Consider the following 118984-nt stretch of genomic DNA (forward strand, 5'->3'; position numbering starts at 1 on the left):
AGCGGTCAGAGGTGACCAACGGATCGCGAATTCATGTCCGAATGGGTTCGCAAAACCCTTCATCGTGTGATTCACCCCACCTGTGCCCAGACACCATTGTCATAACACAATAGCATTTTCCGAAGTTTTGCAACACATTATCACTTCGCAAATAGTTTCTGCAATTGTGTTATCTGTTCTTTTCGCTTTTTAGCAAAACAATATTGAATAGCTTTAGGTACCTACTAATGGTGGTATGCAAGATAAAATGTTTAGCGATCCTGGAAGTAGTAACAAAGTGACAAAAGAATAGACGTCGTTTCGGTTACTTCATTGCCAAGAATTTTAACGTGCGAATAGGTAGAAAAGACTTTTTGAAATATCCCACACTGCGATGTTAGGTGAATTTCTTTGTGTAATAAATAATAATTTGAACAATAATTATATTTTATGGTATGTTTGCCTCTACGCATACTGACGATTTTCACGCGATAATGAGAAAGAAGATCTATTCCACACTGTCCAGAGCGCGGTCTAGTTCGAACAACATACTGAAAACATTATCTGAGAAGTATGACGATCCTTGGTTGTCTCATGTAATGAAAGTGCTGGTCAGAAGACCGTAATTTGATATATTGTCGCTTTTTCTTTTTTCTTTTACTAACATAATTCTAAGTTTTATTGTTACTAACACAGTTTGGGCCTAGTTGCCATTATTTCTTTTACTAACATAATTCTAAGTTTTGTTGTTACTAACACAGTTTGGGCCTAGTTGCCATTAATAAACAAGTTTATTATTATTATTAATAAGGGAGGGAAGGGAATGCTCGTTGATGATAGAACCGGATCGGGCCGTCCGTTCGTCACCTCTGACCCACGCTTGACCGGTGCGTCCCTGAGACGCTCTGCCAATCTCTTCGATTAGCAAGTTTACACTACCATACAAATTACATTATTATTTTATGTGAAATGGGATTTTGTAGAACCCATATGAAGTATTTTTTTCGTCTAATAATATTTATTTTCCACATTAATAGATAACCGTTATCAGTAAACGGTGTTAATGAATCATAGGCGAAAATTCTGGGCAATTGGCCATAAAACAAAACTACTTACCTACAGTGATATTGTTGATCACATAGAACAATGTTTTAATTTTCACACGTGCAGGAAATAGACTTTAGCACTGAGGACATCTCGATAAGATATGTTCGCACTGATTTCGGACATAATGAGTACGCCACAAGATTGATTTTGAATGTGGTATTAATTTCTAGTGAAATTCAGACTATTTTCGAAGAGCGGCAATGTCTTATAATAAGAATAATAGTTGTAAAAATTGGTGCTGGTTATTGGTGGAAAACGCGTTATGAAACAATTTTTGACAAACAAAAGAATAATTAATTATCTAGAGGTAATATTAAAATTTAGGTAAGTAGGTACACATAATATTTTCATGACATAACAGTTTATCCATTTCAATTTAGCAGTAGCCTCTAACTCTTTTCTGTTTAACCAAATAACATTTCGTTAAGTAAACACAATACCTTTTTCAATCATTCAATAATAAACGTCACATCAAATTTCACAGTTTTGCACAGTTTACTGAACACTGGACATCGGTCAGTCGTATTTACGGCTCTTTTATTTACTCTAAGCTTATTAAACCCCATCTATTGTGAATATTTTGAGGGTAATTAATAGTGGGTATTGTGCAAAATATTCTTTGTTCATCGATGTTCGCGCTTTGTGTTCGGCCCTTGCGCATTGTCCTCAGTTTTGTTTAGCCGATCATTAGCCCAGTGGGCAGTTTCGCACTGACCGCTCAAGGGGTATTTTCTCACAGATATAGTCTACCACGACCGTTAGTTGTGATTAATGATATTTAATTTTTTTAAGAATTTTTTCCACATAATATTTTCTTATTATGCTTGCGTTATACTTATTTTTTCCGCCATTTTTTTGTAGCATGGTATAAAATGGCATTCAATGTACTTACCTCATTTTATGCAATTAATTTGTTTTTAAGACAATTCGGTATGTTGTGAAACAACTAAGTATTCAATTTTCACAACAATAGGCAAAGTGCATTCACATAGTGCAACTTTATCAATGCTCATGCGCACAAACTCGGGCAGTGATGACCTCTGAACTCCAAACGCTCTTCACACAGCCGTTGAGCAATAGTGCAAAGACTGGTTCCCAATATTTAAATAAAATGCGTGTGAATCGATTGATCATAAAACGCTCGTATAAATAAATTAATATCATAAAGGAATCGCAGACCAAAACCGGATAGACACTGCGTTATTAACATAATTTGAGTTCTAAAACCAGTAAACAGTGATTCAAGATAAAAACAAATGCGAAAATAATAACAAACATCTCCTCGATAGTTTGTTTTATTCTGTTCGCCTGATACCACAACTACATACACAATTGTACATAGCACACAAACGTAGATAACGCAAAAACAATTCCACAATGTAGAGGCAGTTGTGAATGTGTGGGTGTGTAGGTATTTGCGCAGGACGCGAGGCGATTTGCCATAGTCTTGTATGTAGTGGTTCGCGAATCACATCAGACGAGAGGAAGGAGGATCGCCCTCCCGCGCCGCCAGCCAATGGGAGGACTTCCCGCCGCGACCAAGCTCCGTATCGACGCGGCCAGTTATCGCGAATATTTGCACATGTAGTAGCGTTCGCTTATATACTTCCATTATCTTTTATATACTAAAAAAACGTTGATATACTGCTTAACCCTATTGGTCGATTAAAGTTCAATGAATACATAACGTTTATTTATTTACCGAATTGAATACATTCGTTGTCAGTGACGCAACTATGAATGAGACCTCTTCCGTATTATGCGGCCTTGGTACCGCGATGCGAACGCAAGTTTTCTACGCGGCTGTTCCGAACAATAGTTTGCGTCAAAACGTCAAACATCTCCAAATTCCCGACCGGAAGCACAAAAACAAAAGGCGAGGGGTGAATTCTATTAAGAATTGGGAGGATTACTTCTAATGAGATTCTAAAACGCGGCAGGGATTGGACTATGTTTAGCAAAGCAATGTGCAACCCTTCTCTGTGTAAAATATCTCAATTTAAACGTTTAAAAACACGTGTTCGACAGAACAGTGATCCCTGGAGACGGGAACGGGATAACACATTGCTTGATAAAGCAGTTAATAATGTTGGCTTAAAAATTAAGCACTTTAATACCGCATCAAATAAAAAGTTGCATTACAATTAATGCATCAAACGATTTCATTTCGATGAAGGAACAGAACAATTAATACAAATAATATTTTTACTGAATTTATAAATTAATAATTTTATCTACAGTTGAGTCTATGTAAAACACTTTGCTGCGATTTTTGGTAAACGTTTCCCAAAACAAAAAACGCCTTAACACGCAAACAATGTACCACAAATAGCATCAACAAAAATGTTGGAACAATTACGGCATACCTACACGTAATACAACAACCCCTTTATAATTAATGGCAAAAAACCTCTGGGGATGTCGCGGGATTAGCCCTCTGTGTGGCAAGGCAAAAACGTCATTGCACATGGGCGTATTTCAATTAGCTGTCAGTTTGTCAACTACACCGCTATTATTTTTCAGAGGACGTTGCGAGTTACCCCTTCCCTCATCGAAGTTTTATAAATAGTCTCAAGTATCTTAAAAGCTGTGTGATACTTTGCATGGATGTTGATCTTTAGGATTTTGGTTTTGGAAATAATAACCCAGTGTTAATTTTCTATTTAGGAATATTTTTGAACATGAATTGATATTGATCGTTTTTTTACACGCTTTTTATTAGCTTCACCTGTATGTTTGTATGTTTGTAACCGACTTCTTTGGGCGCGATTTTGACCCACTTTAAACGGCCAGATTTCGTTCAAACTTTGTAGATTTATTGAGGACCGATGACAATACACTAATTTGATAAAATTATTCCATTTTTAACCGACTTCCCAAAAAGGAGGAGGTTACACATACACATCGATTACTCCGAGGTTTATAGACCGATTTACGTGATTCTTTTTTTGTTCGACTCGAAATAGCTGCCAGTTGGTCCCATAGTCATCAGGTCAGGATCTGATGATGGAAACCTGAGAAATCGAGGGCAACCTTCGAAAGTTGTAGGCATACATAGGGTAAAAACTTGACACTCAGGTGTACACCTAAAAGCACTATTCAACTGTGAAGATTTGGAGCTGACCTGATGATGGAGACCAGAGAGGGTCCAGGGAACTCGACAACTGAATATGTGAACTACCTCGTGTTTGGGCTTAAATTATTTGTATTGACAAGACCTATGCAACAGTGAAGGTTTGGAGCTGACCTGATGATGGAGACCAGAGAAAGTCGAGGGAACTCGACAACTGAATATGTAAACTACCTCGTGTTTGGGCTTAAATTATTTGTATTGACAAGACCTATGCAACAGTGAAGGTTTGGAGCTGACCTGATGATGGAGACCAGAGAAAGTCGAGGGATCTCGACAACTGAATATGTAAACTACCTCGTGTTTGGGCTTAAATTATTTGTATTGACAAGACCTTTGCAACAGTGAAGGTTGGGAGCTGACCTGATGATGGAGACCAGAGAAAGACGAGGGAACTCTACAACTGAATATGTAAAATACCTCGTTTGGACTTATATTCTTTGTATTGATGAGAACTTCCCACTTGTATGGATAGTGATAACTATTCGTATCACTGAAAAGCTTTAAACAAAAAAACTAAAAAGTAGAAAATAAATAATAGTTTAAAAAAAACTAAAAAACACGCTTTTTATAGAAAACCGAACTAAAAAATAGAAAATAAATTTAAATTAAGAAAATAGTGTTCAAAATTTCAATGAATATAAATTAATAATAGTGTGAATACAAAAAATATATTTAAAAAAAAGCGTGGGGTGCATGGTGTCAATAGTTATAAATATTTTATTGACAGATATGAGTAGAGTGATTTTCATTTCGATAATACCTTAAAAAGCACCCCACGCTTTTTTTTTAATATATTTTTTGTATTCACACTATTATTAATTTATATTCATTGAAATTTTGAACACTATTTTCTTAATTTAAATTTATTTTCTATTTTTTAGTTCGGTTTTTTACAATATTTCTATAAGATACAATACTTCTAAATTCCTATGATTTTCAGTGAGTTATGAAGTTTTTTTCAATAGTACCTACTTACTCCTGTATTTTCATACCCTGTGATAAAATATTTCTTGCCTATTACGAAGCTTACTCATGGATCCTTTTTTATAAAGTACAGTTTAATTGCAGCTTCCTAAAACGATTTCACATCCTCGAAAACAAATCTCTGTTGATTTTTTGCCGATCGCGGATATTCCATTTAACCCTTTAATGCAAAGGAAGTGTAGGTAAGTAGGTCAGATAGTACATTGCACATGTTGTGAAAGCGGGGTAAAAAATACCCCTTTATTGCGCTTTGTTTCCACACGTGAAAAAAAACTTTGATTATTGCCTGCAATTTGTACCCTCGATGCAGTATAGTGCGGTTGTTCAGTGTTGGCATCTGAACGAATGTTATTCTAAGATCTGAAATTGAATATAATTTCCCAAATGACTAAACTTAAAAAATTGCAAATTGATAAGTTGAAGTAGTTATTATGATTTGGTAAGTAGGTACTATGACTTATTCTATTGCACACTAGACTAATTTAATCTAATTTTAATCAACAAACATCACCACAACCAGTTAAAACTGCATGTATAGCTACTGTTACTGTATCTAATATAGTTTCAAATATTCTTAGTTGATGTAGTAACCAATGCTGAACATCATCACTATATCCAACAAACCGGCATTTTATCAAATTTTTTGCTCTCTCGCATACGTTTCAACCCTTCCCGCGATCTTGGCAGCCATTCTTTGCCTACCAAATTATTTTTTGTTCGTTTCTTTTTAAATGGCACATGCAGTGAGAGCCTGTTTTTTTATCTACGTCAACCTATTTTACTAAAACGCAATATCATCAGCCTACCTGGACTGTCTCGGTGTCTATTCTTTTAATAGATCATACTTAATCGATTAAAGCTTGACAAAGGTGGACTCGGTTCTCTAGTTTAACCATTTCTTACTATCTTCTTATAGGATTTTGTAAAACTGATACAAGTTCAACTCGAAATAAATATGCATAGGTTTATGAGTACCGGTTCTTTCTACACGTCTCAATTTTGCATTTAAAATATTGCCATCGTCGCGTCGTTGTAACATAAGAAACCTTTCACCAGAACTAAAGTTTAAAAAAAATTACGTAACCTAAGGTAAACGCGGGTGAAGTCGTCGTGCCCCAAAAGTCGTCAATTAATCTTAAAACTTTTATTTATTTTTTCTATTGAACTTTATTTTGGCCGGTTTATATGTCAACATATTGTTGATAACATATTTCACAATTGAAATGACAATATGGGGTTTTAACAGTCATGGTATCGGAGATATGTTAGTCGAAACGTGTGTGCCCTAACAAAATTGTTTTTTCGTGAAGTTCAGCTGTCAAAAGTGAAGCTCAGCACGTGGTTTTGTGTTTTGATTTACATGACTCCAGTGGTGTCTGTGGTTTGTTTCTTTGTTTAATTGGATAGTTAAGTTTATTTGCTAATGATGTAATATGCAATTTGGAATACTTTTAACATAGAAGAGATATTTTTTTTATGTGACATCTATTGGTACTTTAAAACTCCCATTTGACCCAAAACTCGTCAATTTTAGAATTATTATGACGACTACTGGGACATGCTCAATAGTTGCACCTAAACTCGTCATAATGAGGATATTTTGTGTTTTACAGTACAAAATGCGAATAAATAGCTAATATCGGGACTTTTACAAAATTGTTAACTCTCTAGGACAAACATATTTAAGGTTTAGACTACAATTGTTGATAATACTGTGTTTGAGTTGACTGTTCTTACACTATGCTTTTTGTTCGAAATAACTGCATGTCGTCACGCGTATTGTACCGCGTCTCCCTGACGTGTCTTCGCCTGTATAAAAATTATGTCATTCAACTAGCTAACTGTTAACGGTTTTTCGTTCACAAGTCCCTCGTGAGCAACATAACAACCATCGACAGTGTGTCGAACAGGGTGGTATACCTAATACTGAGAATATCCGAAAGATATTCGCTGAAGGTCATTCAGGTGTAAGTACCGACCTCGTCACACTCCGATGATGAGGTGGAGACTATGTATTGAGGACGTAAGTAGAGCCATACATAGTTCCAAAACCCACTTGACTTGACTTTAATGCTAAGTTGGGAAAGAAAAGCGGTGATGAGTTGAGAGAGGGGCAATTTGGGTATGGGCAACGGAACCCTAGGGGGACAGAGACTGGCCGACTTTCTGGAGAAAAAGGGACTCTTCATGATGAACTCTTTCTTCCAGAAGCCGTCTCACAGGAAATGGACCTGGTTAAGTCCCGATGGTTTAACGAGAAACGAGATAGACTTCTTCATGACCGACAAGAAACGGGTATTTAGCGACGTCTCTGTGATCAATAGGGTAAAAATCGGTAGCGATCACCGAATCGTAAGACCCTCGCTGAATATTAATGTTAAACTTGAAAGGTCCAGTCTGATGAAGTCTACGCTCCGAACTACTCGGTCCCATATTCAAAACCCAGAAAGCTTTCAACTCGAGCTCTCTAATCGCTTGGCTTGCCTTGAGAACCTAGCATCAGTGGACGAGATCTAGATCGACGGGCTAGTGGAAACTGTCCGCACGGTAGGGTCTAAGTTTTTTAGACCCTGCCGTAAAGATAGACCTCAAAAACTGACCGACCAAACCTTAAACCTCATGACTGAACGACGTTTCCTACAGTTGCAGTCTTCCAGCGACGCGTAGTCATATAGGCAGCTCAATAGACGAATATCTAAGTCCTTGCGACACGATCTGCGTCTCTTTAATACAAATCGTGTTAAAGAGACCATACAGCGAAACCAAGGCTCGACGCCTACAAGCTCCTGGAATGGGATGGACTTGGCATCAACATCAACGGCGAATACATCACTCACCTTCGGTTTGCCGATGACATTGTAGTCATGGCAAAGTCGATGGAGGAACTCAGTATGTTGGCCTCGACCGAGTTTCACAACGGGTGGGCCTGAAAATGAACATGGACAAGACGAAAATTATGTCAAATGTCCATGTTGAGCCCACCCCGGTCTCTGTTGGAAGCTCGGTACTTGAAGTTGTTGACTCATATACCATACCTAGGACAAGTAGTCCAATTAGGTAGGTCCAACTTCGAGAAAGAGGGGGCTATGCTCGGGGTTTCTCGACGTAATCGAATCCGAAATGAGGAGATCCGTAGACGAACTAAAGTCACCGATATAGCCCACCGGATTAGCAAGTTGAAGTGGCAGTGGGCAGGCCATATTTCTCGCAGATCAGATGGCCGATGGGGTCGAAAAGTGCTGGAGTGGTGACCACGGACTAGTAAGCGCACGCAGTGTCCACCAACAAGGTGGACAGACGACCTTATAAAGGTCGCCGGAAGACGCTGGATGCAGGTCGCCTCCAACAGGTATCTGTGGAGATCCAAGGGAGAGGCCGGTGTTCAGCAGTGGACGTCCTATGGCTGATATGATGATTAATGAATGTGGCGTTTTTTTTTTTGTGAAAACTGATTATTTTATTTTACAATTTCAATATTTTAATAGTAATAATTTTACTCGTGCCACGTATGCACATGACTGCATGGTTATTATGATTAAGAAATATAACATATAGGAACATATTTTATAGACTGATTTTGTGATTGCAAGCGTTTGATAGTTAGGAATATAAATTAAAATGCAATTATGTATCTGTTTATTGAATACCTGATCTTCTGACAGACCTGCTATTCTAAATAGGGATTTGATTTTCTATATATCTACCTAATGTTTCTAAGGCACAAGTATGCTTAACAAATTTAACCATAAAAAAAATGTACATAACTTGAACTTTATGTTCAAGAGCAGAGAGTTTACATTAGCATTAAAAGTTGACGAGTACTGGGAATATTTGACGAGTATCTTTTGCCTTAATAAGTATATAAACCCATCAAAAAGATTAAAAAAACACTAGTTACTTAGAATAACGAATAAATACTCTATCACGTCATGCAAAAATTTTCATTTTTTATTGAATATTTGACACACAGTAGCGCTTCAAAGTCAGTGATTTCCGAAATCCGACGACTATTGGTACGTTTACCTTAAGCCTCCGTCAACATTTTTTTCGTGGCAGCTAACAGTAAACCCAAATCCAGCGATATCTTCACCAAAACAAACGGTCTTGCAAAATGTCAGAATCGGTGGATTCCGAAACGGGGAACAAAAAATGGCAGGTAAAAAGTCATATACCGGTATAATTGTCACAAATTAAAGCAAAAAATCTTGAACAAAAGGTATCAAAATTCTGCAAGCCACACGAGCAGGTAGGCGAACTTTATAAATCTAAGGTTTTTTGTGAAGAAATTGTGCAAAAGCGTGGGATGGGTCGTCGATTTATAACTGTACTCGGCAAGACACTGCCAGATCGATCCGGAACATAAATCTTCTGTCTGATTATACAATGAAGAATTATATTCAGCTACATATTTAGATTTTTTTGTAAAATCCATGTTTGTTTGCAGCCTTGTGTGAACGGAGGGTTTAGGATTCTGCTATGATGTAGCAGATTTTTAAGCAAAAATCTTTGGAGAAAAACTTTGAACCTATATCACTTTTTGAAAAGAAATTAAGCATTAGTTATAATCTTATAAAATGGACAGTGAAAAAAAATGTGGAAAATGTTGAACTGTTTTTGATTTTGTACGAATATGTTACAAAATTAATTGGCTACCCCATATTCAAAGGCACGACTCTTTTGCCTGTAAAAACTTGGCAAGTTTACTTTTATCATTAAAGTAAACAATTCGGTCGCGACGAGGAGAGCCTTAATAGTTTTTTGTTAAAAAGAATTTTGTGCAAAAACTTCGAACAAAAACCAAAATCTGCTCTCGCTGGGTTCGTAACGTGATAAGTTTATTTTGAAATGGAGATCGAAGTTTATCGGCTTACGAAGAATTCTTATATTTTTTAGAATAGAAACTGCAATCATTCCAAGGATTATTACAGTCACATTATCACAAATCCAAGTTTTTTATTTTTCAAGTGTTTATCACAGTTTTTGAAAAAAAAAACGGAAAATTTGCCTCTGAATTCTCATTTATTTTTACAGTTAAATAATTGAGGTGTCCTGTCTATGAAAAGATTTTCAATAAAGTAGTTGTGAAGCGAATTCAAAGCCCAAATAGAATAGAATCACCGATAGGTAGGTACGAAACAACCGTTCGCAAGCTCCATTCCAAACACAACACATAAACATTTCAAGAATTGCAATAAGCAACATGTGCAAGTAATATTCTTCTTATTCAAACAACATTTCGTTGGCAGAGCCGCTATGAGGGCAAACTTAAACATTTGCGCGAAGTCGATGAACTCTCCTGAACAAAAACTCCCCCGAGTTTCAGTTGCGCGGGCGCAGACGCGGCTGTGTTCTCACGCCGCCAATGAACTCTGACACCGGTAAAAACTTGCCAAACTATACGTTAAAACGTTTACGTTTGTTGTGGGTTCAGTTCGTGTAAAAAGGCAGAAAAGTTATTAAAGAATATCCTAATATAACTTTTGAACTAGACTAGCTACGTCATTGCCAACTATAGGTAACATTTTCATAATTCAGTCGCTTTCTATAGCTTCCAATTAGAAACAATGTTCAGCAAATTGTCAACAACGCAACATTGTTCGTGTAAGTGTTGTTAGCAATGAACAAGCACTGTTATTTCTATGTCTATTTATCATGACATTATCCCAAAATTACGTCAAAGACATTTTGAATTCATTCGTACAATGATTTGATTTGGCATTGGGTTCTAATTTCGCTTGCCAGACGACCCTGTCGCTCGAGTACTGGCTAATTAAACATCCCTGAAATAAGATTTGTCATAAACATTGTTAGACATCTATTAAGAGTTGGATAAAGCCCTTGATATGTCAACAGAAATATATGGTTATGGAATTTCTTTGATCTGAGGTTATGGAGTAGTTATTTCCAGCCGTTCTAATTGTTAGGATTTAAGCCCTGAAGTGACGTTATAGGTTAGGCGATTTATATCAAGATATCTTACTACAAGAGAATCATAAAAATGCTGTTGCACTTTACGTAACTTTATATTTTTTTATCAACCAATAACACTCTCTGTATTTAGTTGTGATCTAAGCTCTTATTTTTCTAAGCTGCTATTGTTGTCACGACCATCGAGAACAACTTTACATATTTAAACTGGCTTGTCTTAAGATGCTAAGGAGGCAGCAACAATTATAAAGTAGTTGGACTAATTTCTATAATACGATGATGTACTAATAATAGTTGACATGTGGCATCGCAGGAAGTAGTTTTACTGCGAATGCCACGTTTCCTGCGCCCTGCCGCGAACTCTCATTATTCTTTCAGCAAATATGTTGTGACTACCCTTTACTTGCCTGGGGCGGACGTCGCAAATGATCTTCCTTGCCCTCATAATCATTGTATCATTATCGATCATTAAAGGGTAGACAGTCGCCACATGGCGGTAGTTTGACGCCACAAGGTGGATTAAGAAATTTACTGGTTTTATTTAATATAAAAATAATGATTAATGAGCACTGTATTAAGTGATGGTTGATTTGATTACCTTTAATTTATCTTCAACATATTTCAGGATATGTAAAAAGTGCATGGCAATTCAATCTCATCGCACGCAAAAAGGAACAAACATCAGCTAATCTTTAACGCGTTAGATGCATCAATAGAATTTCTCATTGCAATAAAAATTGTGCACCTTGCAAACATACAGTACGGTATCGCAATACTATTGATCGCGTACAACTCATAACGGTACCAACGTTGTAATCTATTGAACGATCAATAGCTGTCATCACTTCCCCAATCGCATGGAATTGTGGGAACAAATTATCGCAAACACTTCTGTCGCGCGCAAAAAAGTGTTGCACAAAGTACTATCGGCAAAAAAGCGAAACTCCCACGCTTTGAAAGGGTTGAACATGCACCTGACCTATATTAAATTGAGTAAAAAATCTCTGTTTTCTTTATCACATTTTTTGCTCATTATTCACATTGAAGACATCAGAGAATGCATTTGATCTAGTATTGTAACCATGCTTTACGAAATTCCTGAAATAATATTAATCTTAATTTCTTCTCTAAAATAATACATGAATCTGAATTTGGGCATGGAACACCGCAATAGCATGAACTTAAAAAAACTCAAGTTTGTCAAAATTATTTAGAACAATAAGTACAGTCAAATATTTTTTTTGTAATTGTTACATCTCAGTACTTTTGTAATACTAATGGAATAAACATGGAAACAGGTTGAATAGATAACAGATCAACATAAAGTGTATTTACATAACAAATAATAACAAACTGATTTGTCCGGCGTTACTCCACATTGTACTCACCCCACTTGCGCAGGAGTTGCACACAATGCGCGTATTGTTGGCGCTCCGCAGGTAGATGCTAAAGGGTTATCCGCTTATGCAAAAAATATACTAAAACTATCCGATTAACACCACTACAAAACGCGACTTAGAGCCCTCAGATCCATGTGATGATTTTGTTAATAGACTTAACATTTTTTTATACCCTAGAAGCGTGCAAGTGAAAATGAAGGTGTGTGTACCAAACTTTTCCATGCTGCAAATATCAAACCGTGAACGTAATAGCACCTAACCAACATTTACATTCATAATCAACTTTCGCTAAAACAACAACAATGACGCAATTGCAGATACTCAAAATAACTTTTATTTCGCTACCTTTTGACGCTCGATTATCATCGACTTTCACTCTAAAGCGAATAATAAATAAATTGCCGTACATGAAATGGTGTGCGTGTCTGTATTTTGGTTCACGCCTCAACAACATGGGGTTTCGTGAATTTGGCGGCCTTTAACGAAGGTACTTCATTAAGAATTCATTGACGAGAACGCGTGAGCCGACAGGGGAGGGTGAAAAGGCCGACAGGCGATGTGTTGCAAAATGAATAAATACTGGCGAGAAATAGGGGCAGTTCGCTAAGGTAACGACCGATGTAACTCAATAATGCAGCCAAATGTTCTGTTTTAGACTGAAAGCCTCGCCGCCTATGTACGGCTATGAGCGGAGCGGTCTAATAAGACTGGTCCTGAAAACACAACGCGAAACAAGGCATTCGTAATGAGAAACGCTGACACGATAATGCCATGGCAAACAGTTGCAATCGACAGTTCGCAACCGCCCCTTTCTTGACAAGACTTTATTAAACTATTACCTATGTTTTATTTAGTCGCATTTAGTCGATTCTCGATAACGTCAGTGTTGGTTTTGTGAAATGCGTCTTATTATTTCGAATCTCCATACGTATAAGAAGTAAAAAACTGCATTAGACAGATATGTGTGCGCAAATGTATAAAAAACTCAGTGTTGGAGCACCATGTGCAGTCGCAGGTGCCCTCCGTTCCCACACAACCCTTTCAGCGCCCGACCTCTCGGTTCGCGCCGCCCCCGCCCCGCACTAACCCCCTTGAAAACTGCATAAAAACCAAAAAACATCAACAGATTTAAAAAACGAACATAATTTGAACAGCACAAGGTTTAATTTTGATTGCGCACCCTTAAGATCGATAGTACCTTTTGGCATATTGAAGTCATTAGTTCCAAATTCTACCTGTTCCGATTTATAGAGGCTGTCGTGTCATTAGATTTATTGTGGATATAATGCAATCCTCTCCATATTTTTTGCTTTTGATTCGGACTAAGTATGTGCAGTTCTGTGTATAAAAAGTTATTCTAAATGTTTGTTATGTAGATTGAGTTTGTAGTAAGGCCTCTATTTTTCTTATTGGAACGTAATTGCTTACAAGGAATACTCGTACAAGACGGAGCCATCTAAGCGGTTTTAAGAACAGTAACTATAGCAAGTATCTGTTGCCAAAATATTTTTTATGTACATTCTTTACATATTATATGTGTTCCATATACAAGGATAATAATGAATAATCCTTGTACCAAAAGTCCTATCGCAGGATTATAAATTAAGCGTTTACATTTTTTGCCAAATCCGGAGAGCAGCCAGATTGCTGTCGGAAAAAATAAATATCAGTGATAAAATAATAAAAAAAGCTCCTTTGTTCCGTTATCTGTGTCTGTTTTTGTAAATGGGATGTGTTTTGTAGCCAATTAAAGGCAGAAAGGACCCGGCTGTTGGTCCTCTATAAATCGCAACCCTACTCGAAATGTTTCCGGCGCGACGACTGGCCAGCCTGTTCCGTTTTAAAAGTGATCATTTGCATTGGAAATAAGTACGTACGTACCTACATTTGCCTTTTTTACTTATGTAACATGTTTACTGTATTGCGTATGTATCTACTTCATTCTCATTTACCTTGTTGTGTCGTCATGGACCGACACAGCATTGGCCCTGTTTGAAGTTCAACGCGCAAAATACGATACTCGAGTGCAGCTCAAGGGCCCAAGCATTACGTAAATGTTATTGTATCCTCTTAGCCTTAGTTAAAACATGATAAACGATAATAGTCATTTCCAAAATAATTTTGATAAGGACTATGAAACTAAAATATTTGAGGGTTTCTGTCAGGAAGACTACAATCGAAATTATTTATAACTAAATAATCTATTGCATTTTATGACATGGTCAAAAAATGGACGCACGCTTTATCTTTATAACCCAATAGATAGCCCAGTAACAAAATGCACATAAGTATTATGTTTTTATAAAAAATATAAAATGTGTTATCAAAAGCCCCTAGACGTTTATAAAGAGTGGTGAATTAATTTGGTTCGCGTGACGTAACGCGTCCCCATTGGTCGGTGCGCTCAAGCTGCGCACGATTGCAGATCATGACGATATTCAGTGTTCACATCTGCCTAGCTCGCCTGACCCGTAATTACTTATTGATATTTATTGCCCCCTCGCATCAAGGGTAAGTTTGCATGCCGAACGAAGTTTCCACTTCTTTCGAGTGTATATCGTCTATCTTATGATTAGCACACAATTGTTTCGCAGGAGGCAACCTGAAGTCTTAAAGCCTGTTTAAAGGTAAAGTCAACGTTATGAATGCTGTTACCTATAAGAGAGGATATAACTAGTCAGGATATTTAGAATAATGGCGAGTAGCCACCAAGTGACACAATGTTTGGCAAGTAAATATTGAAGCTTTTACATGCTTGAATTGAAAGAAGAGGATGTTTAAACAAAGAACAAATCCTACCTAAGAATTCATATGAGTATGTATATGGCAATAAGTTGACTGGTAGAATAGGTCACCAGATTTCTCGTAGGCGATAAGTGAGCGATTCTAATAAACTATCTAAAATAGTGTCATCCTAATCACTAAGCACTACTGCTTAGAGTCTACACTCTGAATATCAAAAAATACATTGCATTATGTAGTTTTCGTGCAAAATTTTCCAAAAGGCAAATACTTTGACAAAACAAGCAGCAAACACCGAACGAGGACTTATTTACAATCGCATATTATTATCGAGATAATAGCAAACCCTGAAACGAAGGCTACGGTAAAAGATTATTCACATCTAGTAGTAAGACCTTACACTGCAGGACAGAAAAAACGAGAGGGCATCAACAAATATTTGTTAATACTACGAGTATATGCAGTGGAGTGTTTCCGTAACCGATATTTCTCATTAAAGCCGTTTGTTTGACGTTCGATAAAAAGCTGTGGTCTATGATGGCCGGTGGTCGCGGGAAGGGTTAGTTATCTCAACCCTCCACTGCTGAGGAGGCAAACAAGCAGATGTTCCCAGCTACAATTACATAATCAACAGTTATCGTATTCAAATGAGCTCGCATTGATTTCGACCACAAATCATACAAACATTGTATGCGAACCAAATGCATTATACATTTCTACCTCATCGTACTGTCTAGTCCAGATAAGATTGGATTTCTAAACAAACAAAGATTTCGTTAATTGTTTAAACGAGTAGCATATCAATCTTTTGATTGTTGGTTATCATATCATTTGATCGTGTCGATTGAAATGTGTTACCCAATAATTGAAATTGAAAGTCGTAAAGAAAGCAAGAGATTCATATTATTGTAAAGTCACTGGAGCACCGGGTAACGATTGTTACGTTCGTGGTGCAACTAGCTGGTCTGATTTTGGGGGGCCCTACCACCGTGGAGTCCGCGCAGCGACGCAAATCACGTTTAGATTTACATCACCGTTTTTGTAGGAGGAAGTTTTACTATTATGCGTCAAGAAGCATCCATGGATGTTTAGCAACTAGTTTCTTGTGTATTTTTGGGTATGGTAATAAAAGTGTGATCACCATGCGCTCTGTATGTAACGGTGCAGTGGTGTCTGAGTCACAGGGAACTGACCTACGGGCATGCAGCCGAGTGCATTGACGCCGCAGCCGACGCACTTATCACTGGCATGCCTCTTAAAAGATAATGTTTAGAACATGCCCTTTACGACTGATGAATAACACATGTTTCGTGTATTCATGTCTGACTACCCTGAATTATATTTGAAGGTCAGAAACACTGTATTTATCAAATTATAGCATTGAACAAAATGTTTACAATGTCTGCACGCATTTTAATAGCAGCTCGAAATCATATTCAAGGATTGGATAGGTATAGCACAGTATTGAAAAAATACTTTATTATTTTCGTAGTTTTCCTCAATTTATCTTGTATTCTTTGGCTGCTAAAAATATTAAGTTCTGTATAGATAGATACTACCACTGAAAGTATTGAAAGTTCCTTGAATTAATAAATCAATATTCTCGTTCTGCAGCCCATAATAAACAGGTCTTCATTTAGCCACAATACTGAAAAATAAAACATTTAACATTAGTCATAATTTCATTTATTATTCCTCACAGTATTCGTAAATTCGTAGCCATTAAATTGGCGTAGTAGAATTTGCGTAGCGAAAACTCGCGTAGAAGGTCATTGAAGATTTTGTGCGATACTACAAGCGTAGTAATTTATTCCTGTAGCAAAAAGAATCGCGGCAAGGTTTAAATTCTCAAATAAATATCAATGTTAATAGTATACTAGTGATCGATTTACACTAATAATACCTACAACCACGTCTTTTTTATCATGAAATACAAAATATTAATCGTGAAATCGTCAACTTGACCGTAATTCGTGTGATCTAGCCAAGGCCCCGACGGATGATAAGGCGTGTGTTTCACAATAGCAGAATTATTTGCGGCGGAGGGCCAACCGTCGCCTTGAGATGCGCGCACAAACAACTGTAGCGAACGACTCCGCTGAAATCTTATACACTGACGCACACAAGTGTTTGGGCCAAACCCATGGATTTTATTTAAGCTTTATTTTCGCTAAGAAAATGTATTGAAGTTGACTACATACTGTTTTAAACAAAATCAATTCTTTTAGCTCTATTGTAATAATGTAGATTGATTGCCTTTATTAACTGAAATACCTAGTACGAGAAGGGTTTAGGATGTGGATTATTCCAAGTGTTAGTATCGTTTTCTTTTATTGTCAATTGATTTAATTGTTGTCAGATTAAGCTCAACTATCGTAGCCATAAATGAACTAAAACAAGTTGCTAAAACAGCGTACGTGACAAGCAGAGTCGCGAAGGGTTTCTGCGCGCGAGTGTACACGGTGCGCGCACGCAGCGTAGGTATGTGTAAGTGGGTCAATGGCGGCGCGTGACGCTGACGCGGCCCTTTGCGAGCCGTAGGGCTTGCCTTGAACCGTCCTACTATTACCGGCAGCTTGACTCTATTAATTTGCGCTCGATCTTCCGCTAAAAATAAAAAAATAAGTCTAGGCCATCAACATCCGCCATTTCGTTATATTCATCCTCATCGTCTGCATTGGTTGTATCTACGCCTGCTAGTCTAATTTTTGAAGTCAATACGACATCATTTAGTGCAGAGCAAAACTTAGCAAACTAGACATTTTTATCCCTCAATTGAATCCTCTGTTGCCGACAATTTATCAGGTTTCCTGAAGTCCAAGCGTTGGCACAAAGAGGGTCAGTGGCCTACTATATCGTCAAAGCTAATAAAGCGAATTGAGTCATGATCCTGTGTAGGTACTATATTCGGTGACGGAGACTGGTAATTGGATACTTTTGAATTGCAACTAGAAATTTTAAATAACAGCCCACAAGATTATGTATAGTTCACCTAAGCATAGGTATAGAATTTTCGAAGTTAGACAAAGTGCTTTTAGGATGTTTCTTATTTTATTAATTCAATGTCTTCATGAAAGGGTTTTTCTGCAGGTTATGAGGAGTACCACCAAACACTGGTGTACACTGGTGGTTTATTACCATTAATCATGAGTCTATCACGGAGAACAGGGAGGCAGAACAATGTGGTACTTTCTTGGGCAAATAAAAATGTAAAAACTAAACTAAATAAGTAAGTACATGCTGTTGCTACAACTTAAACATTGTTTTCATTTGGTCCTTTGTGGACAGACTTTTAATTAGTTTGATGGTTCTGCTGGTACTTACCAATAGGTATCGAGAGTACTCAGTTGCTCTTTCGCAACCACGACTTAATTAATGAATCGTTTCGATTAACGTCATCAAATACTTTACCGAGGACTCGTCATTTAATTCTCTTTATGGTATAATTTTAAACAATAAGTAGCTATAACTAAGACAAAATACCTGCGCAGAAGGGCTAAAATAAATAACTACATAGTATGCGAACAATGGGCTAAAACTATTAAAGAATACGTTCACAATTCATGTCTTTTGCTCTACGTGTCTGTTTCACAAAAATCTGTTTAACAAATGTACCTACATGTAAATTTTCGCAAACATCGACTTTTTTCGCGTCTGGCCTCATACATAGCTTAATATTTATTCGCAAAACATTTGAATACCTACACGAATACAAATATTTTTTTCAGCCTTAGGATGCGTCTAAACTGGCTGGTTTCAACTTTCCTGTTTCCATGGAGGTTGATATCAGGAAATCGTGCTCAAACAACTGACAGTCACGGATTGAGCGTCCGACTTGAAGGTTTGGTTTAGAATGATTGCAGCTAGAGCACTTGTACCGGTAGTAAAGTTACTGTAAGCACGCGCAAAGACGATTTGCATAAGGGCCGTAGTCAATGTTAACACCAGTGGGCAATGGACAGAAGGTCTTATCGACCTTCCAACGCCCAACCGAGGCCCTTTGATTCGCCATGACGCCACTTAGCGCGCCGATAAAATATTGTGGAAATACCTTTATGTTTTCACAAAATATAAAAGATTTAAATATTTTTTGCAATTGAAATAGCTAACGGGTAGACTGAGTGTAAGAATAAAAGGATGGACCTGTCAGTGGAATTATATTTTTGGCACAAGTGTCGAATTGATCTCAAACTATTATTTCTAATCAAATTCTTTTTGGTCAAAATGTAAAGCTCGTTTAGTGACCTGATGGGCTCTCGATCTCGATCTCTACATTTCTGAAACGATTTTTGTTATAGTTATACATATATCCGAGACCTGATTTTGACTGGAACATATACAATACATAGGTACTACAATCCTTTCTGCTTTGGCTGAAGAGTTCATCTTGTCTGAAAATAAAAAATGAATTTAAATTAAACTGTAACATTTAAACTTTAAAAATAAATAAAAAGGAACAAAGGTTAACTACTGGAACGCACGCTGATATTGGGTGATCGCATAGGATATGAATATTTATGCGATCAAGGCGACACTTATCATTAACAGATTAAACTCTACTTCGTCTGTCTCTAAACTAAATAATTCTGGCCACTTCGATAAAATTATTTGTTGGCAGGTTGTTAAATAAACATATAAATCTCAATTAAGGCGATTGAGCTGTAAAATACCAAAGGAATTCTCTATAACACGTATTGAACGATTGTGAAAACTGTTACCGAGACAATGTCTTTTATTTCGTTAAATGATAATTTTCAGGGTTTACAAGTCTGTTAATCTTTTGGTGTCACAAAAATAGCGAAATAAAATTCTAAAATCATTGTCAAAAAAATAAGTTTCCAACCACTTGAAATAAATAAATAAAAAACAAAAGCTAACCGCAAAACTTCGAATGCGATAACAAAACAAAATCGACCGACTTCAACGATTCTTTTTTCAAACGTAACGTTTTCTCGCTTTGAGATCATCTTACAATTGTAGACGCAAACCGGGTCATGTCCACAATATCCTGCTGGATGGCTGTTCCATATTCGCGACTGCAAGGTTGTGTTACACAACTCCACACTATACTTACACGTGTCGCTTTCGGGCGCGATGACCTCAGCCGAACACTTCCGATTCGCATGCACTAGGTACGTACATATACGTCGAATATTTGAAAGCCGAAGGTGACCATCATACGGAAACTTAGAACGCGAGGCTGCGGAAAGATTAATCACATCTCAAGTATAAACCTCATTAAAGTTATTTACTTACAATGTTATCTATTGTTATGCGTACTCAAACTCAAATTTGGTTTTTTACATTATTTTTTTCAATTCGTGTTTGTTAACAAGGTAATTTAATTTCTTATTATCATATCGTCAAAGATCTTTCTGAATTTGAAGTGGGAACTCATATGAACTACCAACCTTCACCACAATCGATCGATGAGTGAAAAATATAAATAACTTGCCTTCTCATTGATTAAGGCAGAATATTCTAGTGCCTGTCCGTATCTATGTTTTACTTGACGTTCTAAATTCACAAATTCAAGGAAATATAGTTAAATAGGTCAATATAAACCACAATATGTAATTTTAAACTTCTGTTTGTCGCCGATCGAGGCTTGTTAACAAGTTGTGAATGAATGATACTATGCATCTGGGTTATGGCGTACTAACTAATTAATTTGACATAAAACGTAAGATAAACGGGAGTCGTAAACTATTTTATTTTAAAGACTTGTCGCCATGAAGCGCGAGAGTCGCCATCTGACGTGGCATTCATATGTACTGGCTTTATTAGCACACATGCAAATTCGAGTGCCGCCGATGACCTGAATTCGGCGACACCGCTTCGCTCGTAGGCGTAGCGCGTAGCACCGCGTAGCAGAAAGACGTAACCGACAATACTGGGTTGGCGATAAGTGATAACGCACTGTAGGTGACCTAAGGATTGCTACGCGCTTCGGATTGGCTAATACAACGTGTGTCCATTTTATCGTCCCATGTGGACAGCTGTGCGTTCTAGCTGCGACGTTATCATAGAACTAGACTTATATATGTTATATTGCTAGTGTAAGTACGTGATCGTCTGCAATAACAATAAAATGTTTTATTTATTTGAATGAAATTAGCAAAAATATTCCTATTTTCTATTATTTATAAAGTCGTTATTGAGTAATAAAATTGCCTAATTAGTACTTTCGACTTTAGGTTTACCTACTAACCGGGCGTTTTCCTTCACTTATATTCAAGCCTACCTATAATATAAAAGGGTCACTAAATACCTAGCTAACGCAAAAGCATTCCATATCGGAAACATACTTCAATGATATACATAATTAGTTAAATTAATATCCGAGAAACATGACGACCAATGAAAAAGACACAGGAAATAACTTCTCAACTTGAGGGCCATACAAAGACATTTATCCAAATTACAGTTTATCAACGATCAGTGTTAAACGCCACAAAACGTTATGCAATTCACCTACATACAAGGTCTCCGAATTAAATAGCTTATACAACAACCATCCACAATTTATATATTTAAAAAACGAATTTTAAACGAGTCGCTGAATTATTTATCAGTCATTAATTTCTGGGCAAACTACAAAAACGTTTCTCGCATTCCATTAGTGGCCCGATGTGGCCCTTGGATCTATAGGGTCCGCCAATGTCAAGTTACTGCGCATTCTAAAACTCGACGTAGGTACGAAATAACGGGACAAACGAACGTTGAAACCTACTGGTTCTGCACGTGATCCAGTTTCACGGCGAATGTGTCGACATACTAAATCGCCAATGGAAAATATATGACGCCTCTTTTGAGTCACAGTTGTGAGTGTAGGTACTTACCCACTTGTTTCTAATACGATGGTATTAAAAGTTAAAACAGTTTTTACAAGTGATTAGGTGTTTCACCTTATTATTTAGGTAAGTACTGTGGCGCGTAGGCGTAGGACACTAAGCTAAAAGGATCCCTGGGAATTTACTTAAATAAAAATCTTAAACTAAAACCGTTTTTGGTGCAGTTGACAGTTACTGTCAGTCAGTCAATTGCACAAATCATCCGGTGTTTCTGTACCTATTTTTCGAAAGAATCATATTTTATTAAAATTTGCTCTCCGACCTGCACTTATTAATTAAAACTACCTATTGGCATAAAACCTCTAGAGTAGGTACTTACTGCATAGAAATGGGTCACTTGTGTAAAAATAACAGAAGCAAATGTATTGCATTGGGTTTCAACACGTTGGTACTTAGTTTCATAAGCGTTATTGGCTACTTCATTTATTTTAATGACAAACCAGGAGAAGGAGTAATTAAAACTTAGGTAATTACAAATCTAGGTAAATAAGTAGGTATCTATAACCCAGAAAAACAATGTATAAAAATATATAAGCAAATAAGTAGCGACGTAAAGTAGGAGCTATACTTAGGGAAAAATCCTTCATATCTAGCATCAATTAAGGAAAATTCAAAGCAAACAACTATTTATCATCAAATTAATCAGCATTGCGGTCAACTGCTATACAGTTGAAGCCCTTCAACAACACATGTACACCTTGTGTGCGCACACAGTGGTCCACTCACACAGCTGCAGGGAGCGCAAATCTACACAAGCAATGTCTATGTAGTTGTGTAGGTTAACGCACACATGCATGCAGCGAAGACTTTGTTTTGCTGTTGAGATTCGCGCGTGCAGTTGCGCAAGCGACGGTGGAGGCCATTGACTCGCGTGGCGGCCATGTTGGCGGCGCGGGTGCGGTAGTGGAGCGCGAATCCAACGACTTCTGTTCCGCGGCATGTCGCAATCGTGTGTTTACGCCTCAACGACGCCGATGCCGATCGTCGCCATTTGCTAGATAACAGCAATGCTTGCTAAATAGCTATAGGTACATGTTTCACAGTGACCTACTCACACATACCTGTCTACACAGGTATGGCTAGATTGGTGTCCTGTTAAAAAGCAACTAGGCTCATGATGACGTCAAAAACCCCACCTACAAAGAGTCTGCTTTTTAAGAATTCACTTCTTGAAATATTTATTCCAGTTTCAACTGATACCCTCATTTTTCATCTACGGACTTGTCAATCGGTCTATTGTCATTCCTTCCATTTTGCCCAATGACCTCCTTTTTTGGTACCAAATTTTTCTCCAATATAGGTAACCTAACTGCTGAAATAAAATACCTAAAAAAGCATCTCAACTGTAACAACGTGTGTGGTTTTATTAGCTAAGTGAAATCATTACCCACCTATAATCAAAATTGTAAACTCAGTAAAAGGCTTTTTATAGGCTATTAATTACAATGAAAGAGGTTTACTAGGGTCTACTCTACGAATTTAACATACTCATTTCAAGATAGAGACTTTAATTGTAATGCAACCTATTTATTCTTAAGTCCATAAAATGCTCAGTAATATGAATAAAAGATCTTTCTTTTGTTACAACGGATTTATATAGCTCAATATTCATTACAAAAGTCTGTCTTGTCTCATCTTGAGGCAGAATGAACTGTCACCTTGTCCTGAAAACCGCGAAAACTACAACAACACCAAAATTTCCACCGCCGCTTACAGTGAGTCAAACATGTAATTTAATAATTCGTGTCGCATTGATTAAGCCGGTTTTCAAGGCGATTTGTACTTCGACGACGAACAATCACCGATGGGCTATGGTATCGATGGAAAATTCAATACAAATTGATGCTCGTCTTCCCGATAGAATTGATTGAAAAATGTTATTTGCTGAGGAGAAATAGAAACTTATTTTGCCGAGTGTACGTTGCGCAAGTATATTCGCGAACAGATAACAGAGTAGGTATGGTGCCCCTCCGTCCTCGCAGAATCCGGTCTCACACGTCCTCTCTCGCTCACTCCTACACTATCGGCATACCTCCGTCTCGCCATCACTCTGACATAGATACCATTCGAGTTGCGAAACAGCGCGGATTATATAGCAGGTGGATTGTGCCGTAAACGAGTTTAAATAACTGCTTTCACATGCCTCTGAATACATAAACATACATAGCAAGCCATTTGTTTATACAATATATTATGCTAAATGCAAATCCGACAATCAGCACTGTCTACGAATGGAGACGCATTTAAATGGCATCTTAAACACCATAAACATCGTGAAATATTTGCTTTGAGGTTTCCTGAACAAGAATCGGGGCGCAATAAATTTAAAAATTATAATTTTAAATGGTCATCACAAGAGTATCTACAGTGTTTTTGTACGAGTTCTGACGCTTGCTTCTACCAGGCGAACAGAATTCCACGGTATCGATATCATATGCGAAAGATAAAGCAAAAGTATAACTCCTACAACAGTTACTGATAATAGCATCGTGGTATCAGCCTAGTAAACATACATAAGTACTCGAATACATTTTATTGACCTACTTGTTTAAAGCCTACGGGAATCGGATTTGCAAGGCAATTTGCGAATAGTGACATCGGAGGCGGAGTCCGCGACATCCAATGCAAGGGCCAAGAGGACGCATGCGCATGGCGGTAAACAATAGTGCTGGGCCGATGCGTGCGTTTTGATTCCCATTTATTCGAGGCGACACGCCACCGATAGCCAGCGATAAGATAAGCATAATCGATATTTTCGCGCGATTTGCCGCCAGCCCCAGCACGAAAGGTCACTCACGTTGCGAAATAATGTAAAGAACGCCATTGTTATGAACACACGAAACAATAACACGAATGGCGATAACATCATGAAGTTATGAAGCTAAATCCTCAAATAAATATTCGTTATTTTGTTAAGACAGGAAAATGTGACGATTGAGTGGTTTCCTTTTGACACACAAACGTACAAAAAAACCATGCTGAAAACCGAACCTTAAACCGAAGCCTGACTACACTTTATGCTACCTACATAAAATAATTGAAACCATTCTAAAGAGTCTACTACTTTGTGAATTTTGTAATGCTAGTAAATTGTCAGTACTTTCAGCAATAAGCGAAAGCCAATTTACTATTCAAATTGCTTTGTCAGCATTACAATGAGTGTTATCAAGTTCCTACGACCCTACAATCTACAATAATACATTCATAATAAATGCTTCACGAGTCCACAGCTGTAACCTTGTCTATTTGCTGAACAATTGTGAAGTACCTAGTGTGATTATTGCGAACGCAGAGTACAATTTCTGTCTAATAGAGGAGCGCGAATCGTGAATAACCTATGACCGCTTGGGGACGAGTAGACGGTTCCATGAACTGTAGTTATACAGGTAATGCAAACCATTTCACTTGTCTTAGTCGCTGACATTGACAAGCTGCATTATAGATGAGGTAATCACGGTAAATGGCGTGCGATGCTTGCCTAGACTGCACTATTTCAGTTCATTGGACATGGTTAATGTGCCTACTTAATGGTGATAGCAGAACCCTTTAGTTCTGTTTGACTTGAAGCTTCTTTGTAGCTTTTATGTGGAATTAGATTTATTGAGGTTATGTGATTTCTGTTTAAGAATATGCTTTCATAAGTGGGACACACGTTAAAAATGTATTCCCGTCAAAAACTGGCTTGGGCATCGATGTACCACCTCAAATATTTTTTAGACAAAAACCGTGTTCTGAAAAACTGAATTTGCATGAATTTTAAATTATTTTCATCAATCTTTAGTCCATCACTACATACCCGTACCTAAGAATGTCTCTAACTAAAACTCAATGCCTTTATCTATAAATAGGTCCGAAAGTTTCCAATCGTGAAACAAAGTCGCATCCCAGCAATCATTAGCAGCACCGAATAATTTACCATTTGTAGCCGAAGTCGGGCCGTGATTAATGACCGTTGTTACTTAAGCGGGATTTGCGATATTTTTTGTTTACTCACAAACATATAATTGAGTGATTTATGAACTGGAAACCATTACATTTGACACGGCTTGTTGCCAAGGTGTCGAAAGATTTCGTCCTATACAGATGCTTCGGTTTTGCTAGCATTGCATTTACTAAAACAACATCCCAGCAAATGGAGTCCTATTTTTTGTAGCTTCTGTATCTTAATTAAGACATAGAGAGAAACCATTTTCAAGGCAGTGAAAACGTAAGTAAATGTTGCTGTAAAATCTAAGTCAATACATAATTTTGCATTTACATTAACAAACTTTTAGCGCTAGTTTCGTTAGTATTTTTTTCTATCAAAAGGGGCACTTTTTGACCTAAGTATGTTTTCGTACAAACGCCTAAACATACATAATATCCATATGAAAAGTAGGTATCGCCTTCAAAATATAGGTACCATTATTGTCCTGTTCATTCCATTTGGATAATGTATTGTGACCGCACACGCTTACAATATTCGTAATATGACTGATAGGTACCATGCCAATGTAGAAATAACAACAAAACTGAATGAATATGTAGCGAATAAGAATTTACTTAATAACTGTAGGTTGGTAAATATAATTAATTAATATGTGATGCTTCAGAATTCTATATGTACTAATATTTTAATTTTTTTTTTTTGTAATGGATAAACTCAAAAGCTACTGGACCGATTCAAAACAATTCTTTCACTGTTACAAAGCTACTCTTCTCGAGTAAAATATGCATATATTTTATCCCAGTACTAGACCCGGTAAATATATGAAATGGTGAATTTACCAAACTTACATGGAAGTCGAATAAGATGCCAAAATCATCATTCAACTTTTCAATATTTTATTAGTAAGAATCTATCAAAGTAGCGATAGATAAGGATTCCTATGTTGTTGGGTATACTATGATGATTACCAAGTTGTGCTAAAAATCAGAAAACATGGATAAAACTGCGACAACTTTTTGCCACGAAAAAGAATGAATAAACATACACAGCACTTACTAACTTGTAATTGTTTTATTTATTTAGTCTTTTTGACAAACTTTTGTAAAGCTCAGGTTGCTGACCTCGAAGGCTGTGCGTGACAACAATTGTCAAAATTCTTATTTCACACGAAAATCAGACGATAAGGAATAGAGCAGTTTTCGTGTTGCACATTACGTTTTAATATTAACACCTCTAAAACATCTCCAAAATAAGTAAGTATGCATTAAAATTAGTTATTAATGGATAAACATTATGATGATACAAATAACCCGATGAAAAACTTGATGATTTTAAATTAATTTCTCAGCAAAAACATAATGTCTTTCAGCTTCATTTCCTGATAAAGAATTAGGTACCTAAATATAATTTCATAAAAAAATAAAATTAACGCTACAAAAGGTGACAAATAACCCTTACAAATAATCTCGGCTAATCTTGCGTGACGGATTGCACGAAAAGTTTGGAGAACACCATTTCCTTCATAAACGTGAATAATTGCATATCTGCGTGAAAATAAATAGAAACATTGAAAACCTAGGTTCTTGAATACATTAAATTACCTGCCTACTAATCAATCAGAGATTAAGAAACACCTAAAATACTATTCAACTGTACCAACTGCCATGTTGTTCTTATAACACACAAGAATATGAATTCAGCATCACAACGTGAACAAACATCGTTAAAACTAACTACTCCTTTACCTTCGGTTATAATGGCATGGCTTAACTCCATATGTTAACGATAAAATTCATATTAATTAACCACAATAAGCAGCTACCCTTATAGAATTTATTCAAACAAAACATGCTCAGTTTCGGAGGTTATTTAAGTTTGAACGCTATGTGTTAAGTCGTATTAATGGAGAGTTTTATTGGGAAAAGGCTACAAGCATAAAGGATCTCTTGCTGATAAGAACAACTCTTAGCAATCAGACTTTTGCAAGTTGTTAATGTTTACCATGATATTAATGATCTCACTATTTCAAAAACACAGCTCAAGCAACCAACTGTTGTGCCGTAGTTATTTTTCCAACTAGAATGTTTTCCTATCAATTTCTCTTCAAACTATTACTCGATGGACGACGTTATCAGTGTGATCTACCTGTTGACCGGATTAGGACCGCAGCCACTATTTACTTTTTAATTTTTATTCGTAAATCACACACAAGTTGGCGGGAAATCTCGCTGTCGTAGCATCCAATACGAAGAGCGAGTTTTTATAACGTTTTTTCATAGTCTGTATATGAGCAGGTTGACAGAGACGAACTGAGGACCAAGTCACAAACCTCCGTTGATTTTTGCCTTTCTATTATTATATTATTCACTACTATTTTCAGGATACGAATACATAAAATGCCACTGAAATATTGAACTATAAATGTCAACATTCGAATTTTTAATTGGCATAGTTTAATCGCACGGCAAATCGTGCTGGACGAAGCTGCTTTTTTATAAAAACATGTAAAATTTTTGTCGCTAACGTTAATTAAACCGTTGGTATTATAATTTCAGCGGTATCACGATCACGAATCCGCCCCGCGGTTCTGTTGAGTTATTTAATAGTGTTTTTTGTGCGGTGGCGGGCGATTGCGCTCTGCCACCCTCGGGCTTCGCGCAAAAAACCCTCTGCTTCACAAATACTTAGAATGTTGTTTTGTAGGAGTGCGGGGCGCGGGAGGAGAGGCTCGAGGGGCGCGCGAGATCGCTATCGCACGCACCCAATGCACGCACTATCCTAAAGCTAGCCACTTAATTGTTATGTATGACGCGAAGCCTAAATAAAAATTCGCCCTCATAGTTTCGGACGAGGAACTTTAGAAAACGGAAACCGAAAGTTGGAATAAAAAGTTAAAGAACCATTAGCGGACTGTTTGCATTAGACGTATTATCAATCACTTTCGTAATCAATCTCCAGTGGATACATCTTTGGGATTATGCGATCTCAGAAGGAAGTGGCTGCTCTCGAGTTTCACTTGTGGCCTCGACAAATTGAAGAAGACTTCATTCTTAGAATCCAATAAGATATTTTAAGCACTTATCTGGTTATGTCACCGACTGAACAAGTAGTAGGTATTTTACATCAGAACACATGCTGTCATTCGGCATTCAAATAATGTAAGAAAGGAGTCGAATATCATAAATTCACATAAAATACTCACACACAGGCACATAGCAGACATCACGACAGGTGGGTGCATAGCAACCTGTTCTTCTCTGCCCAAAATGACGGCAAAAACTCTCACTAACCCTTTGGAGCTCAAATTAGAGCTGTCTCTAGCCCACCATATTGCCATGTATTAAATATGTGAGTATGTCATATTTTTTCTACGCGACACGAAAAAGACACACACTGATTGAAAATAGCTGCTCTCGTTTCAAAAACTTAGTATTTACCTATCTGAAAAAAATGAACATAATGATAAGAGCTAGAATTTAAACTTTTTCACCGAGATTAGAATTGAACGCTTATAGTCTTTTACACGGAGCATCATCAGTGCTTAGGGTAAATTTAAATGATGCTTTACGCGCTTTGGTTGACCATCCTCAACTACGATTACGAACGAAAGTAGTTACTTTATGTTACAGCAATCCTTTGTTAAGTAGTCAATGAAACAATTGTTTAATGTATTTCTCCTAATTTAAATACTTACAGCGTTGCAGAAGTTTTGAATCGTACCCCATTGTATGCGTATTAGCTGCACGATATTGACTGACTGTTTACACCGGATGTAAGAAGACCATCAGTCTACGGAAGTGTCACCCCTGGCCACTAACGCCCCTTCGGCATTATGGTGGATTTATTAACATATTATTTTCACTAAAACCATATTTTTTTATAAGAGTTCGTTGGACATTTGCAACATTCGCCTCGGGCACATTTGTATCCTTGACGTTTTCCATTTTTCGTGTCGTTAGGGGTAGCTGCACAAAAATGCGTATTGGTAGGTGTGCGTGTCGCGAGAAGCCAACGGGGGGAGCTCATTAAGGTAAAAAGCCGAGTGCAAACGGCGACTAATGGCGAATTACACGAAGGGGAGCAATAGCCGACGACGTTTGACGACCAGCATGCGTACTGCTGAATACTTCCCTGCGCTTTTTGGCCGAAAACGAAATATTAGTAGAATTTTCCTGAAACTGGCTACTGGCACTGGTACATTTTCTGCCTGGATCTTTGGAACTGTAACTTGTGTATTCCTATACTGTATGTAAGTATAGTACCATATGCATAGGAAAATGTTCACTACCTATAGGAAGGCATAGGGTACAACTACTCCATCCTCAATGCCAAGGAGATGAGATAGTGAGGTGTGTGAGAAACTTGTACAATCTTCACGAATTTTTCATAACAAAACAAACCCTAAACACAAATTGCACTTTTTAATTACTCGGCAATTTGTAATTCGATCCGATTCGATTTGCTAGATGCTAAAAGTTTGTTTTTATTGAAAACGTGTTTCTGCTAATTCCTAGGCTAGTCGTTTATTAGCATTGTGTAACCTGTAATTACAAGCAACGGGTAGACTAGGATTAGGTAGACATTCGCCTAACCGTCAATATCTAATTGAAAATACATGATGCGCGCGAAGTGTCCGCTAGACAGCACAACCAGGGTGCAGCGCTAGACGAGTGGCGGGCGGGGTGCGGGGCGGAGGGCTATCAGCATTTCGGCGCGTCCGCGCTCCCCCCGCCTCGCGCCCGCACCGCGCCGAATTCGCCCTGCACTACCCGCCGTTCCCCTCCAACACAACCTAACCTTGAAAATAGTTTTTACCGGCTCGAGGGTATTCACCCCGAACCCAAATTCCGAGGCCTGTTGCACACTAGCCCTATTCTCGCTACCCGACCCACTCTCCAATAGGAATCACGTTGCCTTCTCACAAATCGCATAGTGTGGTGTGCTTGCAGTGAGTTTACGCGGACCGGCAGGCAAAGGATATTTGACTATGTGGTTTTTTAGGCAAGTCGTGAGCTCGCTGGTTGTTGGCGGGATTTGTTTGTGACTCGTTGTACCTTTTATTCAACTGAGGAATTTTGATGCGATCAAAATAGCCAATTCATATTTTGTTATGACAACGTTGGTCGGAGAATTCAGATTCAAGGTGGAATGTTAGTAGGTTAGTCACCAGCGCGAACGATCTTTAAGGGTTTAGTGCTTACTGGACTCCTGCTTTGATAAAGGGACAGTATCTAATGTGGTTTTGTATATTTATAGCCCTCAGATGACCTACTAAGTATGTATGGGGAGTTTGCATTTGCATTTCTAAAAGATCGCATCTTTGACTCAATATTTGAATCGTTATATCGTTTCGAAGACATCAGTTTTTTGTAGTTTCTTTTAGGTCGGACATCTAAGTAACATGCTACAGATACTTCTTGGATTTGCACATCTTTTATGAAAAATAAGATAGGCAAGTTATCTAAACAAAACAAAGAAACTCAACTTCATGGTAAATTCTGCTACGAATCCAATTTCACCACGAAATGATCCTTCAATCCTTTAATCACAGCCGGCTATAGGCGTAGACAATGTAGACTCATCCGCGGCGAAATAAGAAAACGTGGGTCACTTATTTACCTGCAACTTGGTCGAGTAAAAAAGGCGATCGGCTTACATAGCGAGGGAAGGGTAGCTCGCGGCCTGGCGGCAAAAAAGGCATAAAACAAGCGCTCGTCCAGCAACCGCCTACGCGAACCGACTGAGGCGAGCGGCGACGCCCTCCCGCGCTTCATTATAAAATGCAAGTCGAATGCAGCTTATATTGGGAACTTGGAAGGCTTTCTCTTCATTTAGGTATGCCATGTAATTAACTCGTACATAGATCCTAAGACAATATTTTGATCTCATATCTGATTGCCTGGAGGGATTCTGAATAAATACAAAAACATATTTTAAATAAATAAATAAATCTTGTAGCGTGGATTCAAGTAAGTATATGCTAGAAGATACTAATATGGCTCGATTTAGTACCTAGGTGCATACCTGCGTAGGCTATGAAGGTAAGAACTCACTTCTGTATACATCCACCCTTCCTTATTTAAAAACAAAATGCGAAGTATTTCACTAGCTTACGTTTTACAAGAGGCACGATTATGAAATACTTTGAATGAGTAATCGAGAACTTACTAAAGCTATTGAAAACATTGATGTAATTGTAATATCGTGCACGTGCATTTGGCGCATTCTCCCCTTGCATTGTATAACACTCCTTCAACAAATGGGTACCTCCTACTCCTACTAAAAGAGCACACGAACTAAATTATATAATGCGGTTCAATTTCAACAGAATCCTTTGCAAAATACCTAGATAATATTATCAGAAAATCAGCAAAATTGCAAATGATCTAATAGGCAATTTAGGTCACAGGTAATATCAGCGTTTCAGAGACATTTGCTAACTTATAAGATCATTAAGTGCCCACTTGAAAAATTCTTCAATCAATCAACAACACTCATGAATCGACATGCCAACAAGCTGACCTCAGAACTGAATGGTCAAAGGCGAGTTCTTTCATCAAAACATGGGATAGTCATGAGTCGGCAATTAAGCAGCAACCCTCACTGCACAATGCACATTTTGATTGGTGGCCAGCTGCCCGTAGCGGCAAAAAAACTGCTTTCTAAATTACTACTATCAACCGCGCTCGCATCTAGTGTACACCCGCCTTGCTTAAGATCATAATCGGCGTCCAAAACCATACTTCCGTATCAAATATACGTTGGCAAGGCGAAGAATTAACGAACTTTGTTTCAACCGTTTTTAAGTGGAAGCGAATTAGAATCTAACCAGAAAATGTAACCATTATCACTTCCTTGAGCCGCAGTTTGCTCATTATTGTTCGGCTCTTTTAATTTTAAATGCATATTTATCACTTCCTACATGTTGAATGGCAATGGTAATTCATAGGTAGGTACGAATGTTTCTACACGGCTCATAAGTAGGTACAGTAAAACCTTGATAGTTTATCCACCTATAGGTCAAGAAATCACCTCGTTTCTATTGTACACACATCGTACTTTGCTCAATATCATAATACGAGTCTATCTACAAACTACAATTTAGTTTTAGATAAAAGCTGCGAGTAAGTCGTCGCCGTCGGCGTCGTTGCAGCGAAGCTCGAGATAAGGAACTGTTTACACTGCTTGAGTCAATGTCCTCCTCCTGTCCACACACAAGGAAAACCTTGGAGTAGACCGAAGTCTTCCGCGTTTACAGCGAACGTTTGAGGGCGTTGATCTATCATTGCCATTGATCGAACATTAATCGCGGTGTGCTGCTTTTATAAATACGCAATTACTATTACAATTACAAATGGTCGTGCTATATAAATACCTGACATTAGGTCGCTACAAACAATGCGACTATCGGCGATTATGCTGATAAAGGCCGCCGTAGACAGGACCATTTGGGTAATGTTAATGGATTCATATTAAAGGGAATACACGTGTGGTCGTACCCTCTATTAACTTTTATTAGTAATTTGGCATTGATCAGATTTCTTAATAGAAACCCAAGTTGCTAACTAAACCAACTTGTCCAACCCTGTTGATACAAACCTACCGAGTTAAATTACTAAAGTCCAGCTAAAAAGATGTATCAAGTCGACTCCATCGTAGAGCGATGTCTATATTCCCATGCGCCCCTAGCGACTGACTCGTAAATAAATTGAGCCTGCATTAGTGGCAATTGTTCGCTATTGCTGCCGCCGACGCTGAATGCACCTTCCTCGCCATGTAAACGTCACTACAATTTATGCTCGAATAAAATTGGAACACGTCATCATTTAGTATCATATCGTAAGCTGTATAGACCCTAAGTCTGAAAGCATGGTCACTATGGTCAGCTCCCAATGTGCTGAAATGCTGAAAACCTTTTGACTTAGACTGATCATTTTAGATGTTAAGTGTACCTACCTAGACTAATTCTCTCTGAACCTCGCAGTTCTTCGCTAGACTGTACAAAACAACCGTACTTTTATAATGCACACCGTATTAATTAACGTAGGAGATGCAAAGATTGGCATTAATTATAAAACAGTAATAGAGTATATTGTGTATATTAGCGTGCTGTTTCTAGATAAGCACTAACGTCTACACTCAAGTTCTTAAGGTGCAGACCACACTATCTCACGAACTTAATCAATTCACTGCTCGTTATTTACTTGCATATTTGGATTTGACGATCCTTTCAAGACGTTCACTCAAAGTGTAAATAAGTAAGTATAAATGAAAGTGCCAGGGACCAAACTTTTGCGTGTTTGAAATCTCGGACATAAAAACGCAATGCGCCAAAGCTTTTCGTATATTCAAGTTAGGAATACCTATATCGTTGAACTAAAGATTAAGTATAAAAAAGGAATGATTACAAAAAAATTGCATCAAAAATTATTTGACTCTACACCTGACAAAAATATCGAAGTCATTGTTTATTATAACGTTTCCAATCTTTTCTAAAGCCCCCACTGCGCCCAATGAACTTAAACAAAATGATAGATCGTTGCAAAAAAAAAGGCATTCGTCGGAAAGAAATCGCAGATACACTGGCCATTAACTATTTTAGATAATAAAAAAACATTTTAGATATAACGGGACCGGCTAAATTATTGCGTATAATCTTCTGCCTTTGTTTTTTACTGAAAGTGCTAAAAAAAGTTTGGTTCCCACACTATTTCATGATTTGACTTTGGAATGGTTTTTGCCGAGTGCCTAATTATGTACTTATTATCTTTGTGCTACCTTAACTGGCAAACAGGTGCTCAAGGAGATACCTACATTTGATGGGACAAAGCTGTATGCCGAAGAAGCTTCAACTTATTACAAATTTCTATGATTACCTACATGTTGAGGTATCTGAAACTATTGATATCCGCAATATTGTAATGACGAGGATGTCTGCTTGGACTTATAGTCCCAAAATGAAAACCTTCTCATTTTAATTGCGATCGTCTCTCCTCGTCATTTTTTCGCCATATAATTTTATCCTGGGTCGTCGAGTCATCCAAGCCAGCGGGCTTTGTCTAGTCATAATAGATAGTGCTCTTCAGGCTTTCTGGTTACGGTGGCTACATACTTTATGTTTCAGGGCCATACCATTTGACATGCTTCTCTGATACTTATATTTATCTTTATATTTCTACGGATTTACCTGTCCGTCCAGTCAGTCGGCGGTAAAAAATCATAACATAAATGACGTTAAAAAAATCATAGGTAGTCGTTACACGCAAATTAAAATAAATATTATTTATGCATAGAATCCCGCGATCCCACGGCGTTGCACAAAGAATGCACAAGTCACAGCACCTGTGTCCCTGCTGTATCAAAAGGACACACGGAATATAAAAGATAACAAGTGCCATTCAAATAAAAAAAAGTCAAAAGCCAAACTTGTATGAATTCGAAAGAAATAAAATTTGATAGAGCACTTAATAACGAGAATATTGACAGGTCTATTACACTGTAATAGTATGAAGGGTAAGAAGTATCATGCGAAGCTAGTGAACCCATTTTATTTTCAGTATTGTAGAATATTTAAGCAGTAAACGATCAATATGAAAAGCTCGCAGCTCATTTCACTAGCACTGACATGGTACTTGGTTAACTTAGTTCATTTACTCATTCATTAAATCCTACTTATTTGTTCTTATCCATAAATAGGTTGATCATGATTTTCAATATGCATATAAGCTTCTTAGATACCCATAGCTACATCTACGCACAGAAACATAAACCGGAATGTAAGGTTTCGACCGTCGTTTTAAAATCGAGACGTGTCCCTTTTATGTTAGGCGAATAAAGTTTATTGGGAAAGTGGGATAAAGGTTTGATACAAAAAATCTCTTTTGTAAAAGGTCGCCTGTGTCGCTTCAAAAAAACTATTGCGTTATCGTAGGCCTCCGCTCATTTGTATTTTTTTTACATTTTGATAGAAGTGTGAGGGGCAGGTAGATGAGTAAACTCGCGAACATTGTATAGGTATTTTCTATACCAACAGGACCGCAACTTATGTTTATGTTTGATCAACCACCTTGATGAAAAAAATATTTTTTCTTTTGAATTAAATTAATCGAGTTGGTAAGTACTTAATTTTTTTCAGAATTTACCAAACATTTTGTGGTAAGCAGTTAATGCGTAAAGTGAGAAAATCCCATGTTCATATCAGGTACATCAAAGGCCATATTTCCACATAGTAGGCATCATGCCTACCTATGATCGAAGATAATTTAAACTAATAATACAAAGAGACAAAGAGGATATTTTTTTCTTCGAAACTAGGTAGGCAGGTACAGAAGTGATTTGAAAAAATCTTTCACTATTTGGAAGCTACACTATAACCGGCCAAAAAAAGCTTTATTTTATCCGGGAACAGGAAGAAGTTTCCCCAGGACTTGGGTGAAACCGCCAGAATCAGCTCGTTCGTTGTTTTTACAAAAATGCAGTTTTAATGCAATTAATAAGGGCGCCATCTATAGGCATATTGGGTGTTCTTGTCACCTAGATGCCTTGTCAACGCGAATATCAACATACATACTATTAGAATTTATTCGTAATATACCCTTTTTATTTGAAAATTTCTCACAAAAAAATGGGTACAGCCACTTGATTGTGTTACTTAGACTTTTCTTTGATGTTCTTCATGTTCTTTTATAAACCGGTTAAATAACTAAAATCGGCCATTGTCAAACTTCAAACTTCATACGACACCAATGTACGACACTCATCACTCATGAAACTGACTGTCAAATCATTCATTGTCATTTGTCATGTCATTGAATCACAAAATATCAAATTGTTTCAATTTTTCGTTTCTTGTGTGTGGTGTCCTGCTCGTTGGTCATTACGCTCAAGAAAAGAAAGTTAATTGTAAATTAATAGCTTCTACGAGTAGTCTTGAGAAGGAATTATCTGTGTCAGAAAGAAATCCTGTTAACAAAACAATGGAAGCGAATCCTGAGTACATAGCAAAGGTAACTAGTTTTCGTAATAATATTCGTGTAATTTATGTAAACCTTTTCTGAAGTACCATATGTACTAAAAAAATCAATAGAATTTTCCAGAATTGAAAAATGACAGACTGCTTCGTGCTGCACTCGGGAAAGAAGTAGATAAAGTGCCGGTATGGGTAATGCGGCAGGCCGGCAGGTATCTGCCAGAATTCCAGGAAGTTAGAGCAAAACACGACTTCTTCACAGTCTGCAGAACACCTGAATTAGCATGTGAAGTAACTCTCCAGCCTCTGAGAAGATACCCACATCTTGATGCTTCAATCATATTCAGTGATATTCTTGTTATTCCTCAAGCGCTTGGCATGACTGTGGAAATGCACCCTGGTGTTGTAAGTATAATTGAACTGAAATGTTTTTTTAAATGATAACTCTTTCAAAGAACTTTTGCCCAGTATGTACCATATCACCCAACAAACAACAAATGCTGAGCAATAAGCCTACCCTGAGCATCGCGGAAGATAATAAGGGCTTGTAATACTGTTTGTCTATTCTCACTACTGAAATAGTACTTTAATATATCATGTATTATTGTAAGCTATTTGTTCTTTCAGGGCCCTGTATTCCCTAACCCACTCCAAGACCCATCAGAAATAGATAACTTGCAAGAAGATGGTGCTGTGGGAAGACTCGCCTATGTTGGTAAAGCCATCACATTGACAAGACATAGAATTGAAGGCAAGGTGCCCTTGATCGGCTTCACTGGTGCACCAGTAAGTACAATATATAAAAATCATTCATTACTTGCATATTGAAATATCACAAGTCATCATTACATTGACAACAAAAAATAACTTTATAACAGATAACCAACAAAAACAGGAAAAACTCAATTACTTATATATTTAAATTCCAGTTCACACTAATGGGATACATGATTGAAGGTGGTGGCAGTAAAACGATGTCAAAGACTAAGGAATGGCTCGAGAAGTACCCGAAGGATGTTCACAAGCTGCTCAGGCTATTGACCAAAGTCATTATAGACTATTTACTCATGCAGGTACAGTAAAAACCTATGAAACATTGCAAGTTAAATTTTCAAATTTCAGAATTGGATTTTGGAATGAGAATTTATTACAAGTTTCAATAAAAATGACCTATCTGATAAGAAGGTCATAGTATCTCGGTTTATTATTTTTTTCTAATATCTGTCTCAAAAACTCAAGGTCAATATTTGTTCAGCCTGTAATAAAATATTATTTGTTCAATTGTTAATTCAGCAATTATAATTTACAGGTGGAGAGTGGAGCTCAATTGCTGCAAGTTTTTGAGTCAAGCGCTGATCACTTGAACAGGGAACAATTTATTGAGTTCTCTGCACCATATCTAAAAGACATTAGAACTGGTGTTAGAAATGGCATTAGTGACAGAAAATTGGAACAAGTTCCCATGGTAAGCTGGCCAAGAATTTATTATTTCAAATAGACTGGTACCATATCAACATGGTATTTATTTAAAATATTGACATCATATAAACATGAAGCAAAAAATGAAGGTGGCATTTATTTTACAGACTGTATTCGCAAAAGGAGCAGGGCCTTACCTAGATGTTCAGACTGATTTAGGATATGAAACTATTGGATTAGATTGGACTGTGGACCCCAAGGAAGCCAGAAAAATTGTGGGAAATGGTATTACCTTACAGGGTAACTTAGACCCACAAGATCTGTACAAGACACCAGTAAGTAATCCAATATGTGGCTATGTACTGTTATTCTGATTATGGAACCAAAATGTTAACATTTTATTTTATTTTAGGAGGAGGTCAGAAATATGACAATTGAAATGGTCCAAGCATTTGGCAAAAAACGATACATAGCCAATTTGGGTCATGGAATAACTCCACAGACACCATTGGAAAGCATGAAAGCCTTCACAGAGGGTGTTCACGAGGCTCTGTAAATATTTTGTTATTGTTATCAATTTGCATTTATTTTTTGTTATGTGGTGTTACGTTATTGTAAGAAAAACCTTTATATATTCATTGATCATTGTTACTATTTGTTTAAAAAAAATGGGTTAAGGATAATATATAGAAGAGAAACTGCAAAAACTGTGTTTTAATTACGTAACTATTATAATAAAAAATGAGTATCTATAAGATTACATTGAATAAGTAGTCTTGGAGTTCTGGCTGGTAGCTGGTATATCTTCATCGTGGCTCCCGACAGATTTCTTGACATACTGAAAAATGCAATCATAGTTTCATTAATTCTCATTCACAATTTCGTCATCTCATTTATTTACATGTTCATGTCTAAAATGGGCAACTGATGAAATAGGATTTAGTCGATTTCAACGTGTACTGTATTGTAATTTGCGGATTCGAAACTGGCGCGGCTTTGCACGTCTCGCGGTAGACGGAGGTGTGGGGAAATCGATAATCGCTGCAGTTTGACGTGCAACCGCCCAGTCCCCTTGCGATGATTGATGCGAGTAGACAAACACGAAAATGGACCGGCACATTTGTTACAACGTTATCATTGGCACTTTTGGTAGATAAATAAAAGTCTTACTTAAAGTCACGCGGATAATTTAATTAGTTTAAATAATTATAGGAAATTAGATATCACCAAACGTGCTTTCGAAACTAATATTACGTATTGGTAATATCTTATAATTTTAATTAGATGATGTGCCAGGTCTATCTTCGGTATATAATGGTCTATAACATTTTGACATCAGTTGATTTCGGAGGCCGGTTCATCATGTACTGCGTAATCAGAGAAAATATTAAGATGATCAGTTTTACAAACAGGAGCTAGGTACCGAATCATCTTTAGTAAATACAAAGTAGTAATGTACAATACAAAAAATCATATAAAATATACCTACTTATACCTATGTGACAAGAATGACAATCAATGGACATTTGAAATATTAGATCTTCGAAATATAAGGATCTTGAGACCTACCTGGGGATTGACCTGTATCTGCTCATCCATCTCTTGGATGTACTGGTGCAGTTTGGTGCAAGCGGCCATTTGTTGTTCTAACACGCACAATGTTTCAGGAGACGCATACTTTTCAGGACTGTCCAGGAAGACCACCATGCCGTCCTTTTGATTGATCATTGCGTATATTTCGCCTTCCTCTATCTGTATATATAAAGGCATTAATCTATATTAATAAATAAAAGAGGTACAGCTTACTAGGTTTTAATGGGGTTTAATCTTGGAATCTTTACAAAACTGATTACGAAAATGCTTGTAGAAAGCCTCATTATTTGTGTTCATTTACGTTGAAAACTATATTACTATTAAGGGAACGGGAAGCAGTTCCGTCGGGTGTAAAACCGCTGGAAACAGCTTGTGCAATATAATTTAAAATCAATTCACTATCAATATTGCAGCCAGTATTTTAAATTTTCTAATATTTTCCATCATAATGTGATTTATGAAAAATATAACTTACCATATTTAGTATGTAACTTTCAGCCTGTGATGGGCCTGCTAGCTGCACTCGAGCAGCTACGTCACTTAATGACAGTGTTAAAATATAACTTACCATATTTAGTATGTAACTTTCAGCCTGTGATGGGCCTGCTAGCTGCACTCGAGCAGCTACGTCACTTAATGACAGTGTTAAAATATAACTTACCATATTTAGTATGTAACTTTCAGCCTGTGATGGGCCTGCTAGCTGCACTCGAGCAGCTACGTCACTTAATGACAGTGTTAAAATATAACTTACCATATTTAGTATGTAACTTTCAGCCTGTGATGGGCCTGCTAGCTGCACTCGAGCAGCTACGTCACTTAATGACAGTGTTAAAATATAACTTACCATATTTAGTATGTAACTTTCAGCCTGTGATGGGCCTGCTAGCTGCACTCGAGCAGCTACGTCACTTAATGACAGTGTTAAAATATAACTTACCATATTTAGTATGTAACTTTCAGCCTGTGATGGGCCTGCTAGCTGCACTCGAGCAGCTACGTCACTTAATGACAGTGTTAAAATATAACTTACCATATTTAGTATGTAACTTTCAGCCTGTGATGGGCCTGCTAGCTGCACTCGAGCAGCTACGTCACTTAATGACAGTGTTAAAATATAACTTACCATATTTAGTATGTAACTTTCAGCCTGTGATGGGCCTGCTAGCTGCACTCGAGCAGCTACGTCGCTTAATGACAGTGTTAAAATATAACTTACCATATTTAGTATGTAACTTTCAGCCTGTGATGGGCCTGCTAGCTGCACTCGAGCAGCTACGTCACTTAATGACAGTGTTAAAATATAACTTACCATATTTAGTATGTAACTTTCAGCCTGTGATGGGCCTGCTAGCTGCACTCGAGCAGCTACGTCACTTAATGTCAGTGTTAAAATATAACTTACCATATTTAGTATGTAACTTTCAGCCTGTGATGGGCCTGCTAGCTGCACTCGAGCAGCTACGTCACTTAATGACAGTGTTAAAAATGTTTTTGTCAGCCTTTGAATGTTCTTTTTGTACATTGAACTTAACACCTGTAAGTTTACAAAAAATCTTTGTAGGTACTCTAACTACATTTCAAATAAATACAACAATATTTCTTCATATACCGAAAATAATTATGATGATGCCCTCCTTGCACACACAGGTGCACTCACTATTCTGTCACGCTCATCGCCCAATGGGATGGCAATCCAATACGCCCGTAGAGAGATTAGACGCAGGACCGACATTTACCGAAAAATAATATACATTTTTTGTGTAGATTACTTACTTGATTGACTAGTCCCATATTTTTGTCCCTAACAAATGTCTCGCGATGCTTGATAGCTGCATGCTGGGAGGTAGCTAGCTCATGGTAAGCCACTGACAAGGGTTTCAGAAAGCGGCAGACAACTTGTGAAGTATATTTTGGCATGGGTAGTATCTGGAAAAAAATTGGTAAAATTTGGTTTTAATTGCAAAAACAATGCAAAAAAAGACTGCAATTTCTAATCAGACTGCCAAATGTTACAACTGGAATATTATTTACTGAAGTTTACACAAACCTGGACTATATTGAACAACTAGTAAAAAACGTTAGTAAACATACCTTTCCATGTAAAATAAATGACACCAATATGTATTTCTTATAAGCTTCTAACATGATATGTGACACCACCATGGCAGGCACGGTTACGACTACTTCAAAGAAGTATAAAGCTCTGTCATAGTTCTTCATGGCTGTGTAGATCATGCCTCCATAGTAATAATAGAGCAAGAAGTGCTTCGAGTCATTATTACCACCAAGCTGGAACAAAATATTGGGTATTTATGAAAATGATTTATTAGATTCTTTTGATTGCCCACTGAATGGATTGAATGAGGTAAAATGACCGGTCACCATTGGGGCTCAAGTTGATCTGCACAACAGACCACAGATTATGCTAAAGACAGAATAGTTTATCAGAATTTATGGTTTCATACCTCAGGTCCAATTCCTGTGACATCTGTATCCAAGAACTCTAGAGCAGGTTTCATGCATTTGGATAGTAAGCAGAGCTGACACAAGTCTGCATGGATAGAAGTAAGTTGTGAATCAAAGAGCTGAATTTTCCTGATGGCTTTCTTCAGAATCTCTATGCCTCTGATTGGTTGCTTTATTTCTACTAAGTAGAGAGTTAAAAGGTGACACAACTCTGCATCTGCAAAATAAGATTATGTTAATGTTACAATAAGAATAAAATACTATGCACTTTTTATGCTCATTTAAATATACTTTACTTAGTTAGATATAATAAATGCAGCAATTGATCATATCGGAGCAAATAAATGGATATCAAACATAAATCATAAATAAACCAGAACTATTATCGAAAATAACAACTTTGTATTAAATAATACATACACAATTCAGGTGAGAACCGCACTTGTTCACCATTGCAGTTGGTGAGGAAGTCATGAATCTGTTTGAACATGGTAGACTTGTCTACATCGCCACCCTAAAAAGGAGAAAAAGCATCCCTACAGCAAACTATTCATGAAACCATGTTTAAAAAAACAGAAATGAATTTGTCTTAAGATTTTAAGATCCATTTAAGAAAAAATTGGTTATAGGCTGAAGGTTTAAAACATTTTAGAAACTATACCTGTGCTAGAGAGAATTTAGCAACTAGGACAGCGAGTACACCTAGAGAATGCTGCTGAATATCAAGTGTTTCCAACACTGTGGACAGATGTGCACTGTTTCGCTGTAGGACCTCGTCAGACTTGCCAATAACCTCACACAACTCACGAAACGACCCTGTAACATACATCAATTCATTAAAATAATGTTAAGAGCCAAGGAAAAGGCCCAAGTAGATTACTTACCTGAAGCCGACATGGTCCTCACATTGTCCACAAATTGTTCTAAAGGCGAAGCCATCTTATTCAAAGAACGCAAACTAATAGAATATAACGATATTAAATTTCGTATGCGTAATGTTAGTTTATATGTATCAGGTATTAATATTGGTGCAGGTGTCTTTCAAAATAATGAAAAATACACCGCAACAATGGGCAAAATAATTCTGACACTTAATTTTAATTGTCAATGTCACTTTACTTCATCTGTGATAGAGATGAGGTAGTTCAAAATCGACTACGTTTGGCTACTGTTTACAACATAGGTCCGGGAAACACTGGGATAAAAGATTAATTGCCATTCACTCGCCAAGAAGAAGAAGATCGAATGTGTCTGAATTTGCACGCGTTAACATCTAAATATACGTTATAATTTAGAATTCTAACTACAGTTATTTATTATTTAAATGATAAAATGAACATGAGTCCAGTATGTTAGTATTTCCATTTCCTATCTCGATGAGTCTTTCATTCCTCTATATAAAAAGATAAAAATGACAAAAGTTGACATGACATTGACATTTTGTTTGACAGTTTGCCAGTGGAGTGGTCATCGAACTGTCGATTTGTGTCGCTTTCTTTCAGTATTTTTGCCCTAATATAGCAAATCTATTTTTAGTTTAGACTGATTCAAAGCATAAAATAATGGCAATTTTACATAGGGCCCTATTTACTTGGTTCATTTTCCTAGTCTTTTTAATATTACTATGCCTACGTTTAGAATCTCGGACTCACTGGAATTGGTTTATTGTTTTCATACCTATGTGGGTTTACGATAGTATTTTACTGATTTACGTATTATTTCATATGATCTCACACTGTAGGAATGGTATAGAACGATTCAGAGGAACTATTAATAAGAACGTGTGGTATATAGCTGCAATAGGTTTGAAAATGGCAGCACAAATAATAATATGCATCAAATTGGAGTACACCAGAGTGAATTTACCAATATACGTTGTCATGACTCCTATATGGATGTTACTGCCAGTTCTCTGTGTAGAAGTATTTATGCATTTAATAAAGCATTCAAGTGGTAGTAGTAGATACTAAAATGTACCTATTTTGGACTATAATAAACTCAACTGAAGGTGAAGCATGTGACAAGGTGTGGTGTAGATAATTTTAAACTTGGCACACATTCATTGAGACTGAGTATGTTTGCACATGTCAAATCATTTGTGCCGGTGTTAGATATTTGGTGATATAACAATTTCGCTGAAGGTTTTACTGGAAATATAATTTTCAAGATGCTTTCCTTGGGTGATAGAGTCCCTGAGATCAAACAGTTGACTGTGACAAAAGTGCCGGCCGGTAGTACAGCTGTGCTGAATTGTCACAGCAATGATATGGACCACAATTTCATGTTTTGGCTGTTCAATGGTACTGATGTGATTGGCCCCGGTAACGTGTATAATGAACAGAAATATAAATACGAGGTGCTCTCTGGAAAACTTCATATTCATGTAAGTAGAAACATCAGGGAATATTCAAGGTCAAGAAATGTCATTGGTTAAATTTAGAAGTTTGGTGTTATTTTATTTTCAAACAAACTTATCACATAAATTGCCCCTTTTTCGTGCTTTTGAATTGACTTTATCAAATTCCCCATTTATTTTAGTGTGATCACATCTTCGATTTTGTGTTGAGTTCCATGGTTCGTTTTCAAAATCAGATACTCTACAAAGTGTTCTATTCGTAAGGTTGTTTAGTTATTTCAATGTATATTTTCAGGATGTATCTGCAAGGGAATCTGGTAACTACCATTGCATATCAAAGAAACTGAACGGTGCAGGATACACAGTGGGACAAGTGGATATGATAGTCACTGGCTCAGCATTTACTTCAATAGATGCTGTGAAAGTGGTAGCAATTGTGCTGTCTATCATTGTGATCATAGGCTGTGCAGTGCTGTATTACAATTTGAGGAAGGACTGGAAAAGATATGAAGGCAGGGGAGTTATACCAGGTGAATTCTCTAATTTTATTTGAGGATTACATAGTCTTCTTCCGTACTCCTTTAGCTCACTATATCATCCCACAAGAAACATTAATTTCAGCATCATTTGTTTTATCATATATTTTTATTTCATCATACATATACAACGTTATTTTTTGTTTATGCGAAACCTGATACACCTATCTAGTATTTTTATGTAAAGAATCTATGTACGAAATTTCAAAACCGTATCATGCACATGCCGCGCAACGCGATAGCACTGTGTGCTCGCGCCCGCTATGAACTCGCCGTGACTTGTTGTGCGAGAATAAATACCTATTTGTGGTGTCCAACATTCAAAGTTTTGTTACTGATTCTGAACAAACTATATTCAGGTTTCGCACAAACAAAAAATAACGTTGTATATAGATATGTTGTAGAGACACATCATACACTCAATTACTACACATTTAATTCTAGATGCATCTGTTAGGTCTTGTAGGCCAGCTTATTTATCTAAATTCTGATTATTTATAATTGCAGTGGATGAAGTTGAGGATGATGAAGGCGATGGAGATGAGATATACAACCGCACTACCACCCCAGCTCAGGCAAGGCAACTGAGCCAACCAGCCCCAGGCCCCAGTAGGAACCAATCATCTGAACATCTCTTATATGGAATAGACAATCAGGGATTAGACACAGATTTCAATTCAGTCTTCGAAAATATACAAATAAAGTCACCACAAGCAAGTCTGATTTAACATAGCAAACTACAATATTTGTGATAAAATAATCAGTAGTAATAGTTTAGAAAATATGCAATATAAGAGTTTAATATTCTCTGTAAGGAAATTCTCATTTGTAAATATTTAAGATGTAATCTAGTAGTAAGATTATACTGTTAAATAAAATGTTTTTATTTTAGTTTATATTTGAATTTTATTCAGTGGTAGTAAAATACTAATTATAATGTTCTTAGAAAGTAACATCAGCAGCTGCTGATGTGTTTTGTTTTTCAGATGTGGATTGATCATTAGTGCTCTGAGACTGAGTTGTTGTATCCAGTGTCTCGTCTTCCTCATCATCTCCATCAATTTCCATTTCAAATATGCGTACTTTTCTGAGACTTTTGGACAATACCACTGCCACTTTGCGACCTCCTGAAACAGCTATTCGGTATCCATCCATTTTATCTAAAACCTTGAAAACTCCAGGTTCTATCAAAGGTGAAATATTCTTTTTGTTCACTTTCTCATTGAACAAAAACATTTTTGGTTTCAAACTACATTCTGTAGCATTTATTTGAATAATTCCTACTGGTACTTGGATAAATATAGAACCTTCTTCCATACGAGGATGTTGTGTCAAGACAGATAAGTATTCAGAAGAATAGAATTGTAAATCCAGGACAGGAATCATCTCATCATTTGGTTTCTTATCACCTAATATGATAGTTGAAAAACTATACTTCATTGCTGTCACTGAGCCTGGCTTTTCCTTAATTTTTACAGTCATGTAATGTATACCATCTTCTAGATTTGTAGAATCTGTGAATGCCATCATGAAACTGTTTTCAGAACCATAGAAAGCTTGACATATCCTCAAATTTTCCATCAACTTCCCATTTGATTTGTCTTCATAACATTTTATGTTATATATTGCAGAAAAATATTTACTAGTTTCTTTTTTGGAAACATCAAACACCTGGCTTATTGCATTTTTCAAATGCTTTTGTTGTTGTACAAGAGAAAACTTCTTGAACTCTGCCAGAGAAAATATTGTATCATTGTCCTTTAGTAGACATGCATTATCTTTGAGAAATTTATGCCATGGATTGTCATCATCATCAGGTAATATGGTCAGCTCTTGGTCTTCTAAATATTGTCCTAGCCTCTCCAAGTTGAATTTGACAGGTTTTTCTGGTAAACCTTCACCACTATCAACTTGTACATTGTCAAAGTTATATAGAAATTCAGCAATGTGGCCAAGTTCCTGTTGAGTGATTTTCACTATTTCAGTAGAAGTTTGTTCTCCAAGTAATCGGACTATAACAACAAACAGCCATCTGAAGAATGCTTTGTAATTGCGCATTGAAGTATCAATGACCTGTTGTAATTCTAGACATTTATTGAGGAAAGCACAGCAGGCTCTTATTGCTTCAGTCACTGTGTTTTCTTCTATACCTAGCACCTGAAAAGGTCATAATTATTGTAGCGCCAAAATAATATTTTAGAATAGAGGAAATAGTATGATACAGTGCCATGTTCTTACCTTATACCTATCTGGTATCCTTGTCAATCCTCTCAGTTCAGAGAGGTAATAAGTCAGACTTTGTCCAACAATATTTAGTTGCTTGAGAACCAATTTCTGTATGGTTGAGTAGCTCAACTCAATGGAATTACCAAACTTTTTCAAATCATTTACAGTCAGTTTCTGCAGCAGGCATAGTTCTAACTCATCGGATGGGGTTCCTATAAAAGTACAATGTTAATGTTTATGTTTTGATTACAGTATTCTATATATATATATTATAGTCATTTGATTTATATTACAAACCCAACATGAGTAGCTCCAACAAATCAGCTGAAACCCCACCCTCAGGGACTGATGCAGCATACTCAGCCATTTTAGTATCCATTTCTAGTAAAATATGCTCCCAAGATTCAGTAATAGAGATCATAGTCTGGTCTAAGTAAGAAGTTAATCTCACAATTTCACTGTGCTTCTTAGCTACAATGTACATTTCTTCAGCAAATGCTGATAACACACTTGTGTTTACAAGTGACATCAGGAGATTATTGGTTACTCTATCAATATAGAGAACTTGCATCAAACTGAAGTCATCAGACATACAGATATCAAGTACTTTGTACTCTCCAAACTCATCTTTAGTAACTTGAGCAAGATGTATTGTGCCATAAGGATATCTTCCGAAGATATTCATGTAAATATACCCAGTTCCATAACCCACCATTAACATATTTAATTGGTTTGGGGCTTGAACTTCTTTGAAATCTTTCATATTTTCATCAGATCCTTGACTTTTGTATTCACCAGTAGAAGGTAAGTTTTGCAAAAATATTGAAGCATCATCCTGAAAGTCAAATAAACAACAGTTACTATTAAAGATAAGGCAATTCCTGAATCTATACTAATATTATAAAGCTGAAGAGTTTGTTTGTTTGAACGCGCTAATCTCAGGAACTACTGATCCGATTTGAAAATTTCTTTCAGTGTTAGATAGCCCATTTATCGAGGAAGGCTATAGGTTACTTTTTATCCCGGTACGGGAAGTAGTTCCCACGGGATGCGGGTGAAACCACTGGCAGAAGCTAGTATCATATAATTTAAAGTACAATTCATGATTTGTAAGTAGATAAGGTTCTATGACTAATGAATACATACATATACATTGGGGTCTATGGCACTCTCCAGTGTGTCAGCTCGAACTGCCCAAGTAATGCATGTGATACCAAACTGTTTTGAGTTATCAAATTCATCTGTGAGGTCTTCATACTTATCCACTATTTCCTTATCTTCTATATCCACAATGTACACTACCCCTGAACTGTATCCAATGGCCAATGCCTGTAAAAGATAAAATAAGTAGCATTTAAGGCATACAATAAGCAAGTCTATTTCTAAAATACCTTTTAGTATTTCTATAAAAATCTACGGGGTACCTTCCCATCTGGCCTCCAAGCCATTGCTTGAACAGTAACATTCTCTTTAGGAGGTGGCAAGTTCCAAACTTTTTGCCAGTGCAGTCTGTGTATCTGGACTTCACCTAAAAAGTACATGAATTCAAAACAAATAATTAGTCCCTTTTGTTTGGTTATGTACAATTGTTTTCAAAATTAGGAAATAGTGAAAAAGATTTAAAGTGTGACTGCGACACATGCAGGGGCAGAGTCACTATTTAATAGTCTTAAAAAGTGTTTATAGTTTCTACCTTTAAAATTGCTTAGGGCTAGAAGATCAAGCCGGTTGCTCCAAACCATCAAGTCAACTTTGTAGGCAACATGCCTTTCTCCAACTTGACGCATTCCACAATGATACATATTGTTCGTTTTAATGTATGACCTTCTGGAGAATTAGTTGAAATAAATGTCTCAGGTTTTTCCCTGAAATTTGAAATCCGTAATGGTAAGGGTGCGTCCACATCTGGCGAATGCGCCGCGAATGCGCAGCACGCGAGCCGATCGCGAGCTGTCCGCGAGCTGCGCGCGTGCAGTCACTGCAATAGTTCGGTGCGCCTCTTTAGCGCAACTCACGCAAGGCTCGTATAGAGCGCGCGAGCGGCGCGCGATCTGCGCGCAATCAGTTCTCGCCCTTACAGTTCCGTATATTGGCTCAGTACTATCGAAGATGGCAGACGTTGCGCGCCGCCTGCGCGCCGCTCGCGTGCGGCGCTTAGGTCGCGCGCGAGCTGCGCGCGGGCGGCGCAGAAGCGGCGCACGAACAAAAATGCACGCGCGCAGCTCGCGGACAGCTCGCGATCGGCTCGCGTGCTGCGCATTCGCGGCGCATTCGCCAGATGTGGACGCACCCTAATACACCTATCGTTACAGTTTTTCAAAACATTATCAATTTACTTGACAGTTGTACTTCTATGACATTGACAAATTGAAATTCACAGATCTATCCTGCCCGTAGATTATACACTTATTCTTGTCACAGTAGAACTCCATCCTTCGAACCTCCACGTCCACAGCTGATAAAATTCTTGAGCAGCATCTACAGTACTCTCGAAGTTCCTCGGAGAGTATTCAGACAAATTAATTATTTGTATGAATGTTTTTGTCCATCGTTAGGGTGCTTACATAAAGAAATAGGTTTCCGGTACAGTACAGACAAATCTGGTACGGGTCGGTACCGATGGGTACAGTGTTGACTCGCATAAAGAAACAGGGGCCCGATTCTCCTAAGTACAAGGATGGCTTAAGAAATATTTTACTACATATTAAATATAATCGAACATCGCTTACGCATGTTCAACCAATTTCACCTGAAGAAAGACTCGTTATCATTATAAGTAATGAATAATATTTATTAGTATAAAAATCTGCGTAATATACTGGGTGGTATAATTTCAAAATGAAATGTCTTCTATACTGCTTATAATCGGGGTGTCCACAACATTCGTTGTGGACACCCCGAAAGTGGAGAAAGAATACCGCCTTGTGGCACACCAGCATCCAGTTTGCACCAATTTGATGTCACTTCATCAACTCGTAGGGATCGGGGTGTCCACAACCACCCCGATCCCTACGAGTTGATGAAGTGACATCAAATTGGTGCAAACTGGATGCTGGTGTGCCACAAGGCGGTATTCTTTCTCCACTTTTATTTTCAATTTTTATAAATCTCCTAACTCTTGAACTTCAGTCTGCGTATCATCTTTATGCTGATGACTTGCAACTATATCGTCACTCCAGCCTCGAGGGCTTATCTGCTACAATCATGGAATTAAATAATGATCTAGCTGGGTTGAAGAGCTGGGCTGATAGGTTTGGAGTGGCGGTAAATCCTGGCAAGTGCCAAGCTATTTTAGTTGGTAGTAGTCGCATTATGCAGAGAGTGGATTTAAGCAGCTTACCTCCGGTACAATTTGATGGTATGAACATCCCTTATAACTCAAGCGTGAAAAACCTGGGCTTACATATCGACACTACGTTAAGCTGGCAATCTCATATTGGGAGTGTTAGCCAGAAGGTAACAGGTTTGCTGCGCTACTTTTATCGGTTAAGAAACCTTCTCCCGTTCAACGTGAAAGCAATGCTTGTGCGAACCTTGATCTTTCCCATAATTGACTATGGTGATGTTTGCTTCTACGACCTGAATGCAGATCTGCTCAATAAACTTGACCGGCTTCTCAACAATTGCATTCGATTCGTTTTTAATCTTCGCAAGTACGATCATGTGTCTGCTCATCGAGAACAGCTTAGATGGCTGCCAATTAGGCAAAGACGTGAGATGAGAGCATTAACTACTCTATTTTCCATTCTTCATACTCCTTGTTCACCTCCATATTTATCATGCCACTTCCAGTTTTTGTGTTCTCAACATGACAGAAATTTGCGTTCCTCCAACAACCGTCTACTCCAATGTCCCTCACGTCGCACAGATTTCCTTCATTCCTCCTTTTTTGTCCAATCTATTCTTTTATGGAACAAGTTGCCCTCGGAAATTAGGATGGTAGATAGCCGATTGACTTTCAAATTGAAGCTTCGTGAGTATCTTCACCAGAGTTTGCAGAATTGACACAACTATGCATTTGATTTTGTGTTATTTATATATGTATTAAAGTTTATTTAATATTATATATATATATATATATATATATATATATATATATATATATATATGTGTATGTATAATAAGTCTATGTACGTTTATATATTTTCGATTTGTCTTATATACATATTTAGTGCACCTGCCATGAAATTTCTCCTCCACCTAAAGGTTGACTGGTAGAGAACGCCTAAGGCGTTAAGTCCGCCTTTGTACATTGTTTTTTTTGTAAAATGTGTGCAAAAAGTATAATAAAATAAAAAAAAAAAATAAAAATAAAAAAGAATGTTCAAAAAAATTCCTTGACTTTTTTCATTCAGTAGGCTAGTATGTTTTATTTGTAAGTAGTTTTAAGCACAATGAAAAATATCCAAAATACAATTTCAATTAAGTGAATGTTATTTATTAGCCAAAATCAGCGAAAGGCATAACGTACAATACGGTACATGACTTACATGTCAACTTAAAATTAAATTATTAATAATTACTTAATTATAATTAAAGTAAAACTCCAAAATTGCTAATTTAAAGCCAACAGACTTATTAAAAATGCTCTGTTTAAGTTATAGCTATAAACCTTGGTTTTTGGCACCCCATGGGCCAAAATCAAATTGAAGATTTCACAATTCGGCAAGAGATTGTTCATTCTGGGTAGATTCATTATTTTCTTCTGTAGATACTCGGTGGCTATTAGATTGATTGCATTCGTCTGCAGCTAGTCGGTTGCAGGTGGATTCTTCATTCTTCTGTGGCTAATCGGTTGCTTATAACAGCAATATTGTCACTCGAAGTTTGTGGAAGAGTTATTTCGTTGCAGGTCTCTGGAGTACTATTACGGGAAACATTACTTAAAGAAGAGTAGTTTGACATCGAACTAGGGTTACCATATCAAAAATCAAAATCAAAATCAAAAGTCATTTATTCAAAGTAGGCTGAAAATCAGCACTTTTTGAACGTCAAATCTACAAAAGACAGCCCCCAAAACGCCCGCCCTTCACATATTCACACACTTCATATTGCAAGATTGGTACGCGAACTGGTCGACGACGCTTTGAATGCGGTTTCTAAAAGAAAGTAGCATGTGCTGTGGATTTTTTTCAATGTGTGGTATGAGGCTTTTAAAAAATAAAATATGTTCTTTGTCTGCATCTGTTGTTCTATTCTGTCGGGATTTATCCTTATCCTGTAAAAAATTAAGTTTTTGATGCTCAATGTCCAATAATTTGTCATTGATTGTTTTCTTCGGCCTTTTCAAAGCGATTTTTGAAACGGGCATCGCAGGAGACACTGTTGGTTGGTCACTCGCATCATTATCTTCCATGTTGCTTGGTTCAGGTGAAAGAGAACAATCATTTTCATTTGTAGTTTGGGAGTTTTCTGTTTCACTATCAAGGCTCACAGCACTATTTGAATGAGATCTTTGTCGCATCAAACTTCCAGTGGTTAGCCGCGCCTTCACCATAGGTTTGAGCAAAGTAAGGGTTTAAAATATGGCCATTTGGGATATACTGTAGTTGCCTCATCTCCAGAGCGAGAAGGTGGAATCTTTCCTAACCCTACCGCAAATTGATCCCTTAGATATCTCCATCTTTTTCTTATTTTACTTTCTGAAACAAAAAAGTACTGATATTTTTCCTACAGAGGTCAAATACAATTTTATTGTTGTAAATATCAAGGTAAGTAAATGAATTTAAAAATACTTATTTCTTTCCAGTTCAATCAATTTAAAAATAACTATTTATTTAAATCCTAATTATCAGGTTGGGTCTTATATAGAACCCTGGCAAGAAATAAGTAGGTATTTTTAAATTAATTTAACCTGATGCTTGCAACAACAAAATTATATTTGACCTCTGACTGTCTCATAAAATAATGAGCAGAATCGGGATCCCAAGATTTAGCGTAATTTTTTACTTTTTTTACATCCTGTATTCAGGGTGTAATAGTTAAAAGTGTTTTTTATTTTCAGATATCTTGCAACTGAAGCATTATTCAAATCGCTTTCAAAAAAATTTCGAATAGGAGTAACAACATTAACAAAAATTATAGAAGAGACGGTCCTAGCAATATGGGACGAACTGTATAATAATGAAAATAACCATACATATGACTACACCCACCAGAGATATATTTCATAATGATTTCAATAATATTTGGAATATCCCTCACGTATTGATTTCTGACACTTACGCGAATATTAGACATTTAAATAAAACTACTTTTACGGATTTTATCGCGTTATATTAATATTATTTAATCCCGACGTTTCGGATCCTTTACAGCATCCATGGTCACGGGCAGACTAAGGTGTTGGTCGTCTTGATATATTAGTTACAAACAGCTACCCTACATTTTGTTGATTATTATTGACAATCCGATTCACGCAAAACGAGCTCACTGTATCCATAGGTCGAGCAGTTGTAGGCTTGGATTTTGATTTAATAGTTTCTATGATGGGATTCCAAGCAGGTGGTATGCACCAGCCATCTTCTCTATTGAAATTTGGATGTTTTTTAATTTCAATAGCCTCGCGAATCATCCTAGGTAGGAATCGGTTTTCTCTTGCAAGGACTTGTGGTTTATCAAATCTGATGTAATGCTGGGCCTTGTCTAGTGTGTGTTCACAAACTGCTGACTGTCTGGAACGGCGGTGTTTGACATCGGCGATGTGTTCTTTTACGCGGGTCCCTATGCTTCTTTTAGTTTGGCCTATGTAAGAGAGACCACAATCACATTCAAGCTTGTATACACCCGCATCTTGTAGAGGTATGTGACACTTGACAGGTGGTAAGAATTGACTGATCTTCTTCAGCGGCTTGAAGTAGGTTTTGATTGAAGCTCGCTTCAAGATGTAGCCAATCTTGTCTGTGACTCCTCTTATGTATGGAAGAACAGCAGGTAGACGCTCAACTGTGGCTGGTTTCACGCGGGTTCTGCGACGAGGGCGCGGTACTCGGAGCTTGTTGTCGTGCAGTACTTGCTTGACATGTTGAAGCTCAGCACCCAGGTGTTGTTCATCGCAGATCCCACGTGCTCTCTGAAACAATGATTTACCAACGGTAGATAACTGTGTTGGGTGGTGGTGGGACTCACCATGAAGGTATTTGTCTGTATGGGTTTTCTTCCGATACACAGTGTGACTCAAGGTGTTATTAGGGTTACGGTCAGATGGTAGTAGATACTCTACTACCATCTGACAAAGTCACAGCATTTTTAAATCATCTTAACTCCATAAACCCCAAAATTCAATTCACTATGGAGTCAGAGGCAAACAACTCCTTAGCTTTCTTAGATGTTTTGGTTATCCGTAACCCTAATAACACCTTGAGTCACACTGTGTATCGGAAGAAAACCCATACAGACAAATACCTTCATGGTGAGTCCCACCACCACCCAACACAGTTATCTACCTACCGTTGGTAAATCATTGTTTCAGAGAGCACGTGGGATCTGCGATGAACAACACCTGGGTGCTGAGCTTCAACATGTCAAGCAAGTACTGCACGACAACAAGCTCCGAGTACCGCGCCCTCGTCGCAGAACCCGCGTGAAACCAGCCACAGTTGAGCGTCTACCTGCTGTTCTTCCATACATAAGAGGAGTCACAGACAAGATTGGCTACATCTTGAAGCGAGCTTCAATCAAAACCTACTTCAAGCCGCTGAAGAAGATCAGTCAATTCTTACCACCTGTCAAGTGTCACATACCTCTACAAGATGCGGGTGTATACAAGCTTGAATGTGATTGTGGTCTCTCTTACATAGGCCAAACTAAAAGAAGCATAGGGACCCGCGTAAAAGAACACATCGCCGATGTCAAACACCGCCGTTCCAGACAGTCAGCAGTTTGTGAACACACACTAGACAAGGCCCAGCATTACATCAGATTTGATAAACCACAAGTCCTTGCAAGAGAAAACCGATTCCTACCTAGGATGATTCGCGAGGCTATTGAAATTAAAAAACATCCAAATTTCAATAGAGAAGATGGCTGGTGCATACCACCTGCTTGGAATCCCATCATAGAAACTATTAAATCAAAATCCAAGCCTACAACTGCTCGACCTATGGATACAGTGAGCTCGTTTTGCGTGAATCGGATTGTCAATAATAATCAACAAAATGTAGGGTAGCTGTTTGTAACTAATATATCAAGACGACCAACACCTTAGTCTGCCCGTGACCATGGATGCTGTAAAGGATCCGAAACGTCGGGATTAAATAATATTAATATAACGCGATAAAATCCGTAAAAGTAGTTTTATTTAAATATCCCTCACGTCATAGGTTGTATAGACGGTAAACATGTGCGCGTTATGTGCCCAAAAAAATCTGGATCTATGTTTTACAACTATAACAAATATTTTTCTGTGGTACTGCAAACAGTAGCCGATGCTGATTATAAATTTGTAATGGTAGAAGTCGGGGGCTATGGTAAACAGAGTGATGGCGGTACCTTTAGAGCATCAGATTTGTACCAGTTTTTAAATGAAAGAGAATTAGATATTCCATTGCCACTTATTTACCTAATACCCAAGTCTCTGTTCCTTACGTATTTTTAGCTGATGAAGCGTATCCTTTAAAAACATATTTAATGAAACCCTTTGGGGGACGTGATTTAACAGTGGAGCAACAAAAGGAGATTGGGCAAGAATGTATGAAGTTTGGTCCAAATGTCCACCACGAACGAGACCTATATAATTAAATAGTCCACTTAATTTAGAGTAACTTTTACTAAGAAAGTAAAAAAAAAACAATGCCAAAAAAAAGTTATAGCCAAAAATGTATTCTTCATTTTCGGTAGTTTTTTATGTTATCTTTATTATTTTTTATTTTATTCCACTTCCATTTCCGCATTTTATCTAAAACTAAGATGAGTAAGACACATTTACATATAAACAGCCCATATTTTTTTGCCCGATGGATGTACGAATCACTAACCAATAGAGGCACCAGAAGTGCTTGAATATACTCAGCGGTTCCTGGATCTAAGAAAGTTCGATGTAACTGGTGGTGTCTTCTCTCTAATAATGAACAATTCTATTTGTCAGAAGTTACAGAAATATGAAAATCAAACATCACGAAAAGTAATTGAAAAAATGAAATTGAAAAAATCTATAAAATGTTTTATTTGATTTTGCTATAACTTTTTTCTGGCATTATATTTTTTTTTACTTTCATAACAAAAAATGTTCTATATTTAATGGGCTATCTAGCCATATACGTCTCGTTCGTGGTGGACATTTGGACCGGAATTGCCCATTGTCCTTTTAGTAGTCGCTTGTCACGAGCGAGAAAAACAGTGGAATGTGCATTTGGTAGATTATACTCAAAGTGGCGTTTGTTATCTAAAAGCATCGAAACGGATATTCAACTAGCTGATAAGATCGTAAAAACTATGTGTTTGTTGCACAATATAATTATTGATAAAGAGGGTTTTGAACGAAACTTGACTTCGATAAATATTGTTAGACGAAGATGGCACAATCAAAGACTGAGTCCGCCATGGTCCGCTTAGCATCGATATACAGTCAAACCTGGATAAGTGAGAACTGGATAAGTGAGAAAACTCTATTAGTGAGAGTAACAGCCAGGAACCGTCATTTTAAGCTCCCAAAACCTCTATTAGCGAGAAGCAGAAACCTCTGTAAGAGAGAGTCGTTTTTCCCTCGTAGACCTCCGTTAGTGAGACTGTTACTTATCTATACCTCTATAAGTGACAGTCAAGCTTTAATTACAAAAACATCTGCAATTTTATGAGTCATTCTTAACTTTCGTGGCACCATTGTTTTTGTATTGTTTTCTCGTCAATATTGTACCTATTCTATTTCGTGAAACTAATAATATTGTTATTCTATCGCATTCTTTTGGAACGGACACGTGTGTGTGCCTGTATACCATCCTGGTTGTCGGAACTATTATCAATTGCAAAGGAAAGTTCAGTTCTGCATCATGACAAAACGCACAGATTCTGGAAACAGAAATAAAGATAATTACAATGAAGCTAGCTTCAAATGCGTTGGAGACGGTCCATCAGTACTTTGAAGACACGGCGGTTGTTGATCTAGCAATATTTATGAGTTAGAGAAAAACATTCGAAATACAAAAACAGAAACCCAAACGAAATTGACAGATTTTTTAAGGGTAAATAATTTCTAAATAAAATAAAATTACATAGTGCATTAATTTTTGTTTTGTTTTCGTATGCATTTAAAATATATACACAATACGTATATGTTGTGCATATGATGCACATAATTCTATCATATTACATATGTATCTACATATTTACTACATTCGTACGTTCTGTGGTTTGTTATTGCTGTGTACCTCTTTAAGAGAGAAACGCTACCTGCATTAGTGAGAAACTCGGGTTAGTGAGAAACCTCTTTAAGCGAGAATGAGATTGTGTCCCCTTGAACTCTCGCTTATCCACGTTTGACTGTATATGTACTATAGTCTGTTTTTTAATCTCGTAGACTAAACTGACATTACGAGTGTGGTCAGTTTATTGCAAATTCTTAAATAGTGATGTGGCACGACCGAAACTTAGCGTTAATAAAATCAAGTATCGTTTTTTTACAATAAGTCATCCTGAAATAATGGGCTTATCCTTGATGATTACGCATAGATTAAAATTTGCGTGGTCAGATATCCCTGGCAGTTTGTAGCACGTCGTACAACCGTGTGTACGTACGTGAATTTTAAATACAAAACTTTGAATGAATATTAAATTCGTCTATTATACAAGCTGTTGATTTGCATCCGTGCCATAGTCAAGGACGTAATTATGCTAATGATTCTCGACCCAAATCAATAAGAAAATTGGTACGTATTTTTTTTTTTATCTTTTTTTTTCGGAATTCCTTCAATGTCATCTAGCCGTATTTGAACTTGACGCGTGTGTTACTGGCCTTAAAACCGTGGTGCGCCCTCACACAAACGCAAACACAAAGCATACGCAACGATTATTCATAATTTTCATTCATAAAATTGGATTACTTCTGACATACTACGACATTACAATAACAAAAAAAGTAGTACATATTAGCTATTTCCCGTCCACTGTAATTCCAATCGATTATTTACGTATTTAATGACCGCCTCCTGAAGTATGGCACAAATGCAAATCAACACCTTGTAGATAAAAAGTTACGATTCAATAAACCGATATCGTAAGTACAATACTGCACCAAAGAGCTAGCAACATTATTAGTAAGTTTGACATTTTGCAAGTGTCAATTTAGTCTACGAGATTAAAAAACAGACTATACGTACTAGATAAGATAGAACGTTCCACTGACCTCTGAACGTTCCGAACAAAAAGCTTGCCACACTGAAATGCACTGCAGACTTTGCATTGCCCAAAATGGCAAATCAGAGCGATTTTGACACCTGCGTCAGATAGATGTCTATGAAACGACAATTATAAAATAGAAAATACATATCAAGGTATAAACTTACACATGTAAACTATTCGAGAGTCAAGTTAGTAAAATTACACGCTGTTCATGCTATTACAATGCTTGTATATCATACTTTTCATTTATAATTCAATTTTACAAATATGTATTAATTTGTTCCCGCCCGCCATCTTAAATTATGGATTAAGAAAATCGTGCAGAAACAGATGCCGAGCAGATCGCCATAAAACTGGCAGTAGGTAAAATATCAATGAAAACAGACTTCACTTTGTCATGGTATTGTAGTGACCTACTTATATTTATATATGTATTTATTTTATATATATTGTAATTTGTCCACTCAATTTAAATTCTATTTAGAAATTATGTTTACTTTTATTATTTAATTATTTTATGTAATGAACAAACATGTGGACAAACGCATTTGGTTGTATTAGTAGCGACCAGCGATAGACCGGCCGGTTCGACAGCTACGTCACAGCGGCGCGAGAGCGAGACCGCACTAGGCGGCGTTGCACTCGCGCACGCGGGACAAGGCCTGTTGCACCAGTCAGAGGTAGGCTTTCATTCGCTGCGCTAACGCCCACATTTTTAAATTGTCAAACCGTTGTGCTTTTCTGATCTGCCTAGATCTAGGCAAAACTGTATGTACTGTGCTGTATTCTGTGCTTGTGACTCTCTCTACTTTTCTCCTTCTGACTTTCTCTTCTGTGTGTGTATAAACTGTACGTGTACTTTCTTGTGCTGTGCAAATCAACTTTTCTCTGTATTGTGCACCCTGGACTGTGTTATTCTTCCCTGCTACACGTCACCCTACACACCTACAGTATGTTCTTACTTTCAAGAAAAAATTATATGACCTCGTATGTATTTCGCTACTGTAAAAACACTACAAGATATATCAGCGCATCATCAGGGACATTTTTATAATTCTTTCACCATTAGAAAGCTACGTTATCTGCGAGTCACATAGGTTATATCCCGGTGCGGGCTTCCCCACATTCTTAAAAACTCTATATATGTTTTTCTGAAATATAAGCCATACCTCTCATAAACATCGATATCCATTCATTTCATCCAACAACAAACATGCATCACTCTGGAAGTGCATTTCAAGTCTAAGATTTATTATTTTTAAGAAAAAAAACATCGTACATAATTAATATTAAAAAATCCTAAAAATAAGTTCCTGGTTTTAATTACATGATTTTGCATTCACTTAGATATAAACTTTTTGAGTAATGAAGAATGTAGGCAAAATACGACCGAAAATATTATGTCACTTCTGCAATTAACATCAATGAGGATGACTACATGTCACAATACGTCAACAAGATGTCAACAGACGACATAAGCGGGTAAATTATTTGTATGGATGTTCATGTCTATCGTTAGAATATATGTCAATGCCGCCTAGTAATGTTGCTACAAACGTCAGAGATAAGTTTGTGCAATATTTCAAACGTAATCACTGAATATATAATTAAATTAGGTAAGTAAACCACACCGTGGAAACCACAACAGACGTTAACCAGAACCACGAATATGTGGTTCGGATCCTCAGGGAGGAAGGTTCGAGATTCTGTAACATGCAGCGTAAGGGCAAGAAATCAAAGCTTTCGGAAGAGACATTAGGGCTTATGAAGAAACGACGTGAAAACCCGCCTGTCACTTCGTCAGCTCAGCGGGCTCTAAACCAAGAGATCAACAAGCACGTACGACGCGACCTCCGCTGCTCCAATACTCTTGACATTGAAAGAGCAATTGAGCTGAATCGGGGGTCAAAGGTGTTCGTACAATCTCTTGGAAGAAGCCACTTGACGAAGCTGACCACAACAAGTGGAGAAGTCGTTTCTTTGGTGCCGGCAGTTTTTTCGGAAGTGGAAAATTTCTATGGCCGGTTATACGCATCGCATGCATCTCGACCTGATCCCGGAAATGAGGATTCTAGAGCCACATTAACACGCCATTTCACCGAAGACCTGCCAGAAGTCAGCATTGGCGAAATCGAGATCGCTCTGAGACAGCTCAAAAATGGAAAAGCCCCTGGCAAGGATGGCATTACAACAGAGCTTTTAAAAGCAGGAGGTAAGCCCGTACTGGGGGAGCTCCAGAAGCTTTTTAATGCCGTCCTGTTTGAAGGAACTCCAGAGGCGTGGAGTAGGAGTGTTGTCGTCCTGTTCTTCAAAAAGGGAGACAAAACCCAGTTGAAGAACTATCGACCCATTTCCCTCCTAAGCCACGTATATAAGCTGTTCTCAAGAGTGATCACGAACCGTCTTGCGCAAAGACTCGACGAATTCCAACCACCGGAGCAGGCTGGGTTTCGGAGCGGATACGGCACCATAGACCACATCCACACAGTGCGGCAGATTATACAGAAGACCGAAGAGTATAATCAGCCCCTGTGTCTAGCATTTGTGGACTATGAGAAGGCCTTTGACTCGGTTGAAATCTGGTCTGTTCTGGAGTCCCTGCAGCGTTGTCAAGTAGATTGGCGATACATCCAAGTGATGAGATGTCTCTACGAAGCCGCTACAATGTCCGTCCAAGTACAGAATCAGCAAACAAGGCCCATACCGTTGCATCGAGGAGTGAGACAAGGGGATGTTATTTCCCCGAAACTGTTCACTAATGCCATGGAGGATATGTTCAAGACGCTGAACTGGAAAGGACGCGGCATCAACATCAATGGCGAACACATCTCTCACTTGAGATTTGCTGACGATATCGTCATCATGGCGGAAACGCTGCAGGACCTACAACAGATGCTGAACGACCTGGCTGAATCTTCTCTACGCATCGGCCTACGGATGAACTTGGACAAAACCAAGGTCATGTTCAATGAACATGTTCTACCGGAACCGATTGCGATACACGGCGCCGTTCTCGAAGTTGTTCGGAAATATGTATACCTCGGGCAGACATTGCAGTTAGGTAGAAACAACTTTGAGGACGAGGTGAATAGGAGAATTCAGTTGGGTTGGGCTGCATTTGGGAAGCTACGTCGAGTCCTAACATCGTCGATCCCACAGTGCCTAAAGACAAAAGTCTTCAATCAGTGCGTCCTACCTGTCATGACTTACGGAGCCGAAACGTGGACACTGACGGTACGGCTGGTCCACAAGTTTAAAGTCGCTCAGCGGGCTATGGAAAGAGCTATGCTCGGCGTTTCTCTGAGGGATCGCATCAGAAATGAGGTAATCCGTCATAGAACCAAGGTCATCGACATAGCCTACCGAATCAGCAAGCTGAAGTGGCAGTGGGCTGGCCATATTAGCCGAAGAACCGATAACCGTTGGGGTAAACGAGTTCTAGAGTGGAGACCACGCCTCGGCAAACGTAGTGTAGGACGTCCTCAGGCACGGTGGAGTGATGACTTGCGCAAGACGGCTGGCAGGAGCTGGATGCGAGAAGCCGAAAATAGATCTCAGTGGCGTGCACTTGGAGAGGCCTATGTCCAGCAGTGGACTGCGATAGGCTGATGATGAGGTAGGTAATACTTTATTATTCATATTTTCGAACTACAAAATTAAAATAAATCGAACTGATCATTAAAAGTACTCACCATCCTGTCTCATTTCCAAACTGATCTCTTTCCAACACTTATCTGTAACATTTTTGCTGCCGTGGAACTTATGAGTTATGTCCCATAAACATTGTTTATCAAACACTAAGGCTATCAAAACTTCGTTATCCAAATCCATTTTTAATATTATTTAACACACCCTACACCAGTAAATGCTTAAACACGTATGGCACGGTCCAGGTAGTCGGCACCGACAAGTAACCTGTTTCTTTATAAGTGAGTGAATAGGATTATATTGAAATATTATACCTGCGCTGATCGGTACCTACCGGGTAGGTACCGATCGGGTAAGTCTTACCCGTACAGATTTGTCTGTACCGGAAACCTGTTTCTTTATGTAAGCACCCTTAGGCCGCGTTTCCACTGACACGGAACTGGGCGGAGGAGCTGAGCGGTGCACAAATTGACCAATGCTTGAAATCTCCGCTCCGCTTCAATGGAAACAGTACGAGCGGGGTGGAGCAGAGCTGAGCGAATATTCATACATCGAGGCGGTGCAGTGCGGAGGACAGCGAGCATTGGGGTGCAGAGCGGAGGACAGCGAGGCGGTACGGAGTGGTGCGGAGCGGGGCGGTGCGTGACTCGCGTCTCGGCGGAGTTGTCTTCGTTACGTCACTAGGTGCATACGTAAAATCATAAAGTAAATAACCACTAGAGAGCGCACTCGCCAATTTCTTCTAAGAACACGACTCACCACGGTGGGCCGGGGGACGCGGCATAATCCGCGGCTACTATTGGTCAATTCAAGGTCGAGTTGCACGAGTACGCCCAGCAAGGGATGGCTCTCTTTCAATTTAAAAATATCGATAAAATGTATTTCATCGTAATAATAAATACTCATAGCCCGGTCAAAATAGACATAAAAGTAGTGGTCAAATAACAAAAATTCCCACAAAGCTGATTTTTGGTGGAGAGCTAGATTTGATCATTATAAATAAAATACTAAAAGTCCCCATCGATCCCATGTGTGCGTCAAAAGTTATTCGAGGTCAAATGTCAAAATTTTAGGTTTTTTGTATTTTTTTTCGAAAACGGTAAGTTTTATCAAAAAAATACATCAGACCAAAGTTGTAGATCTTTAAATTTTCTACAAAAATGGCATTAACAGTTTTCTCCTAAATCTTACCATTCCTGAGATATCGCGATTCAAAGAGTCACACTACACATGATATGCACATATAAGCCACGTACATACGACGGCTGCCTTTAAATTGTGTCGTTTGAAATAAGTATAGACAATCTGATAGGTTAATACCATTTATTGTTTTTCAAAGAATTCTCCGCGATATTTAATGCACTTTTGCATACATTAAACCCAGTTCTTGAAATATTTATTCCATTCAGAAGTGGGGGTAGTCAAATTGGCCGATTTGTATGAGTCAACAGCTTTTTCAGGTGTGCTTGAAACGTTTACCACGAAGACTTTACTTAATTTTGGGGAATGTAAAACAATCGTGTAATGCCCACGGATCTATGTCACGGTATGTTACATGTTGGTCTGCGACAATTAACTGCCGCATAGCCTCGATATTATCTTGGGTCATATCGGGTTTTGAATTACCTTCACGTGACTGGTCGCTAAGGCTAGATTGCCCACTTTTAAATCCTAAATATCAGCGTACTGCAGTCCTAAGGCATGGTTCTGCATCACTAAACACAGAACAAAATTTTTTAAACAGCTGAAGTCGCGACAATCCTCTTTTAAAGTTGTTGAAAATTATCGCACGCTAATTATCCTTCGACATTTCCATTTTTATCCAGAAGACTGGGGTTGGAAATTGATACATTATGTATCTGGACCCTATTAAAACTTTACTCCCACCTGCTCCAGAAAAACTCCTGACATTATTTTTTGCAATTGCAAAAATGATTGTAGTATCAAATCATCCTCCGAGCCCTTTTCCCAACTATGTTGGGGTCGGCTTCCAGTTTAACCGGATGTAGCTAAGTACCAGTCCTTTACAAGCCCTTATTATTCCTTATCTGACCCCCTTAACCCAGTTACCCGGGCAACCCAATACCCCTTGGTTAGACTGGTGTCAGACTTACTGGCTTCTGACTACCCATAACGACTGCCAAGGATGTTCAATGACAGCCAGAACCTATAGTTTAACGTGCCATCAGAAACACAGTCATTGGTGTCCAAGATATGTTTAGAAAGTACATACAAACTTAGAAAAGTTGCATTGGTACTTGTCTGACCTGGAATCGGACCCACTCATACTTGAGAGGTTGGTTCTTTACCCACTAGGCCACCACGAGTTTTTGTATGAATCTGATAAATCTAAAACAATCACAATAATAGTTAACCCAATAGTTAATATCAATAATAACATCATATTAGAACTTGACGGCAATTATTCCCTTAAACTATCCTAAAATTGTCATGACAGTTAGTAGAGTAGGCCTACAGGGGAAACCACGATAAAAAAACGCGCCGAGTACACTTCCTCACAGGTGGCGTGGAAATGTGTGCATGTCATGTATGGAATATACTTTGAAGCGCCATATCTCAGGAATAGTAACATTTAGGAGAAAACTGTTAATGACATTTTTGCAGAAAATTTTATAATCTACAATTTTGGTCTGATGTATTTTTTTGATAAAACTTACCGTTTTCGAAAAAAACACAAAAAAAAAAACAAAAATATTGACATTTGACCTCGAATAACTTTTGACGCCCACATGGGATCGATGGGGACTTTTAGTATTTTATTGTAACAGTCATTCATAGTTTATTTATTCACAATATATTTACATTAATTGAAAATAAAATAAAATAAACTTATATATATATATACAACTTAAAACTAATACAGTGCATCAAAAAATTGCTCCTCATCGCTGTCACTGGGTAATGTACCCAAAAGACTGGCAGCATTGCCACGTTGGATGGCAATGCTCAACCTCTGTGCGAAATAAAAGCCAGCCTTTGGGTCCCGGGAAGTGTCAACCAGGCGCTGGGAAATATCCCTGGCAAGAAGGTGCGCCCTCGGACCCCACGGCCCCAGAGTTTCAACCCCAAACGGCTCAAACATGTAATTGCCTATAAGGTTACTATATTTGCGCCGCTTGAGGTTCTCTGCTTGTGCAGCGGCGGAGCCAGCGCAACATGCAGTTCCGGGAAGGTGAGATGGCGCAAGAGTGTCGACGCATGTCGCGTCCCACACTAAAGTCCTACCCACCTTCCACGGAAATAGCGACATGCCGTCTGGTCTCTTGCCATCGTCGCGTGCCAAGCCATTTGGTTCGAGTACGGCTGGCACGCCGACGGCAACAAGAGCGCGACGGATCACGTCGTTTATGTTGGCATGTCGTGGTATGCGGCCGGCACTCCGGCTGCACGACAGGCCGTGGTGACCGAGGCTGTTGACAGCTTCCCCGCAGTGGCAGCGATGAGGAGAGCAGCATGGAGCACCTAGTCGGAGGCAAACGACGAGTCTGAAGGTGGTGTCATCAAACATGGTGCCTGTGTTTGAGGACGGAAGTGCAAGAAGCCATAGACCCGACTCCCATTCACCCACAGCCAGTAGGCGCGCTCGCTCTGCAGAAGTAATTGACGTATCGATTAAACTTTTCCGTATTACTCTGCAGAGCGGCTCATCCCACTGTCTCTGGGAGGACAGGTTGGCGGGTAAGTCGGTGTTCGGGCATGCGACTTTCCAAGCATTTAAAGCCTCAGTCAGGCTTGGCACCTCAAAATTGGCCAGTGTGGTGGGTAATATTTTCCTGATCAATTTCTCAGTGCCATGGACCGAGGAAATAAAGGCTGGTAAACTTACACTGGAAATTTTACGGACGCCAAGTCCTCCCATACGGATGGGAAGAGTCGCTTGAGACCAAGCTCTGTCGTCCAAGGCCACATTTAAAATGGATGATAATGTATGTCGTATAATTTCGTCGATTTTGTCCAAAAGGCTGGTGTGCTTCCATAAATGGGAAGCACGCAAGTTATACGTAAATTTTGGTCCAAAACAGCAGTACCGTATGATGGTGATGGCTGCATGCATATTAATTTTGAGTAGCCTTTCCGAAACATTATTAAAATTTTGAATTTTCTTCTCAATAAAATCCGAAAATGAATCTTCCAGTATAGGCGATCCAAGGAGGCAAAGAGAACTTTGGTCTATCGGTTTAATTTCAGGAGCTATTGAGAGGAAATTTTGAAGAATAGTCTGTCTGTCAGTCGAGTCGGGTATAAAAAGTTCACATTTAGAAAGGTTGAGGTCGAGGCCAATGTCGTGGAATTTATCTTTTAGGAAAACTACAATTTTATTTATAATGGTCAAATCTAGCTCTCCACCAAAAATCAGCTTTGTGGGAATTTTTGTTATTTCAAATGTCTATTTTGACCGGGCTATCAATAAAAATCTTATAAAAATATTTAATAAAAATCAGTCTATTACAAAAAAGAACTATGTACAAGAAAATTATTGATGCACAAAATGTATTAATTTTGTATTCATTTTTGGAATCGCTGAACTAAATAAACGTCGGAATTGTTTTAAATATTTTAAACAGTCGGGGGTGAAGTGCCTTGAGCAAACAACGCTGTACTTTGTTGGAAACCAATTTTCCCTATTGATAGTATCTATCCACTTCTCTTTTATTTCTGGAATCTTCGGAAATCTAAAATGAAAATATATTTTTTTCGATTACATTAAAAGTAACTTGTGGAGGCACCAGGAACAGCCGTCTGTAACGTCGCTATGAACAGTTAATTAACTCATTGGCCAAAATAAAACATTTTTTTATTAATGTAAATGTGCTATAATCGATATCCACTTCATCCTTTAAGGTAACAGCCCAAAGGACAATGCCAAGAATAGGCCCGAATCATATAAAGACCGACAGATTTTCTATAATTATGATCATTCGTATTAAAAAACATTAAGAATTATACAACATAATCAAAATCTGTAGAAGTACACCGTTGAAAAGTAATTTTAAATAGTAATTTAATTTATCAACACATGTCACAACGATTTCACTATTTGAAAGAAATGTTACCAAGACCAAAATAACAATATCGAAACGAAATTGCACTTGCCAATCGATTACAATAACAATATCATTACGAGAAGATGCGCAAGTGAATTTATTACGCAGTAATCCCTATTATAATGAATAATATAATAATAAGTTATGTTTCTGAATATAATCATATTTTTATTGTTAATATATAAAAATCGATTATTGATACCGTTGATACCGTTAATCTAATCATGTCATTATAGCGCTGGCAGCACTGAATAAAACTTTTTGACAGTCACGTCATTGTCAAAAAGCTTTAACACTTCTCCTCCCGCGTTTCCGAGTGACGAAGTATTCCGATTTCCTTTTGAGTTTTGTATTGTTTATTGCTGTGTTTCTGGATTCCGATTTTTCTTCTACCATTTGCGACTACCTTGGCTGTTAAAACTGAACCTGAACCTGTATTACTCGCTGACTCGGCCCGCCCAACTGAACATTTGAACCAGCCGATTTGTTGACCTGGCTTTTCTCACGTGGATATCTGAAGCTGTAATCTATTAACCATGATCCGCTGCATCAATTGTGGTTTAAATATCTTTCGGATGCGTCGATACTCGTTAGAAACTGAGACTGAAGACATTCGGCGATTGATCCAGCAACAAAATGCTATTACCGATGTAAGTTGTGTTTTATTATTTATTGTGAATATTGTAATAGTATAGTCATTGCGATTGCTTCATGTTACAAACAAAATAATATACTCTATCCGGTTAATGGCAATAGCGTCGCCCCCTATCACATGGGACTTAAAACCTAACTAGCGAAACACGATGTTATGTGTAAAATGTAAACATGCCACTGAGCTCATTATAAAAAAACGTATCAACTTAACCCATCCAATAATTTATTTATAGCTCATTATCAGTGGTTTGAAAAATCTAAGTTTCTTTTTTTTATAGATACCGAGGGATAGCGTTGTGTGTCATGCTTGTTGGTTGCTACTACATCAATCAATTGAAGCACCAGGACCACTTACACATACTGTAGGGCATAGGAACGTATGTGTACACTGTGGGAGGTCTTTGTATCGGTCAAGAGCCCATACATTATCAAGCAATACTGAAAGAGAAGTACGCATAAGGGCTGTTGTTGCAGAGAGGATTTTGCCACGCTCAGTATGTATTCATGTTAATATTTTATCAAAATGCTATAAAATGTTAAGCAAATCTTTCATTATCTCTTACTTATGTAAAACATATAGCATATAAGCAGGTAAGGCATATAGCTATTTATTTCATTTAATAATTTATTTTGTATTTTATTGCAGCTACGTACATCTGATCGGATTTGTCACCCTTGTTGGCAGAGGTGTGATAGTTTGGCTGAACATTACACTGAACCATCCACATCATCTGCAGTTCCACCTCTACCATCCACATCATCTGCAGTTCCACCTCTACCATCCACATCTGAAGAATCTATTGCTGATATTCCGGGTACATCATCTGAGCAAGTAACACAACATGTTCAAATTGAATCTTCTCCATCCCTCCCTCAAGAAGTATCAACAATTGTTTTATCTCAGTATGGGAGAGCATCAGACTCGCAGGCCCGCTGTTTTTTTCCTGGTTGTCACCATGCTGAAAGACTTGTAGTGCCATTATCTATAAGAATAAGACTTTTTGTAGATTTTAAATTCTATGTTCCAGCTGACTGTCGCATCTGCAATTATCATTTAAGAGGTAATTTATGGCACCAATTAAATGAAATTGAAGTGAACCATACCTTTACAGAGGCATATATATATGATTTTGTGTCATTATTAAGTAAAGAGACATCAATTGATTTTGAAAATATTGACATGATGGATAATCATTTAGTACATTATTGGTTTGGTATAAGCAAAGAGCAGTTCCGTACATTGTTGGCAGAAGTCACTAGGTTATCTCAAATGCATAGAGGGTCTACTGCTCTAGCTGCATTATTATTGAAATTAAGAAATGGAGACTCTAATGAGCGAATTGCCAGTTTATTCCAAATGCCTCGCAGTACTTTGGAGAATTTAATGTCCAAAGCAAGAGAGTTGCTTCAACAAGATTTTGTGCCAATGCATTTAGGGTTAAGCCATATGACGAGGGCAGAGATTGCTAATAGAAATCTTTTAATCCCTAATGGTCTTTTTGGAGGTATTAATGAGAATGGGGAGAGATTACCAATTGTCATTGTTGATGGTACTTATATATATTGCCAGAAAAGCTCAAATTATAAGTATCAAAAGGATACATACTCTCTACATAAGTATAGGAACCTTGTGAAACCATTTATGTTTGTGTGTTGTGATGGGTATATTTTAGAGGTTCTTGGCCCCTATCCAGCAACTACATCAGATGGTGACATTATGCAAAATGAATTTATAAATGAGTCTCAACCGCTAAGGCAGTATTTTCGACATGGTGATGTTTTTATTCTGGATAGGGGTTTTAGAGATGCAGTATCAGTTCTAGAAAATAGTAACTATAGTGTTCATATGCCACTTTCATTAGAAGAGAATGAAACACAGTTGTCAACGTTAGCAGCAAATAGATCAAGGACAGTAACCATGTGCCGTTGGGTAGTGGAAACAGTAAATGGTATATTTAAAGAACAATTTAAAATATTCCGCCATGAATTTTTTAATAGAGCATCATCTCATTTGATGGTAGATTTTTCTATTGCTGCTGCATTGATAAACCGGTTTCATTGTCGTTATACAGACAGAACTGATGCAGCACAGATTCTAGAAATAATTAATCAAAAAATGTACCAAAATAATGTTTTAGCTGATTTTATAAATAATAATAATTACAATAGAAGGAGAGCACATTTCACAAACATAAATGTTGATTCACAAAATATAAGTAACTTCCCTCAACTCACACAGGAAGACTTGATATTAATTGCTTGTGGTACTTATCAGATAAAACAAGCACGGTCTTATTATGGCGAACATATTCGATACAATGGTTCCTATACTATTGAAGTGTGTAGAGAGGCTCATCTTAGCAACCTGCGGGATGAATTGTCACTCTCCCAAAATCACTGGCTTCTCAGAGGCAAAATTCAAAGCAGACATATAAGTCGAAAAATATATTATGTTTATATCATAATTAACAATAATGTAAGTGGGAGAGAGGCAGTTGAACACTACTGTTGTAATTGCATAGTTGGACGAAGAACCGTAGGTTGCTGTGCCCATACAATGACAATATTATGGTACCTTGGCTGGGCAAGGCATGAAACAAATATAACCCCTCCAGCCCAGTTTTTAGACGATTTATTAATTAAGTATGACGATATACTATTTGATGAATAATAAATTGTTAAAAAGTATGACATGTGGTTTTTTTTCGATACATTTTAAAATAATGTAGTTAGGTATTGTTGTGTTTTGTGTGTGTTTTTACTATAAAAGACCTGTAGGTATGCAAAGATGATTTGACAAGTCATTAATTTAATTAATCATTTACTATTTAAAATCAGAAGTATTAAGTAAGTGGTCGACTTTAAAGAACTATAACTTTTTTTGGTGTACTTCTAATAAAAAACGAATTATACTATTAAATTCTATGATTTCTTTCCTTTTTTATGACATATAATTCATCTTTGTCGGTTTTGGCCGAGTCTTGTAGGGAATCTTGGCATTCTCCTCGATAGGAGTACAAAGGGCAAGAAAGAGATGGACGTATTAGAATTTCTTAATGAAAGAAAGGGACTATCCCAAAAGACATCAACGAGCGTGAGCGCGGTTCACCAACCACCAATTTAAATAGACCCCTGTGGTATTTTCGTAATATAATCAAATGAAAGCCAAATTTTAGTATTGATATTTACCGATGAAAACTAATGCCAGCATTTTTGTAACTAGATGTCCTGGATTGTTTCTCGCACCATTTCACCGCGCATGTGGGCATCTTTAAACTTTTTTACTTAAAAAAATCCACAATAATTTAGCATGTACGCAGGTCATAGACTTGGTCACAACTAAATAGGATCGTAGCCTTAAGGCCCCAGTACACGTTGGCCCAAGTGCGGCCAATACACGCCATCACCAATGTGTACACGGGGTATTGGTGCAGGTTGGCGGACATTTGTCAAGGTTGGCGCGCATTCGGCGAGTTGTCGGTTTTTTGGGCACACATCAAAGGAATCTTGGCCCAGCTTGGCGTGTGGTGTTTACACATTCGGCCAATGTTTAGTTCGTCACCGACCGCTGAGGATAGTACACTTTTGTGTTGCGTGTAAAAATAAACATAATAATAAACATAGTAGTAAATATAGTACTGTAGTATAATATAAATATATATAGTAGTGTAGTATAGTATAAATATTATATTTTTAGCAATCAGAAGCGGATTTAATAAAAAAAAGTACAACTTTATAACCTAAAAACTAATATTACAATTCCTTAAACTAATTGTTAAAATAAATCACAATTTACAACAATAAATATGAATCACGCACTAACTCTTAACAAAATAACAATCTCTCTATAGGTAAATAACCTCAAAATACGTCTTACACGCACAGCGGACGATGAACGAATGGGCGAGGCACTTTTTTAACCGACTTCCCAAAAAGGAGGAGGTTATCAATTCGGCCGGTATGTTTTTTTTTTTTTTTTCTATGTATGTACATCGATTACTCCGAGGTTTATAGACCGATTTACGTGATTCTTTTTAGGGTTCCGTAGCCAAAATGGCAAAAACGGAACCCTTATAGTTTCGTCATGTCCGTCTGTCCGTCTGTCCGTCTGTCCGTCTGTCACAGCCGATTTACTCGGAAACTATAAGTACTACAGTGATGAAATTTGATGGGAATATGTGTTGTATGAACCGCTACAAAAATATGACACTAAATAGTAAAAAAAAGAATTGGGGGTGGGGCCCCCCATACATGTAACTGAGGGATGAAATTTTTTTTTTCGATGTACATACCCGTGTGGGGTATCAATGGAAAGGTCTTTTAAAATGATATAAAGTTTTCTAAAAATCATTTTTCTTAAAGTGAACGGTTTTTGAGATATCAGCTCTCAAAGTCGTAAAAAGTATGTCCCCCCCCCCTCTATTTTTATAACTACGGGGTATAAAATTCTAAAAAAAATAGAGGTGATGCATGCTAATTAACTCTTTCAACGATTTTTGGTTTGATCAAAGTATCTCTTATAGTTTTTGAGATAGGTTGATTTAACTGTAATTTACGGAACCCTTCGTGCACGAGTCCGACTCGCACTTGGCCGGTTTTTTTTTGTTCGACTCGGAATAGCTGCCAGTTGGTCCCATAGTCAGTCATCAGGTCAGGATCTGATGATGGAAACCCTGAGAAATCGAGGGCAACCTTCGAAAGTTGTAGGCATACATAGGGTAAAAACTTGACACTCAGGTGTACGCCTAAAAGCACTATTCAACTGTGAAGATTTGGAGCTGATCTGATGATGGAAACCAGAGAGGGTCGAGGGAACTCGACAACTGAATATGTAAACTACCTCGTGTTTGGGCTTAAATTATTTGTATTGACAAGAGCTTTGCAACAGTGAATGTTTGGAGCTGACCTGATGATGGAGACCAGAGAAAGTAAGTCGAGGGAACTCGACAACTGAATATGTAAAATACCTCGTATTTGGACTTATATTCTTTGTATTGATGAGAACTTCTCACTTGTATGGATAGTGACAACTATTCGTATCACTGAAAAGCTTTAAATAAAAAACTTTTTTACAAAAAAATTAAACCGACTTCCCAAAACACTAAAAAGCAAAAAAAAAAACTATTTTTAGGTGCATCGGCCTAGAAGTCGGTGGCAAAATTAACTTAGTAACATCCATTAGACACCGACTTCTAGGCCGATGCACCTAAAAATAGTTTTTTTTTTGCTTTTTAGTGTTTTGGGAAGCCGGTTTAATTTTTTTGTAAAAAAGTTTTTTTTTTTTTTTTGGTATGGCATCTCGCAGTTCAGCCTAGGAGGCCGTGTACTGCTTTTTTAACCGGACTTTTGGGCGAGGCACCGGTACTCGGCTGCTTATATAGCAACTTATCGTCCTACCCTCCTCCTAACTTATCAAATATCTAATAATATAGTAGTGTACAAATAAATAGCCGCGGCCTTAATTACTTCGACGTCCATCGCAAGTGGTTTGCCAGGCAGCAATGAGCCATGCGCCAATGTGTAAACATCATTTGATCGTGGCCTACATTTGTGCATTGCAACGCTTGGCCCAACACAGGCCAATGTGTACTGGGGGCTTTATAAGAGCTAAATCTTTAATGTTTGGCGAGCGTCGGGGCACTGTATGCGCAGTCAAGTGGTTTTATAGTCTTTGCGTTAAATGGATGAATGCTCCACTCCGCCCTGCTCCGCTCTTCATCGCTCCTCTCCGCCCCTTTCCGCCCAGTTCCGCTTCATTGGAAACACTGACCACTTTTCACCGCTCTTCTCCGCTCCTCCCCGCCCAGGTCAGTAGAAATGCGGCCTTAAGGCTCGTTTACACAGTGCGAGCTGCTGCCTTGCCAGTAGACAGCTACTCGGTTTGTCTACTCGTACGCCAATAGCTCGGCTTGCCTTTGCTGTCTACACGACACCTAGCTACTGCCCAGTACGAGTCGTGTCGCGATGTCGAGTGAACATGTTTCATAAATGAAATATTATTGTCAGAAGACCATCTATCCTCAGCGATTTCGAACTCGATTTAGTACACAGGCGTAGCACACAAAAAAACACGGGTTTCACTCACAACTGTCCTGCTGGTACTGGCGAGCTACTGCCGAACGCGTCCAAACGATGCGAGCGACGCACGAGTCGCTGTCATGTGCGAGTTGCTGCCGGGCGAGCAGGCGAGTGAAAACAAAAAATGTTGAAGTAACTCGGATGCGAGCTACTGTCCAACTCGCACTTGCGAGTTACTCGTAAGTGACGTCCAAACAGTGCGAGTTATTGCAGTGCAGCTACTCGGCAGGCTGACTCGCACGCTAACTCGTACTGTGTAAACCAGCCATTAGTATCCACCCCTCCACACCACTCGAACATTCTCACATTCTCATGCTACGTTCACACGCGCGCCGCGCAGCCCGGCGGGCTGCCTGGCGGGCTGCGCGGCGTGCAGCCCGTCGCGGGCAGGCGGACATTCAAGCTGTTCACACGCGCGCCGTCGTGTCAGTCAGTGCAAGAATGGCGAGCAGCGAGGATCTCGGTGTTGTTGCTGTCATAGCCTTTGGCTTAACTTATTTTTATTGGAAAAAGAATCAAAATGATTAACGACGTTAACAATTCCGCCATGTTGTAATCTCCGATCGTAGCGACTTTCTTAGAACGTTTAATCGTCACGAAAGCGCAGGAGAGACTGACTGCCCGCGCGCGTGTAAACAGTCGCCGGGCGCCCGCACATTCATCCTTTGAACTTTGCCAAAAAACCGACACTCGCCCGGTTCGCGGCATTCACGGGCACGGGCGCGTTCACGGGCTCGGGCGTACCGTTTAGACGCTCGTGAACGTGACTGTGCCCGTTGAATGTCGATTTGAACGCGCGCGTGTGAACGTACCATCAGACGAAGTTCTCGACAGCTTGACACTTTGACAGCCATGACAGAAGACGATAATAATTGGCGGCAGTCAAAGCATAGTCAAAGTCAAAGGTTAACTGACATCTGTGATAGTGATAAGTTTATCAACAAAACGTGCAGATTTATCTTCTGACCATATTTTTCTACTCATTAGTTCGTAAGTGTATATTATTGTTAATTTGATTATTGTTTCATGGATAAATTCATAACTGTAATTTACAAACTGTAACATGGCTACAACATCGAAAAGTACAATGAAAGATTGTTACGTCGGTTGTTTAACACAACAAATTGAAGAATTTGAATTGCTTAAGTCCATGTATCCTAATCAAGGAGAAATTGTGTGCAGTGATAAAGATATCATAAAGGACATTAGAGAATTTTTGGATAACAAAACAGAGTACATTCCTTCACATTTAGACTTCAAATTAAACCTTTTCATAGATGGATTAAAGTTGGAGGTTTTTATTAATTTGCCTAGCTCGTATCCAAAGGAGGAGCCAGATATATATGTTAGATGTAACAAGATGAATCGACAAAATGAATCAAGTTTAAATTCAGAGCTTATGAACTACATAAAAGAAAACCATATAGGAGAAGTGTGCCTATACACTGCAATTTCATGGTTGCAGGAAAATGTTGACAAATTTTCAATCATAACACAAGAAAGTCCAGCAGACACAAACAATGTATCCAATGAAACTAAGAATGAGTTTGTAAGGTTTTGGATATACTCTCATCACATTTACAACAAAAGAAAACGAGAAGAAATTGTTAAAAAAGCTAGAGAATTGAAATTGACTGGGTTCTCTTTGCCTGGTAAACCTGGCATAATCTGTATTGAAGGTCATCATGATGATTGTAAAGAATGGTGGAAAGATATTAAATCAATGACTTGGAAGAAAATTATGATTAGAAAAACAGAGATATTTGAACCTTGTGAAGAAAGGTCATATAGGAAGTTTTCTAATTTTGAAGAACTTTGTTTGAAAAATCCAGTACATAATAAACATTCCAACATGAGTGAACTTTCAAAGTTAATGAATGATCTGGGGTTAAATCAAGTTTTTAATGAGCTTTTTGGATTATGCAATGATGAATAATTACATATGTACTTGCATACAATAATTTCTCTAATGTGTTCTGACCAAGTAGGCCATAAAGTTTTACGCTGTTATGAATTATTATTATTTGATTCTATATTTTATATATGCTAAAATATATTATTTTTTATAACTAACTTGTTATTTTATTATAAAAATATCTTACTGTAAGACAACAAAACCCTTATGGTTCATTTTCTTATTTTTTTCTTATAAGTACATAAAGATAATTAGGTACATATGTAGTTGCATTTATCACCCGGTTTCCAATCTGAAAAGTTGGTCTCTCAATATCTGTTTCCACATGTGCTTAAGCTTAGCCTTTTCCCTGCTACATTGTTGCAGACAAGAATTTTATATTTTGGTCCCTACTTCTAGGGCTTAGATTCCAATCTAACCAGATGTGGGTGAAAACTTAGTTTATGGATGCAGTGACTGCCTATCTGGGGCTCATTCTTCCGCGTGGTGTTGGCTAGCGGGTTTGCGCACACTCGGGCTCGCAAAACCGACGCACGTACGATACCACAAGTATGAGCTTAGCCATAGCGAGTAGGCACGAGCCTTTATCAATAACATCGAATCGGGGCCCAGACTTAGAAAATCCAGATACCTCTTTCGTATACATCAATTTTTAATATTTAGTTTATAAAACATTTCTGAGATCGAAATAATTTATTTTGAAATGATGAGATATCGTAAAACATTATAAACATAAAAACGAAAATCTTTCCAATGCCAGAGGGCTCATCACTAGGTTGCTTTCTGTCAAGTGTCAAGTCAAGACAAATCAACAAATGTCAACAAATAGCTAAATGACGTCCGATTCCGATCCGATTTTTGCTGGCATGGCAATCGAATGTTTACCATTAAATGTAAGAAATATTAACTCCCGGAACTCCAGCATTTATAAACAAATGGACTCGCATCTATGTACCACTTCGTATTAAGACAACGTTGCAGTTTTGGCGGATTTCATGTGAATTTTGTGGAATTTAGACTGCCGGCTTGTTTACAATGATTTCTCAGATAGTTGTGATTGTTACGACTGTTAAATTGCTATTTATTCCACTCTAGTAAGTAAATTTTTCATCTATTAAATGTTTACTCAGTAATGTGACTATGATGAGCATGTGATAATTGTATCACAGTGTTATTGAGTTATAATCATTCTTTATCAGTTTCTATATCTAAGAACTTGCCTTTGTGAAATAATAATTATACTTTTCTTAGTCTTATTTATGAAAGCATCTGTTTTGTTTTCTCTTTCAGTCATTCTACAGACTTTGAAGTGCACAGAAATTGGCTGGCAATAACACACAACCTAACTTTAGACAAGTGGTACTATGATGAGACTTCAGAATGGACACTGGATTACCCGCCATTCTTTGCATGGCTGGAATTTGTTTTATCATTCATAGCTAAATATTTTGATCCGCAAATGTTATACTTAACTAATTTAAATTATAAATCTGATATGACTATTCTGTTTCAAAGATTATCAGTTATTGTACTGGATTTTGTTTATATCTATAGTGTAAAAAGGTTGGTATTGTATGAACCACAGATAAGTCCAATGCCTAAATGTGATTTTTTAAATAATTATAAGATTATTTCTGCGTATGTTGCAGGTTGTCAGGTTTTATTGGTGATGGCAAACTTCTAGTTTTCATATTACTGATGACTTGTCCTGGTTTGCTGATGGTAGACCACATACACTTCCAATATAACGGGTTGCTGTTTGGGATACTCCTTTATTCCACTTCACATATCATAGAAGTTAGAAGTAGTTTTTATTTATTTTGAATAGTTATTTATTTTCTCAGTTAAGTCACAGTTGTAGAATTAAAGTTGAACTATTTGCAGAATGGGCCAATATTAATTTCAAAAGTGAGACAAATAAATATAATATTATAATCCTGTCATTAGCATTGAAAAAATAGTGTAACATCTATAGACTATGCAATGATTATAATAATGAATTAACTTTTTCTGTTTCAGAATAATTATCTAACAGCAGCATTTTGGTTTGCAGTGCTATTAAATATGAAGCACATATTTTTGTACATAGCTCCTGTTTACATTGTGTACTTATTCAGGGCATATTGCTTTACAATATCTTCAGTGGACGGCGTCCATACTCCATGGTACTCATTCTCCCTGATGAACCTATTCAAACTGGCATTTACAGTTATTTCTGTATTTGGACTTTCTTTTGGACCTTTTCTAAATCATCTTCCTCAGGTATGCATAAGGATAAAAATTGAATTGATGTTTTCATTTAATTCTTTTTTTATTTTTTTTTATGAGTTGTTATGTGTAATTGTTGCAGATCTTATCAAGATTGTTCCCATTTAAAAGAGGATTATGTCACGCTTACTGGGCACCTAACTTTTGGGCATTATACAGTTTTACCGATAAAGTTTTGGCGAATATAGGTGAGTTATTAAAACTAGATTCTGAGGTCTATTAATTCCTAAAAGCATTATATGTATAAGTTAGAATGTATTTTCTGCCATTATATGTGTCATTTCATGACAAAAGGTACCTTATGGCCTTTGGCGCTTAAGTTTGGAGATACAAATTCTGCAATCTTGCTTAGACTAAAAAAACATAATATCGTAAGTGCCAACACCCATAAGGTACCTTTTACTGCGAACTGACACATATGTAAAATATTTTGTTTTGCAGTGACTAAAGCGGGACTATACAGAATACCAAAAACAGAGGCATCAATGACTGGAGGTCTTGTTCAGCAGTATGATCATGCAGTATTGCCATCAATCACTCCAACTATGACAATTGTGCTGACTGTGGTCGCAATGTTGCCAGCACTTGTCAAACTGTGGCATTTGTGTGCTGACAGGAGATATAGGGTGTTAAGTTTTGTAAGGTATGGGGCAAAATGTTGTTAAAGATGCATTTTGCACCTTTTACATGATTGAGCAAATAATTTTAGAAACAGGAATCAATTATTTTTTTCTGGCTTTAGAAAGAATTGCCATGAAGACCATTAAATAAAACTTGGATGATTCTTTCATTTTCACATACAACATAAACACCAGTTTTTCTTAAAACAACTGTTTATTTTTACTTTGGTATTTTCTGTAAAAAATTATAAGGAACCAGAGATGTTGTCAGTGAAGTTGGGTCTTTAAGTCTAAAAAGTAAAGCTAAAGCCCGATGGCCATAAATATGCATTCTACAGGCATTCAACATGCAGTTAGCACGCTCGATTCATAAAATGGCGTATGTAAATGATATTTCTGTGTAAACAGGTGCATGGTGATTTGCGCGGCGTGTTCGTTTTTGTTTGGCTGGCACGTTCATGAAAAGGCCATTCTGATGATATTGATACCATTGAGGTTAGTACACATAAAAAACTTTTATATCCTTTTGCAAATAGATTTTATGTCCGTTAACAGTAGATTCGTGGAGACTGGTAAAAAGTTATTGCGTATTTAATTATTTATTTAGCACGACATAAAATAAATGTTAATTAATTTTATAAAATAAATGTCGTTGTTTTTCAGCTTCCTGTCAGTGTTGGGCGACGTGGATGGAAGGCAATTCTTAATTCTAACAACAGTCGGGAACTACTCACTGTTCCCACTGCTCTACCCAAAGAATTTATTTTCTATTAAGTTTTTTATATTATTAACTCATGTAGCTTTAGCTTTTGTTAACATTCGTACTTTATACGAACCCGCGAAGGTCAAGGGCGGCAGAAGAATCAGGGTACTCCGCTTGCCCATGTTGAAGCAATTAGAGTCTTTATATCTTTATGGTCTTATAGTTCTATGTGTCTATGACAATGCAATCCACAGTCTGTGGGGCCTTGACAAAACATTACCATTTCTACCGTTGATGATAACTTCTGTCTATTGCGCATTCGGAGTCATATATGTGTGGCTTCGGTACTATTATTATTTCTTAACATTCAATGTCAGTCAAGTTCCTACATTGTGCACAGTTAACTTAGCAGAGAAGTATAAGAAGACAACATAGATTATGAGGTATTAATCGAACAAGTTGGGAGCGTAATGTTTTGGCTGAATAACCTGTGATGTTATAAATCTACACTCGCGAGCAAAAAAATGGAATCACCCCCTTGCGCTATACAAATACAACGATTGCCAATGATACAATATTTACAGTTAAATGTTTATAGTCTCGTTTGAAGGCCTATACTTTTAGCTTTAAATTAAGGTTAGAATGGGAGGGAATACCGCAAGAAAAAATTAAAAGGGTTAGAGGAGGAAATACGAAATACTGAAGCAATAACCTATGCTAGATTTTGTTTGAAATGTTCAATTTTTCAGCTAAGCTCAATTTTATTTTCTCTTTTTTAAATAAAGATGATTAGCTCCTGAAATACGGAAATGATTTGTTTGTTTCTACCCTTAATTTAAAGCTAAAAGTACCTATAGGCTTTCAAACGAGACCATAAAAATTTAAGAGGACGAATTGAAAATTTTGGCGCCAAGGATCTCAATTTTTCTCAGTAAATACAAAACGGATCAAAGTACAACTTGGTTACCTGAAAGTTCATGATATAAACCTTATTTTGTTAGATTTCAAAACATGATTAGGTAACTTTTATAACAGATAAAAATATATCAAACATACCTCTTTTTAAAAAGAGATTCACATATTATGGGCAAACGGGACCGATTTAAGCCTCTTAACTTTTTTAATAGTTGAGTATATAAATACTCTTTAAAATGGTGGAAGGAATTTTTATCAAATTATCATTTCTAAATAATAAAATTACAAAACCATTTTGTCGCTTACGACTTTTAGTTATAAGCTAGCGCGCGTATTGTAATCCTCGCCCCGCTCAGACGCCCCGTCCCCTTTTGGCGCCTTAGATGCGCGTGCCGGTTATGGAATTATTGTTTACCAATTCGTCGCCTTAACTGTAAATATTGTATCACTAGCTTCCGCCAGCGGCTTCGCCCGCGTGGTGTGTAGAAAAAAAGTAGCTTATGTGTTAATCCAGGGTATCACCTATCTACATACCAAATTTCAATCAAATCGGTCCAGCCGTTTTTGCGTGATTTAATAACAAACATACATCCATACATTCTCACAAACTTTCACATTTATATTATAAGTAGGATATAAGTAGGATTGGAAATCGTTGTAATTGTATAGGTAGCACAAGGGGGCGATTCCATTTTTTTGCTCGGGTATATCGTTATGGATTATAAAAAAGTTATCTGCCATAATAATACGGTCCATGTTATCATTCAAAAAGTAGCCGATAGATGTTTTAGACAAACTAAATAGTATCTACGTATCTTTTAATGAGCCTTCGCTACAGTTAAGCTGCGTAGATACTATTTTTCATACGTTATAAGAAAGTTTATCGAGTCGCGTAATAAGTTCCTTACTTCTGTAAGAACATAGAACTGATGTTTTTTAAAATTAGTTTTAAGCTGAGTCAAATATTGCTTGTAAATGAATTGAGCCTTATGCATGTAAATATTGCTATATCTACGTATGAAACAAAGATGCATAATAAACGTTTTATATTAAATTAGCTCTTTCTTTCAAAGGAACGTCTTTTGGAACTCCAAGCATCATTATCATCTCAACAACTGCCTAGCCTTTTAATTAAATTAATATTCCAACAACTTTGATATCAGTGCTAACCGCTGCAACAAAAGGCTTGTCCAGAAGGAACGAATTCGCCGCAATTCTCTCGTGCGTATCACGCGTGATCGTTTCGCCGAAAGAGTGCCGTTTTGTTACAAAATTTTGGAGTTCTATTTCTCTCGATACGTCGTGCACTCCCTGTTCGTGTAGTAACCCTAAAATCGTACCCAATTTACTTTATTTAATTTTTTTTTGTACACACACAAATAGAAGAGAATAAAAGAGATGTAGATAGTGTGTAAAAAGCAAAGGAAACAGAACTTTCGTATCTATATGGACTCCCTTATTTACTTCACTATTACCACAAGACTGATAAATCAGCACTTTTTGGACGTCAAAGTCCTATGTGTTTTGCTGGGAAGAAGTTGGGGTGTATATGCATATTGCGAGCGTATTGGAGGAAAGGGATAGGTAATCTAACCGGGCACTATTCTTTAGATAGCCCTATGCGAGACAAGGACCCTAGCAAGGCGAGAACCATCGATATATCGATGGTTTAATCAGTCAATATCTCTAGCATTCTGTAAAAAAATTGCGCTACCTCAACTTTTTTCATCTTCATTAAACTGTTTCTTCAGAATTACAGCTTCGACTTGTTCCAACCAGCAATCTTAATTATGGCACTGCATATATTTGTAAGAACGCTGTAGATGTCTTGTATTTGTCTAATACAAGACAAACTCGAAAGGACACGTACGCGTGTTTACACGGAATAAAGTGAAGGCGTACGTCGATCGTGGCATGAATATTCATAGGAGCCTAAAGACAGCCGTCGTGCACCTTATTACACGCAAATTTTGAGGTGTTAACCAACACTTATGAGTTGTTATTGAAGCTAACGTCTTCTGAATTTGTTTAAGGTGACACGTAGCATTCACATTACGTACAAAACCTTGTTTGCTGGAACTACAGTCCCAACTAGTACATGTTCATTATTGCTCATTTCGTCAGTCATGTTAAATTGGTGGAAAATCAGGATCAAATGATAGATCAATCAAGGAAACTAGATAATGTTCGTTGTATGGTGTAGCCGTGTAAATCAGACAGTTATCTACTGTAACACAGGACGATCGAATGATAAATTGGTCGATGATGTTAAAATTCTCCATCGTCTGGATAAAGATCCCTTTATATCTAAATCTAAGAAACCAATACAAAACGAAAGACTTTCAATATATAAGTCTAGCTCCTGGATGAATACTAATATCTGAATAATTCATGGTTTAATAATCGTCCAGGAAACGAATATTTTTCCCGTTCACACATGAACAGATAGGTAAAGTTATTCGTAATAGGTTCAATCGCTCGATTCATTGGATTGGAAGTTTGAAAATAAAAGGGAAATGGAGCGGAAGGAGTTGTTCATTCAGATTGTGATTCAGCAATTTGTTACTTAACTTGCTGTTAGTTATTGCAATGAAAACAATAACCGCTTTAAATAGATACCGGATATGCCAATATTTGGTTGCTATTGAAATGAACAAACATTTATCGGAAACAGTTATTTAATTCCCCCGAATATTCTGTGGTCTGGTAAACCTTTACCCACATGTGTTTGCAAATTAAGCGAGTGACCCATGATTATGTGAGAAAGATAAAATTAGACGATAATGTCTGCTGTTTCTTAGGTGTAAGTAACTGTTCATTAGCATTGCTGAAGTCAAAAATCACCTGTAGGTATAACTAAAAACTGAATTAAGCAAAATCCAAGATTTCGAACACATTTATTACGGAAACATGTATAATGTAGGACAGGGTACTTATCTATCAGTAGGTACCACATTATATTAAATAACACTAAAAATAATAATAATTTAAAGATATTATCTAGATAAAACTATTAACTATTAAAAAGATAAAGATAAATTATTAACTAAACATTAAAGTAAGTATAAGTAATTATAAATTAATTAAAAATAATTTGTCTAAATTGTAAGCACTTACCTTAGTTACCAATTTGTTGAAATACATTTATCTTATAAGATTACCTAACGGCTAGCAGACGGCTTCGTTAGTTTTATGAACCTGTTGTGCCAGCGACGTAGCTGGACTTGACTCACAGGCAACTGGGTCTCTGGTGTTTGAGGGAAGTCGGATGGTAAACATGTTCTGCAACAAAATCTTAAAATCAAAAGCCGGTTTATTCTGTATACATACCGTCAGTTGCACAAAGCTCCATTAAAATTAAGCTTAATTAAATCTATTGCTAACACTTTTTATCTTGTTGACAACGAAAGAGTCAGCAATAGATTTAAAGAAGCTTTAACTTTAAATAGAGCTTTGTGCAACTGACGGATAGATTCGTGGTGGAAAAGTATTTAATTCTATAATTTTAGTTAATGACAGACAAAAGGCGCTGAAAATAAGCGGCTAAGATGTCTATGTAGGTACTGTACTAGATAGGTACCTAATGTCTTCAACTAATGTCAACTTCACAATGGTTAGAACATACTAACTCTTTGGTATCTTTATCTGGCAGATAGATTTGAGGGTAGAATCCCTGGCTGATTGACTTTCTCGACTCGCTCTTCGACATTGCAACACCGTAGGAAGACCTGTTTCGTAGATATATAATATAGATATATATTTTATTTATAGAAATGGTTCTTACAATCAGTCTCACAAAGATATGGTACCTACTTTAACTGTTGACGGTGTCAAAAATTCAGTGGCTCTATGTTACATTACGATCAATACTCCGGAGTTCAAAGAGGTCTTCAGACAAACTGAAGTTGCATTGCAGGATAGATTCACTATACTATATTAATATTCTACTAGGTATAGCTAATAAAATATTCTAATTATGTTCAATTCGTTTGAGTACTAACGCTACATTCTGTTTAGAAGATTTGCTGTCGGTCCGGCAGACTGGCTGGAGCATGGTGTCGAACAAGGATCGCGGCATGCCAATGAGGCCCACTGACATATTCGCCCTCTTTAACTTTTCTTCCGGTCCAGCTACGATAAGGTATAAGTAATGGAGCCGAGATGCTTCTTTTAAACTGAAAATAGGACAAATATCGTTTTAGAACCATAAGAGAATATTTCATTTAAATTAACTAAGAACTTGGAATTTTACCTGACTAAAATGTCATCTTTTTTATTAAAAAAAAGGAAAAGATAAAAAAAATGTTATTTTCCTTACTCGTCATATTTAACAACACCCAATCCCATTAGGCGAAAATCAATAGGCCTGTGGCAGAAAACCTCATTCATGAGCGGAGAACGAGTGTTAAGTTTCTTGTCATGATGCACACAAGTCCCCAAAAGGACCTTGTGTTCTTCGGGCATCATTTGCGACAAGTAGCCAGTCTTCAATGTATGCTCCACAGTGTTGAATATTTCCGACTTTAATATACGGTGACATTCCAATTCTGAAGAGTTCCAAGAATAGAATTAATATCCTAATTAAATAGGTAGGTAGGCTACTTAGCTGGTTTCTACTAAATGAGTAAGCTCTCCTCATCCCCGTGACACTACAGCCGATTATAAATAGGCTTCAGGTAATACCTATTTGTCGAAAATTCCTGCGTCCTAGGGCCAAGTAAACAATCTGCACAGCCATTCGTACGAATGTTTCAAATAATCGTGCATCTTTATCAGATAATGATGTTCTTTTCTTATTGGGTCCCATGTGATGAAATCTTCGCATGTCTCCTCCACCTGTACAAAGAACATTTACTTAAAACCTACATGAAAATACCTTACCCCTGAGCTGCTGCATTTTTACAGAAGAATTTTCAGTATGATGAGATCCTGGGCTGGTTTACTCGATGGGATTGTTGGACTGGGGCTGTTTTGATTTGTATCAAATCTTAATTGGTAAGCTAAGGTAAGCTTGCAAAGGGGAAGGGTTACATGAGGCTAACGACACCGAATGTGAAAATGTTCCTAGTAAAATATAGGAAAGTACACACTCATTTGGCTGGTATCTACTTACCAATAAGCATTATACAGTATTCTTTAGCCACTAACAGTCTTAGATCTGACAAGTTTTCGCGATATTTGTTTTCCAAAATTTCACAATCATGTGTTCTTACTTTAGTTTCGAGTTCCGATATCCGCGTGGTCATTTCGTCCGATATCTGCAAGTAGAGCAGACTTCAATTAAGTAAAGCAAACAGTCTATTGTGTAAATTCTGGAAAAGAAATTTTTGAGTTTTTATGATAAACAAATCAAAAATTAGTGGTGGTGGCCTAGTGGGTAAAGAACCAACTTCTCGAGTATGAGAGTGTAGGTTCGATTCCAGGTCAGGCAAGTACCAATGCAACTTTTCTAAGTTTGTATGTACTTTCTAATTATAACTTGGACACCAATGGCCGACAAAAGGTGAAGGAAAACATCTTGAGGAAACCTGGACTATATAGTCTGAAACCACCAACCCGCATTGAGCAAGCGTGGTGATTAACGCTCAATCCTTCTCCGTGTGAGAGGTGGCCTGTGCCCAGCAGTGGGACGATAAAAAGGCTGTAACAGTACAGTAACAGTATGACAAAGATGGGGTATGTAATATAGGTACCTGTAGGTAGTAGGCACAGCAGAATATAAGCGCTCTCAGAAATCTCTCTGTGGTTGGTAAATGCAGCAAATCAATGAGCATGGGGCTCAACAAGCTTACTGGTGCAGTATACAGTGCTATGTCTTTAATATCCTGAAATTACAAAAAAAATGGGTAAAGAACTCGCATAGGTGACCAATCCATGTGAATGAAGGGTCAAGTACCTACCTGCAAAGTTACCAGATCCTCTTGTCCTGGTGTTGGTTTTCTTTGATAACGTCGCTTATAGCGAAGCTAGGAAGATAAAAGATTTACATACGGTGAGTTTTAGGAACAAGTATATACTTAAAATATTTATTTATATATATATTAATTTCTCTATCGGGCTCGCATTGGTACTCAGTAGGTCTTAAGATGAATCTTATTACCATATTATCTGGGATGAGTCACGAGTACGTAAAGGGAATTCAAGTGTCATATAGATGCAGACATAATGGGCTTATATTATTAAAATCACCTGTTCAATAAGGTCAATATCATCTCTGAATTCGATAGCACCTGTTGGTGCTTTAGTTGTTATTTGAACAGTTTCCACTCGAGCTGGAGGCAAATCACTTGAAAAAGAGTAAAAATAAGATAAAATAAATGAATGAGAGTCAGAGGCATTATAACAAAGTCGGAGCATAGAGCTGACTGCTATTATATAGGTTCGGTACAGTACCTGCTGTACCGCATATACCGATGTATTTTTGCACGCAAATTGCACACCTAGTTTTCATTAGGTTAGGCACTAAAATGTAGACTAACACAAAATATATAATTTAGGTACCTCACAAACAATAAACCTTGTGTTTGCTCATCCCACACCCAGTGTCCATCTTCATACAAACCACCAAAACCACCTTCATCGTCGTCGTCGGCCATTGTTACTTTTAATGAATCGAAATGAAATTGGGTGGAATTCTAATTTATTTACTTTGGGTAGGGCTTTTGGTAGGCGTTTTTAACGTGTCTGAAAAATGTGCGAAAAACTGATGACATTAGCTTTACAAAAAGCTAAAGCCAACTAAAGACAGATGACAAATATTTCTTTTTCTATTGACTATAGAGCGTACTCAATGAGCGTACTTGATTCCAAAAATTCTTAGGTGTCATATTGGAAGAAATCAGGCACAGACAATAATTTTGGAGCGGGGGTGGTTCCATGGTACAGGTTTGGTAAACGAACTTAGCCAAACGGACTTTTTAACCATCTTCTCAAATAGGAGGAGGTTCTTAATTCCGATGTTTGTACAAACTTTTAAGGATCTAATGGTTGAAATGGTAAGAAATTGGCGCCTTTAGTCACAGCATGATTCACATTAGCAGTGTAGCAGTTCCACACGGCGGGGGTCAAGATAAGAGAACATTAACCCACCCTAGTCTTCTTATATTTTTCCACAGGACAGAGCTGAAACGGCAAAATAGGGAACAATACTCTACTATCTTTGCGTGTGCACCGCTCTGAGTGATGATATTCCTACTATTCTTTGTTTAAAAAAATATTAGTTTTGTTGCCTATTTGTTTTCAGGAAGTCATATTTATTCCAGTGTCTCCGAGAACACGAGTTAATTTTACGTTACGAAATTACTTCGGAGCGACTTTTAAAAGTTAAACAAAATACTAATAATAATATGTATAAGTTTGAAAATGAGCTTGCATGCGTGTATTGTCTCGTTTTATCGCCTTGACTTCGTCTTGAATGTACCTACCTACATATTCTGGTTCATAAGCTATTTGACTAGAATTGCCACACAAAGCGGAAATTACTTCTAAGAATCGAATGTCAGGGAATGACCTTTCAGCTTCAATTAATTTAAATGGTCATTCAGAAAAAAAAAAAACCTATAATAAATAAAACTATGTTATTAAATTATATATATTAAGTATTTATTAAACCTAATTTAACCTAAACCATGGTTATCTTATCACATTTAAAACTGGGCTTAAAAAGCTAACGACGCGGTTTTCGCCTTTGGGTCAGGAGGTTCATCATCATCTTGAACCTGCTCTGCCAAAGCCGTCGCTGGACCTCATTCACTGGGTTAATATCGTCCGGATCTTCTGAAAAACCTTTAGGGGCGGCAATCCTGCAAAAAAAAAAAAACAAACATAGTTAATATTAAGTAAAACTTGCATTTACCCAACTTAATTTTGGATGGACTCGAAAATAATTTAAGTCGATATGGGAACACAGGCTTATGAAAATCGGATTTCTTGTTGTCATATTGGGTAAATACCTACAAAAAAAATTAAGAAGTGGAAGAAGAACATAAATATTACGGATACTTACTCCACAGACTCTTTGGGTGGTATTATTATGTCGGGATAAGTCCTCATGTGCAAAGACTGTTTCGTCGTACAACTTTTCGTCACCGATGATACTTGTTTCGACCTATTTAAAATATGTTTTACTCATATAAAATATGTTTTACTCATATAAAACATTGCATTAGGCATATTTAGAAGAATGTAACAAATGCATTCATTATGTTACCTACTATCAATCTGAGATTAACTTTAGACTTTGAAAACTTTTCCCAAGTTTTGGATAATAGGTGGTATATACCTAATTTGTGTCTCAAGAGTAATACATAAATGAACGCATGTTATAAAATATAAAGGGTAAAAGCTCTATCTGTATAGTGTACCAAATGAATAATAACAGAAAGATAGTTTCTGAGAAATAAAATTTTAAGAATTCAATAACAACTGAAGTGCAAATGCAGAGGTTATTAAACTGAAATCATGTAATTCATTACCTACTCATCAGGACAGTTGATTTCGATTTTTGTTCAGGAGTAAGCGTCGGGAGGATCCTGAGCATGGTGTCGAATCGCGCCCGCGGCATGCCAATGATGCCTATTATTACACTTTCAGTTGCCATTTGTTCTTCGGGGCCAGCCACAGCGAGGCGTAAATACCGTAGACGAGTGGTCAGGCTTCAAAACAAGATTGCAGTAGTTTAGAAATAAGAAAAACATATTCGAAGTATAGTTATCGGCACGAATCTTGAGCTCTGACCTTCACCTGCGCAGAAGTAATTTATTGGGTCCCTTTTGTGGTATGAAGTGAGGCGCGGGGGCGGGCTAAAGGGGTGATAGGCTCGCAGTGCATCGCGTCATAGCCGTCACTCGGGATCGGTTCTTTGCTAATAAATCACTTCTGCGCAGATGTAGGTCAGAGCTCAAGATTTGTGCCGATAAATATATAAAGGTTATGAAACACAAGAGTCGAAAAATTTTGAACCTCAAATACGTACATATTTGTTGGCCTACCTTTGAACAACATTGATTTCGATTAAGTAAATATCTTACTTAGGATACTTGACAACTCCAAGTCCCTTTAGTCTGTAATCAATCTGCCTGGTGCAGAAGACTTCGTTCATAAGCGGAGAATGAAGTTTCAACTGTCGGTCGTGACGCAGACATTTGCCAAGTAATACTTCTTGAATATGGCCTTTTTTCGGATCCCGACCCTGCGATTTGTGTCCTACAGCATTGAACGCCTCCGATTTTAATAAACGATGAGTTTCCAACTCTGTAAGTTGATACGTAAGTGTTTTTGAATATTTTTTATCCAATTAACACGTTATTAAAAATATTAAAAAGCTAGTCACCGATTTGATTAAAGTATCTTCGCCCGAGTGACAAATAAACGATTTGTACACACATTCGTATGAACGTTTCAAATGATCGAGCGTCTTTTTCGATTAGGGATCTTCGTTTCTTCAAGGGACCCATATGGTGGAATGGTTTCATGTCTCCGGCACCTATTAAGAGAATAAGTGATACTCAAGGATACTTAAAAAAATATGGTACTTTACAGATCAATCTCCTAGTATAGATATGAGTCTCTGGGTTTAGGTAATATTATTCATAATTTGTAAAAATATAGGTCAATAAGGCCCCATTCAGGCGGAGAGAAGAGCGAAGCAGTGCGAGGTGGATCTAGCCTGATTTCCTGATATTTTAAGCAATTCCTCTCCTCTTCGGAATGATTAAAGACATTACCAGTAAGAATTGTACAATATTCCTTAGCCACCAATATTCTTAGGTCTCCTAAATTGTCCCGATATTCCTCTTCCAATATGTCACTATCTGGAGTTCTTACTTTCTTTTCCAGCTCTAAATCGCGCTCTCTCATCGCATCTTCTATCTGAAGGAATGAAGTAAATACATTCTTTTTTAGTTCTTTTTTTTCATAACTTGAGTACGTTACACAATAAGTCTTCCGGCAACTTATTATAAAACGTTGGTTTAAAAAAAGTACCAGCTTTTGTACCACCTTTAAACTACCGTCCCGAACAAAATCAGTGAACTAAAGCTATTACTAAAGCGGGTACTTTTTAAAACCACGTTTTATAATAAGGTGGATGAATTCAGGACCTCAAAATAAATATTTGAAAACAACAACAACAAATAGCAAGTTTGATTCCATTTTTTATTAAACGGAACAAACCAAATTACCTGAATAGAATAGCCACAGTATAGTATAAGCGCTCTAAGAAATCGTTCCCCTGTCGGCGTGTGTAACATGTTAATAAGTTTTGCGCTCAAAAAGTTCACTGGTGCAGTATAAATGACCAAGTCTTTGATATCCTGAAATATTTGGGAATGTTTAATAAAAGTAATGAATCGATGAAAACAGTCTTATCAATGGGACTATTTACCTGTAACCTAATTACATCAGCTTGACCCGGTTCCAGTTTCCGTTGAAAGTAGCGGCGGTAACGCAACTGAAAATAATAATAAATACATATCGAATTTAAATATTTTTTCAAGTTACAATATAAAACTTATAGAGAAAATTCATTAACTTTGGTTCTGTGTTTATGGAAAGGAAACAAGCGTATAAGTAGATAATCCCTGTGAATTATGAGGCTAATATTTAGATATATAAATTATAGTCACCTGCTCAATTATATCAACGTCTTCTCTGAATTCCATAACGCCACTTGGCTGGGTGTAATACAAATCAAATTCATCAACCTTTGGGCGCAGGTTACTGTAAAAAATCTTGCGCATGAATTATGTTATAGGATGATGATCTATCTACTATGTATGAAACAATTTATTGTAATTTTTTCGTCGACACACGACTCTAAATTCTATTGAAAACTTTTATGTTAATACAATTTTTAAATATCATCAGAAATCAGTCGTCCAGGCATTCTTTATGGTAAGATTAAAACAAGAGATGCTACGCGAATCATCCTTCCATTTTTTTTACTTTGTAATGAGCTACTGAGTTACGAAGGATGGTGAACTAATAAGAAATATAAAACACTACTATAAAAGGCAGATTTTAGCCTTACCTCAAAAACACGATCCTTTTTTGTCTTTCGTCCCACAACCAGCGCCCATTTTCATACAGGCCTCCAATACCAAAATCGTCCTCATCGCTCATTTTTGCGTTAAATACGAAATTATATGAAAAATCTCAGCTTTTCAGTAGGTTTCAAAGGATATGATGTTTTAATGACGTAATGGTGACGAGAAATATGTCACGTTCTTTTCAAAATAATTAGAACGATGTTCTAAAAAGGCTTGTTCTAGAAAACTGCCAGTCTTGTGTCGAAGTGGTATACTATATACCACTTTTTGGTAAAACCAAGAATTGAACCAACCTGTCCTGTCCTGTTGCTTCCCAAAGGCTCATTTTGCGCCGATACCTTAGGATCATGCCATGTCTTTCGTCTACAGTGTCTGTCTTGGGTGTCCTAGGTGTTTAAAAGAAGGTACGTAATGGAAATTCACTTAGATGTATATTTGGATTTCACATCAAAAAGCATAACATTATTTGAAAGTGCTTTGCCTTATTACACGATACTAACCTGAGATTTTAACAGCCAGATTGACGTTTTATCGTGCTCAATAAGGCTCAAACTGTACTTAGCACCAAGTGTAAATATCTCGGAGCAGCGGGGTGCATCTAATAAAGTTGTTGTTCCGACGAGAGGGTACTCCGTACTTGGTATCGAAAAGCTCACAACTAAGAGCATAAACATGTTGTAATTGAGTTCTGTGAATGAAATATCGACAGGATTTTTTCAATTATTGTATTATAATATGGTACAAATTCTCGAACGATAAACGTTTTTTTTTTATTATTATTTAAATTATTTTTTAAATATTATTTATTGTGTGTACCTTTTCCAAATATTTGAGAATGAAGAAAGTGTGTTATTTTTACATGAGCTTATAAAATCTGAAAAAAAAAAACAGAATCGCTGCATTTTTTCCTAAATAACTAAAATTTTGATCTAATAGTAAAGTTACCGATACATAGCTATGTCAGTAGAAAATATTGATGAATAATAAAGTTTTATTTCACTTAGACCAAAAGTAAAACATTTTGATTAAAAAGATACAAAATATAAAGAGCGCCCTACCGAACGGCGCCGAATTAACTGCACCGCATTTCAAAAAGCGCTTTACAGCGCGTAACTCAAATCGGAAACTTTTAAAGCAGATGTACACAACACTAACATCCAATGTCTTTCCCATCCGCTTTGCGAGCTCACGTAGCACAGTTTACGTCCCTGGAACACCGGTTTATGACCGTGGAGTAGATTGAACATCGCTCCCGGCGAAGGATTATACCCGCTTGAAACGTGCTTCCCGACGAATGGGAATACTTCATCCCTGTATCAACACCGGGTAGCTTTTGATTTCATCGAATGCAATCGACTCGCTCTTTATTAAATTTCCCTAGCTTTTAACCTAGATATTCTGATGCAATAATATCTGGTTCATCAGCGGAAAATGCTGAAGTTTCTATGAAAATCGAAGCAGGAACGGCGGCGGCAGTGAACGTGAACATTAAATACAGTGTACCTATTCACATTTCGCTGCTAAGTTAATTTTTACTTCAATATCATTATTCAATATTTTGAACCAGATGTGCTTTTTGAACAATACGTAAATAAAAATAACTAACCAAGTTGAAACATCATGTACCTACATCATAGTTCGTTTTGACGTCATAATAAATGAATGAAACTACAGTTTAGTTTCCATTCCAGTGGGGATGAAACGAGCGAAATGAAAATGGAAAGAATGTTCATCGAGTTAGAAATATGTTCGGTTTGCCAGTTACACGTGCGCTTTGTGTTCCACTAAATGTTAGTGGACCAACATTCCACCTGAATATCCATACTCATACTTTTTCATGTCCATACATACAAAGGTTTCCATATGTCCCGAATAATGCGTGAAACTAACGAGAAAAATAAAAAAAAAAACTTCCTTTAATCAAAAACTTCCTTTACTGATTTCTGAAGCGCGACATATGGAATATTTCTAACTGACATGATCACACGGGTGGCATATGTACCTGGTTAATAAATCTAAAGTGAAAAAGTATATCATAAGTTGTTATGGAAATTTAGACACACGGCAGTGTGTCCGCCAAGTTCGAGCAAAAAAAGCGACACACCGGCCGTGGGTTATATTACACGAACCATTTCGGGCCAAATTCGACCCCCTGTAACTCAAAATCTATTTTATTTACGCATATCAAAAACTTGCCAAGTAACATAATTAAAAAGTAACTATTTTTAACTGAGGTATGTGTATGGAACTTGGTACTTATTCAGATCTCACTTCTTTTATAGGCGAAGCAGTCCCATATTATCGAACTTGGCAGTCTTTCACATTTTTGTTTTGGGTGGGATTAATAACAAACTATCAACAAGTGGCAACTTATTTAAACGCCTCTTTTTATCTAAGTTACTTGTATAACTTTAATAAAGTAAACATCAGCTACTAACTCTCGTGTTTCGGTAACTTATGCTGGTATTAATTACTTTGTTTGCGGCCTTAAAAACTTCAGGAGGCGTGCAGTAAAACCTAATGGGCCGCAGGTGGTGTATCGCTGAGCTATTACTCGTACAACGTGAATGTTTCATATCAAACAGTTTTTATTGTGTTGCCTAACATACTCCACTACAAAACTATCTTCGTGTAAGTACTTTGTACCTAAGTCTGTACGCAACAGTGTGTGCTCTGCCTATTCAAGATTGAGCTAACACTTCACACTAAGGAAGTGGAGCGTAAACCATACATAGGCACAGAATTTACTTTGAATGTTTTAATGGTTCCCTGTTAGTAACCACGCTAATCCCCAACCGTGTGCTAAACTAAGTAGATACTCATTTGATCACATGGCAGAGCGCACACGATCAAAGCAGCGCATCGCAGCCTTATGTGCGATCGCGTGTGACAGCCAATTCAATGAATTAACACAACTGACATACATGTTCAAAATTTATATTTATTCATGTAAAAATGTATGGCAGGGAAGGTTGTTCACCCACTTCTTCGAACATGTTTAGTACACTTTACATGTCTGGAACTAACTCTGTTTTTCCGAAGTTTTCACTCAAACGCGGGTAGAAGTTCTAAGTGATTTTATTGTCCAATCTAAAATGTAAAGAAAGGGAGCACGGACCGATAAGTAGACTAGCACTATGCACTTATTTAGTTTCTCACAACTTCCGTGTCTAGGATCAGTGAGCTGTTTTTCTGTTACAATAATAGTAATCAGTTATATTAAGGTTATGGAAAAGCTTGATATTTTGTAACTATGTTTACCTACTTTGCTCGATATTTAAACTTTATGGACGGTACATACGTGTCCGTTTATGAGCACATCCACTTAGTAGTGCCTTAAATACACACAAGTGCGCTTGCTCCGTTTACAACACATACAATAGCTTTTATCCCGAATTGGAAATAACTTAGAGCATTTTATAAGTTTTAAGGTCCGGAGTTGGATGCACTAGTAACATTAACATAACTTTATATTCAGTGAAGCCGAGAGCGAACTTACTATATAGTGACATCGTAAATTCTGCCAAACTTACAAACACGCTGGATGGAGATTCCGATTTGCAAGTTATAGCTGTCCATGAATTATAATCATGAATAAGAAGTTGAAATATAGGAGATCATAAGTCACGCACCGAACGATCCTAAGATTTTGTGAAAATGTTACTTAAGAATTGAATCGCAGTTTCAAGAGCAGAACGTAAAAATAATTTAATAGTTTATTTTCACATGATTCTGCGGCGAGTTAGGCAGAGGTAGGTACTCCCAGAGTATATGTATGTGTTTACAAGCTAACGATATTGTCCTTGGAGAAATCATTCAATATAGAAAATGTGTCTTTTAAAATTAATGGCAATACCTTCATGAAATAACAACAATTTAAAAATAATATAAAAGAAAAAAAATGTACATGCCATTTTGACATTCGGTATCACTACTTTAATGTGTCAGTTTACAATAATTTATATCTACTTTTATTTTATATTTGTAATACTTTTAATTTGTAATTTGTTTAAAATATGGCCGATGATGAGGACGAAGGAGTTTTTGGGGGAATGTACGAGGATGGACATTGGGTGTGGGACGAACAGACACAAGCATTGCTGTTTGTAAGGTATAAGCACTTGCTTCTTGATCTTCCACAGTAGAATTCACTATGAGAGTGAGTGTGAGATAGTATGATGGAACCACTAAAGAAAGAAAGAAGGAAAGAGGGTTTATATGTAGTTCATGTACCTACACGTGGAGGGACAGCGTATGTTCTAGTATGAGGTGTTCAGTTGATAAATAGTAGGACGTTACATAATTGTGACAACAAACATTCGCAGTATATTTCGTAATGTATTGATTATTGCAGTGATTTGCCTCCGAAGCAGATAGAAAACATACAGATACAAACGAAAGCGCCAACGGGCACTATTGAGTTCAGGGATGACGTGGATTTAATAGAACAGGTAACAATTCGACCAAAGTGATTATTAAGATCTCTAGAGATACTTCTGAAGTACCAAATACTGTTAAGAATAAAATTGATGGTATTCTAGATCCGCTATCGTCGACGCTATCAAAGAAAACTGAAACCAGGACAAGCGGATGTCATTACTCTACAGGTTTTCATATTTACTCACTTTAACAGATGCAGCTCAGTATTTCGTTGGATTACAACATATGTTTTTGATCAACTGAAATCTTTAAATTTTCAGGACGTTAAAGATATAGCTTTATACACCGCTCCTATTAATATTCTGAGTCCTATGCTCATAAATCTGCTACACTTGCCGACTACTGAAAGATTTCTTAGAGCCCTCATCCTCTGCTGTGGTTACTATTTACAGGTAATATTTTTACTACACCCAATAATTTTTCTTTTAAATTAACTACTAATTTTCGAGTTAACTTGTTTGGTATATTGCACTAACGTTGCAATAAATTGAAACTATCTGACAAATTGCTGCCGATTTTTCGCCAAAAAGTCTTTAAGCCTATAGGAAATCCTTTACAGATAGCAGATGAAATGGCAACGCGCATGTTGGAACTTACTACAAAAGTGAGAACTCCGGACTGTGAGAAAATTGAAAATGAATTTCGTGATAACCTAGCCGACCTCAGAGTTTTAGTAGCTAAAGAATATTGTATAATGCTTATTGGTCAGTATGGATTTAAGTTAGTTTTAATCAAAGTGTTTAGGCAGTTTGTATCTAAAGTCTTATTATGGTTTAGGTGGAGCTGACACGAAGAAATTTCATCACATGGGTCCTCTGAAGAAGCGGCAGTCGTTATCGGACAAAGACGCGCGTTTGTTTGAAACATTACTTCGCATGAGCGTGCAAATTGTTTGGTTAGCGCTAGGGCGCAAGAGTTTCAATCAGATTGGTGAAGTATTTCACTCAATGAGCGATATATGAATGTAATTTACAGTGTAAAATATTCCTTGTTTACTCTTGTAGAGCTGGAGACTCATCGGTTATTTAAGTCTGAAATATTCAACGCTGTAGAACATACGTTAAAGACTGGATACATTTCACGTATGGTGGCGGCAGAACAAGCCGTTTTACTTGGCCACTGTGTCCGACATGACAAAAAGCTAAACACTCGCTCGCCGCTCATGAACGAGGTGTTTTGTCACCGGCCCATTGATTACCGTTTATTGGGTCTTGGCGTAGTCAAATATCCAAAGTTAGTACACTAAACTTTCTATTGTATGGTATTCTCTACAATACAGTACTTCTGTTATTTCTGTATTACACATTCTTTGGTATTTTTTAAGGATATCATCCCGACTAAAATATTTGCGCCTGCTTGTCTCTGGTCCAGAAGAAAGTATGATGGAATCGGCTGTGACGTTGGGTATTATAGGTCTGCCTAGGACGCAATTTGATACAATGCTTAGACCAATTTCGCTATCAACCGAGGCTAAATCTAAAGCTTCTATGTAAGTATTGGTGCTTGCTTTTGTGTTATTGCTTCGTTAACATCAATTTATGGTAATCATTGACTGTCAAATGCTATATTGTTATTAGCACATTCATAAGCAACCTGTGTTTACTAAACTTTTTTGTACAGAGCGTCACAAAGCGCACACAGTTCGAAGAGCTCCTTCAAAAAAGCTGCTCCATCTTTATACCCACCAATAATAATACCACGGAAAGATCAACATGAGTTAGTATTTATATTTATCTATATTTCACGATCTATAGTAAAACTTTTCCACATTATTTATGATTAGGTAGTAATGTAGTATTTTCTACATTTTACTTAATAGTGACTGCAAAAAAATGTCAATTTAGATGTTCCAAATTGAATGAAGATTCTAACTAATATGCTTCTGTACCAGGATCTATTTCCCGCCATCATTTCCTGACGAGACGGAGAAGCCGTGCCCGGTCAGCGACGTGCAGCAAAAGCGATGGCTCAACAGACTTACTAAACTGTTGGCTTCTACTACTCATTAAGTGCTTATAATTAATACCTAATATATTTTTTATCATTTTGAGTTATAGAAGATATTTACTATTTTAATATTATGTTATATTTTTTACCTATTATGTAAAATCAATTTACTGTTAGGTATTTAGGAGTAGGGTTACGGCCCTTTCACACGACAGTTCAGTTTTTTTGCAGGATACCGTTTGATCGCAAAAGATATTATATGCTAGTGTTCACACGAGCAAACCGCATGCAGGATCCTGCAAAATGCTGTTCCCATCGATTTGTGCGATTCGGTTTTGTCACTTGAAACTGGATCGTTCGTCCAGTAAATAGCGGGAATCTTGCAAAAACGGACGCTGTTCACACGTAGTTCAGTTTTGCAGGATACAGTAAAATGCTGGTCCCGCAAAACTGGACTGCCGTGTGAAAGGGCTGTTAGGGAGGGAGTATGTTGTGGAACAATAAATACCTCCTGGTTTACATAAATGTTTAAAGATTGAAAATTAACAATGTTAAATATGAAAACCCCAAAGATTTTTTTCGTTAAAAGCTATATGGGATGCTGTTTAATTAGTAACGAGGTTCTTTAGGCATGAATCTTACAGAACGATGTTTTGAAAAGTCATACGACCGACTCTCCATTATTTTTTCATACTCCGAGACAAATTCTGAGCCCAGTTCTGAACAATCAATATTTTTTTTTACCATAATTTTGTTTAAGATATTTGTATTATATTATAATTTCTCAGTAATTTTATCTTTCATTTGATGTAGTTTTCATCCTACCTAAGAACATCCTTTCTTTATAAAGGATACAATACAATACGAACGAATGCTGCTAAGGATTTACAATTAGCCAAACATTCGATGACTTTGTTTAATTGTAGGTATGTGGATTTGATTTATATCCTTTTGATTTCTTTTATAGGTCCGCTATGTAGGTAAGTAGCTATTCATTTGCTAGAATTTCAAATACGTTACATAAAATAATAGTGTTCTGATATTATTTCTAATTTTCGTACATATGTATTATGTATAGAAATCAAAATACTTTTGACACGGTAATTGGATCTCAACCAGTGGTCACGCTATCTTAGACAACTGGATAGGTTTCTGATGGACTGACATTCACATGTTTCGTTTATTAGTAAATTAGTAAATGGATTATTTAGAAGCATTAGAAATTATTATAATTGTAGTAATTATTGAATAATTCTGCCAGCCTAGCATTAAAGCCCAATTTATTTTCTGGCACGTTATTCAAATAATTATCTACATGAGTAAAACTAAAATAGGTACATAGGAAATCTCCATCCAAATCATCATCCTCCGAGCCTTTTTTCTAACCATGTTGGGGTCGGCTTCCAGTCTAACCGGATTTAGCTGAGTACCAGTGCTTTACAAGAAGCGACTGCCTATCTGACCTCCTCATCCCGGTTACCCGGGCAACCCGATACCCCTTGGTTAGACTGGTGTCAGACTTACTGGCTTCTCGAAATACTACTTAAATCTCCATCCAAATGCAAGAAGTATTCAGCCTCAAGAGAAAGAGAAGGTGAAGCTTGGAATATATCTACGAAAACAAGTTCAGAAATTGAAGAAGGTGCACCGAAAGGTGCGAGGCGAAATTAAAGATGGTATTACGATGCAATGTCTGTATTAAGTAAATTCGTTCATTAAAAATGTAGTGCGCGATGTTTGTTAAGAATCCGCGTACATTTCAGAATCCATTTTTGGCGCTGCCCCTCTTCGGGATGTCTGTGTGGATAAGATTTTGTAGGAAATTCGCTTGGAAGATCCCTGTAAAACAAAAAAAATGTGTAATTTGCTCTATACTGGGTCGAGGCTGGAATATTTGCACGTGTTTAGATGTTGAATATATCATAATACCCTATTTTGACTTGATGCATATCTATATATGTAAAAATGAAACCCGCTTTCCGTTGTCTGTCACGACATAACATGAAAACGGCTTGACCGATTTGGCCGAAAATTAAAGGGGAGGTAACTTAGACTCGGGAGAAGGTTTTTGTCACCATCCGGCTACGGGAAGCGGGTGAAACCGCGGGCGAAAGCTAGTGACAAATATAAATGAAAAGTGGAATACAAATAAACATGCACATCTACTATGATAACTATTTGTTGAAAATGTTGTTTTTACTACGTACCTATGTAATGGAAAGATAGCATTATTTTTATCCAATTAATGAATACTTACTCTTCATCAACTTGTGGCGGTAGATCGATGTCTTTATACGATTGTATTGATTCCGCAAGGGATGATTTTGTTCTTTGCATCGGCTTAGATGCTCTTGACACTGATCTAAATAATGGAAAACGATATGAAATAACCTGGACTTGTTTGTCTTGCCTTAAAACCTAATGTATTTATGTTTAATTAATTTCTGTAATTTGTATTGCAGACCGATAAAATTTGTATGGTGAAAAGTTTACAAGTACAAAATAATCTCACGGATTTTACAAATTGTGAGGTTGAGCTCGTGATGTAGGTAAGTCTGAGAAGGGGCCAATATTTTTAATCAATTTCTAATCTCATAAACAAAGGGTCCGTAAAAATACGTAAAACGGATTTTTTTTTACTTACTTGCTTATCTTGCCACCACTGGTATTTGAAGAGTCATCGACGGAATAAGTGATTTCCCTCAGTAATATATCGAAATTGGATCTCGGCGATCCCAACATGCCCAATGAAATATCGTTTTTTAGTAACTCACTTTCCGGCAGAGATAGTGCACCTTCCATGTATAAGAGGCGAGGGCTTAAACTAAATGTTAAATAGGTTAGTTTTAGGCTATTCGTGACTTTACAAGCTTCTTTCATTAAAAGCTATTGATTATGCCAAACGGTGGAAAGTTTTCTTACTGTGGATATTTGACGATTCCAAGTCCATAAATTCGATGGTCAATATTTCTCCTGCAGCAGTGTATTTCATTTATCAGAGGTGACAGCATGTCCACCTTATATTTCTTGCGCAAGCAGTGACCAACCAGCACATTTCGTTCGTTGGCTGTTATTTCGTCAAATTGATCGCCTTTACCCAACTTATGTTCGGCTGAATTGAATACCTGCGACTTAAATATTCTATGGACCTCCAGTTCTGCAACAAAGAGATTTATACCTTAGTTTCGTAAAACTTTCGTTGAATTTCCAATAAAAATATTGACGGTTTTTTCAACTTTGGGTATAAATTCTGCCAAACTGAACACTACAATAAAAAGCTGCGAAGATTTGACTGCAAAACTTGGCGACTGTGCGTTAAACGGAAAGTTGTAAACTATTTTATGCACTCACTATTTATGTGTTATACTTATGAGTAGGTATTAGACTCACCAATTTGACTAAAAGATTTCCGACCTAGTGCTATCCATACGATCTGGATACTGATTCGTATAAAAGTCTCGAACATGAAGCCCTCGCGTCTAATTTGGGACCGCAATTTTTTCATGTGACCCATATGATGATATTTTGCAAATTCTCCGGAACCTTAAAAAAAAATTTAACGGCGTGAATTGTGTCAGGGAAATAATATTATCCCACCCAAAACAAAAATGTGAAAGGCTGCCAAGTTCGATAATATGGGAATGCTTCGCCTATAAAAGAAGTGAGATCTGAATAAGTACCAAGTTCCATACACATACCTCAGTTAAAAATAGTTACTTTTTAATGATGTTACTTAGCAAGTTTTCACACACCTTGTTATAAACCTACTTAACGCAATGAATCAAGTATATAATTTTCTATTAAAACTTGCCAAGTCAACATTATTAAAAAGTAACTATTTTTAACTGAGGTATGTGTATGGAACTTGGTACTTATTCAGATCTCACTTCTTTTATAGGCGAAGCATTCCCATATTATCGAACTTGGCAGCCTTTCACATTTTTGTTTTGGGTGGGATTTCATTTATTTTTGTAAGGTTGTTTATTTTATTTTTTTCTTATGATTAAATTAGTTAAGGAAATGTCTCATTTATACTATCTTTCAGATTTTTGAAAATATGCACTATGCTTCTTACAAAGAAATGAACTAGATTAACTAAATGGACTAGATTTATCAACTGACTGACATGACATGTTTTCATATATTATGTTCGTGGATCAAAGTTACACATTCTTTATTTTCGAAAGTGACTCACACTTGGCCGTTTTCAGATTTTTACTTTACTTTGACTAAATACAAACCTTTGTAACGAATTTCAGATAGGTACGACCATTCGAAGATATATTTTATAAATATAGATAAATTTAGTTCGTTTTAGTTCCTTGGGGGTATACACCTTAATTTGCACCTTCATTATTTTGAAACTGACTCACACTTGGCCATTTTCAGATTTTTCCCTTTACCTTGACATAAAGACCTACCTCCATGCCGAATTTCAAGTCAATGCGACCATTGGAAGTGGTCTAGGTTTTTGATGAGTGAGTCAGTCAGTGAGTGTATAGTAAAAATAGCGATTTTCTGACGTCAATATCTCAAGACCTACAATAGGTATATTAATGAAATTTTGTATTTTAGATAAGTGAGGGGGTCTCAACAGATACTATAGTTCGGCCATTCAGAGAATGCGTTCCTGACACGTCGCGATTGAACTGACGACGTAACTACATTCATTGATTATTGATATAATAATGTTGTTTTAATGCTCCTCAATTGTTAAAACGGTAAACAACCAGCAAAAATATTTTTATCGTAACTGCAACGCCATTGCAAAGTTACGTCGTCAGTTCAGTTCAGTTATAGAAATTTGATATGCGTAAATAAAATAGATTTTGAGTTATAGGGGGGTCGAATTTGGCCCGAAATGGTTCGTGTAATATAACCCACGGCCGGTGTGTCGCTTTTTTTGCTCGAACTTGGCGGACACACTGCCGTGTGTCTAGATAATAAAACTGCGTGTGGTTTAGGTTTCCATTGCACCTTGTATCATGTTGGAATATTCCTTAGCGACGAGTAAACGCAGGTCCTCTAAATTTTCCAGGTAGCGCAATTCTACTTCCTCGCTTTTGGGAGTGCGAATTTTTGTTTCAAGTTCCGAAGTACGCGTCGCCATAACAGTTGAAACCTGGAATGTAGGTAGATGATATTTTTAGAAGTTTTCAATTCAAAGGAAGGCTTGGGTTTGTTAAGTTTTACTTTACCTGCAAATGATATTGGCAAAACAATATGAGAGCTCGTAGTAGTCGGTCCGTAGCCGAGAGATGAAGCAGGTTGATTACAAATGGTTTCATAATTTTGGACGGAGCAGTGAACAAGACAACGTCCTTTATATCCTGTATAACAAAAAACAGAATGGTTAAGTAAAAGTTCAATTCAGTACCAGTAATAAGCTCTAAATGCAAAATGGAAAATCTTTCAAATCAGTCGCCCAAGAATTATTTGTGTTATTCTGTTTCGTGTTGTTTCATTCTGGTATGAAAAATTTGCGCCCAGCCATATTTTGTTTATATTGCCATCAAAATGGCTGAGACTTAAAAACCATTAAATGTGAACTTAAACCGTGAAATAGTTTTACAACCTGAAGGGTGACAAAATCTGTGTCGTCCGTGACCTTTCGCTGGATACGTTTTCTGAATCGTTGCTGAAATATAAAAGAATTATAATTATATTTTTTTAGGAAGGTTAATTACTTATTAAAAAAAATATAAAATCGTGCAAGCGAAAAATATTGCACTGGCCCCGAATAACTTGGGGTCAGGACAAGAAGGAAAATATTAGAAAAGTGAAGTGCTAGGTATTACGTCTACATTCTTATATAACTATGTACTTGCCTGTTCAACCAAATCGATATCTTCTCTGAATTCTACGGATCCTAAAATGGCGGTGGCCATTTCTGGAGGCTCTTCTTTCCTCGGAGGAAGGTCACTGAAAGATTTATAAATTACATTCAGTAAGTAAACTAACAATAAGCTGCTATTTGTGACAGGGGTTAGGTACCTGCACATTTCTAGGTAAGTAGTCCTACTCGGCAAAAAGAAATCACCTTCTGAATACCATTTCGTTTTGTTTGTCGTCCCAAGCCCAATGCCCATTTTCGTAAATACCTCCCTCAATATCGTCATCATCATCATCGTCATACGTCGACATTTTGCTTAATTATATATAAAATGTATAATAGTATAAAGTTTATAAAAATGTAAAGTGTAAAAAAAATATTTCAAAAAATAAAACATGTAAAACTATAAAAACACAAAATAAAATTTGACATTACAAAAAATAGCATAGTTTAAAAATAGAGTAGGTACCTAATTTTGAAAAGTATTTATTTTGGTAATAGAAGGAGATCTTATTAGAAAGGGATATAAAATTCTACACCGTATATTTTCATAATCATCTGAATTTATGTGGGTATTCTGTAAGTATGCCTATTATGTTTACCAAGCTAGTATTAATACTATACTATTTCAATTAAAAGTTTGTACACTATCATACGTATTTTGGAATAGATACCTACACTGCCGTGCTACCGAAAAAGGGCACAACTAACATTTTTTGTCAAAATGAGTTATATATATATTCGGAATCAGGAAAAAAAGGCCTATCTGCCTGATTTTTTGTGGATTTTTAGCTGCAAAATAAACAGAGATAGCATAAGCTTAGAGGGCAGAACTACATCACTTTTTAAGTTTTATTACAATAAAAAGGCATATTGTACTTTTATTTTACGTTTTTACTATCGATATATTTAATAGAAAGGGCATAACTGACGTGCGTCAAATATAAAAGGCTTATGTGGCAATTGTGCTTATTTTTTATACGAACATTTTGGCAATTAATGTAGAAAGAAAAGTCACAACTGGCAGTTATGCCCTTTCTATTTACCCCTACGCTAATAAATGTTATATAAAAAAGGCACATCGGTGTTTGTGCCTTTACTTCTAACCTATATATTCATTTTAAAAAAATACAATGAAAAGACACAATTAAGAAAATATGCCTTTTCATCGTAAAATTTTAAATTTTTACTAAAAATTTAACATTGAAAAGGCATATTTGATTATATGTGCCTTTTCAACATAATATTGCTCCTTTCTTGTTATTTTTTATGTTAAGTTAAAAAGAATTATGCTAATTATTAAATATATCCATTTAAATTAAAATATAATATTGCTATCGTTGTGTACATACCAAAACAACAAAATTTTTTACATTTTCACAATTTCGAAAAACTCATTTTAAACGTGTTTTTTTTAACAAAATTAAAAAAATATTTTAAACTCGATTTTCTCAACATTTGTAAAATGTTAGTTGTGCCTTTCTTAATAACGACGGCAGTCAGATGGAGATAGTTTAGATTCTGCTCTTTCACACATTGCATTTTGATTAACCCTCTGCAACTGACGTGGTCAAATTTTTACAATTCAACTGAGGTGGTAGTACACGAGACACCACTTCAACTGCAAATATTTTTGTAAAATTAAACTATACGGCTAACTTATTGACATTTATTGGATTTATAGCCTATTTTAAATGTTAAATTAACTTGGAATAAAAAAAAACAAAATGTACTTTCAAAATTAAACAACTTTCATTTACTTATGTCAAATCAGTCTGAAAAATTCTACTTAATCATTTATTAACTAAAAAAAGTAACAAAATCAACTTTTTCAAATTTTACATTACATATTTTAAAAGTTCACAATAATATGAATGAGTGTTGAAAAAATGACATACATTAGTTGGTCAAATTATAAACTAGAGTGATTCAAAGTCACACCTTTTTTTGGCAATTATCACACAGTGACTTAGAGAACTGAAGGCAAATTGGATTCGAACAATCACAGCAACGATACTTAGTTTGTCTTTTTATTAAAGTTGGAAAAATAGAACAAAATTTTTTGTCACTCAGTGGAACAAATCGAACTACCGGAGATGGAGGGACCCCCCATCCATGCCTAAAACTCTCCTTCACGTGAAATGGCGTCATCTTCATCGCGTTCGGTTTCAGGCTCGAAACTTGGATCTCCATCTTTATCATCAATACCTCTACCTCTACTCTACCTCTACCTAACACTCAAGGCATCGTAACTTTCCTGTTACAGTTAGTTCAATATTTCCCCTTCATGACTCTGGAGAGTTCCAGCCGATGTTCTTTTACGAGCAGATGTCCCCGGTTTAGAGTTGTTCCTTGAGATGTCCATCTAAAAACTTGTTAGGTACTTAAAACTAGTTAGCTTGGTATTCAAGTTAATTGATTAGTAATTAAAGTATTAATGTAATATTTTATGAAAATTGGAAAATAACACGAAATAATGAATCACTTAAACTAGTTTACTGACGTGGTAGTTTAGGAGACACTATGAAGATATAACAATTTGATTGAGGTGGTAGTCTCGTGGAAACTTACCTTGACGCTGACGTGGTAGTCCCGTGGACACTTTCCTTCCTCCACGCTAAAGTAAGCTCACAGTGACCGCTTCCCGTACACTGACCGACGCGCGAGCCCTTTATAGGAAGGTACTCGAAGAGCTGGCGCACGAATTTGAAAAATGACGGTAAAAAACTTGGTTTTGTATTTTGCGGTGTCTGTGGGACTACTACATCAGCTGCAGAGGGTTAATAAGCCCCAAATTAAGTCTGATAACACTTCGAAACTTTGACTCACGGTTTTCTAATTGGAAGGATCTCGTCAAGATTTAAGTATACAATAAATATAAGCTGGCTATGATACGGGAGGGTGAGGGCTAAGGGTGCACTTTGAAAGTGTTTGTTGGACCGTAAGCGAGACTCACTCGGCCGTCCGTGAACCGCTCATGGGTTCCTAACGAATTCATACACCACCGATGTAGTGGAAACTCGGGCAAGGGCGAAATCATATTATTAGATACAAACAAGAGTTCCATGAAATTGGATTAAAATTATAATTTGTGGTGCAAACAAGGTCGGCATTTTTTACTGGACCATTGCAAGGGGCGAATTCGGACTACCTGTGTCGTTTATTGCAGTTCTAATACAATCAATGAAGTAACTAGTGTATAGTGAAGAATTATATTATATTTTCTTTATTTGTTTTCATCAAAATTACATCAAACAATAATAAACTAAGAATAGTCCAACTTCTACATACAAAGTTCTGCTAAATCAACCATTTTTATAGCTCATCAAAGACACTTGTCTCAATGAACTATTCAAACGTATATTTCTCATAAAGCAGTGTTTAAGCCGTCACTCGCTACTAAACATTTACGATACGTCGCTATTCCCAGCTATTTCGGACAAGTCCAATCAAAGTTGCAAGTCCGAGGACTTACAGCAACGATATTATGTATGACCCTGGATTACCAAATGGGGTGTTTGTGTACTGGATGCAACTTGTGCCAATCATTTTCGTCATAACATGCTAAGAAAGTTCTTCACGTGAATCATGTAGTTTATGTTGTTCCTATTAGTACATACTGCTTCCCATAAAAAGTGGTAAGTAATTGAGTGTTTTGTCATCACGTCCTTGCTTAGCTGTATAATGTTTGCACGTGTCCGCACTAGGGTAATTGAATCAGTGTCTTGTGTTTAGAAAAAATCAAGCTTTCAGTTAGTTCAAACGTAAAAAAATATCAATTGAATGTATAGTTTCCGAAGAAATGTTTTTATTAAAAATAACGTAGGTTGTTTCTAACTGGGACGGTGAACGTAGCTGAACTTAAATATACACGAGAAAAAGTGATCCTGCAGACGAGAACGTGCCACTGTAACTCTAGAAGTCCAGTTAACTTTGGAAACGGTTAAGTTTAGAACCAATTTAATATTTCTGAATGCTGGAATTCTAGGTAGCAGTTTAAGAAAAATGGGATTAGTGAAAGAATTTTCATTCGTTAAATATTTTCCCAAACAATTAGAGTTAAAATTGGATTCTTATCGGTAAAACATAAGATTTAGAGGTGCAGAATTGCAATATGTATCCTTAATTTAGATTAAACGATAAATCCAGATTGCACAAAAAATGATTAATTAACATTGTTTCCAAAACCTAACTTCCTATTTCAACACCCACCCGGTAAAAACTACTTAGGTATGTCTACCTCAGATAACAATGCAAAAAAACATCTAGACCAGACTGTAGAATAATCTTTATGTGCGCCAAATGGCCTTGCATTTGTGTCAATAGATACTTTGACGTTTTAGGAGCACAAAGAGACACACTATTGGCCCCATTTATAAGCCATTAGCTCATAGCCACATCACGCGACTAACGTACGCTTACATCTTAAAAAATACGTAAATATATTCTCGTATTTGTTGGAGATAGTTTTGGTGTTATTGAAAATGGCTGTGGTAACTGGCCTGTCAGTAGATAAGGAATATGAAAAGTTAAACAACGTGAAACAAGAAGATGTACGTAAATTGATAGAGTGGTTGAGTGAACAGGCGCATCTACCGCATCAGCATATCACTGGTAAATTAATTAAAAACATAATTGTCTATTGATATAAGTAGGTGAAATATTGCTTTTTAAATATTGTTAATAATTGTAAATTAATGGTTGGTTTCTTTTATTGTACGAGTATTTTTTGTCTCTTATCAAGCGTACCTTTGGAACTGAACAATATAAATTGAAAAGCGCAATAAAACGTTGAGTCAATTAACATATTTATAATAGATCAGATTTCCCAGAACACAATATTAAAATACGGCTAATACAGTGGTATAATTTTCAGAATTGGACGTGATATTAGCATATCACAGCTGTGCATGCGACGTGGATGTGACTAAACGGGTCATTGATGTCAATTATACTCTGAAAACACTATTCCCGTTCTACCAGGACAGAAAAATTGACGATCGTTTGGAATTAGCATTTGAAACTTGGTACGTATTCATGTATTTGTTGGCAATATGTGCATGGTATATGCATTTGATATAACAAGGGTAAAATGTCGTGAAGAACATACATAATACCTAAATAGACAAGTCTCTCCTCGTCTGGTCTCGTGTAATGGTAGAAAGGCTAAGAAAATATAACATCATAACAAAGGTTTATATATTATAATTCGATTGATTTGACGACTGATCACAATCGCATATGCATCAAAAAATGAATGAAATATCGTATCAAAAAATGAATAAGTATATGAAGAAAACTTGATATATTAGTTAAGTACCTATTTTCTTTACATAATCTTATAAAAAGAGGTTATTTCCATTTTACAGGTTAATCTATCCCATGAAGACAACGACGAAAAGAGGTTTTTGGCCAATTTATTGTGAACTTCTGGATGCAGATCCCAAAAAGTTTGATTATGGCGATGTGATCAAGTGAGTTGACTTTAAAGTATTTCAATATTATGTAACTGGATAATATCATGTCATAGTTAATTGATATTCATCAATTCCAGGGCATTTTTTATGGTCATGGATTTATGGCAATATGAAGAAGGCACGGTTCCAGGCGTGGCAATCATAGTGAATTTAGACAGAGTATCATTGGGCCACATATCGAGAATCAACTTGACCGTGGCACAACAGTTTTTCTACTTCTTACAGGTAATTTTTCCACGGAAATATACACTGTCTTAGATAAAGATTCTGACCTCTTTTCATAAACGTTTTGTTGTTAGAATACCAAGAAAATAACTTTTATATTAATTTCGAAATGCCTGCAACAGATTCACTAACAGTTAATCTTTTGCAAAAACTACAACTTCCCTATGAAGTAAAAGTTATTTAAGAAAGCTCTTTTAAGTTATACTTATGAAGTTTCTGATCATCTTTTCAGGAAGCAATGTTTGTGTGTCTCAAAGAATTCCACTTCATAAATGCTCCAGTGTTCGTTGATAAATTACTATCTATGGTGAAGCCATTCATGAAAGATGAGCTGCTTGATATATTGAAGGTTCACCAAGCAGACACCAACACTTTAGAAGAGTTTATTACCACTCAAGATTTATTTAAAGAAAATAAAAAGAATTTGAAAGGTATTTAAATATTATTAGCCGTATGTTATCAGTCTTTATATATGGTTTATGAATTGTACCTCAAATTGAAATATTTTTTTCAGATGAAATATGCAATAAACTACAAGCAAACCACAAGTTCTTCGAAGAAGAAGCGCTGAAAAGAGTTGACGAAACAAAGAGACCTGGTGGCCCTAAATCTTTGAGCACATTCTTCCCTGGCTTGGAGGGCTCATTCAAGAAACTAGAAATAGATTAAATAACCATCAGTAAATAACAAGAATCTAGACAGACATGATATATGAACAATAATGTACATACCACTAGATGGAGACATTGAAGAGACAAGTGCAAGCGTAAGTTATCTTATGTAAATCGAAGGAAATATTATCAGTTAAACCTACTTAAGATAGTAAGAACAGTGATATCACAAATATAGGTATGATGCAGCATGTATTGACACCGGTACGTGACAACACGTGCAGTCAGCGCGGCGGCAGCGGGTAGCAAGTGACACAAAGGAAATTGCTTCTTTGCATAGCGGTGTGCTTGCCACCACTTGCAAAACGACCAAAAACCCTACTAAACGTAACATTCGATGGACTCTGTTAGAAGCTTATAGTCATACATACATAATAATACAGTGTAAAAAGAACACTGAACAAGCATTGTAATTTGCAAGTTTCGAGTTTTTGTAAAACAATATTTGTTGAGTATCTCTTTCATTTATCGCAAGTGTATACTTACCCTAGGTCCTAGGTCACAAATAAATGTTTATATAAGTTAATATACATATCAAACTTTTCCATTTCACTAAAAGTTTTAATAATATTTAGGCAGGCGAATCGTGGAAAACTTAGTTTAATTTCCTCTCGTGTTGTATCGGAGTATTAAATTTTAGTTTGATGCTTCTCATTATAGTTTGAGAACTGTTGGTAGCAAGAATCTTTACTTTCAGCTGGTATTGGCTAACCAACGCTTTAGTCTGGAAAATTGAGGTCACACAGCGGACAATGTATCAACGTTTTCGTCGCATTCGCATTCTATTGATACAATCATTTCGTTCGCAATGGCGTAATGGTCCAAAATAAAATACCTAAAACTGGACTGCAATCGGTGCACCATTGTCCCTAAATAGTGCACAAAAGAAATTCGATTTTAGCGAAAAGCGTCCGTTCTCTTCTAGATAAAAGAATACCGATTTCGGTTAATCCCAAATAACGGCTTTAGACAAAAAGTTTACTCATTTTTAAGTTTACGTCAATACGGGTTTTAATGAGTGCTAAACTTTTTTTTACGGTCATCTCTATTTTAAGTCATGCCCGCGAAAACCTAGCAGACTGAAGCATACCTACAAAATATTTCAATAAGGTGGCGGCGACTTTTATGAAATTAAAGTTGGAAAAGTTTTTTACTAAATCTTAAAGTCTCATAATTTGATTTGGAGATTCTATTCAAAGATAATGTCATTTTACCCTGTCCCAGCTCAACCTTGACCGAGAATAAAAATGCCGGTCAAAGTTGAGCTTTTCCAGGATTTTATTCTAGCAGAGGAACAAAAAAGAGCACTTTCTAGAGAGTCTTAGTTTCAATCTAAATATTTATTAGGTCGGACGTTGACCAAATATTTTATTTACTTATGTGTTATTACACGATGTAGGTATACAACTGTTCCCTATGTAGCTTATATATGCGGTAATTGTGTATGTTCATATACCAAGGATAATTAATATATGAACGTCAAAGTCTCATTTGCGTACAAGTAATGCGAGTTACCCTAAACTAACATATGTCTGTCATGACCTAGTCCAGTACATCATGATGTGGCCGAGGATGTCATGAAGTTAGTTGCGTACCTGTCTCATTAACTATCCCGTCTGAAATGAACCCTTGCGTGATTCAATTATTAATGAGAAGCCACGGTCACTTAGTTACATTAGTTCATTAATGTGGGTGGAACAAGCCTCAGTGTGGGTCCACACTGCAAGCGCGGTGATTGGAGCCTAGGCGGGCGCGGCGAGCGGTGGCGTCGGGTGGCCAAAGTGAAGGCGCGAGCTCTTGTAGCGGTGTGACGTACATCAGGAGTGCAACACCTTGACTTATAGGAAATTGTTCTTTTATTTCACCCCATAACTTTCTTGTTATTGTGCGATTATTGTGGTGTGGATGTTTGCTTTGCCAGATTGGTGGTTTAGATTGAATTGCACTTATGAACGATTCAGTATTCACCGCCATTTTTTAGACAAACGAATATAAATGCACATACGCCGAACGACAAGATCGAACTGGTTTGTTACCCCCGCCGTCCCACAGTGTGAGAATCTCGCAATCTAGGGGGATTTAATTCCAAATTGAATTAATTAAAATATACAAGTTAAAAAATAATATTTCTTGGTTTACAAATAAATAAAAATACTTAAATAGTGAGAGAAAATAAAGTTTTATTTGAAAAAATGCGATATGAATAAATTTTGATATTTTATTCACTATTTCCACTTTCGGCCTCATTTACGGTGGGTACAGAAAGCAATTTTAGGACATCAGGATCTAAAGGACTCCGTTTTCTCTTCATTATAAGTCCCAAGCTATGAATATATATGAATCTGATGATATGAGAAGTCTGTTAAGTAGGTCGGTATTGGTGTCTATTCGTGTCGTGTTTCTAGTGAAGAATTCCCTGTATCTTCGGGTTTATGCCTCCTCTGATAACTGGCCAATCGGCAAAATACACGAAGCTTATGACATCCCGGACATTAAATAAGACTTTGTGCACACTAACTGGCATGTTATACCATGAGTGTTCCCTAAGATACAAGTTTCTGGTTTCTTCTGTGTAACTATTGAAGGAATCCAAATCGACTGTAAAACCCGACCCGAGAGTATGATATGAAACCTAAAATGATATGAAACCTCGTTATTAATTCTAAATTTACCCCAGTAATATCAGCACTACCATCATGCTTAATGCTTCATCGGCCGACACAGTTACTTGAACGCTATCGCTAAGAATTTTTTTCGTACGCTTTTCATGATAGAACCTCTCTTAGGTGAACTCATAGAAAGTTCTTTTACGATAGCTGCAGAGTCCCTTTTACCAGCTTTTCGAAGGTTACATTCATGTGCAATCGCTATTTCTTCAGGGCTAGTAGACGATATTAGATTCTGAACTTTGCGTTTTTTTGGTTTTATCGCAACATTCTACAAAAAAATTATGTGGTCTTCCTTGTGAGTGGCCAGATGTAGATGGTATTTCATTTAAAACATTATCTGGTAATTTAATGCATTCATTCAACCAAGTAACATTCTTGTTTAAAAAGCGTTCGCGATATCTAACGCTTGCTGTCCATTTTTCGTTAAGTTTGTTACAGAACTTTCTTTAAAAAAACTCAATTTCATTAACAGCACCTTCCGAAAACTGTACTTGAGGGTAATTACCTATTATAAATGCAAAAATAGCATTAATTCGCTCCTCTTTCGCATTTGAGGTCCAAATATCAAAAATTTGTTTTTTTGTAATTTCGGCGGTCATTCTGGAAACCGAAAAAAAAAGTTTGACGGTCGCACAAAATCGCAAGTTTTGTAAATTGTTCTCAAAAGTTAAGATTCTAAGCTATAAACTGAAACAATAGAAACACCGGGATATTGAGAGCATTTTTTTCTACACGCCTTTTATTTTGCATATCATCTCTAAAAAATGCTTAATTTAACTGTGCTTTTAAATTATGTCATTAGATCAATGTTTAACTATTACTTACATAAAATACACAATAACTTACCTTGAAAGATGTACAGAATGCAATAATAAACAAATAAATAAGACTATACATTAATTTGATCAGTAATCTCAAGTGAAGATGACACCTTAATTTTGTTGTTCGTGTTGTAAAGTTGCAACGATTATTGTCTTACCACTTTAACATTTTTTTATAATTTTTTTAAAGTACCTACAAGAATTTCTAATATGTAGCTATGACAAATGGGGTCTTAGGTATAAATAGGATATAACTATATTATATATTATTAGAATTTATATTTTGATTTAAATCCCCCTAGATTGCGAGATTCCTTCACTGTGCGTCCGCGCATTGGGTCGCTCGATGACTATAGTTCGGCCATTCAGAGAATGCGTTCCTGACACGTCGCGATTGAACTGACTGAATTATAACATTCATTGATTATTGATATAATAATGTTGTTTTAATGCTCCTCAATTGTTAAAACGGTAAACAACCAGCAAAAATATTTTTATCGTAACTGCAACGCCATTGCAAAGTTACGTCGTCAGTTCAATCGCGACGTGTCAGGAACGCATTCTCTGAATGGCCGAACTATAGGCCCATAGTGTGGCCAGAACGCGAAGATAGAAGCGTTTGAAACTTACGCTCGCTGTGTCGCTCAGTCCCATCGCACTAGGCTTCCGCCTTAGGCGTCGTCCTAATTGGCAGCGATCGCACGATGGCGCGATGCGTTTTTCATCTCACGATCTCACTATCTCACTTGCGAGGTTCAAATAGGACACTCTGATGAAATCTATATGTTTGAACTCATCGAACGACGAGAACGCATCGTGTCATCGTACAATCGCTGTCAATTAGGACGACGTCTCAGATGAAAAACGCATCGCGCCATCGCGCGATCGCTGCCAATTAGGACGACGCCTTAGTCACTTCAATATGGACGCAAAGGCGCGTTTCATATGCTTGATATTTCGCGCCCGTCGTCGCAACCGCGCTAGGCTCGCAGTGTGGACCCACACTCAGTCTTCTTACATATAACATAATGCGGGACCCACCTTAGAGATTGTTCGGCATACTTCGGACCTACATAAATTACTTGACCTTACCTCCTGACGAAAGGTTAGAAATTATTTACAGCATCTTAAGATATTTCATGTTTTCATTGTACAAAAAGAATGCCTGAGACAATATTTAATAGTCGATGGCTAAGTTTAATTGCGCATTCATTGCGGAGTCCGTAAATACTAAAAGAGAATTTAACACGAATAAAACGAAAGATTTCAATACTAAAATCGACGGATGGAATAAAGTGCATGTGCTGTTACATAGTAAATAATTCTGGCGAGAGCTACGCCATCCGCACTTGCAATAAAACGAACAATGCAATTTAGCTAGTGCTGCATTCATGCGATGGTTTCTCTGTAAAAGTTGGTTGTTCCAACCGTGCATGGCTCTCGATTACCGACACGGGTAAATATAAAACAAAATACCGGGAATCACAATACGTGCCGTGACATCCCACTACCTTTGCTTGGCACGGACTGCTGTAAGAATGGCCGGATATCGGTTAATGGTATTTTGTAATAGGAGATGAACATGACGACATTATCGTAGTTTTATGAACTTATGTAAAATTTACCTATTGCCTACAATAGATATTGGATGCTAAAATAGTAACAGCACGTACAAGAGCAAACTTAGTAAAGTTCCTCCGGGTTCCACAATCAGTGCTTTTCTACATATTTATTGTAAAACAACAGTAAAGAACGCCATAAAAGTTGATAACACGGTTACAGAGCGCGCTTCCTCATAAAATGCAGCGACGTCCGATTTGTGGGAATAGCATATAAAAATTTCAAAGAGCCTGTATGCGCGTGCAGTGTCCGCGGCGGCATCACTCGCCGCTTGCATAAAACATGCAAATTGGACCACTTCACTGGTGTGGTGTGCCTAAGTTCACTCGCTTTTGCACTTTTATGTAAAATTGTTGCCCATTAGTCATGTAAATATCGTTAACTGCAACTCTAACGCACCTCTATACCGTTATTCTAAAAATTATCTTTTATTCTTATGCAAGCGGGGCAACGTAAAGCCTTTGTTGTTCAATCTCATTTGTTTTAATTATCTTATACGAAAGCATACATAATTTAGAAAATGAGCATCTAAGCAAGCTTTTGTTTTGTATGTGGTCACGGTACCTAGTTTTTCAATAGCATTTTAATTGGCATTGTGCAAAAATGATTTTAATTATAATTGGGAATGCAAGAACACAATAGACCGTTAAATGATGACGGATTGTCGGCGCCGATTGTTTAGCTTATGCGACTGAATAGCGAACGTTCGGTGCAGTAATGAGCTTCTGAACTGTTTAATGAATATACCCACTTTACTATTTCTTCCATTCTAAGCAGATGCGTGGTGCTCTTTGTCCCCTTAGTTGCAACAATTTAATGTGCTAAACTCAAATCAACGCGTGAACGGTGGAACCATTAATCAAAATTACCGCTGCGTTTAGATTGCCTGCAATACTAACTATTGAGGTTTCAGGATTAGCGTAGTAAAGCTAGATGTTTTGATTATCTGCGTGCGGCCTGCGGCTCACATGTTTATTGTTTATGCACAAGGGTAATTTGTTGGCTGAATGGTATTAAAAAGTCTTAATCCTTTTTTTACGCCGTGAAAAAATAAGGGATTTTTGCGTCGTCTTGGGAGAAGATAAAGTTTGTCCTGTCGAAGGTGGCTGGGTGGAGATTAACCGCGGCGAGGTCTTGCGTCGACTTCATCAATTATGTCCCGTTCCCCCGCCCCGCGGTCCCCTGCTGGCTCGTCCAGAACCGAAGGCACGCCTCCTCGCATCTGCCTCGTGATGAGACCGTTTGCAGTTTGTGAATGATTGATCTCTGCACAATAAATAGTCACGTATCTTAAGACAAATGTTGGCTATCAGGAAAAACTGCTTACTTGGTTTCCTTCCGGCTTTTTGAGATGGATCGATGAAAAGATAATGCATACTTTCATCAATGGTTTATGATGTCAATCTGCACGGCTTTGTGATAAGTCTATTTTAAGTTTTTATTTGACTAAGTAGCAAGTTTCAGATAAAGCTGCAGCTAGTGCACACAGTAGTGGATAATGTGCGCTATTTAACAACATCGTATATCTAACAGGAGCGTATGCAACCGGCAGCAGTGATCATTGTTCCATTGTTTATGCTTGCACAATTATGTCGGTATTGGCGTTCAAACCGCCGCTGAAAACAAATTGAATGTATGAAAGTCCCAGCACAACTTTATACACGTTTTACACAACCAGTTTTACGATATACGCGTGTTATTTTGCTTTACGTTCGTATTATGTTGTACGTAGACGTGACAAAATAAACTTGTAAGGACAACGACCAGGCTTCTAAGTTGTTAGTTGCCTGTAGATTGTTCGTAGTTATTTGTAGTAGCAGTTTATAGTTGCAAACATTTTCACTGCGTTCCTAAGTTATACGTGTATTCTGTATTTGATGAATAGAAAATTAATTTCTTGTATAACTGCTTTATCTTTACGTCAATGTATTGTAGAGAGATTGACATGTAAACCTGAATGCGCTACGTCATAGCACAGTTGAATATGCCTTAATTTTGGGTGATAATATACATATGTTATTTTAGTTTGAAACAAAATACGAAATGCGTCATCATATTATACCTACAGAGGTATATAAATATAAATAAAATAAATAAGGTTACTAAAAAATAATGTCAATCACTAGATTAAAATGTTTTGAAATTTCTGTCAACATATTGGGTTAATTGGATAAATTACAGTCCAATAAATTGTACATTAATGTATGAAGTGGCAATCGTAACACCGGGGAGTTTATTTCAGTAAAATCTAATTTGTGTCAGGTGGGCGACAAAGTAATTTATAAAATTGGAACTATTGATTCAGGAAGAAGGACCAGACTAGAAGGTTTTAACAAAAATGGCATTTAAAATATTGTAATTGGAGTGGCCGATGGGCCGGTGTGGGTACTCGGTGGGAGCGGCTCGAGTGCGACCTTTCTCCTCTAATGGACACCGAAAACCTTCTTCACTTTTACGCGAAAAATCTTTTTGGAAAATAAATGAATCCATACCGTATGTAAATCGGACGCCTTCGAAAGTTTTTATTGAAAAACTTGAAGAACTGATGAAAATGGGGCCGCGACGTTTAAGATATCTCCGTTCATCTTATGAATGTACCCGCTGAATCCCAAATGTTCTTACTTTTGCATAAGTTACTTTGATATTGGTCGGCTACGGCGGACGAGCGCGCTATAAGTGGTAAATAATGTGCGGTCTCTAGTTGCAGTACTTTGGCGAGACTAATAAAACATTAATTGAATTATGCTAAAGGGTTTCTGGTATAATTAAGTTATTTAAGATTAATTAAAGTGGAGTCGGGTGCAGGAGTGTCAGGCGCGCGGAGGGCACAGATCCTCCGCGGAGAGCCTGAGTAATTGATAAAGCTAACTCTGCTACCCTTAATCACGGTCAGCTCAAAGTTAAACTCGATAAATAGTTATTTATTAAGTTGTCTGAAAACTTATTACGAAGTCGGCGCTAGGATTTATGGTATTTAAGTTTATAAACATATTGCGTTGCGCTATTTCAGCACCGGTCGTAGTGGCTGTCTAGCGCAACTTATTTCAGGATTTACTCATAAATTCCTGTCACATTAACCATAAAAACCTTTGTCAAAGCTTAATTTACGTTAATTACAGCTTATTATGATTTAAAATGGAGTTGCAGAGAACGATTAATTTCAATGATCTATTGGGATTCCAACTTAATTTGCAGTTGAACATAAATAACTGACTAATTACATAAATTATGCGAGTTTTGAATCTCTGAAGATTTCGTGATGTCTTGTTTACAGTTCTCTATTATTTATGCCACGCGACGTCGTGACTCATACGCTCTACTAGGCTACTTATTAATAAACATACAAAAAATAAACTGCCGACTTCCTTTCGCGTGCCTACAGACATAAAAGTTCTTCGTGCGTATCCTA

At 37.1% G+C, this 118984-nt stretch overlaps 12 protein-coding genes across 18 annotated transcripts; 7 read left to right on the forward strand and 5 right to left on the reverse strand.

The window, feature by feature from the left end:
• The first annotated feature begins 36870 nt into the window (after positions 1–36870).
• On the forward strand, positions 36871–39150 carry LOC124632206 (uroporphyrinogen decarboxylase). 2 transcript variants are annotated; one of them, XM_047166939.1, is made up of 7 exons: positions 36871–37061; positions 37142–37429; positions 37652–37810; positions 37954–38097; positions 38334–38489; positions 38611–38778; positions 38856–39150. In XM_047166939.1, the coding sequence occupies exons 1-7, from the start codon at positions 37032–37034 to the stop codon at positions 38997–38999; spliced, it is 1089 nt and encodes a 362-aa protein (XP_047022895.1). In that variant the 5' UTR covers positions 36871–37031; the 3' UTR covers positions 39000–39150. The 2 variants fall into 2 exon arrangements, with proteins under 2 accessions (XP_047022895.1, XP_047022896.1); XM_047166940.1 differs by having other exon boundaries at positions 36872–37061; positions 37152–37429.
• Position 39151: 1 nt separating this feature from the next.
• LOC124632205 (COP9 signalosome complex subunit 3) lies at positions 39152–43611 on the reverse strand. 2 transcript variants are annotated; one of them, XM_047166937.1, is made up of 10 exons: positions 43390–43611; positions 43167–43321; positions 42926–43019; positions 42505–42722; positions 42131–42328; positions 41813–41965; positions 41512–41573; positions 40512–41418; positions 40013–40195; positions 39152–39281 (listed from the first exon to the last, which is right to left on the reverse strand). In XM_047166937.1, the coding sequence occupies exons 1-10, from the start codon at positions 43442–43444 to the stop codon at positions 39201–39203; spliced, it is 2106 nt and encodes a 701-aa protein (XP_047022893.1). In that variant the 5' UTR covers positions 43445–43611; the 3' UTR covers positions 39152–39200. The 2 variants fall into 2 exon arrangements, with proteins under 2 accessions (XP_047022893.1, XP_047022894.1); XM_047166938.1 differs by lacking the exon at positions 40512–41418 and having other exon boundaries at positions 41442–41573; positions 43390–43607.
• A 327-nt stretch (positions 43612–43938) lies between these two features.
• Positions 43939–46293, forward strand: LOC124632208. 3 transcript variants are annotated; one of them, XR_006984598.1, is made up of 3 exons: positions 43939–44888; positions 45157–45391; positions 45905–46293. XR_006984598.1 is itself a non-coding variant. In XM_047166941.1 (3 exons), the coding sequence occupies exons 1-3, from the start codon at positions 44673–44675 to the stop codon at positions 46123–46125; spliced, it is 672 nt and encodes a 223-aa protein (XP_047022897.1). In that variant the 5' UTR covers positions 44088–44672; the 3' UTR covers positions 46126–46293. The 3 variants fall into 3 exon arrangements, 2 of the variants coding, with proteins under 2 accessions (XP_047022897.1, XP_047022898.1); XM_047166941.1 differs by having other exon boundaries at positions 44088–44888; XM_047166942.1 differs by lacking the exon at positions 43939–44888 and adding an exon at positions 44947–45079.
• Positions 46284–58116, reverse strand: LOC124632204 (anaphase-promoting complex subunit 4). 3 transcript variants are annotated; one of them, XM_047166934.1, is made up of 7 exons: positions 57112–58116; positions 49317–49488; positions 49048–49151; positions 48770–48952; positions 47921–48458; positions 47636–47835; positions 46284–47554 (listed from the first exon to the last, which is right to left on the reverse strand). In XM_047166934.1, the coding sequence occupies exons 2-7, from the start codon at positions 49423–49425 to the stop codon at positions 46340–46342; spliced, it is 2349 nt and encodes a 782-aa protein (XP_047022890.1). In that variant the 5' UTR covers positions 49426–49488; positions 57112–58116; the 3' UTR covers positions 46284–46339. The 3 variants fall into 3 exon arrangements, with proteins under 3 accessions (XP_047022890.1, XP_047022891.1, XP_047022892.1); XM_047166935.1 differs by lacking the exon at positions 57112–58116 and adding an exon at positions 49914–50353; XM_047166936.1 differs by lacking the exon at positions 57112–58116 and adding an exon at positions 49702–49738.
• Positions 58117–67932: 9816 nt separating this feature from the next.
• Positions 67933–71013, forward strand: LOC124632808. Its single transcript, XM_047167777.1, has 3 exons — positions 67933–68321; positions 68604–68819; positions 68972–71013. The coding sequence occupies exons 1-3, from the start codon at positions 68208–68210 to the stop codon at positions 70994–70996; spliced, it is 2355 nt and encodes a 784-aa protein (XP_047023733.1). The 5' UTR covers positions 67933–68207; the 3' UTR covers positions 70997–71013.
• A 4226-nt stretch (positions 71014–75239) lies between these two features.
• On the forward strand, positions 75240–76476 carry LOC124632771 (RWD domain-containing protein 2B). Its single transcript, XM_047167732.1, has one exon. It carries the CDS (start codon positions 75467–75469, stop codon positions 76337–76339), a length of 873 nt encoding a protein of 290 aa, XP_047023688.1. The 5' UTR covers positions 75240–75466; the 3' UTR covers positions 76340–76476.
• A 657-nt stretch (positions 76477–77133) lies between these two features.
• LOC124632707 (probable dolichyl pyrophosphate Glc1Man9GlcNAc2 alpha-1,3-glucosyltransferase) lies at positions 77134–80353 on the forward strand. Its single transcript, XM_047167655.1, has 8 exons — positions 77134–77412; positions 77609–77881; positions 77968–78115; positions 78338–78580; positions 78669–78774; positions 79028–79229; positions 79615–79701; positions 79870–80353. Exons 1-8 carry the CDS (start codon positions 77354–77356, stop codon positions 80342–80344), a joined length of 1593 nt encoding a protein of 530 aa, XP_047023611.1. The 5' UTR covers positions 77134–77353; the 3' UTR covers positions 80345–80353.
• A 3639-nt stretch (positions 80354–83992) lies between these two features.
• LOC124632612 (protein phosphatase 1 regulatory subunit 36-like) lies at positions 83993–87450 on the reverse strand. Its single transcript, XM_047167507.1, has 10 exons — positions 87326–87450; positions 87014–87110; positions 86725–86790; positions 86518–86649; positions 85938–86082; positions 85508–85660; positions 85143–85371; positions 84826–84999; positions 84450–84552; positions 83993–84106 (listed from the first exon to the last, which is right to left on the reverse strand). Exons 1-10 carry the CDS (start codon positions 87418–87420, stop codon positions 83993–83995), a joined length of 1308 nt encoding a protein of 435 aa, XP_047023463.1. The 5' UTR covers positions 87421–87450.
• A 1011-nt stretch (positions 87451–88461) lies between these two features.
• LOC124632713 lies at positions 88462–91963 on the reverse strand. The gene is made up of 10 exons (XM_047167661.1): positions 91854–91963; positions 91450–91543; positions 91209–91274; positions 91006–91137; positions 90550–90694; positions 90156–90308; positions 89854–90076; positions 89299–89478; positions 88830–88931; positions 88462–88626 (listed from the first exon to the last, which is right to left on the reverse strand). Exons 1-10 carry the CDS (start codon positions 91943–91945, stop codon positions 88491–88493), a joined length of 1323 nt encoding a protein of 440 aa, XP_047023617.1. The 5' UTR covers positions 91946–91963; the 3' UTR covers positions 88462–88490.
• Positions 91964–95888: 3925 nt separating this feature from the next.
• On the forward strand, positions 95889–98321 carry LOC124632614. The gene is made up of 10 exons (XM_047167508.1): positions 95889–95983; positions 96227–96323; positions 96414–96479; positions 96573–96704; positions 96872–97016; positions 97090–97242; positions 97317–97545; positions 97637–97801; positions 97933–98028; positions 98204–98321. The coding sequence occupies exons 1-10, from the start codon at positions 95889–95891 to the stop codon at positions 98319–98321; spliced, it is 1296 nt and encodes a 431-aa protein (XP_047023464.1).
• Positions 98322–99938: 1617 nt separating this feature from the next.
• Positions 99939–110580, reverse strand: LOC124632726. The gene is made up of 10 exons (XM_047167680.1): positions 110526–110580; positions 104088–104181; positions 103835–103897; positions 103458–103589; positions 103237–103381; positions 101650–101802; positions 101182–101416; positions 100904–101083; positions 100517–100621; positions 99939–100098 (listed from the first exon to the last, which is right to left on the reverse strand). The coding sequence occupies exons 2-10, from the start codon at positions 104145–104147 to the stop codon at positions 99975–99977; spliced, it is 1197 nt and encodes a 398-aa protein (XP_047023636.1). The 5' UTR covers positions 104148–104181; positions 110526–110580; the 3' UTR covers positions 99939–99974.
• On the forward strand, positions 108460–110997 carry LOC124632727 (alpha-tocopherol transfer protein-like). The gene is made up of 6 exons (XM_047167681.1): positions 108460–108706; positions 108969–109119; positions 109462–109566; positions 109647–109794; positions 110027–110225; positions 110309–110997. Exons 1-6 carry the CDS (start codon positions 108577–108579, stop codon positions 110461–110463), a joined length of 888 nt encoding a protein of 295 aa, XP_047023637.1. The 5' UTR covers positions 108460–108576; the 3' UTR covers positions 110464–110997.
• The last annotated feature ends 7987 nt before the right edge of the window (positions 110998–118984 follow it).

This window comes from Helicoverpa zea, chromosome 8 (assembly GCF_022581195.2).
Source record: "Helicoverpa zea isolate HzStark_Cry1AcR chromosome 8, ilHelZeax1.1, whole genome shotgun sequence".
In the NCBI taxonomy this organism is placed as follows: Eukaryota; Metazoa; Arthropoda; class Insecta; order Lepidoptera; family Noctuidae; genus Helicoverpa; species Helicoverpa zea.

Excerpts from the sequence above, each read along its gene's own strand:
- LOC124632612 (XM_047167507.1), bottom strand. The coding sequence starts at position 87,420 with ATGGCCGACGACGACGATGAAGGTGGTTTTGGTGGTTTGTATGAAGAT. Across the intron at positions 87,111-87,325 it reads CAAGGTTTATTGTTTGTGAG|TGATTTGCCTCCAGCTCGAG; the intron begins GTACCTAAATTA and ends CTCTTTTTCAAG. Across the intron at positions 85,000-85,142 it reads GGTGTTGTTAAATATGACGA|TTTAAAAGAAGCATCTCGGC; the intron begins GTAAGGAAAATA and ends TCCTATTTTCAG.
- LOC124632727 (XM_047167681.1), top strand. The coding sequence starts at position 108,577 with ATGGCTGTGGTAACTGGCCTGTCAGTAGATAAGGAATATGAAAAGTTA. Across the intron at positions 108,707-108,968 it reads ACCGCATCAGCATATCACTG|AATTGGACGTGATATTAGCA; the intron begins GTAAATTAATTA and ends TATAATTTTCAG. Across the intron at positions 110,226-110,308 it reads AAATAAAAAGAATTTGAAAG|ATGAAATATGCAATAAACTA; the intron begins GTATTTAAATAT and ends TATTTTTTTCAG.
- LOC124632205 (XM_047166937.1), bottom strand. The coding sequence starts at position 43,444 with ATGGCTTCGCCTTTAGAACAATTTGTGGACAATGTGAGGACCATGTCG. Across the intron at positions 43,020-43,166 it reads CTAAATTCTCTCTAGCACAG|GGTGGCGATGTAGACAAGTC; the intron begins GTATAGTTTCTA and ends TCTCCTTTTTAG. Across the intron at positions 39,282-40,012 it reads AGATACAGGTCAATCCCCAG|TATGTCAAGAAATCTGTCGG; the intron begins GTAGGTCTCAAG and ends TGCATTTTTCAG.
- LOC124632206 (XM_047166939.1), top strand. The coding sequence starts at position 37,032 with ATGGAAGCGAATCCTGAGTACATAGCAAAG. Across the intron at positions 37,811-37,953 it reads TCGGCTTCACTGGTGCACCA|TTCACACTAATGGGATACAT; the intron begins GTAAGTACAATA and ends TTTAAATTCCAG. Across the intron at positions 38,490-38,610 it reads AATTGGAACAAGTTCCCATG|ACTGTATTCGCAAAAGGAGC; the intron begins GTAAGCTGGCCA and ends TTTATTTTACAG.
- LOC124632614 (XM_047167508.1), top strand. The coding sequence starts at position 95,889 with ATGGCCGATGATGAGGACGAAGGAGTTTTTGGGGGAATGTACGAGGAT. Across the intron at positions 97,017-97,089 it reads ATATTGTATAATGCTTATTG|GTGGAGCTGACACGAAGAAA; the intron begins GTCAGTATGGAT and ends ATTATGGTTTAG. Across the intron at positions 97,546-97,636 it reads GGCGTAGTCAAATATCCAAA|GATATCATCCCGACTAAAAT; the intron begins GTTAGTACACTA and ends GTATTTTTTAAG.
- LOC124632208 (XM_047166941.1), top strand. The coding sequence starts at position 44,673 with ATGCTTTCCTTGGGTGATAGAGTCCCTGAGATCAAACAGTTGACTGTG. Across the intron at positions 44,889-45,156 it reads CTGGAAAACTTCATATTCAT|GATGTATCTGCAAGGGAATC; the intron begins GTAAGTAGAAAC and ends GTATATTTTCAG. Across the intron at positions 45,392-45,904 it reads AGGCAGGGGAGTTATACCAG|TGGATGAAGTTGAGGATGAT; the intron begins GTGAATTCTCTA and ends TTATAATTGCAG.
- LOC124632707 (XM_047167655.1), top strand. The coding sequence starts at position 77,354 with ATGATTTCTCAGATAGTTGTGATTGTTACGACTGTTAAATTGCTATTT. Across the intron at positions 77,413-77,608 it reads TTGCTATTTATTCCACTCTA|TCATTCTACAGACTTTGAAG; the intron begins GTAAGTAAATTT and ends TTTCTCTTTCAG. Across the intron at positions 78,116-78,337 it reads CCACTTCACATATCATAGAA|AATAATTATCTAACAGCAGC; the intron begins GTTAGAAGTAGT and ends TTTCTGTTTCAG.
- LOC124632726 (XM_047167680.1), bottom strand. The coding sequence starts at position 104,147 with ATGGCCACCGCCATTTTAGGATCCGTAGAATTCAGAGAAGATATCGAT. Across the intron at positions 103,590-103,834 it reads CAGATTTTGTCACCCTTCAG|GATATAAAGGACGTTGTCTT; the intron begins GTTGTAAAACTA and ends TTTGTTATACAG. Across the intron at positions 101,417-101,649 it reads GAAATCTTTTAGTCAAATTG|AACTGGAGGTCCATAGAATA; the intron begins GTGAGTCTAATA and ends TCTTTGTTGCAG.
- LOC124632713 (XM_047167661.1), bottom strand. The coding sequence starts at position 91,945 with ATGAGCGATGAGGACGATTTTGGTATTGGAGGCCTGTATGAAAATGGG. Across the intron at positions 90,695-91,005 it reads ACTGTGGCTATTCTATTCAG|ATAGAAGATGCGATGAGAGA; the intron begins GTAATTTGGTTT and ends TCATTCCTTCAG. Across the intron at positions 90,077-90,155 it reads AAGATACTTTAATCAAATCG|AGTTGGAAACTCATCGTTTA; the intron begins GTGACTAGCTTT and ends ATCAACTTACAG.
- LOC124632771 (XM_047167732.1), top strand. The coding sequence starts at position 75,467 with ATGGCTACAACATCGAAAAGTACAATGAAAGATTGTTACGTCGGTTGT.
- LOC124632204 (XM_047166934.1), bottom strand. The coding sequence starts at position 49,425 with ATGTATCATTGTGGAATGCGTCAAGTTGGAGAAAGGCATGTTGCCTAC. Across the intron at positions 48,459-48,769 it reads CCATAGACCCCAATGTATAT|GATGATGCTTCAATATTTTT; the intron begins GTATGTATTCAT and ends TTTGACTTTCAG. Across the intron at positions 47,836-47,920 it reads GTTGGAGCTACTCATGTTGG|GAACCCCATCCGATGAGTTA; the intron begins GTTTGTAATATA and ends GTACTTTTATAG.
- LOC124632808 (XM_047167777.1), top strand. The coding sequence starts at position 68,208 with ATGATCCGCTGCATCAATTGTGGTTTAAATATCTTTCGGATGCGTCGA. Across the intron at positions 68,322-68,603 it reads AACAAAATGCTATTACCGAT|ATACCGAGGGATAGCGTTGT; the intron begins GTAAGTTGTGTT and ends TTTTTTTTATAG. Across the intron at positions 68,820-68,971 it reads AGAGGATTTTGCCACGCTCA|CTACGTACATCTGATCGGAT; the intron begins GTATGTATTCAT and ends ATTTTATTGCAG.